General features: G+C 33.1%; 16 protein-coding genes and 2 non-coding genes across 32 annotated transcripts in view; 11 read left to right on the plus strand and 7 right to left on the minus strand.

Annotated features, from left to right (window-relative positions):
* The first annotated feature begins 2,604 nt into the window (after nt 1–2,604).
* Nucleotides 2,605–8,388, plus strand: LOC133699243 (phosphatidylinositol/phosphatidylcholine transfer protein SFH8-like). 3 transcript variants are annotated; one of them, XM_062122414.1, is made up of 15 exons: nt 2,605–2,831; nt 2,948–3,086; nt 3,468–3,771; nt 3,888–3,987; nt 4,076–4,342; nt 4,423–4,500; nt 4,604–4,705; nt 4,806–4,855; nt 5,005–5,104; nt 5,255–5,353; nt 5,437–5,553; nt 5,953–6,085; nt 6,871–7,274; nt 7,885–7,962; nt 8,052–8,388. In XM_062122414.1, the coding sequence occupies exons 2-15, from the start codon at nt 3,053–3,055 to the stop codon at nt 8,070–8,072; spliced, it is 1,887 nt and encodes a 628-aa protein (XP_061978398.1). In that variant the 5' UTR covers nt 2,605–2,831; nt 2,948–3,052; the 3' UTR covers nt 8,073–8,388. The 3 variants fall into 3 exon arrangements, with proteins under 3 accessions (XP_061978398.1, XP_061978399.1, XP_061978400.1); XM_062122415.1 differs by having other exon boundaries at nt 2,959–3,086; XM_062122416.1 differs by having other exon boundaries at nt 2,606–2,831; nt 5,440–5,553.
* A 296-nt stretch (nt 8,389–8,684) lies between these two features.
* LOC133699242 (phosphatidylinositol/phosphatidylcholine transfer protein SFH3-like) lies at nt 8,685–13,664 on the minus strand. 4 transcript variants are annotated; one of them, XM_062122412.1, is made up of 14 exons: nt 12,504–12,660; nt 11,696–11,957; nt 11,479–11,578; nt 11,124–11,390; nt 10,936–11,013; nt 10,726–10,827; nt 10,560–10,609; nt 10,358–10,457; nt 10,153–10,245; nt 9,955–10,053; nt 9,753–9,873; nt 9,143–9,519; nt 8,962–9,033; nt 8,685–8,877 (listed from the first exon to the last, which is right to left on the minus strand). In XM_062122412.1, exons 1-14 carry the CDS (start codon nt 12,658–12,660, stop codon nt 8,863–8,865), a joined length of 1,893 nt encoding a protein of 630 aa, XP_061978396.1. In that variant the 3' UTR covers nt 8,685–8,862. The 4 variants fall into 4 exon arrangements, with proteins under 4 accessions (XP_061978396.1, XP_061978395.1, XP_061978397.1 ...); XM_062122411.1 differs by having other exon boundaries at nt 8,685–9,033; XM_062122413.1 differs by lacking the exon at nt 8,685–8,877 and adding an exon at nt 13,359–13,664 and having other exon boundaries at nt 8,966–9,519; nt 12,504–12,650.
* A 3,512-nt stretch (nt 13,665–17,176) lies between these two features.
* Nucleotides 17,177–21,349, plus strand: LOC133698136 (diaminopimelate decarboxylase 2, chloroplastic-like). Its single transcript, XM_062120965.1, has 8 exons — nt 17,177–17,757; nt 18,111–18,285; nt 19,283–19,432; nt 19,662–19,823; nt 19,908–20,093; nt 20,692–20,814; nt 20,892–20,981; nt 21,143–21,349. The coding sequence occupies exons 1-8, from the start codon at nt 17,258–17,260 to the stop codon at nt 21,221–21,223; spliced, it is 1,467 nt and encodes a 488-aa protein (XP_061976949.1). The 5' UTR covers nt 17,177–17,257; the 3' UTR covers nt 21,224–21,349.
* Nucleotides 21,350–34,915: 13,566 nt separating this feature from the next.
* LOC133699991 (bifunctional dihydrofolate reductase-thymidylate synthase 1-like) lies at nt 34,916–40,137 on the plus strand. Its single transcript, XM_062123540.1, has 12 exons — nt 34,916–35,232; nt 35,763–36,280; nt 36,374–36,773; nt 36,896–36,940; nt 37,121–37,186; nt 37,553–37,614; nt 37,706–37,780; nt 37,871–38,036; nt 38,111–38,234; nt 38,862–38,968; nt 39,070–39,256; nt 39,868–40,137. Exons 2-11 carry the CDS (start codon nt 35,850–35,852, stop codon nt 39,178–39,180), a joined length of 1,587 nt encoding a protein of 528 aa, XP_061979524.1. The 5' UTR covers nt 34,916–35,232; nt 35,763–35,849; the 3' UTR covers nt 39,181–39,256; nt 39,868–40,137.
* A 3,844-nt stretch (nt 40,138–43,981) lies between these two features.
* Nucleotides 43,982–45,117, minus strand: LOC133698879 (uncharacterized). The gene has a single exon (XM_062121980.1). The coding sequence runs from the start codon at nt 44,783–44,785 to the stop codon at nt 44,096–44,098; it is 690 nt and encodes a 229-aa protein (XP_061977964.1). The 5' UTR covers nt 44,786–45,117; the 3' UTR covers nt 43,982–44,095.
* A 4,963-nt stretch (nt 45,118–50,080) lies between these two features.
* Nucleotides 50,081–50,164, minus strand: TRNAY-GUA (transfer RNA tyrosine (anticodon GUA)). Its single transcript is given in 2 exon segments — nt 50,081–50,116; nt 50,128–50,164. It is a non-coding gene; the product is annotated as a tRNA-Tyr (tRNA).
* Nucleotides 50,165–59,564: 9,400 nt separating this feature from the next.
* Nucleotides 59,565–61,667, plus strand: LOC133699984 (small ribosomal subunit protein eS25-like). The gene is made up of 3 exons (XM_062123534.1): nt 59,565–59,724; nt 59,827–60,036; nt 61,407–61,667. Exons 1-3 carry the CDS (start codon nt 59,722–59,724, stop codon nt 61,518–61,520), a joined length of 327 nt encoding a protein of 108 aa, XP_061979518.1. The 5' UTR covers nt 59,565–59,721; the 3' UTR covers nt 61,521–61,667.
* An 8,226-nt stretch (nt 61,668–69,893) lies between these two features.
* Nucleotides 69,894–74,490, plus strand: LOC133698640 (glucose-1-phosphate adenylyltransferase large subunit 1-like). The gene is made up of 14 exons (XM_062121632.1): nt 69,894–70,321; nt 70,518–70,640; nt 70,728–70,898; nt 71,381–71,473; nt 71,590–71,673; nt 71,762–71,817; nt 71,918–72,011; nt 72,320–72,505; nt 72,774–72,854; nt 73,258–73,344; nt 73,418–73,522; nt 73,618–73,724; nt 73,883–73,943; nt 74,048–74,490. Exons 1-14 carry the CDS (start codon nt 70,091–70,093, stop codon nt 74,147–74,149), a joined length of 1,581 nt encoding a protein of 526 aa, XP_061977616.1. The 5' UTR covers nt 69,894–70,090; the 3' UTR covers nt 74,150–74,490.
* A 5,720-nt stretch (nt 74,491–80,210) lies between these two features.
* Nucleotides 80,211–84,793, minus strand: LOC133698553 (uncharacterized). Of its 2 annotated transcripts, none has more exons than XM_062121517.1 (4): nt 84,023–84,793; nt 82,055–83,622; nt 81,830–81,855; nt 80,211–81,418 (listed from the first exon to the last, which is right to left on the minus strand). In XM_062121517.1, exons 2-4 carry the CDS (start codon nt 83,484–83,486, stop codon nt 80,684–80,686), a joined length of 2,193 nt encoding a protein of 730 aa, XP_061977501.1. In that variant the 5' UTR covers nt 83,487–83,622; nt 84,023–84,793; the 3' UTR covers nt 80,211–80,683. The 2 variants fall into 2 exon arrangements, with proteins under 2 accessions (XP_061977501.1, XP_061977502.1); XM_062121518.1 differs by having other exon boundaries at nt 83,982–84,793.
* Nucleotides 84,794–97,581: 12,788 nt separating this feature from the next.
* Nucleotides 97,582–100,279, plus strand: LOC133699625 (protein RER1A-like). Of its 4 annotated transcripts, none has more exons than XM_062122952.1 (4): nt 97,582–98,041; nt 98,695–99,067; nt 99,466–99,646; nt 99,800–100,279. In XM_062122952.1, the coding sequence occupies exons 2-4, from the start codon at nt 98,718–98,720 to the stop codon at nt 99,851–99,853; spliced, it is 585 nt and encodes a 194-aa protein (XP_061978936.1). In that variant the 5' UTR covers nt 97,582–98,041; nt 98,695–98,717; the 3' UTR covers nt 99,854–100,279. The 4 variants fall into 4 exon arrangements, with proteins under 4 accessions (XP_061978936.1, XP_061978935.1, XP_061978937.1 ...); XM_062122951.1 differs by having other exon boundaries at nt 98,698–99,067; XM_062122953.1 differs by having other exon boundaries at nt 97,582–97,876.
* Nucleotides 100,280–100,295: 16 nt separating this feature from the next.
* LOC133699626 (protein RER1A-like) lies at nt 100,296–103,228 on the plus strand. Of its 3 annotated transcripts, none has more exons than XM_062122955.1 (5): nt 100,296–100,382; nt 100,475–101,178; nt 101,927–102,288; nt 102,696–102,876; nt 102,972–103,228. In XM_062122955.1, the coding sequence occupies exons 3-5, from the start codon at nt 101,945–101,947 to the stop codon at nt 103,023–103,025; spliced, it is 579 nt and encodes a 192-aa protein (XP_061978939.1). In that variant the 5' UTR covers nt 100,296–100,382; nt 100,475–101,178; nt 101,927–101,944; the 3' UTR covers nt 103,026–103,228. The 3 variants fall into 3 exon arrangements, with proteins under 3 accessions (XP_061978939.1, XP_061978940.1, XP_061978941.1); XM_062122956.1 differs by having other exon boundaries at nt 100,475–100,827; XM_062122957.1 differs by lacking the exons at nt 100,296–100,382; nt 100,475–101,178 and having other exon boundaries at nt 101,189–102,288.
* Nucleotides 103,229–106,374: 3,146 nt separating this feature from the next.
* On the minus strand, nt 106,375–108,771 carry LOC133698853 (phenylcoumaran benzylic ether reductase POP1-like). The gene is made up of 5 exons (XM_062121943.1): nt 108,381–108,771; nt 107,866–108,000; nt 107,485–107,722; nt 107,025–107,228; nt 106,375–106,729 (listed from the first exon to the last, which is right to left on the minus strand). Exons 1-5 carry the CDS (start codon nt 108,561–108,563, stop codon nt 106,563–106,565), a joined length of 927 nt encoding a protein of 308 aa, XP_061977927.1. The 5' UTR covers nt 108,564–108,771; the 3' UTR covers nt 106,375–106,562.
* A 6,647-nt stretch (nt 108,772–115,418) lies between these two features.
* On the plus strand, nt 115,419–117,811 carry LOC133698657 (aureusidin synthase-like). Its single transcript, XM_062121662.1, has 2 exons — nt 115,419–115,777; nt 115,941–117,811. Exons 1-2 carry the CDS (start codon nt 115,668–115,670, stop codon nt 117,592–117,594), a joined length of 1,764 nt encoding a protein of 587 aa, XP_061977646.1. The 5' UTR covers nt 115,419–115,667; the 3' UTR covers nt 117,595–117,811.
* Nucleotides 117,812–121,372: 3,561 nt separating this feature from the next.
* On the minus strand, nt 121,373–124,970 carry LOC133698934 (laccase-11-like). The gene is made up of 6 exons (XM_062122045.1): nt 123,765–124,970; nt 123,488–123,639; nt 123,152–123,396; nt 122,925–123,053; nt 121,788–122,711; nt 121,373–121,702 (listed from the first exon to the last, which is right to left on the minus strand). Exons 1-6 carry the CDS (start codon nt 124,032–124,034, stop codon nt 121,572–121,574), a joined length of 1,851 nt encoding a protein of 616 aa, XP_061978029.1. The 5' UTR covers nt 124,035–124,970; the 3' UTR covers nt 121,373–121,571.
* Nucleotides 123,551–127,933, minus strand: LOC133698935 (putative pectinesterase 11). 2 transcript variants are annotated; one of them, XM_062122047.1, is made up of 6 exons: nt 127,506–127,933; nt 127,203–127,362; nt 126,885–127,073; nt 126,539–126,774; nt 126,162–126,372; nt 123,551–123,639 (listed from the first exon to the last, which is right to left on the minus strand). In XM_062122047.1, exons 1-5 carry the CDS (start codon nt 127,742–127,744, stop codon nt 126,171–126,173), a joined length of 1,026 nt encoding a protein of 341 aa, XP_061978031.1. In that variant the 5' UTR covers nt 127,745–127,933; the 3' UTR covers nt 123,551–123,639; nt 126,162–126,170. The 2 variants fall into 2 exon arrangements, with proteins under 2 accessions (XP_061978031.1, XP_061978030.1); XM_062122046.1 differs by lacking the exon at nt 123,551–123,639 and having other exon boundaries at nt 126,052–126,372; nt 127,506–127,932.
* Nucleotides 127,934–132,302: 4,369 nt separating this feature from the next.
* Nucleotides 132,303–132,385, plus strand: LOC133700280 (small nucleolar RNA U30). Its single transcript, XR_009843377.1, has one exon. It is a non-coding gene; the product is annotated as a small nucleolar RNA U30 (small nucleolar RNA).
* A 2,547-nt stretch (nt 132,386–134,932) lies between these two features.
* Nucleotides 134,933–136,485, plus strand: LOC133698788 (universal stress protein PHOS34). 2 transcript variants are annotated; one of them, XM_062121854.1, is made up of 5 exons: nt 134,933–135,269; nt 135,357–135,436; nt 135,917–136,035; nt 136,108–136,184; nt 136,275–136,485. In XM_062121854.1, exons 1-5 carry the CDS (start codon nt 135,038–135,040, stop codon nt 136,295–136,297), a joined length of 531 nt encoding a protein of 176 aa, XP_061977838.1. In that variant the 5' UTR covers nt 134,933–135,037; the 3' UTR covers nt 136,298–136,485. The 2 variants fall into 2 exon arrangements, with proteins under 2 accessions (XP_061977838.1, XP_061977837.1); XM_062121853.1 differs by having other exon boundaries at nt 134,934–135,269; nt 136,272–136,485.
* A 1,072-nt stretch (nt 136,486–137,557) lies between these two features.
* LOC133698259 (universal stress protein A-like protein) overlaps nt 137,558–138,924 on the plus strand; it is a 3,014-nt gene continuing 1,647 nt past the window's right edge. For both annotated transcript variants that reach the window (XR_009843049.1, XM_062121130.1), the window contains exons 1-2: nt 137,558–138,175; nt 138,810–138,924. The exon at nt 138,810–138,924 is cut by the window's right edge and continues 4 nt beyond it. Coding sequence is in view for 1 of the 2 variants with exons in the window: in XM_062121130.1 (XP_061977114.1) it covers nt 138,053–138,175; nt 138,810–138,924 (238 nt within the window). In the remaining variant the exon portion in view is untranslated. The remainder of the gene's footprint in view (nt 138,176–138,809) is intronic.

The following is a 138,924-nucleotide window of genomic DNA, read 5'->3' on the forward strand; positions in this document are numbered from 1 at the left end:
GGTAAAATTAAAAACTATAAGAACTTGGTCAGGTGTGTTTAATATTATTATTAATGTTATAAATAATATTATTTTCATTATTATTGATATTATTAATAAATTTGAAAAACAAATATTATTACTATTGTAAAAAAACCATAGATTTTATTTGAAGAATAAAATTAAAATTATTAAAATTATTATTATTATTATTAAATTTGAAAAATAATATTATTACTATTGAAAAAACCATAGATTTGATATAAAATGTAAAAATAAAAATAAAAATTAATATTACTAATAATAATAATAATAATAACAACAACAACAACAACAACAACTTGGATCTGGCATTCCGGCTAGATCCACGGCTCTTGAGTTTGGCATGGCTGCCAGATTTAAGTCGTCTAGATCTAGCGGGCTGCTAGGTTGAACTTGAATACTAAAACCTTCACAAATCTAACTTTCAACTATCATTACAATAACAATTTATATTATCTACGAATCGATCCGCAACAACACGCAGACCATTTATCCAATATCATTATCATATCAACTCAAAATTGCCCATTACCAAAGCCAAACAAAACCGTTTTGGATTCCTATTCGTATAATACAATTACAAATATACACCTTCATGTATATCCTTTTTCCTCGTTGTTAACTACGGCTTTCCTCCTCGTATACTACAATTATAAATTAATATTTTGTATTTCTTTTCTTATTCTATAATTTATTTATATAAATATCGATTTAGCATGCTTATTACACTCATTGTTTAATTATATTTATTTTTATGTCTTAAGATTTAATGCATTTTTTTCCATAAAAATTACATGACATGTGCAAAGGTGCTTTAATCCTCGCTCATAGCCTTCCTCAGACCTTTATCGACAGATTTTTTCATCCATGTATCATTCAGTAAGCATCGACATAAAATCTCATTGGTATATATCGAGAGAATGAAGAAGAGTATTACAGTGGGATTCAAAACAGCAAATCATACGGTGACGTGATATTTTTACCGATAAAATAACAGACGGAGTTACTGACGGAATAATTCCACCGATATTGAAGTTACCTGGGTCTGGAAGAGAATGTCATACCTAAGAAACGTGAGTCTTATCATCGTCATCATCATCATCATCATCATTATTATGATTCTTATTCTTATTCTTATTCTTATTAATGTTATTAAATTTAAAAAATATATTATTACTATTAAATAAAAATCATAAATTTGATTTAAAAGGGTAAAATTAAAAACTATAAGAACTTGGGCCAGACATGTTTAATAATATTATTAATATTATAAATAATATTATTTTCATTATTAATAATACTATCAATAAATTTGAAAAAAAATTACTACTATTATAAAAAAAACCATAGATTTTATTTGAAGGATAAAATTAAAAATTATAATTATAATTATAATTATTAATAAATTTTAAAAAAAATATTATTACTATTGCAAAACAACTACAGATTTGATTTAAAAAATAAAATTATAATTATTATTAATAATCTGGATTTGACATTTCCATCAAGTTCAAGCTTTTAAATCTGGTATGACTACCAAACCTAAGTCACCTGGACATAACAAGTTGCCAAGGTGAACTTAAATATTAAAATGTCAAGAAATCTAATTTTTATTTACTAATATAATAATAATAAATATTATTTACGAATCTGCTCGTAGCGACACGCATGCCATCTAGTATCATTATCATTTCAACTCAAAATTGCTCATTACCAAAAGCAAACAAAACCGCGGGGGATTCCTATTCATATAATACAAGTACAAATATACACCTTCAGGTATATCCTTTTTTTTCCTCGTTGTTAACCATGACTTTCCTCTTCGTATGCTACAATTGCAAATTAATATTTTGTATTTCTTTTGTTATTCTATAATTTATTTATATAAATATCCATTTAGCATGCTTATTACACTCATTGTTTAATTATATTTATTTTTATATCTTAAGATTTAATGCATATTTTCCCCATAAATATTACATGAAATATGCAAACAATCAATATTTAGAACCATGACTTCATGATATAGTTCTAAAATTGGGTCTGATTTATCAAGTTGATTAGATTATGTTAATTTAATAAACAAACTCAAAATTTATTTTAATATTACATTATTTTAATTGTTTTTAAGAATTTAATATAAACTTAAGCTAATTCAATTATTTTTATGAAGATCCTTGAGCTTGTTGTTCTGTAATTGATTTTTGAATTATAAATATATTTGTTATTGTAGTATAAAATATTTTTTAAATATATTTTTTATTTAAAAATATATTAAAATAATTTTTTTAAAATTTTAACATCAGTATAATAAAAATAATAAAAATTAATTTAATATTTATTACATGAAATACACTTTAAAAAAATACAAAGCAAATAATTATTACACCCGAGATGTTCATGGGCTTCGGTACATGTCACGTTATTAAAACCGAAAAAACAACACAATCACCGCCGGCTCATTGTAAACTCAACGGCCACCCGTCTCACCATCTGCCACATGGCATTCCAAATTTTTTTTTAAAAAATACTAGTAGGCCCCACTATCAACCCCAACAATTCGCTCTCCTACAAACCTAACCTAACAAATACCACCATTTCTCCCTCCAAAAAAAGGCTCTCGTTTCGCCGTCGACATATTCGGCGAAATTAATTTATTATTTATTATTTATTTTTATTTAATTTTAACCAACCTATCCGTTACATATTTTAATTCATTTTCCGCGAGGTTGATGCATTTATTATATCCACCCGATCTACATCGTGATCCGTGTCAACGAAAAAATTAACCTCTACGCTCTAACTAACAGGTACTTGCTTAGTCAATACATTATACTGCATTCCATTTTTTCTCCCTAATTTCAGTCAAATCCTCTCTCGTGATTTTATTTTCTAGGCTTTCTGATGTTTTTATTGAAATGCGAAGGTTTTTATCAGGTGTGACTATCTGTAGGCAAAGTTGTTGATGCGGTTATCAGTTTGATTTGATCGAGTGAAATTCATCTGTTTGAATCAATTTCCGTATACTGAGATGTCGGGTCCACTGGATCGATTCGCCAGACCTTGTAAGTTTTTTTTTTCATTTTGATTTTGTTGACTGGTTTTAGGGTTTCTCTGGAAGTTTCTTACCGTTAAGTTTTTTTTTTCATTACATTTTTTTTGTGTTGATCGCTTTTAAATATAACAATTTAGCTTAATTTTCACTGTTTATGTTTTTAATTCAAATGGTTTTAATTATGGTTTTTCGTTTTTTGTCACTTCAGCTTAATTTTTTTATATTTTCCTTTGGCTTTAAGTTGTAATTTTTTTACTGGTAAACATTAATTTTTTGTAGTTTTTATTTTTTTTAATTGAGTTTTATTACTTTACTGTACTGGAATTAAAATTGACGCCATCGATTTTGATATGGCATAAAAAAGATCTTTTTCTTTATATTTGTGTGGTAGGTTTTGAGGGGTTTTCTGGAAATGATGAGCGGAGAGAGAGGAAATCTGATTTTGAGAACTCTGAGGATGAGAGGAGAACGAGAATTGGGTCGCTGAAAAAGAAAGCCCTTAATGCATCTTCCAAGTTCAAGCATTCTCTGAAGAAGAAAAGCAATAGGAGAAAGAGTGATGGAAGGGTTAGCTCTGTTTCGATTGAGGATGTCCGAGATGTTGAGGAATTACAGGCCGTCGATCAATTTAGACAGGCTTTGGTGATGGATGAGTTATTGCCAGAAAAACATGATGATTATCATATGATGTTGAGGTAATCTGTTGTGATCCTACCCGTAATGAATTCTGTGCTTTTTTGAGTCTCTTATGTTGTTTCTATGGCTGATAAATGATAAAGGCTGATAACCTTACATGATTTATGCCCTTCAGGTTCTTGAAAGCAAGGAAATTTGACATTGAAAGGGCAAAGCACATGTGGGCTGATATGCTTCAATGGAGAAAGGAATTTGGTACTGACACCATTATGGAGGTAACCATGTTATTTGACAATTTGCTTGAAATGGCTTTGCTATTTGACATTTTTCCCTTTTCACCAAAATTTTCCATGCATGTCTCAGGATTTTGAATTTAAAGAGTTGGATGAAGTTTTGAAGTATTATCCTCATGGTAATCATGGTGTGGATAAAGAGGGGAGACCTATTTATATAGAAAGATTGGGAAAAGTTGAGCCTAACAAACTTATGCATGTTACAACTATGGACCGGTACGTGAGGTACCATGTGCAGGAGTTTGAGAAAAGCTTTGCAATTAAGTTTCCAGCTTGTACTATTGCTGCAAAGAGGCATATAGATTCAAGCACAACTATTTTAGATGTTCAAGGCGTGGTATGTCACTTGTAACATTGCAGCGCATGTTTATCAAGATTTCAACCATTAATTTCTTCTTTTCATTGTAAATCATTTAGGGACTCAAGAACTTTAACAAGTCAGCACGGGATCTCATAATGCGCCTCCAGAAGATTGATGGTGACAATTACCCTGAGGTCTGTAAAATAGTTTTTGTTGTTTTGATTAATTCCTCGTGTGAAGTGTTATCTTTATTGGGTACTTGAAGCTGGATTTCTTGCATTTCATTTATTGATGCAGACACTCCATCAAATGTTCATTATCAACGCTGGTCCTGGATTTAGGTTGTTGTGGAACACTATAAAGACTTTTCTAGATCCCAAAACGACATCCAAGATTCACGTATGTTAAGATTTCTAACTCCTATATATTGTACCTTCCTGATATCTGCTTGCTATAATTTTTTAATTCCCATGTGTTTTTGTTTTTCGGAACCTATTAGGTTCTTGGAAACAAGTACCAGACCAAATTGCTTGAGATAATTGATGCCAGGTAAAATGAGTTGGAATTAGCTGTATAATACATATCTGGTTTGTAACTTCTCTGCACGATTCTCATTCAACCTTTTATTTTGAAATTCTTGATATTTTATAATACAAATGTTTGTGTTCTCACTTACCAGAACTTTGCAATTTTTGCAGTGAATTGCCGGAATTTCTGGGTGGTACTTGCACATGTGCTTGTCAGGGGGGTTGCCTTCAGTCTGATAAGGGACCATGGAAAAACCCTGAAATATTGAAGGTCATTTACTGGACTTTAATATATGTGATGTGCAAACTGTTATAGTTTTTAAGATCATTCTGCCACCCATGGGGGTGTATGTACTAATTTGTGTTAAATGAACACACAAAAAAAAATAAAAAAATTTTGATCACTTTTATGTTGTTGCAGATGGTTCTTAATGGCGAACCGCGTCGAGCCAGGCAGGTCGTAAAAGTGCTAAACAGCGAAGGCAAGGTTATCGCTTATGCTAAGCCACGGTATCCAAAGGTAAGATTTTCTCTACATCTTTGATATTGACGTATGTGTATCTTGTTTTACCTAACTTTAGCACGTTGCTTTGTATCGTGAAGCAGTTTAAAGGTAGTGATACATCCACTGCGGAATCAGGATCTGAAGCTGAAGATATCACATCCCCTAAAACATTGAAAAGTTACTCCCATCTTCGACTGACTCCTGTTCGTGAAGAGGTAGGTTTATTATTCTGGAATTTGTTATATGCTATTTTGAGGCGCTGCTATTGGAATATTGTTTTTAATGATAGTTTTTTTGCATGGTCAAAATGAATGATGAAGTGACATGGGCATGGGGGTTGAATTCTGTTTTAAAATGTTTGTTTTTCTTATTTATTCTAGTAATTTCTCTCTATATTTCCCTGGGAACATCCCCTGCACTCTCTTAAATATTTCTGCTTTGGTTAGTTGCAAAGTGAAAACGCATGTGCTCAAAATGAGACCTGAATGTAGTGACAATTTTCACTTATACCATCTAAAGTAAGTAACCGAGTGTGGTATCTACCAAATTGATCAAGTGTTGAGGCTTGATCTTCTCTTATTTATTTATGTTTATGTTCTTTGTTGAATTGTCAGGCTAAGGTAGTCGGAAAGGCAGGAGGATATGGTGGTAGCTTCCCAGGGTACGATGAATACGTACCTATGGTTGACAAAGCTGTTGATGCTGGATGGAAAAATCCAGCAGCCAACCAGAGGCCTGTTTCCAAAGGTCAGCAATTATATTCTATTGTTCACTGTATCATGTTTATTTCTTTCTGCTATGTTCTTGTCTGCAGCTTCTGCTAAGTATGTTGCTTACAATGCTGTCACCTCATCTAATTGTGTGAGAGCAGGATGCCCGTGAATCATTTACTTACATGGATTTTGACACGAGTACAATGCACAATCCTCTCCCTTTTTACATTCTGATAGTTTAGCACTGACTTAAAATACATGTGATTTGAAATAGGTCATTAGGGTTTCTTAAAATTGTTGCATGTTTTTAAGAAAGAACAAGGTTGAATCAACCACACATTTAAGGAAGGGCTTAGATGGCATCATAGAATGGCCATTTTGATTTAGGTTTCTGCTTTATGCCTTCAGCATTTGACCTCGTTAGTTGTGGTTGCTGGCAACTTTTTGCATCTGCCACCAAATATTGGAGTTTTCTGTTCTTTGTTCAAGCAGAAGTAAAAAACAAATCCATCTGTGCTTAGTAAATGTTTCACCGATGCAAGGAATCAACGCAAGTGTAATTTTTTTTATTTTAGTCTTTGCTGTGTTTAATATGCTACATGTATGTTTATTTGATTTAATGTCTCCCACTGATGCAACAGATGCAGTGAATCAACTTTTGTGATGTTTTGATTTCAGCCTTTTCTGTTGTGTAGTTTTGATTTTAGTCTTTCCTGTGTTTAATGTGCTCCATATAACACATTTATTTGATTTAATGCACTATCTTTTTATCCATAACTCTTATTTAGTAGATCCTGAAATTTGAAATTTCTGATGCAGCAACAATCACCCTGCCCAACACTGAAAAGACTCCAGAAGGTGTTCGTGTTCGAATTTTCATAGCAGTTATGGCTTTCTTCATGACACTTCTCACTCTCTTTCGCTCACTGGCATTCCAAGTAACCAAAAGGCTTCCCCGCACCTTATCTGATTGTGATCAGAGTTCTCCTGAACTTGCCCTTGATGCAACTCAAAAAGAGGAGTGCTGTCCCCCTTCACCAACTGCTGCTTTCACTGAGACAGACCTCCTCTCCTCTGTATTGAAAAGGCTAGGTGAGCTTGAGGAGAAAGTTGATATACTTCAAGCAAAGCCATCAGTGATGCCTTACGAGAAAGAGGAATTACTGAATGCTGCTGTTTGTCGTGTGGATGCTTTGGAAGCAGAGCTAATTGCAACTAAAAAGGTTTGATCGCTCTTTAGGCCAGAATTTCATTTTTACTAGCAGAAACATTGTTTTAATTACTGCTCTTTTTCCATCAGGCAATCGTGTTGTTTAATACCAAATCTGTGAGCTTGCATTCAAGAAACTTTTGCATGTAACATGTGATGGTCTTTCGGTAGTTTTTTTGTTTTTTGGCATCTGCCACCACTATGTGATGATTCTCTTAGCAATATCAGAAGCAATTCCACTCGTTTTCTGTTTGTTGCTTTGAAGAGTAGTGTTTAAGTTCTTGTTTTCACATGCATATGCACATCTCCATGATCTCACTGCATACCATTCGGTGCCTTACCTCTGTATGGCTTGGGCAGTTTATATTGTTGAGGCCAGTTTATGACATGCAAACTCTAATAGCTAATTAGCTTCTTTGAATAGTTGACATGCAAACTCTAATAGCTAATTAGCTTCTTTGAATAGTTTATGTAATGTCAGCAGGGGGCTTTCGTGGCAAAATTTTTGAATTACTTCACAAATGTACATATTTTAGTCTACATGCATTTAATTTGTTTTAACTCGTTCTTCTGATTCGCATCTAATCCACATTATCATTGGGTGTCTTCTGCTACCTGAGCAGGCTCTATATGAAGCTTTAATGAGGCAGGAAGAATTGCTAGCATACATAGACAGTCAGGAGGAGGCCAAGTTCCACCGGGTAGGGAGACAGATCTCTGTTTTATTTCTATATGGGAAATACATTTTTTGCTTAACTACGTGGCTAACTTTGTTCTTCCTGCATATCAGAAAAAGAAGTTCTGCTGGTAAGCTTTTTTGCCAAGGGAGAATGAGAGATCATGATTGCGCACTTGTCCGGTACTTACATCTGTTATTTCTACACGAGTGTCTGACATTCGATCGCAAATGTTGTCTCTCTGGTATATGCTTTCAAAATTAATGTAATTTTCTGTCGCCGAGTGTAGAATACAGACCTTGTTGCGAGGAAAGTTTGCATGAGCAATTTGTCTTCGAAAATCATGTTTGGGACCTGTGTGTGATATAGTCATTGACTTCAACGTATCTTTTTCCAATCTCGATCTCCGAAGACAATACTACATATTAGATGTGACATATTTAATCTTCATTCATGTTTTATCTTTATTATCATATATTTCTGTGAAGACAAAACAGGCTTGGCGTTAAAGTTAACTCCTATTTTTTCAAAGAAGTTGAATTATTTTTACTGGTCTACGACTCGGAAGGTAAATTTTGGTATAATGACAGAAATATAGAATTTATTTTGATTTCATTTAAAGTTAAAACTTTAATTAATCTCAACCCTTGCATTGCCCTAAACATCCGTGTGGTAATGAGGTAAAATGTATATCAATCCTACCACAGAATGCTCTCATCACACTGAAAGGGTCGGTGGTTGTATAATTTACAGAATCACGAGGATGATTTTATAATAACCATATAATATACATGGGCTTTGAGTTGGTGTTATAAAAAGCAAACAATGTCTGAAAACACTCAGGTATTATGGGGCTAAAAATCCCTGCGGCCACCATTGCAAGTGCAGTATATATCTATTGCCTCATCAGCATGAACTCTTGATTCAAAATCCAAAAATCTGGAAGTATGAGCAGGCATTAAATTAGAAAAATGCATGCATGAATCAGCTTTGCTAAGCAATATCAGAGATGTGTAGACTTACACTCTTTTTCTTCCTTTTCTTTTCGATGTAGGCTAGGAGTTCCTGCTGTTTTGCAACGGCATCCTCAAGTGCCTGTACAAGAAAAAACATAACGAAAGAAATCAGCTCGAACATTACACAAGGCTGGTATTTTCATACAGGCAACAGCTCCGGATAAAATGAAAGAAAATCGAGTAGGTACCGTCTTGACCATTGATAGCTCTTGCTCTAGGGAATCTGCTCGCTTGATCGCAGCATTCAGCATTTCCTCTTTCTCAGCGGGCATGGCTTGAGGTTTTGAACTGAGAACACTCAGCTTCTCTTCCATTTCAGCCATGCGCAACATGATGTTCTTGTATTCAGAAGAGGAGATGGATGGCGCTGCCAACACGTGGCTTTTAGCCATCTCATCAGCGTAGTAGACTTGACTGCCATAAGCAGCAACCTCAGCAAGTTTCCTGGGCATGTTGCGTGATATGCGAACCATGGTGACAATTCCCATCACAACAGTCAGTATCCCATTTAATATCTGAGTGCTCCCTCCTTGATCCTTGCAAGCACCATGCACTGGGGGGCATTCTGTGGCATTGATAAGCAGCAAAAGTCTGTTCATATGAATTCTAGAAATAATCCAAAAGTTTGGCACTGCCTTGAAACTTTCCCTCCTCTATTTCAAAATATGAACGACTTAAAAGAAGTGTTAAAATCATAAGATTTCCAAACGAAGGATTCCTGTGGTTTTGATAAGGCTAAACTTTGATGAGAATCACCGATTTTACGAGAGGTATGCGACATATGGACGGATTATGTACCTTTAGAGAGCTCATCTCTATTATTCAATGGTGTAGGCCAAGCAGTATCGATGGTCCTTTTCACCATTGGAATGGAGTTCTCATAGTCTTGGTCGCTACTGCACCTCTTGCTCAAGGGAGACTGCAATATAAAGAGAACATCAGAAATGAAGATGTGATACCAAGGAATCCCAACGATCGGACTCAAATCCTTATAGCTTACTTCAGGAACTGGAGAAAGAATTGCATGTTCTACATGATTCTTTGGATGGCCATAATCAGCAGCATCAACAGTTACTTCTTTGCTGAAAGAAATGTTTTTCTTCGTGTTGCCAGACAACAAAGAAAATGTTAAGCAATCGATCAATGGCTTAAAATCTGGTGTCTATGATGCGAGTCGAGGTCACAAGATTACGAATACCTTTATGCATGGCTGATCATCCTCGGAGATTCCTTTCTCATGAATTCCTGAAAATGTTTTCCTGTGGCATTTGGCTTCACCATTGTGAACCATCTGGGTCATCAAAATGAAAGAAAAATACGTGATTTATCATTTGTATTATAAAATGCTCGGCAAGCGAAGAATTGGTAATCAACAGAAAAATCATAAGTTGCAGCAATTGTACCTTTAAGATGTCGGGATCATTCCATGGACCCTTATCAGAACGCATACAACCACCCTTGTCGGCACAGGTGCAGGTACCACCAAAAATCTCCGGCAACTCACTGGTTAAAGTCCAGAAAAAAAAGAGGGCACCTTGAGTTTCAGAAGTGGAGTGCAAAAGGCATTGGAAAAGTGAAGCTTCATGTCATCAACAATGAACTTACCTAGCATCAATTGCTTCAAGCAACTTGCTCTGGTATTTGTTACCCAGAAACTGATAAAAAAATAGTGGCAACAAATTAGTGACACTACAACAATGGATTAGTTTGGAGATTTATAGAATTTCGTTTTTTTTTTTTTAATATTTGAGATCAATAGGTGAATGCTTACATGGATTTTTTGGGCAGTCTTGGGATCAATGAACTGTTTAACAGTGCTCCACAAAAGCCTGAATCCAGGACCACCATTGATGATGAACATCCGATTTAAGGTCTACAATAATCAGGAAATTCGAATAGCATTAGCTGAAACGAGAACCATTTATTCATCTAAGGAAAGACAACAAGCAGAAAATAAATTTAAAACAATTAAACTGATTACCTCAGGGTAATTGTCACCATCAATCTTTGAAATGCGGCCAATAAGTTCCCTTGCAGTTTTGGTGAATTGCTTAAGCCCCTGACCATGAACTTTTTTGTCAGCGTTCTTCAAAGAGTGTAACAAGCAAACATAATACAATTCAATATCTTATGTCTGTCTATTATCTAGCAGCAGCAGTCCTCACTCACCACTCCTTGCACATCCAAAATAGTGGTGCTCTGATCAATGTGTTTCTTTGCTGCGATTGAACAGGCCGGAAACTTGACATTGAAGGTTTTCTCAAACTCCTGTACATGGTATTTCATATACCGATCCAATGTCGTGACCTGTATAAGCTTGTTAGCGTCAATCTCACCCAGTCTTTCAATGTAAACTGGTCTTCCTTCCTTGTCAATTCCATGATATCCTTGTGGATAGTGTTTCAAGACTTCATCGATTTCCTTGAACTCAAAGTCCTGAAAGAACCCAAAAGCACTGAAATTCATTAACTACCATACTGCATGGTGACACATTCTTAATCTTTTATGTAAATAAGTAGGTTACCTCCATGATTGTGTCAGCACCGAATTCCTTCCTCCAACTGAGCATATCAGACCACATTTGCTTTGCTTTCTCAATATCAAATTTCCTGGCCCTTAAAAATCTGTATCATGAGACAACATGTGATCGACCCAAGCAGTTAGATCAAGTCAAAGAAGTATTTTTCATGAAAGCTGAGCATGCCATTCTAAACATTAACGACAGAAAAATGAAAAGTAACCTTAGCATCATATGGTGATCATCATGCTTAGAGGGTAGTAGTTCATCCAAAATAAGTGCTTGGCGAAACGCATCCACTGCCTGTAATTCCTCAGCATTAAGGTTATCTTCAATTGCAATAGACATTACTCTACTGTGTCTCCGGCCTCTCTTTGTCAAAGAATTCCTGAACTTGTTCGAGGCACTAATTGCCTTCTTTTTCAATGATCCAAGCTTGGTCTTCCTATCATCCTCGGAATATTCAGCGTCGGATTTCTCAAGACCTGTTTAAATCATAGATAATGAAATGCAAGAACTTCGAAACTTTTAATGGAACTACTTTCACAGGCATATTTCAAACTAACTCGTTATAAAGAAAGAAGTTGTTCAGCAGAGGAATGCGTTATTTTCCTTCCTGCATACTTCCTTTCCAAAGATTCAATAGACCATCGCGTGCATATTTTCAAGTTCCAAAGTTTCAATAAACCATTGCATGCATATTTTCATGACTGTCAAAGAACCAAAAGAATGGCCTATCTTATGAGCACTAATCCATATTTCCTTATCTATTAGAATTCCCATTTCAAGATGTGAACATAACAAGAAAAGAGATAAAATGAAGGTGGAAAAAGTATCTTTCTTTTTGTTTCCCAAATCATGAAAAACGAGAACCCAGAATTCGAGAGTGCGAAAATGGTATGTTATTCGAAAACTGAAAAAGCACTGGCTTTGTACTACACTTGTATATATGTTAAACAGGAAGGCAAGAATCACAAAACGATTGAACAAGAATAACCCTTCAAATAAAATCGAAGTTTTAGAGCACTTACCCCCTTTGATATCTCGATCAAGCGGTCCAGACATAGTATCAGCCATGGCTAAATTTTGCAATGGTGGTGACCTATTTGTGATTTCCGTAGTACCAGGAGAATCAAGCACTTCGTAAATTATGGCCCTCGCGAAGAATATTGTCAGGCCTACAACCATGTCAAAAGGAAGGAAAAAAATTCAGCAAGGAGACGGATCCGATGCAACAGAAAGTACTTAATTTTTTTTTCCCAACCTGTAAATCCTAGCAATCAAAGGGCTCTGAAAACATATGCATCATTTTAGGCTTATAATTGGCAAGTGTGGCGAGGGAGATCAAAACGTTCGAAAATGAACATTAAGAAATAATACGAAACTAATTCAATGAAAATCATATTAATTACTTTCAGACAAAGAAGCTCAGAAATATTAGGAAGGGAAATAATAGCAGGAAACTGAGAAATGATTAAGGTAAAAAGTCCACGACATTATGCACATCTTGTAATCGTATGCAATTACAGGTGCTTAATGGTCCTACAAGGACACCGCATCAGTATGTCTTATTTTTGTGTCTGAATGTTGACCTGAAGATACCACTTAACCATAAAACCTTCCTGATGGCCTTGCTACACAGGGACGTTAGAAGTTTAACAATTAGAATCAAACCCATACGTGTACGTATTCCAGAGACACAAAATTAATGAAGCAGGAGCATTATCCATAAGAAGAGCACACATCGCTCAATCCATGCAAATGAAAGAGCTAATTGCCAAAAAGGGCTGGTAAACAATATCAAGAAGTGCAAGGACTTGAAGCAGGAACAAGGTTCTTCAAATGAAGATGGAAGAGAAAGGAAAAAAGGAGGAAAAAGAAATTACCTTTTGGCAAGACTGCAGGGAAAGAACCCGAAGGGTGCAAATAAGAGGGATATTTAACACCCGTATCAGTCTCTCACATAGGTGGTGCTAATTATAAATTGGACAGCGAAGATGATATTGACAGAATTAGAAATCAAGAAATATATAGCTTGTTATCATGTCTTCTATTGACATGGTCTCATCTAACATCTGTCGGCAGTATCAATCTCTCAGTTAAGATAAGAGAGATACAGGCAAATCCCTTCAATCTTGGTTTAACTGACTTCGCATAACGTCTTCTCCTTTTTGCCGGCAAGATTTCCCCCTCCTTTTTTAGATGGTACTCTAATAACATTAATTCATTACAAACCAATTTCATCAAAATCTCACGAATTGAATAATTCCACTCCCTTGTAGATCTCATAAATCTGGTGGTTGGCATTTAATGGGAAGAATGTTTTTAGTAAATTTTCTTTTTCTTTTTTCAGCATTGTTCCCATATACTTATTCATCTATCTTTAGCTAACTTTTCCGTTTGCTGCTGCTCTCTGCTAGTGTGATATTTGGTTATATCCTTTATTCGATCCAGACACCCTTAAGACATCTGTTACTGATCGTAGTTTGCGCGCAACTACTACGAGCAGTCACCATAAATCTCATTTCATGTCCCTGTCTAATGTGTGATAAGGCTGGTAAGCTTACTAGGAGCGGTGGATATACATGGTTGAAGATGGATGATTCAGTCCATGTGCTTGCTGATATTTAGCGATCATAATCACACAAGCTTTTCGACATTTTACAGTTAATTGCGTAGAGTTTGTGGTGGTCTGAGTTGGGAAGCAGAAGTCAATTGCTTGTTTGTGGAGCTCCACTAAGTTCACAAACATTTCATTACTGCTCTAGTTGATTAAAAAAAAAAACCCTGCAATTGAAGATTGCAACCACTTCAATATTGCTCTGATGGGTCCATGAAGAAGACCGGGCCTTCTATATAAAAAGAAATCTTGAAATGATATTAAGTCAATTCCTTCTCCGATTATCGCCAAGAGAAAAAGAAAAGAAGAGAGTCAAAAACTCCGCTGCTAGGTTTTGTAAGAGAAGGAAATTGAAAAAATAAAAACTGAGTCTGCTCTTTGTTCCCAACTTCCCATGCACAACTTACTATTAATTACAATATTCTAATTATTATGCTGCCTCTTGTCACTTAATCTTTTAACTTGGTTTTGAGAGCAGGTTCATCTTTTCATCGTTATATAAACGGGTTGCGTGGATTTATTTTTATAATTGAGCTTTTAATTCAACAGTTAAATCACTCATTAATTTAACCCTTTAATTAAATAATTCAATGTCTACTGCACAAATATATTTTTGTATTTTTATTTTTTTAAATAGTGTAATCTTACATACAAAACCAACTAAACTCTTGTTTAAGATTTTTTTTCATTATTTTTTTTGTTTTTATTATAAATTTCAAGGATTCCAAGAGGTATTGTTAAAAATTATATTTATTAAATATAATTATAAAAAATTTAATGGCAAGCACCATCAGTGGACAACCTCATGTTATTCTGACAGCGCGTGAGATGTTATCCAGCCACCAAGCATCACAGTTCAAGGCAATGTTAGGAAGGTCGCGGCGTCCTCGATACCATGAGATGGCATGAGTGTCATAATTCATAACGGTTTGACACTGATAACCATTTTTTTTACCCCTTTATTCTTTCTCTCCTATTTAGATTTTCACGTCAATTCCTGTAAAATTGAAGGACAACCTCTTAACTTGTTGGTTATTTAAATTTTGTCTTTTTTTATTATAATTTTTTTTTTATCTTAAATGGTCTATAAAATTGACGTGTCTTTTCAATTTCACCCCTATTATATTTTTTTTAATCTTTTAATTTTTATCTCCATTTTATTTATTGCTATTTTTTTTGTTTTGAGTCATTTTTTAAATTGATTTTGTTTTTCTATCAAGCTTAATCCATCTTTTTTTTATTGTTATTTTTTTTGCCATTGACAAGTTTTTATTTGGGATCATTTTTTAAATTGGTTTTGTTTTGTGATTTCATCCTCCTTTGTTTTTTTTCCCTATCAAATTTAATTCATGTTCTTTTAATTGTTGATTTTTTTGCTTTGAAAAGTTCCTAAAATTTTTATTTTTTTGTTTGACTCATTAAAAACTTTTTGATTGGGTCTAGATCCAGATTTTCATGGATTACAAGCTTTTTTAAATTTAACTAGGTTTAAGATATTTGTCCGGGTTCACTTAGTTTTTATATGTTTTTTTTAATTTTACTCTCTATGATTTTTTTTAATCTTTAAAACTTGGTCCTTAATTTTTTAATTGATATTTATTTTATTTTTTCATTAAATTGCTTTAGATTTGGTCCTTATTATTCATTGATTTAATGTTTTATATTTTTTATGGATGTTTTTTCCTTTAAGTTTTTTGTTTTGGAATTAAAAGTATAATTGAAAAAAAAATAAAAGTACAATAAAAGGTAAACTTTAGGATGAAAAGTGCAAAATTTATATCAAATGACTTAGAGCAAGTCCAACCTAGGTGCTAAACGGAGAGAAAGAAAAAACAAACAATATTATGGCTTGTTCATGCACTCAGGAAAATCTAAACAAAATGGTTTTTTAGCATTTCAATTATAAAAATACTATTCCTGCAAAAATACCAAAATATTTTTCAGTGTAATAGTATTTATTTACTAGCTTTTTTCCCTTTAATTTTTTTTTTAAAATCTATGTTTTTTCAGTATTTTATGAGATTATTCATGTCTCATGGTTTGACAAGTTCACCCGGGTTAACTCGGGTTATTTTTTTGTTCTTTATATATATATATATATATATATATATATATATATTTTAATTATATCATTTAATATTTGGTTGATTGAGAATAGTTTGGATTATTTCTAGCCTTATCAAGTCAATCGAGTTATATTTAATTATTAAAATAGTTGTATATCAAATATAATAAAATACAATTTGTTCTTCTAAGTGACTTTTTACCATTAAAATGTATATAAACAAAAAAACAACCATATTTATAATATTCAAATGACTATATTACCAATTTGACTCTTCTAAATATCATCTCACTCCAAACATGCTTTTATAACCAATTCAAGTAGCTATGATTTCACACAAAATTTATAATTTTATGAATTTTTTCTTTTAAATATAACCTAAGAGTAAAAATATATATTTTTGTGCAATTTATAGATACATAAATAGATTTTAGTTAAAATTTTAAAAAGTTATTGTTTACACAATAATTCTCACGGGTGATTCTGGGCAGTTATGTATGAGTCCGCCATAACTAGATAAAGATCTGTCTCTGACAGATTACGTGAATAAACTAACAGATACATTTATAGACCAGGGGGACAAGTTTAGGTCCAGAAGGAGGTCTAGTTGCGTCAGACCAAAAATAATACTTAAAAATGATCATAACTTTTGGTTTAACCGTGTGATTGCATTCAATTTTTCTCAGAAGTTTTTAGAGATTGTTTTTTTTAAATAGTCATGAAATTACTACTTTGATTGTTGAATTTTTAAATTTTAAAAATCTCACACCAAGATTTTGATTTTGATAATTTTATAATTTTATTTACAAATCGATCAATTGATTTAACAAACCGATTAACTAATTAGATCTAAATTTAAATAAATATAACAATTTACAACCATAAAATTAATTAAATTTTTTTCAATATTCTCAACCCTCAACATCTAAAAATATATTATTTCACCACAACTTTTGTTTTTTTTATCATTTCACAGCCCAATTTATCCCATTAATTTCCACCCAATTTTTTTTTAATGGCAGACATTTTTTTTTGACTTTCTCTTGACTCTGTAAAACCCTAAAAACACAAACTCTTTTCCGACACTCACTTCTCCATCAATGGCGACTGCTACAGATCTCTCTAAGTCACGCTTCATTTCCAAAACCCTAACTCACTCCCTAAATCAAAACCTATTTTCCAAAAAATCAATTTTGCCCTTTAAACTAACAAAAAAAAACTCTCTCAAACCCCTTTCTCTCAAGGCAGTTATTTCCCAACAGAACCCCGCTACAACCACAGCACAGGAAACCACACAGTTTAAGCATTGTTTCACCAAATCCAAAGATGGGTTTCTCTGCTGTGAGAACCTTAAGGTTCAGGAGATTATGGAAAATGTTGAGAAGAGACCGTTTTATTTGTATAGTAAGCCACAGATTACTAGAAATGTTGAGGCTTATAAGGATGCCTTACAAGGACTGAATTCTATTATTGGTTATGCTATTAAGGCTAATAATAATTTGAAGATTTTGGAGCATTTGAGAGGGTTGGGTTGTGGTGCTGTTTTGGTAAGTGGTAACGAGCTTAGGTTGGCTCTTCGGGCTGGTTTCGATCCCACAAGGTATGTTTATGATGATTGAATCATGCATCTGGGGAGAGACACTGTCTTTTTATGTGTTTTGGGTTATTAGAAGACTAGGCCTTGTTTTCTCTCATGTATTTTAACTTAAAAGTATAGCATGTCTTCTTATGAGTATTTTTTTGTTGCTGGAAGGTTGAGTTGAGACTTGTTTTTGCTTCTTTTTTGTTTTGTGTCAGTTATGAAATTTTATCCGTGGGGTGCCAAATTTAAATGAGCTTGGTTTTGTGGTTTTTAGTTTAGTATTTGTTCATTGTATTATAAAGGGCTAGTTAGTGTTGTGTTTGTGGGAGTTTTTGTGCTGTCTGATTTGGTTTAGATGTGTGGATGAACAGGTGTATTTTTAATGGAAATGGGAAGCTGCTGGAGGATTTGGTTCTGGCTGCTCAAGAAGGTGTTTTTGTTAACGTGGATAGTGAATTTGATTTGGAAAATATTGTGGCAGCTGCTAGAATCGCTGGCAAGAAGGTTAATGTTCTACTCCGGATCAACCCAGATGTTGACCCTCAGGTATGTAATAGCTATCATGTGAGCAAGTGACTTGATGGTAAGGAAAAAGATACCAGAATGTTTGTTAATCTGGTCATATTATTTGAAATTGGCACCAGAAAAAGTTATAGCTAATTTGTTGACTCAGTTAATTCATGGCCTAGGTAAACTTAGTTAGAAATTTGAAATGGGAACTGGAGCCTCTGGATTTTTAATATATCTCTTCAGCAAGTTCCATAATGAGTATAATAGCCTAATTGTTCGATGGAGAGAAGAACCTCTGGATATTTTTGAGTCAATAATATATATGTTTAGAAAGTCCTTGGCACTCCTTACTTAGAGGAATCATAAGTTGCCTCATTCTATTTTCAGCCTTGAAATTTCATGAGCAAGAACTTCAGCCACTTGAATTGATTAAAGCCACTGAAAAAGTTAGTTTAAAATTGTAGTTTTGATGGTCGGGATTCAGAATTGATGTTTGATCTTTTCTATTTAGGAATTGATATGATCAACATTGATTTGTTTCAGTAAAGAAAGAAGTTCAACTTATGCTAAGTACTTTAGCTTTTCTAAAGCAATTCACATAGAACAAACTCATATCTCTCTTCCTTCTGCTTTGGCACTCTGCATCATCAGTACAAGCAGTCATGGTCAACACCTTTTCCATCTGCTGCTGCTCCATAATGGAATCCCTGTTAACGCCACACCTCAACACTTCCTCTTTTTCATGCCTAACTTACTGCCTTAACATGGCAAGTGCTATTTTTGTCCATGCGTCAATACTTTTGGACAATTTATCTCTCTTCCCATCACCCCCTCATCCAGCACCATCATAATATATTTAATCCTTAACCCATGACAATCAGGTCCTTTCATGCTGAAAAGTCAAGATGAGAAATTCTTCGACAGTATAGTTTGTGCTGATTAAGTTTCCAAAAGTATACAATACAGATTTTTGTGGAGGTTGCTGTGTTTGATTCATTTTTATAATCAAATACTTTGTGCTTGTATTCGTTAGGTCCATCCTTATGTTGCTACAGGGAACAAGAACTCTAAATTTGGTATTAGAAATGAGAAGCTGCAATGGTTTCTGGATGCTGTAAAGGCACACTGTGATGAGCTGAAGCTCGTGGGGGCCCATTGCCATCTAGGATCAACCATCACCAAGGTATCCCAACAGAAAATTCTTGCTTTTTTTTTTCCTTTCTACTAATTATTGGCTATGATGCTTGAAATATTCTTATCATTTATTATTCTCTCGTATTCTATTCAATTCTATTACCATCACTCTCCATTTTTCTGGGGCAAATATACTTTCATGTATTTTCTTTCTCTACACATACACTGTTATTAGTCATTGAACGCAAAGTTGAACCTCTCTTTGCTATGTCTTTTAGGTGGACATATTCAGGGATGCTGCAGTTCTCATGGTTAACTACATTGACGAAATCAGAGCTCAGGGCTTTGAAGTTGATTACTTAAACATTGGAGGTGGTTTGGGTATAGATTATTATCATTCTGGTGCAGTCCTTCCTACTCCAAGAGATCTCATTGACACTGTAACGATCATATATCTAAATCATGTTTAGTACACTCCAACACTTGGAAATTCTTAATATTGACACTATTGGTTGTTGGTTTAGGTTCGTGAACTGGTTCTCTCACGAGGTCTCAATCTCATCATTGAACCTGGGAGATCGCTCATTGCAAATACCTGCTGCTTGGTGAATAGGGTCACTGGGGTTAAAACTAATGGAACAAAAAATTTTGTTGTGATAGATGGCAGCATGGCTGAACTTATCCGTCCTAGTCTTTATGATGCTTATCAAGTAAGTATCAGAACATGATAAACCCTTTTCAATATTGAGTGTGTCATGTTTAACAGTAGAATAATCTATTTATTCTATGGTATTATGATGTCATTTTTTTTATATTCTATCATCTGGAAGTGCCTTTTCATTTAGTGTGCTTTTACTCAATAGCAACACTTAGCTATCATAATGGTTTAGGCATCCCCTTCTGATCCAGTCCTACTGTCATATATTATATAATACAGTAACATCTTTGTTTGTGGAATTACTGATTGTAGGGGGTACTGAATGATGCCCTTGAAAATGATTTGGGTGTCTGAAATATGCTCGACATTCTTTAGGGTTGGCAATGGTTGACTATTTCTAGGAGGGCCCCTGCTTATTATACACGTAGCTATGAATCTATTGCTATGGATAAACATAATATTTTATTAAAGTGAAGGAATTTGGCTTCCCTCAGACATGTCTGTTGTTATAGATATAGAAATTTTATCTCCCTGTTGACTACAATTTCAAGTTACTAGGGGTGCCTTCTTTTTTTCCACTTGATAGTATCATTACTAAAAGCTGTTCTCTTTCTTGCTTGGAGTTGACTCGTTTTTTTGTTTGGTTTCAGCACATAGAGCTTGTTTCTCCTGCATCACCCAAGGCTGAAGTTTCAACTTTTGATGTGGTTGGTCCTGTCTGTGAGTCAGCAGATTTCCTGGGAAAGGATAGAGAACTTCCAACTCCAGCTAAGGTTTTTTGTTCCTCCTCTTTCTTTTGTTGTGGTTTGCAACAAGAATCTTCATTTTCTCATCAAGAGTTTTTCTGCAGGGAGCTGGTTTGGTTGTTCATGACGCAGGTGCTTACTGCATGAGCATGGCATCGACATACAATCTCAAGATGCGCCCTCCTGAGTACTGGGTATGAATTAACTTTTGATCTTACAACACCTTGTGTTATAAATTATGATTGAACGTGTCTCACCAACACATTGTTTGTTTGCTAATGCATTAATGAGTTATGCTGTTTAAATGATCTTTGGCTAGAAACATGGTTCTCAGAGCTTGAGTTTGTGTTTTTAGGTTGAAGAAGATGGAACAGTGTCCAAAATTCGGCACGGGGAGACATTCGAAGACCATATTCGGTTCTTTGAGGGTCTTTGATTGCAGACAGTAACCACTTCTACTGAGGCAATGAAACCTGATTTTTGCTTATATTGTGTTTTCTGCGTATCCCACTCTGCTGGTTATATCAATTCAGATATTCAATCAGCTGATTCATTGCATCAATTCCCAGCCTCTTACAACTTAAATACTCATAAGAGTTATATATATATATATATATATATATATATATATATATATATATATATATATATATATATATATATATTTCCGTATTTCCGAGTTAAAAATAAATCTCTACTACATTTTTTAAATAGACTCAGAAGAATTGAATCTAAGCTTGTGGGCTACGACGGTTTGTGCCAAGCTTTTCAAAGGCCGGTATATGCATCCAATGCCCAATTGAAAATCAGAATCTACTAACTAGACCTCTTTGCAAAGCACTTCTCAATCTGTGTTCCTATAAATGAATTTTAGGCCGTATGTAAATGTGAAGGAACAAAGCAATACATCATCAGAATTCAATAAATTTCGTTCTGAAATCACCATGGTAACCTTTCTAATATCTACCATTACATTTTTAATTTTCAAGGAATATATATATATATATATATATATAGAGAGATGAAGAGTCCAGCCATCTATAATTATTGTGCAACCTATTTGCTTGTCAAACTTGTAAGCGTGTTTGATAATATGATGGTGGTTTTCAAAGTAATATTTATTTTAAAATGTATTAAAAAATAATTTTTGATACTAGTATATTAAAATGATATAAAAAATAATAATAAAAAATATTAATTTGAGTTAAAAAATATAAATTTAAATTTTTTCAGAAGCATTTTTAAAATGTAATATCAAACACTATACAATATGATTTTAATATATTTTTTTTAGAAGATAACTAGCATGACAAGTCCGAACAAGGAGAGATTTGCTGATTTAGGATATTATTATCACTTTGGTGAAGTTACTTAAATCTTGAATCCACAATTAAATGGAGGTGCGCTATCTTTATTAGAAAGTGACCCTATGCTCTTTGTTATGATGCATAATAGAGATTTGATTGAGATAATGACAACAAGTCTTTAATGATTAAAGGGAGAAAAAAATAAAAATCAGGATGAAGGTTTGAGTTGATCAAACCATCAATGGAAGACGGTTTTGTGATTACGGTAATAATAGTTGTTCTTTAAAGTTTGTTTTATTTAAAAATATATTAAAATAATATATTTTTTATTTTTTAAAATTTATTTTTAATACCAACTCATCAAAATAATTTAAATATATATATATATAATATTTTTTAAAAAAATATTAAAAAAAAACACCATGTGAACGCACATGGTCGAAATATATGTGCATAAACTATAAACTATAATTGCTCTTGTCTTTACCCTTTATCATTTCACTTTACAAACCAATTTCTATGCAGAATGCTCAATGGTGTGAGTGGCGGTTCCAATAGGAAAAGGCAGGACCCCCTAGCTGTAAAAGTTTATTGTTTGCCCCCCGTAATTGATATTATTTCATCAAAGTCCTTCTGAATATTATATATCTCATTAATGGCCCCGTTTAAATTTTTTGTTGTGTTCCTCTGCCTCAACCCACAGGCCGCCTTTTGCCGCCAAAAGGTTTCGTGTAGAAAATCCAAGCAAGTATCATCCCTGGCCCGTATAAATGCTCCGTATCAGCTGATCTTGAAATGTAATGTCCAAATTTTTAAAAGATAATAAAAGTTTCGGAGTGCCATTGCCATGGCGGCCCCTCCCAACTCCCAAGGCCATGGGAAAGAAACTGTCACCAATAAGTTGGCAGGTAGCTAATATTCTCACTCCTTTTCCTTCTTCAAGGCTAAGAAAGCTTGATGCTTGATCCATTTGAGTTGCTTGGATGCTCGATCCATCAATCAATTGAATAAAAATCAAACTTCTCCGCGTGAACGCGAAACTGTTTCCAACACTCCCATTCTGTGGCCATTTTTCTTCCATTGCTTTTCACGATGGATAATGCAGCCAAATGGGAACGAAAGAAAGAAAGAAAAGATGGACAGGAGAAAGCAATTTCCTAGTGGTCCTGGATTATCCGTGCATGATCTCGACATACCACTAAACAGCCATCTATTCCAAACTAACTCTATACTCCGAGCAAGATAGTGTAAGTTGCAACAAGCATCTTCCTGCATCACGATCTTGACAATGCCATGGCCCTCCATTTGAGATCCATGAATCTTGTACCTTTATTGCTCAAGATAGTATTTATTGGTAGTGGCAAAAGGCGGATTTTAAGGGGTCAAAGAAGTCACTACCTAGTTGTTTGGTTAATAATAGCTAGAAAATATGGATGTACTGGTCTTGTCAGAGATTCAAGGGTAATAGACTAGTTGTGGTTAAGAAATATATTAGTACTAACAGCGCACCTTACTTGATGTAATCTGCTTTGTGGTTTAAAGGTTTTGATGATTTTCTGGTCGGTGGTTTATCTATAATTTGAGATTTACTCGTATGAATAAATCTAGTGTTAAGAATTTATTATAGACTCGTGTACCCAAATGAATTCTTAAGAAAAGGCTCTTTGTAATTTGTGTATTACAGTAAAAAATACTTATAATTAATATTGATAAATATTTATAATAACTATGACAATTTTCTAGTTAACTCTGATATTTCAAATACCAGCCTTACTTGTAGTTCCAACATTCTATACCAGGATTTTTAACCATTAATCATCATGAGTTAAAAAAAAGATATATTTTTTTAAAATATTGGCCAAATTCTCATGGATTTAATAAATTGATTATTAAATCCTAAAATACATGCCAAAACACACATATATTTTTGTTTTCGTATGAAAATACTAAACAATATGATTTTATATATATATATTTTTTAGAGATTTGGCTGTATGCAAACACATAAAAACTTCTTTTTATTTTTTTCTTGTGATTTTTCTTGAGAATAAAAAGAATGAGGTTTAAGAGGAATTTTTCTAAAAAGGGCAAAATCCTAAAAGAAACTAAATTTTTTTTATATATATTATTTTTTTTCTTTTTTATATCTTTTTTTTGGGGGGTTGGGTCAACCCGAACAGGTTAACTCGATTGAGTCAACCAAGAAACAAACCGAAGAAAAAAATAGGGACAAAACAGATCAAAATAGGTGAAAAACACAAAAACTCGAAAATTTTCAAGTAGAAATGGATTAAAATAGAAAAAACAAAATAAAACAGGTGAATGTTCTTCATCTTCCCTCAAAACATGGTTATTAATTCAGAGTGGATATCGAACAAAAAGGACATGTTTCTGTTTGTAAACCTCTCTAGATCAAGAATTAAGGGTTCAAAACTCTTGATGATTGACAAAATCACATTATTTTGCCCTAAAAAAGGATTTTCCTAGGATTAAACCGGTTAAAACTTGTTATTGATGTTATAAACTCCCAAATAACTTATTAAAGACAATAGGCAGATCTCTCTAAAACAAAAATTAAACTAAACGAGGTTTGAAACTAGCACTTAAAGCAAGATTCAACAAATGAATCTGCCTTAAAATGCAGAAAATCTGTTCAGAAAGATGGCAAACAAGAATGCACCTAAAAGGCCATTTTTGGGCTCTAAAGTGAGCCCTTCCTATCCCCACAAACCAAACTATTAATAAGGAACATTGTTATGGCTAAAGAAACAATAAAAACAACATAGAAACTAAAATTTACGTTGATTCCAAAGCTAAATAACTATAAACTCAAAACAACAAATGGATTTTGACAAAAAAAAAAGGCTTCAAAATCTAACCATTTCACTTCAAATGGTCAGGCTAGCTATTTAGAAGCAGAGGCAATCTTTTCATTAACAGAAAGTGCCCTTGCCCCTTTACTGTCACCCTTTACAAACTTAAAATCCAAATTTAATGTAAAGAAACGACATAAAAGCAATAAAAAACATGTCATGGCAATCAAAACTTCATATTAAAAACAAAAGAAAGATTCAACAGGCCTCATGGGCTCCACTTTCAAGGTAAGAAAATGTATACCTTGGTTTCTTTTCTCTTCTATTTTATTTTCTTTCCCTTTATTCTTCTCTATTTTCTCTCAAGTTTTCTCTTCTGTTTTTCCTCTCATGTGGTGTTCTTCGAATTCCTCTTTTATAAGCAGTTTTAAGTCTTCTAGATGGGTTGTCTAGGGTTCCAAACAACTAAAACCTAGTTGGTTTTGCCATAGAGGTGCTGGTTTTAGGTGTAGGTGGTTTTGTAGGGATTTTAGGGACTAGGTGATCATTTCATGCCCTTGGATCCCGAGAGAAAGGTTTTAAACCCATAAAATGATCATTTGGAGGTTTTTAATTGGAAACCAACGAGAAAGCTAGGCGCTCTTCTGCAACTGAATATTCTTGTCAAAGTTAATTGGGTTAACCACTTTCAGGACTTCGTCGGAGCATCTCTGATGTCAACACCATATAAGACCACCTGGACTTGGTAGAGGGGATGCATGCCTTTTGATCGGACCCATTCTTGCTTGATTTAGAGGCCTACAACTCTATATTCAATCGTTTGAAAGTGTCTACTCAAACAATATAATGTCTGAAACTGTGGTTTTGGCTGAGTAGGGACAAGATATTATGGAGATCTAGGGAGAAAATGGGTCGTAAACGTTTGATATTACAAACATGAGGTTGTAGAGGGGATGTTTCTTGGTCGAATAGTGATGGTTTCAGTTTTTGAGGTGGTTGAAAATATTGCATTCAGTCGTTTGAAAGTGTCCCCTCGATCAACCAAAAACTGAAGAAAAAGAAGCACAATACTTTGAACGACGTCGTTTTGACTGATTCCTATAGATTGGGGTTTTCTTTTAATTTGGGATATGTCAAAGCTCAATTCAGTCCCTAATCTTTTGATTTTGCTCTATTTTATCTTTCATTTTTGTTTTCTAATTTCTTGCAAGTGTGTCCCTATCAAACTTCATTTGTTACCTATAATTTCAAGCACCTTTTATAAGTTGGTCCTTGGTTTCTGGTTTGTTCAATTACCCCTCTAAATGACCACTAGACTTTTAATATTTTCGATTTAACCCCTAATTCCTCACTGATTTCAATTCCTGAAGTCGCGTGTGTTTTGCAAGTTGATCCATGGGTCACATAAAGTTCAATTAAACCCCCATTTGCTCACCAAACTTTGATTTTTATGCAATTAAGCCCCTGATTTGACTAAATTAAACTTTTCAAGCTTCCAATTGAGTCCCTAACATTAATTATTTTGAAATTGACTTTCAAAGTTGATTTTCCTTTCAATTAAACCCTCAATTAAATAATTAAACCATTTTTAAAAATCTAATTGAGTCTTTAAACACCAAAAATAAATATTTTTACTAAAGGGTTTTGTCAATTAAACCTTGCGTTGCTATTTTAGCCTATCAAACTTGCTTGGCATTCTGGTATTTTGTAATTGGACTCGAGCATTTATTTTTAGGTTTGCTTCAGATGTATTTCCTCGCATTTATCTTATTGTCATATACATGTGCATTAAGGATGGTATATGTAGTTTTGGCTGATTATGCATCATATTTGAATGAAGAATATAATGATGTTTTAAAATTCAAAGTTTTTAGAAATATGTTTTTAGTGGTTGAATTGTAGGTTAATCATGGTTCTAGCAAAGTAATTTATTCTCCATTGTTTATGAAACTTGTAGCTTGTTGTATAAAGCTTGTAACCTACAAAATAATCTTTTTTGGTGGGATTTAGAGACCCTTAGATAATAAAGTTAGTGATATTTAAGCAAATAATTATAATAAATGATAGAATAAATATTTATGGTTAAGAACAAAAGTGTTTGTTCTTAGTTTTGATGTGATAAATGCTATGAAATTAAAAATATATTTTTGTTGAGAATAAAGATTGTGAACCATTTACCGGTGTGATTATGGGGGTATTTATAGCCGATAAGTCTTGTTCTTTTATGGAAAAGAGGAGCTGTAGTGTAATTTTACCTTGATAACATTAATAAAGGATAAATATCTCTTACTTATGCATTAATGAATGATAAATATCTCTTACAAAAATATTAATATGGGATAAAATATCACTGACATTAATATTAATAGGGAATAAGAGACGACTACCACTGATATTAATATTAATAGGGAATGAGAGACGAATATGAGGCCTATAATGATATTTAGGTTTTTAGCCTTTTGTGTTTGGCATACTTCCAAGCCCATTGTCAACAGGTATGACAGTAAGCCAAACCCATGCCCACTTCGGTTTGGCATGTAATTGAACTAAAGAGCATCAAGTCTGGTAGCATGTCAGATCTATGCCCAATTAGGAAGATCAATGAGTCAAGAAAGTTGCAGACTTATGTCTAATTAGGCTCGATGCGCAGCCAAGCCCAAAGGCGCTAGGTTTAACAACTTGCCATACCCATGTTTACTTAAGCTTGACACGTAGTCGAGCACAATGGAGTTGGGTTTAGTAGTTTGCCAAACCCATGCTCAACTGGGTTTGACATGCAGTTAGACTTAAAGGCGCTGAATCTGACAGCTCACCAACTCCATGTTTAATTGGGCTCGACATGCAGTTAGGCTCAAGGATGCTGGGTCTAACAACTCACCAACCTTATATCAACTTGGGCTTGACATGGTGCCAAGCCCAAGGGAGTTAGGTGTAGCAACTTATTAGACTTGTGCCCAATTGGGCTTGGCACGCAGATAGGCCTAGGGGGTTGGGTCTAGTAGCTCATCGAACCTATACCTAATTAGGTTCAGCATGTAACCAGGTCTAGGGATGTCGGATCTAGCATCTCGCTAGACCTATGCCCATTTGGACTTGGCTCACAACCACGTTTAAGAGCATTGAGCCTGAAAGTGAGCTACATTCAAGTCATTTGAGCTTGATATTTTGTCAAGCCTAAAAATGTCAGGTTTTAATGCAAGCCTCACTCATCTATCAATGAGTTATCACCCTGCCTTTGAACCTTTTAAACAGGGACTTGGACTTAAAATTCATTTTGCATAAAGTGCCAAAAATGTTGATCCATCATAACAACAACAACCATTACTTATTGTAGTCTAGCCTGTGTTAATAAGTTATTAAGCATATAATTTCCTTCACTTTTGAAAAAACAAGATCAAGATTTTCTTACAAATTCTATTTATCATGGATATGGAAGAGAGAGAGAGAGAGAGAGAGACTAGTGGTAATGGCAGATCAATAATTGTAATAAGTCATGCAAAGAATTTTTTTTCCTTGTGATATGTGCAATTGTAATGGTGTAAATAAATCATATAATTACTAATACAAATATTTTATGCACTTCGTATAAAATATACCTCTTAAACTAAATGGTAGGTTAGGGAAGTCCATTCATTTCCTTGACTTTTTAAGTTTATATTTTAAACTGGTATTTATGAGAATTACTTTTTTGTATATATCAAATTGATATGAAAATACATTTTTAAAGTCAAATGTAAAAGAAAACTGACTTTTATTGACAAATAAAATTATTCTGAGATATTTTTTTACTATCAAGCAATAAAAGAAAAACACGAGATAAGTTTCATAAGCTTTCAATTAAAAAATAGTCTAAGATTATAATATGTTTTTGGTATTGGGTTAGCTTTTATGGTTGTTGTTTTAAGAAGATAGGTTTAAGAAAAACACTTTTAGTTGTTATTAAAAAAAAAGGTTTAAAAAATATGTTTAGTTAAAGCTGTTGTAAGATGGATTGCTTGTAAAATAAATAAAAAGCATGTTTTCATGAATAAAACTCAAGTATTTTAGCTTATACAAAATCAAAGTTTGAAACGCAATTAAATTTGCTTCATAATGGATTATGGTGTTTGACATTGCGTTATCACCGTATTTTTGAAAAAATTTTGAATTATGTTTTGCGTTTTTTGATCGTTTTAATGTGTTGATGTCAAGATGAATTTTAAAAAATAAAATAAAAAATATTATTTTTATGCATTTTCAAGCGGAAAAACACTTTGAAAAACAATTTCTACCACACTTTAAAACAGACATTAACAACCTAGCTCTGTTCGTGGCCTATAAACAGGCCCTCTCTTTTAAGAAACATGTAATGAGCTTTTTACTTCCACTCCTTTTCATTTTTCTATCACAAATATTAAAGTCAAGGGGAAAACAAAAATCTACACCTAAAATATCATGCATGTTCTAATTAATTCCCTCTTCTATCGATTTTCTCAATCAAAATCTTTTACATGTCCAAAATCTTTTAAGTCCCTCTTTTGCATGTTCTAATTAATTCCCTCTTCTAATCAATCTCCCATTGTGTTCTATAGTTAATGAAATCATGATGAAGAACTAATTGATCAAACTCAAAATAGAGAGGAGACTCAACTAGGATAATGAGTAGGTGAGGGACTTGATTGTGATAAACATAATACTTTTAAGGAAATTGAATTGTTATGGTTATGATAATTGTAAGAATATTTGTTGTTAGAATCAAGTTTAAAAGAATGAATAAAGATTGGATAAGTGGAGAAATTGTATAGATTTGAAAGAAATTTTTCCCTTATATGGACACACATATTTGGCTAAAAAGGGAGAGAATGGGGGAGGGGATTTTGTTTGAAATTTTGATAAAATTGATGAGTTATAGGGGTTTAATTGAACTAATTATAATTGAGTTGGGTTGAAATTAAATGTTTTATAAAAAAAAATGGAGAGATAGGGGGGCTTTTAGGGTCAACCAAGTGAAGAATTGAGAGAAAATATCTAGAAAATCAATAATGAACCCTATGAAGAAATGGTTAATTATTTTGTGGCATTAAAGGTGATAATTGTTGGGAAAAGAATGATTGAATTTATAATAAGATATGTGAATAAGAATGAATATATCCATTTAAAATTATTAAATATTTATGAGATAAAAAGAAAGGGGCCAAACAAGGCCCGTAATTGTATTCATGGAAATATTGATAACATTGGTTATATATGACATGAGATGTCATTGCAATGAGGCCACAAATAGGAGGTACATGACCTTCGCATGCAATATGTAGGTATAACTGTGCCTAAAATAAATAATTTATCAAAGTATTTTATTTTTTCAATTACTCATTGTCTGGTTTTTAAATTAATATCAAGGGACTATAATATATAGGAATTTAGTGAAGGAAAAGACTTTAGAAGGAAATCTGATAAGTCATCCAAGGAACTTGGAGACAAATGATAATAATAAAATTAATATCAACCATAATAAGTTCGTCATGATAAAAGAAAATGATCTATAAAAAGGAAAGTAGAGAATAAATTGGTCATTTAAAGTAAAAATGACAAATGACAGTAGTATTATGATAAGTGGATACATTGATTAGTCACTTGAGAAAAAAATTTGCTAATGATAATGATGAATATCATTGTCGGCATGGATTAGTTACCAAGTAAGTATAATTAATGATATCATTAATATTGATATTGGTATAAATTGATTAGTCACTTGAGAAAAAAAAGTCATTAATGATAACAATGAATATCATTGTCGGTATGGATTAATTATCGTGTAAGGGTAATTAATACTATTATAAGTATTGATATCGATATAAACTGATTAGTCACATGAGAAAAAATAACTAATGATAACGACAAATATTGTTGTCGATATGGATTAATTATCAGGTGGGGTAATTAACGATTTCATGGGTATTGATATTGACATAAATTGATTTGTCATTTGAGGGGTGAAGAATTTTGATAATTATAAATATGCATAACGGCATGAATAAATTATAAATTCAAATTATCAATGGTATTTGGAATATTTGATTTCGATAATCAAAGGATAATAAAAAGGGTTTTGTTGTGTTGCAATAACAAATGAAATGTTGATGGTTCCTTATTCAAGGTTATTCCGTGACAAAAAAAAAACACAATTATAATAGTAAATATTTTCTAATACAGATATTGTGTCTTACATACACATATATGTTTTGTGTTACAAGTTCTTTCCAAACACATCCAGAATAAAGTGGATTGCGCTTGTGACTTTTTTTTTGCTATAGTCCAGTGAAAAATATAACTATACTTTAAATTAATGTATTGAGATTTAGAACTTAGTAAGTTAATGATAATGTAGAATGTTGAACTTATTAAATTGGTTGAAATGTGATGTTTTAATATTTGCTTTTAATTTTATATTTATAATTTCTTTAATTTATTAAGATAATTAGTAATACAATATAACTATTTTGTGTTATGTAATATGTATAAACAATATATGTAAATGAATATAGTTTAATTGAGTTTGTGGTGATCAATGACAAAATAACCATTAAGTAATAAGCTAAAGGGTGTGAGGAATTTATTGTTCACCCACACCCAATGTATTGTGGATTTTTTTTTACTTTTTGGTTTTTTTTAATCTTATTTTTCCAGCCTTCCCCTTTTTTCTTTTTTTTTCGTTTATTTTTTTCTAAAATTATCTTTGTCAATTTTACTTTTTTTTTTAATATTGAGTTGGTTAAAAATTTTGTTTTGTAATTTTTTTCCTTTAAAATACTGTGGATTGCTACGGTGTTTTTCCATATGGTTTTTCTATTTTATTTTTCAAAATTATATTTATTGATTATATTTTTTTAATATTAATCTGATTGAGAATTTAGTTTTGTAATTTTTTTCTTTAAAACAATATTGATTGCTACAGTGTTTCTTCGCATGGTTTGTTTTTATTTTTGTTTTTTGATGATTCTCTCTGAAATTATATTTTTTGATTTTATTTTTTAATATTGAGCTGGTTAAAAATTATAGTTATAATATGTGAGAAAAACGCTATAACTTTCATCGCAAATTACTGTGAATTACCATAGTATTTTTTTCCACATGGTTTTTTTCCAGTTTCTTTTGTGTTTTCTTTTTTTTTTTATAATATTTTTCTTCCAAAATTATCTTTGTCGATTTTATTTTTTAATATTGAGTTGGTTAGAATTTAACTTTGTAATAAACCTTAATTATATAGGGAAATCATTATTTTTTTTATGATTTTTTTAAATTTTTTTTGTCAATTTTTTTTTAATATTGAGCTGATTTAGAATTACAATTACAAGTCATTACAAATAAGGCTAAATCATGTGGGGAAGCACTGTAGCTTTCATCACAAAACACTGTGAATTGCTACAGTGTTTCCAACATGGTTTTTTTTCCTGTTTTTTTTGTTATTTTATTTCTAGAATTATCTTTGTTGATTTTATTTTTTTTAATATTGAGTTTATTGAGAATTTAGCTTTGTAATTTCTTTCTTTAAAACACTGTGAATTGTTGTAGTGTTTTCTCATATGATTTTTTCCAAAATTATATTTGTTGATTTTTGTTTTTTTAATATTGAGTTGGTTTAGAATTATAATTACAATAAAGTTAAATCATATGGGGAAAGCGTTATAACTTTTCTCACAAAACACTTTAAATTGCTACAGTATTGATCTAAATGATTTTTTTATGATTTTTTCTAAAATTATCTTTGTCAATTTTATTGGAGAAAACACTATAGTTTTCCTCACAAAACATTGTCGATTGCTACAACGTTTGTTCTCATGAGTGTTTTTCCTTTCAAAATTATATTTGTTGGTTTTTTTTAATATTAAGTTGGTAGAGAATTTAACTTTATAATTATTTTTTACTTTATATTAACAGAAGAGCTAAATCATGTGACGAAAGGACTGTATTTTTCCTCACAAAACATTGTGGATTGCTACAAATCATTTTGTTCAGTCTCTAAGTTTTTGATCACCAACACAACTTTTTTTTTCCGTCATGAAATATTAGCTCCATCATACCTTTAGTTTTTATTACGTATCTAGCGTTGATTCATAATTATAACACTATTAAGTATATTTATTTTATAAACTCGTGACAGCATGCTTTCTCATGATAATTAGATAATTAGAACGTGTGATAAAAGATGATTGATATAGAAAATTAGTGATGTCGATAATTTGCGTTATTAAATAGAGGAAATGCAGCTAGGTGTTTTTTTTAAAAAAAAAATTACAGCAACTTTATTATCATGTATATGTTGAACTATGGAAATAGAAAATTGAGGTTGTTACAGTTTGGTCCTTCACGTAATTATTGTTCTATTTAATTAAAAGTCCTGAAAAAGTTTTTTTTTTTTTTTGTAAGATACACCAATTCAATATAAATTATTTAAAACCTAATCAAAGAAAAACTCAATATCCATATAAAAAGTCACCTAAGTATATTTTAAGTGAAATAAAAAGTGCAGAGCACCTTGTATTTGGGTACATTGTGGGCCTCCCAGCTATTAATAAGAAGATCATTTAACTATTAAAAAAACCCTGCATTCTCTCAACAAGAAGGTACAGATTGAGATTTTGGGATTAATCGTATCTGACAACTCCCTCTGCAGCTGGCCTGGAGTGAACTTATTTTATTTCTTTTAAAAACGTTTTTCTCACCGGTAGAGTCATATCTCGTTGTTTTATTTAATATTTTAATTTTTTTAAAGTAGGATGATTATTGATTATGATGTTAAATTATTATTTGATAAAAAATAAATATAAGGTTATATAAATTTGTGCAAGTTTCATTTTGGAAGGATTTTATTTAAAGATATATGTTCAAAAATTATATAAATTATATTTTGGAATCTTTAAGTTTTCGGGTGAGATGATTTTTTAATAAATAGGAGTTCGAATCTCACCATTCTTATTCTATTTGATAAAAATTAAACATAAAATAATGTGAGTATGTACAAGTTTCAAGTCCAAAATTTTTTTACTTAAAGGAGTATTAAAGAATTATATAAATTATATCTTAAGATTTTCACTTGAGAAAGTGTGTTAGAAAATTATATATAATAATATTTTGGGATAATTCGTTGACAAATAGAACATCGACCGATATTTTAATGTCGTTTTGAATTACATTCTAAACGGTGTTTCATGCAAATTTCAAAAAGTTTTTTTTGTTTAAAATTAATTTTTTTATATTTTTAAATTGTTTTGATGTCAAAAATAATTTTTTAAAAAATAAAAAATATTATTTTAAAATATTTTTAAACAAAAAAATATTTTAAAAAACAATCATAACGATACTTCTAAACAACTTTATCCATTTGTCAATCTTACCTAATATGTTATAAACAACTTTATCCATTTGTCAATCTTACCTCATATGTTATGCCATTGTTCATTAACAAACATCATCTGATTATATATATATATAAATATATATAAAAAGCAATCTGATCCTGGATAAGAACGTTGTATGATTGAACAACGTTGGATAAAGAATCAAGCAAATCCAATCTGAGAGTGAGCTCTTTATCCCTGTGGGCAGGAACACAGTCCTATCCTGGAGCTGCAATGAAAATGCCAATTCTGAGAAATTCGTCAAATTCTTATCCGTTCAGCACAGAATACATCTAATGATAATGTTATCCGATAAAAAAGAGCAACGAATCTCTTTCCGTTGATAAACATGATGGATTATTGTCGGATAATAAAAAGGATTATTCATTTTCCAGGACACATAACGAACGAGAAGCTATAGTATTGGATTCAATCGATTAGTGAGGGTTATAAACGCTCACACCTCAAAAGAATAGGGACCCTTCTGTACTTATGCAAAAAAGTTGTTTTTTTCCCCTTCCCGTTTATCGTGCAGAAAAAAAGAATGGAAGGAATGAATGAAGCACACCCTGTTTCACTTTTAATAGCCATAAAAAAACAGAAATTACATTAACGGAAGCTCACGCGTAGTTGCACGCGCACATATTCTCACTTGGGCGGTATTCCGCGTCGACCGTGCTTTTGGATTTTCCTTTCTTATTTTCTTACTCCCTTTTCTCTCCCCCCATTGAAAAAGAAAGAGAGATAGAGGGCGCAAAGAAATCAAAAGCGAGGACCTAGCGAGTTTTTTTAGCTCCTTGTCATTTCTTTGAACTCTTCTCCACTCTTAAACCCACTCTCATTTTCACCGACCCCCTAATTCTCTCTCTGTTTTTTGTTATTTTGTCTTTCAGAAGTGCAAATTAGGGTTCCGAGCTATCAAGATTCTTGCGATTCACTCTTTGATCGGTTAGTCACCCACTCAAAATGCTGCATTTTTATTTTATTTGCGTATGTATTACGTTTCTTTTCTTCATAATCTTTAACATGTTTCCTACATTATTTTACTTTTTAATCTGTTGTCAGCGTTATGGGTTTTATTCCGTTTTAGTTATTTCGGTTTTTTTTTCTGGATTTCTAGTATATCTCATTAACTGTTAATACGTGTAAAAACTGTGTAATCTACTGTTCTTTATTTCACTTTCCACTGTTTAGTTATGGATTATTAATTAAATTCATTAGTTCTGATAGATTGAGTGAATTTGTTATTTTTTAATTTTAATTATTGTAATCTTTTGTTTACATTTTACACTCAATAATGTTTAATTTTATTGATTTCCAAAGTTTAACTGCTTAGATAAAAATGGTAAAATTTACTGTTCTCTATTTCACTGTGTTATGTATTCTTTGCGGATTGCTGATTAAACTCGTGAACTATTTAAGGATTATATTCATTAATTTTGATAAATCGAAGTGAATGTGTTAATTGTGAATTTCAGGTTTTACTGCACTGCCAAAAAAGTTGGGCGTGCAGTGTAGGTTACGAGGCGTCCTTTTCAAGTTTTTCTTGTGATTTCTATTCGATCATGTCTGGGGATTCTGTGGCAAACCTTTCCAATGGAAATGCGAATACACAGCAGTCTGATCCACGGAAGACTTACCAAGTGGTTGTGGCTGCGACTAAGGACATGGGTATTGGGAAAGATGGGAAGCTACCATGGAAATTGCCTTCGGATCTTAAGTTTTTTAAGGATTTGACCTTGACTACGATGGATTCTGGTAAGAAGAACGCGGTTATCATGGGAAGGAAGACGTGGGAAAGTATTCCACTCGAGCATAGGCCTCTTCCTGGCCGGCTTAATGTTGTTTTGACACGTTCTGGGAGTTTTGATATTGCTACTGCTGAGAATGTTGTGATTTGTGGAAGCATGGGTTCTGCATTGGAGTTGTTGGCTGCGTCCCCTTATTGTTTGTCGATCGAGAAAGTGTATGTTATAGGAGGTGGTCAGATATTAAGGTTTGTGCTTTGAAAAGTTGAATTAGTTTATGAATGATATTCTTTTTTCACATTTGTTTCTTTTGTGTTTGTATTGATTATGTTGTAATGCAGAGAATCTTTGAATGCGCCTGGATGTGATGCTATCCACATTACAGAAATTGAGACGGATTTTGATTGCGATACTTTTATCCCTGCAATTGATACCTCTGTATTTCAGCCCTGGTACTCTTCTTTTCCCAAGGTGGAAAATGACATACGACATTGCTTTACAACTTATGTTCGAGTGAGAAGTTCTACAATTGAATCCCATAGTCAAAACAATGGTGAGAACTCTGATGGTAATTCAGAAAATAGTAAATTTGAGGTAAAGAAGTTCTCATTCCTTCCCAAGATGGTATTTGAGAGGCATGAGGAGTATTTATATCTCAGAATGGTTCAAGACATCATCTCGGATGGGAATTTGAAGGATGACAGGACAGGAACTGGTACTCTATCAAAATTTGGTTGCCAGGTAACTTGAACCCTTGATTTTTAACAGCTCTGTCTTTGCTTCTTAAACTATGTATCCACATGTTTACATATTTTAGTTAATTATGATTGCTAATTGATCAATTCATTCCTTTTGATCCACAGATGCGATTCAATCTGCGCAAAAATTTTCCACTTCTTACAACAAAGGCACGTTATCTTTGTTTTGACTTGTTATTATTGTTGTAACCAAATTTCTATATGCATTTCCCATTTTCATTGTTGATAATTCGTATTCACTCGATGTGAGGTCAGTTAAAAAAGAAAAGGCACCATTCATTTATCTCACCTTCAAGTTTGACACAAAGTGTTACAATTTTTTTTCCGCAGAAAGTATTTTGGCGAGGCGTTGTTGAAGAACTCCTGTGGTTCATCAGTGGTTCAACAAGTGCCAAGGTAACGATATCTTAACTGTATGCTTTATTTATTTCCTTATCTGTCATCTATGTTTTGATGGGATTGGATGGAGGGTCTCAGTTTTTGTTGGTTCCCAGTCCTTTTAGAAAATAATTCTTCCCATATTTAAGAAAATAATTCTTCCCAGTCCTTTTCATGATTTGCTGTTTTGATATTTGGCATATTTTATTTTTTTCTGCTACAGAGTCCAGCTGAATGTCAGACACTGTTGTATATCAAATAAAAGTCATTGTATTTGCATGGGGTGTTTATAATAATCTTGGAAGATTTCCTCTATTGTTAGTTCTAGATGCTAGAATATAACAGTATGAAACACATTTCTAAAAATGTTTCTATAATTAACAGGTCCTTCAGGAAAAGGGCATTCACATATGGGATGGCAATGCATCCAGAGAGTACCTTGACAGGCATGTATTAGCTTTTATTTTCTTTTTTTTTAAAATATTTTAAACACTGCTCTCATATGAAGATTTTAAATGATATCTTTACTGGTTGCAGTATTGGGTTAAAGGACAGAGAGGAAGGTGACTTGGGACCTGTATATGGGTTCCAGTGGAGGCATTTTGGTGCTAGGTTTTGTTGATTTTCCTTTATCTAAGTTCAGCTGCTGGATCATATCAAGAAAGAGTTTTAGGCTAATTGTTTTGTGTGTGCATTTTTTAGGTATACTGATATGCATGCTGACTACACTGGTCAGGGATTTGACCAGTTGTTAGATGTTATTGACAAGATTAAGAATAATCCAAATGATCGCCGGATTATAATCTCAGCTTGGAATCCTTCTGATCTCAAATTGATGGCGCTTCCACCTTGCCACATGTTTGCTCAGGTTTGCGGTAACTTAATGTTTCTACTTTCTAAACCATTTTCTTTATCATCAATTAATCCAGATTTTATTTTCAGTTCTACGTATCCAATGGAGAATTATCATGCCAAATGTACCAGCGTTCTGCTGACATGGGCCTTGGTGTGCCCTTCAACATTGCATCTTATGCTCTCCTGACATGCATCATTGCTCATGTCTGTGGTATGTACTCTTTGCAACCACACCATTAATTTACAAATCATGCTTGTTGAATTGCTGGGGTGTTTGATGTTTTAGATGTGCATGTCCAGTCATCTGAAACGGTTTCTGTTGATAAGACTTAAGAGTGAAGACACCCACACAAGTTGATGGACCCATGACATTTGATTTACCGGCCTTTAAATTGTTAGATTGGGTGATAACAGATGGAAATGTTTATTGAACTGATGACTTAAAGGACAAAGGGAGTCCTATGTGGATCTGCTGGTAAATTATCATTGAGAGCACCACTTTGTGGACCTGAACAAATTTGATTTGATGGGGGAATTTGTTTCTGGAAAAGGTTCTTGACATTTTCACATGGGGAAAGCATTACAAATAAAATGGTTATTTGCTATGTTTTCTGTGATAATGATATTAGTGAATTTGCATAGCTTGATGAATAGATTTTAAGGATCCAGTTACTGTCAAAGTAAAGTGGGATATTTGTGGGGGTTGAGGGGGTGGAAACCTTCTTTGTGGTTTCAAAATTCAAACACTATGCCTTTACCATGGCACTGGTCTATGGTGCTAGAAAAATAGATCATTACTATAGTAGTTTCAATCAGCCTTTACTTTTATCTTTTACAGATCTCATTCCAGGCGATTTTGTTCATGTGATTGGTGATGCTCATGTTTATCACACTCATATCAGGCCTCTGCAGGAGCAGCTTCGGAAACTTCCAAAGCCTTTCCCAGTAAGCAAAATAGAAGAAATTTTGCTAATTCGTCTCAAATTATCTTTGTGTTTCCTTCTGTTCTCAGTGGTACTCTATAACACCCTGTTACCTTCATGCAGATTTTGAAGATCAATTCTGAGAAGAAAGACATAGATACTTTTGTGGCAGCTGATTTCAAGCTCATAGGGTATGATCCTCACCAGAAAATTGAAATGAAAATGGCGGTATAGAGCTCCGCTCCATTAATGATTTAGTGTAATTGGAGACTCTGATCCCTCCTCGGCAAAACATGCTCGTAGTTTTGAGGCAAGTATATAATTGCAGTGTTTCTTGCTTCTTTTTTTTTCCTGTTTTGTTTTTTCTTTTCAAGCACATGGACGCATTTTATAAATTGAACCTTGCTATGCCTTCACTAAGTTCTATATGATATGTGGTTCATGACTGTAATATATACAGTACATGTTTGACATTCCTGCCATTTATATTTTTCTGCTTGTTGTCTCTTAGTTGATGATATAGTTATGTAACTGGGTATCGTATTGTAGAATCTCTTAGTAAGATTGGTGTTTCTCATGGGAGGTGTGAAAACAACAAACGGTGCACCTGAAACAGTTGACCTAGTGATTTAGGACCTTTGAGGATCTCTGGAGGAGGTGCACCTGAAACAGTTGACCTAGTGAGTTAGGACTTTTGAGGATCTCTGGAGGAGGCGCGGGAAGCACAGTAGCACCCTCTTTAATGCATTATGCTAGATGCTAGACTTTTGGGGAAATTTTTCCGGTAGTCTTAACTTTGAACCGTGTCTATTCTTTAGATTTAAGAATTTGAGGTTCTGATCAGTACATGGGGAAACTTGTCATAATATGTTATCATCGAACTCTTGGATCTGAAGCTTTGGTTTCTTTGTAATGTTTCAGGCACAGCTGTTGGAGGCCTATCATGATATAGAGTGTGATACGAAGGATCAAATAAAAATTTGGTAGTTTTGGGATATACTTCAAGCTTATGCTGTCGTAGTGAGAATCCTTTAGTTCCACTCCCAGTCGTGGTTCTAAGGTGATTTAGGATACCTGTTTTTCACTTTTGGTTTCTCTTAAACTAGTGTTCTTTTTTTACTGATCCATCGCCTAATTTCAACAATACTCTACCGTACTTCTTTTGAAATGGATTGGAATTTGGACGGGCTATTTCCTTTTTGCAGTGCTTTTGCCTTAGTGAATCTTTTGTTCATTTGGATCGTGAAAAACAGGACATTCCTATTTGAAATCATGTTAGGACAGGATTGTCAAATTCTTAAACTCAGGAACAAGTTTAGGAAGCAAATTGACCGGCACATGCGTCACCCTGTTCTGGAGCCCTATTTTAAATGCGTCCATGAGAACGTGTTATCTGTACTTCTAAAAACAACAGTTGTGGACTACAAGTTTAGACAGGGTTTTGAAGCTTTCTGTGAAGGAGGATGAACATGGCAGCAATTGAGGGTTATGCCTGTCAAGCTCTTACGTGATTTTTTAATTGCATGATCTGAATACGTGCCCTTGCAGACGTTGATATGTATATAGACCCAAACAAATAACTAGTTTTCTAAAATATTGACAAATTCTTCCATGAGTCTTAGGTAAATGAGATCGGTTTTATGGTCTCAACAAGAAGCTAGGCAGAAACCTGAATATTGTGTTGAAATCATCATCCAGGATTCAGGCGTTGCCTTGAACATCACAAGTTTCTGTGAAGTGAGAAAAATAATGCTACGAGTTATCGAAGGATGAAAAAATAATCCGAGGAAAAGTTATTGGCATGGCTAGTTTCTCCCTCCCCTCCATTCATGCAAAAAACTTTTACTTGCATGGCTTCAGACATAACAGTTTTTGTCTGAAGCTCCCTTACCTATCTCTTCACTCTTTTACTGCACATGAGAGAGCCAGTGTAATCATTTTAGATTCCATAGATGGCCCCATTTGGGCATGGAAGAAGCCTTTGCCACCATACTTTGCCTTCAACTCCAGATCATCTTTTCCAGGAAGGCAACGTGTCACTCCACCCAAATAGGACATGTAGCTATGTTTATTTTCTATGAAGTTGGATTTACCTTGCCCGCAGTGCAGTCATATTTCAATCTTCGCATGTATAATTTTAAATGTATTTCGGAAACCTTGTTAAAATCATTATGAGCCAACCAGCTGAATTTAATGATTCAAGGATCTTTCGCTTCGTCAGAATAGTTTTCAACTATGTGGGAATTTCTTGGTTTGAAGACGAACATTTTTACAATTCTTGTATCGTTTTTAGGTGGGAATTGGTGGATTAAGCTGGCTAGCAACTTTCAGAACTCAAAAGGTTTAAAGAGCTTGATTAGGCTACCAATGGTGCTAAATAACCACCTATCTGCCCTTGACTAATGGATACAGTACAAAACCTAGCCAAGATTTTACTTTTTTAATCACTTGCAATGTTCAAATCTGTAGACTGCCAAGGATCAAGCTGAAAGAAAAGTCCAGCTCTCTGCTCTCCTTCAACATGGATCCAAGCCACACTGAAAATATGGAATAGGATTTAAAGAAATGGAACTTAAAGTTAAAGAAAAGTCTACTAATGAAATGTAAAGATCAAGATCAAGTTTTTTTTTTTTTTAATTTAAAAAAGGGGCTTTTATCACATGACTGGACAAGCCTAATTTGATGATCCATTGATCCCGGCCATAGATGCCAATCCTTTCAGATAGAAACTCCATGGATGAAAAGCAAACTTCTTTAAACCACCAGACAAGTTTTCTCTAATAAAAATCTAGAATAAAATATCTTGTACCAATGCGCTCGAGCAAATTCCATTTTTGATAAGAAGAAAGAAACAAGCATGCAGCAAGTGGGAAACAGTCATAATGATGTTATTTTCAGTGAATTCCAGCTCACACAACATCCACTACGAATTATGCCAGAACTTCTACCGTCTCTCCTTGTTTGCATCTGCTTTATACTTGTAACTGATACGTCAAGTTTATATTCTTATTAAACAGACATTGAATCAAGAAACATCTACCAGTGTTAGCCTGTTTATTTACTGAAAATTAGTTTCATTTTAAGTAAATTTTAGAAAAGTAAATTCTAAAAAAGTAAATTATTTTTTTATGTTTGGTAGTGTAATGTAAAATAAATTGGAAAACACTTTCTAGTATTTGGTTATGTCATGGAAAATGAGCTGGAAAATAACTTATTAATATTTTTTTCTAGTTTATTAAAATAATAAGGAATATATCTTACAAATTAAAAAGTTGAATGAGAATGAAATTGAAAAAAAATATAATTTCATAAATTATCTCAAATAAAATAAATAACAATCAAAATAATGGAGATCAAATCTAAAAAATTAAAAATTAAAAGATGAATAAATTAAAATAATAATAATTAACATTTTATAAATTATTTCAAATAAAATAAGTAACAATCAAAAGAATGAGGATCAAATTTGATGGATAAAAAATTTCAATTAAAAAATGATAAGGGAAAAGCAAATAACAATTATAAAAATGAGTATCGAAGTTAATATAAAAATTAAATTATAATGGATGAAATTGAAAAATAAATATTCAAAACAAAATATATATCAATTAAAAGTTTGAGGACCAAATTTGATATAATCAGCAAATAATATGACATTTCTAAATTTTCCACAACCACCCAAAATAAAAGAAAAATACTTTTCTGAAAACCAAGCCAAATTTTTCTTTGATTGGAAAATGTTTTCCATTGACCAACTTTTCTAATGACAAACAAACACATGAAAGTTTGGAAAACGGTTTCCCGAAAACCACTTTCCAGAAAACAAACGCAGCCTAAATTTTCTAAAATACACGCTCTAGTCAAAACATGGTGGGCAACTATAATTAGGCTTGACACACTGTCAAGCCTCGGGTATGTCCATGGAAATGACCATCCTTCCTAGACATGCTCACGAGAATGCCCAGATCGTTTTTCCTATCACATCTAAAAGAATGAATATTCTCTTTCGAGCACGTCCAAGAGGATGACCCTCCTCCTTTAAACTACTCAAGAGATGAACTCGGCCTCCCTTGGATCTAGCTTAGGAAAAGAGCTCAATCTCCATGAATTTAGTTACATTTGATGTTTTAAACTTTGATTTTCCTATACTTTTTATGTGTGTAAAGTCCTATAGAGATTCATTATATTTCCATCAAATATTAATACAGAAGTAAGGGATATTTATCCCTTATTAAATGTTAGCAGAGTAAAATTATACTTCATACCCTTGTTTTTACAAAAGAAAAAAACTCATGAGCTATAAATACACTATGAAACCTTCAGAATAAAGGTTTACAATTTTTATTCTCTACTGTATATATATTTTCAGAGCATCTTTTTCTAGAATATTATTGTATTTTCTCATTCTAAAAAAATACTTATTTAAATATTGAAGAATCCTCATCTCTACCATAAAAAATCTTTTGTAGGTACTAGTTACAAGCTATATTGGCCTATTAAGCACAAAATATAGACTATCAACTACCTTGACCAAGAAAAATAAATGAGATTATTAAGACTAATTCCTTAACTAATTATTTAACCCGAGAACTCTATTCCTAACCTACCTAGATTCTTGACGCATCATCATCACTAAGAGATAAAAGATAAAGATGCTATTATTCGACATGGAAGGCCTCAACAGTTTAAAAAAAATAAAAATAGAACAGCTTTGTTATCTTTCCTTTACCCCTTGTTATGATCCTTGTTGAAAAAATCAAGACCAGAATCAAAGCATATTTTTGTCAGAATTTCGACTGTAAATCTTCCTATAATGCCGTATCCATCCCACAGCAAGAACATGAAAAGTCTTTACACATCAGGGAATTCTTATCCTCATATAGACTTTTATCCATTCTTGAAATCAGACATGGCATCTAATTTACACTGCTGCAAAGTTGCAAGAATTAATCCTTCTTTGCTCAGAGCTTGTACCTATTCTATTCATGAAAATGTAAAGCACAAAGCTGTAAATAGTAATTCACACAGAAAAAGCTAACAGGTAAATTTACTCTGCATTTATGATTTAGCATTGTACACGCACCTATAGACTTATAGATGTGCAAACAAAAAACGGCAAAAAGGATCTTGAATTTTTCTTACACAGTTTTTACTCTAAGACATAGGAACTCTCTTCATCTCTTCGAAACCTCTTTTGCCTAGCAATGAAAGCCTCAATCGTGCATCGAAACTCCTCGTTGCTCATTTTATCCTCAGGGCATGGCCTTTTCTCCAATTCCTCATCGGAATCGATGCTTTTCCTGCATCCCTCCGTTGCTGACCGCCTCAGTTCCCGGCAAGGCTTGTTACTATTTGGCCTCTTCAATCTCTCTGATTGACTCCTATGATATTTCTTGCTTTCTAAAGAAGTTGAATTATCCTCAGTGACTTTGTGCTCAGCATAAGTGACCTGTTTCTCTCTACATTCAGCTTCATAATGATGAGTTCGCTGGCTCTTTTCACTCTTTTCAACGAACTCTTCATAAAGGTCAGTGCTAGAATTCTTTCCATTAGAATCTTGACACGAAAACTGGCCTGACTTTGCAAAGAGAGTGATGACTATCACGTTACCAAGAACGAACACGAACCGAGGACTTACAAGGGTGACTGTTAAGTCCTTAAAATACTCACTGGAGTTCCTGACAGCAACTGGGAGTTGAATGGAAAACCTGGAAATCAAGGCTAGAACTAGGCCTATTTCTATTAACCTGAACAAACTTGCAATCTTTTGAATCTTCCTATTCTTCTTGATTGCGTTCGCCTTCTCAATCTTGATGTTGGTGATGTTGAATGAATCCATTTGCGGAATCGAGAATTGAAAGCAATAGCAAGGTAGCAGAGAAAATGGAGGATTAAGGGTTTTCACTCAAAAGAGAAGTGGTAAACAAGCAAAGCCTTGGTAGCAGCCATTTCTCTGTGTTGAGACAAGATGGAGACTACCATAGTTATAGTAGACAGTGAAGGTATAATGCTGCCAAGGAGCATGGAAGCAGATAGACAGAGAACAGTACAAAGGACAGGAACAGGGGAAACAGAGTAGCTCTGTTTTTTCCCCTTTTTTCTCAATCTACTTGTCAACTGGAAAATCTTGCTCCTCTTGTTAAAACCGTTAAGTTGTTTAGATAGACTACTTATAGTTAGTGAAATATGTGAGACATAAATTTTTTTTCCCCTTTTATATCCAATCTTGCTTTATTTTATTGTTTCTTTTAAGTTTTCTCTATAGGAAAAGTATATATTCCATCTTTTTCTTTATTCGAAATGTGCAAGTTGTGGGATCTTCCACACCATTATTGTTCCTTTTTTCTTACCTTATTATTCCCACCTCCCTTGAAGTTCATTCACCAAGCTTTAGATTTTACATTAAATAAATAAATCTAACACTTGCACTAGTAGAACACTCTCTTCAACTTCGGTGGAAAGTTATTCCACCCAATATACCCACATTCTTTTAGAATATCCCATGAACAGGCTAGAAGAGCAGCCTTGCATTGCGCAAACCACTTTCATTACCTCCTCGTCAGGATGTTTATGGAATTTAAGAATACATCAGCAATATTGTATGATAGAATACCATCCAGTTTCATCTATTCGCTAAAAACATCCTCGTTTTCGCTAAACGAGCTAGTCATTTCAACATGTTCAGGTCCTATTTTGCCAAGATAAAAAAAAAGGAGCTCCTGGTGCTTGTTGAGCATGTTTTATTGAAGAAATTCTATGGCAATAGTGAAAGAAAGGTAGAGCAAGAAACTCCCTTGTAATTCAAAACAGGAAACATGAAAGTTCTTTTACATGATAGACAAAGGATCTGGTAATCTGGTAGATTGAATCTTCCTGGAGGATGCCTTGATTGTCACTGTAACAGCAACACTAGTTTGTAGAATGTTAGGTAAAAAGTTTGGGACATGGCAGATTCAGACAGAAACCGTTAGGAAAGCAGGCCCATTCCTTCCTTGCTAAGAAAATGCTGCTTTCTCTCTCTTTGTCTCCATTATTTTATGAACTTTCTTCACCTTTAACTAGCACTCTGTTACGGAACCCCCCCTGTTCTCCGAGACAAGACCCACCACAGCCACTTATAGAGAGCATGGCGAGCCTCCTTTTCCTTGCACGTTACATTCATCACGGTAGCGTGGCATTTTGATATATTCTTGTGGGTTAGCTTCAATCTCTCTCTCTCTCTCTCTCTCTCTCTCTCTCTCTCTCTCTCTCTCTGTGTCAAAATCAGAACTGATTGTGTTTCTCTTATGTTGTTTGATTTGAGGCCATAATGATTCAGGAGGCATCAACGGTTCTTACCTTTTTCTTTTCCTTTTTTACAAATAAAGTAAAACAGTTTTTTCTTCTTAGAATCCACCAACTGTAATAAACAGGCCCAAATCTCAGAAACTTTGAAATAAATAAATAATAATAATAATAATTTGTAATAGATATTTAAATACATAAATGGGCGTGTGGAGTACCTTTATTTCATAATTTTTCTGGGATAAATGACTCAGTCTATCCTTATAAATAGTGATTTTGAAAAACATTTCTATCGTATCCTTAATTTTTTTTTAAATAAAATTTTTATTTCTTAAAATTTCAACAATTGAGTACTTTTGAGTTTTTTTAAAATGTTTTTTTAGCTATTTTAAAATATTTTAATGTGCTAATATTAAAAATAAATTTTAAAAAATAATAAAAAATTATTTTAATAAATTTTTAAATAAAAAATATTTTAAAACAATCATCACCACACCACAGTATTATACAATTTGTAGCCAGTTTATGAAATGGGTCGCCACTGTTTTTATTTTAATGGAAACATAAGTTTATATGAACTTTCTCTACGGGAACAAAATCATGCATTTTTTTTTAATAAAAATATATATTTTTTCAATGTTGCTTTTGTATAAAGCAAGTGAAGTTCAATGGGATGATGATGTCTTGTTTTATCTTGGGAGTGCTGAATTTATATCCAAGATAAAAAATGTGTTTGGTATTGTGATAGTTGTTGTGGTTATAATTTGAAAAAAATTATTTTATAAAAGGTATTTTTAGTTGAGGTTGGTTTGAAAAAAATAAATGTTTGGTTAAAACTGTGGTTAAAATTGAGGTTGAAGAAAAAATAGTTTAATGTGTTTGGTTAATAATGCTTTTAAAATTGAGGTTATAAAATAATTTTAAAAAATATATATTAATATTGATGATTTTTAATTTAAATATTGTAGATTTAAATATTACTATTATATCATGAAATAAATAATACTTTATATAAAATATTTTTTATTGTTTCATTAAATTTTTTAAGAGCGCAACAACATAGGTAAAATATAATCAGGAATAAAATTGGGATTGCGATCAAATTCTGTAAATATTGCGTCATCAAGCGATCTCTGTCTAATTTATATAGTGTCATTGAATAATGTTTAACAATAGTTTTTCGAATAAAATACAATTAAAAATAAAAAATATTTTTTTATTTTGTCAGATCGGACCCGGTTTAATACATTTTTAGCGTTGAACCGGACCGGTTCGGCTGGAACAGTGGAGCATGCTCTATTGTTCATGGAAGAAAACTCATGAACATTGGAGCATGAGTTTTCCAGCTCAAAAAGCAGCAAATTGCTGCTTCTTGCAAACCTTTGGTTGTGCCATAATTAACAATTGGCCCCACCAGTAGAAATCTGTTGTTGGAGCATTATCAAATAGGTGAGTTGCTGTGGTTGCTTCAAACGCAGAAGTAACCACTCAACCAAACACTCTCAAAATCATTAATTTTTTGATTTTGTTAATCTAACACCCTTTTCCATGGTAAAAGCTCAAGTGGATCATTGTTGTTACTTGCAAAGTCTCTCATTTTATCTATTTAAAGATTCTTTGATGGTTAAATTAGAAATGATTTAAGAAAAATTAATTATCCCTTTAAATAATCTAACACCCTTTTCCATGGTAAAAGCTCAAGTGGATCATTGTTGTTACTTGCAAAGTCTCTTATTTTATCTATTCAAAGATTCTTTGATGATTAAATTAGAAATGATTTAAGAAAAATTAATTATCCCTTTAAATAAGAGTTTTTCTATTAAGATAAAATTATAATTGTTAAAACAAAGAGAGAAATTTAAATCTAATATGATCATCTTTGGTTCCTTTTTTTTATAGATCTTCGAGTGTTTCTCTTTGTTATTTAGAAAATATTGGCTTATTCAATTAGAATAAATTATTTTAGATTTACAGTCTTATCAAGATAAAATATTTTTGATTTATCTAAAGATATATGAGCTTAATGCTTGACTAAACATAAAAAAAACAAAAAATCTTAGCCCCGTTTGGTATTACGGTAAACCCACCTTCTCATTGATATCTATCCTGATCATATTTATTTATTATTATTATTATTTTTGGATAAATGAATGAATAATCCTAATGACCTTTATTTGCCACGAAACTTGCCTCCGCTGCCCAGAAACGACGTGACTCAAAAGGACCAAGCAGGAGTTTCCTTTCCTTTTCTTTTTTCCTTCATGAGATTAGTCCAAGATTGTCTTTTATATATATATATATATATATATATATATATATATATAAAAGTAAATAAATAAATAAAAAGAGGAAAAGTTTTTATTTATTTATTTTAAATACACCTGACAGACAAGTAAAATAATTGATTATTGGGGTTCACTTTAACTTAAAATGGGCCTTGATCTCTGGGCTCCATATGGTCTATTATTTGGAGCGTAACAAAGAAAGAGACGACATGAGCGGATTGAGCAAAATAATAATAATATTATTATTTATGGGGTGTTTAGAAATGTAGTAATAATTATTTTTAAAAATATTTTTTTATTTTTTAAAAATTATTTTTGATATAAAACATCAAAATGATATGAAAAAAAATATATTAATTTGAAGTAAAAAAAATTTAATATTTTAAAAAGTAATTTTAAAACAAGAGGAACAAGATAATCTTAGTATTTCTTAAATTGAAGAAGGAGACGTGGCCACCACCAACAAATAAATCGGAATGGAAGGGGATCCTTGTAGCTCAAAGCAAGGAACTTCGAATCCCAAGCATAATCTTTCTTTTTAAGATGTTAACAAAGCAAACTTTTCTTGCTTGTAAAGGTTTCGGAGTAGACAAGGCATAAAATTAAACTCCAAGCTCGCTTTGCTCTGTTCGTTAATGGATTCCCAAGTCTTGTCATCTTTTCCAAGTGGGTGTAACATCCACTTTTTTTTTAAAAAAAAAATTAATGTGGGTGTTCCAGTCAGCTTGCGCACACCTCAACTAATCCAACGGACCCTGAAATTAACGACTATGTAAGCCTTCAGTGGCCATCATATGAGCAACCACAAGGTTCGAACCTGAATCCACAGAGGAAGCAAACCCTTTAGTCCAAAGTTTTTTTTTTTTTTATTGGGCTATTAGATGTAATTGGAAAACTCATGTTTTTTAAAAATTAATTTTTTTATTTAAAAGTAATTTTTTATATATTTTCAAATCGTTTCGATGCACATATATTAAAAATAATTTTTAAAAATAAAAAAATATTATTCTAATATATTTTTAAATAAAAATATTTTGAATTGAAAACATTATTAAACTCCAAACACCTTTTAATATCGATGCTGTACATGCAAGTGGAGGCTGTTTCAGTGATACGGGGGCTAAAGATTCACCCTATAATTTGGTGACACAAATGTTACAAATTTCTTGACGTGAGTGAGTGGCTATGTGATATATGATGTTACTTGAAGAAATAAAAGAGAGGAAGAAGTTAATATGCCCTTAGTTTGGTTACACGCCCACAAGATCAACCACGTGGGATTCGGTGCTTCTTGTGTTTCTTGCTTCATTTTATTCCTTATCCAAGTTTTTTTTTTTTTTCTTTTTTCTTTTAAGACCCACCACCCTCTGTGTGTAATGGGCCTGGAACTTATGGTGTTACTAATTGAACCAAAGTGGGCTGAGGATAATTGTTGGCCCATGATTGATTCATGAGCCCAATTTTCTGTGGGGCCCAAAGTAGAAACATATGGCTGGGCCGATGAAGTAAATGCTCATTAGGAAAAACTCTCCAGGCCTAAAAGTAAAAGCCTAGCAAAAGAAACATCCGACCTGCCGGATTCGAACCAGCGACCTAAGGATTACAGCGCCTACTACAGTCCTCCGCTCTACCAACTGAGCTAAGGTCGGTTCCTGCAATTGTTTGCCTTTAATTATATTTGAAACGTATATGGCTAGAAGGATTGTTGTTTCAGGATTGGATTACGAGCATATTGTTACTCTGACCTGTTGAGTAGTATTTCAACAAAATTGCGAGGTTTCATTACTGATTATTAGGGAATGGACATGTTGTTGGAAGGGATTATCGTCCATTTTTATGCAATTATCTACTATCAAAATCACTTCTTCTTCGCATGGTTGCATGCAGACCATCGATGCTTTGATTAGTACATTCACCAAAACATTTTATTTCCCGCAGGATATATATATATTCTGGCTCCTCCATTTCATCATTATTTGCCAGAGATATTTATGCGTGTTAACCTGGGCTGTCACAAGTTCATTCCATTGACGATGCTTAAGATCAAGTGATCAATTTTATGCTTATTATAAGCTCCCAAGTTTGGCCAACAAGGATAACCGAAAACACCCATGAACATGTTATTGGGTTTCTGATTATAAGCTATTTCAAATGGTGATTTACCATTGAGTGTTTTTTTCAAGGAAGATGGTTAATACTATAAGTTGCAATTAAAAATACATCTTCCTAATTTGGTTTTGGGAAATGGGAGTGAGCAATCAAGGTTAAGGTTAAGCCCATCTCAACAATTTGACAATGTTGATTTTCAACGGAATCCATTTGTTCTTCTGTGTGAGGATAAGATAAATGATGTTGAGTTCGGCAAGTTTTGAAATAATTATTTAAACATATATATTCATCCACCAATCACTTTAAAAAGCTTTAATTTTGGAATCAAAGTGTCCTTCAATATATTTTTGAAATTGAAGAAATATATTCTCAACATAATATTTTAATTTTAAATAAAATATCCATATGAATCTAGTAAAGACATCTAAGAAATAAACATAATAACGAGATCCATAGCTAGAAATAACCAAGCTTGGTCTCGAACATCATAATAAATTAATTCAAGTGGTTTTGTAATAGAAGAATAAAAATTTATATTGTGGCTTTTAGCCATCTCACACCTGGGATAAATAATTTGTCTATTATTACAACTAACAAGTAAATTATCATGGCTAAGCACACGTTGAATAGTAATATATAAAGCATGACCAAGACGACAATGCCAATTTATAATAGAAACCCCAACACTAAAAAAAACATATGAAAAGTAGCGTTGGAGAGAAAAAGAGAAGTAATAAAGGCTATTAGACAAAAATATTTTATGTAGGATGTTCCACGAGTAATCGTTAAGCAAAAAAATAATAATTATGAAATTCAAAATAAACATGATTATCTTAGGTAAAGTTTTTAGAAAAAATAAGATTTTTTTTTGTGATTTCTAGGACAAAATTTTTTTTGTTCAAGAATAAAAGATGAAGAGCAATTAGATAAATAAACAGTTTCAATATGAATGATTTTCAAACTTGTACCATTACCAATGTGAATTTGATCATTGCTAGAAAAATTATCACTTCTGATGTTTAGATTACTTATGTTGTTGGTTAGATTATGTGTTGAACCAATATTAAAATGCCACTCTTGTTCAGCTAATTGTTGTCGAGTATGATTGAAGACAAGGTTTGCTTGAAGATTTGGACGTGGTGGTGGAGTTTGAAAATTTGGATTAAAACGCTTCCAACCACGGGAGGCCATGTGACCAGATTTTCAAAACACTGACACAACAAACTATTGTTGCCATGACCACCACTATGGTTGCTATTGAATTGACCACACCCCCTACCTTTAGGTGCTGATGAATTGCTATGAACCTTTCTTCCTGTAAGAGGTAGTTGTTGGGTGACAACATTGACAGAGGCAATGAGTAAGGATAAAAGTTGATTATTATGTTGAATATGAGCCTCACATGTCAAGAGCATATAATAAACCTCTTTCAAGGTAAGAGAGGTATCACGATGAGTGACCATAAAAATAAGAAAGTTATATTTTGAACCAAGCCCTACAATTAGATATGTGATGATATCATCACACATTAGAGGTTGTCCAACAATAACCAACTCGTCTGTAAGACGTTTGATTATCATAAAATAATCACTTATAAATAGACTTCCTTTTTCACAAAGTAGAGAGTTGAGATCAAACTTGTACTTCTTTAGCACGAGACTATGACGCAAAGGCATAACTTAGAGTCATCCAGAATTCAGAGGACGTGCTGTAATGAGCAACTTGTGCCAGTACCTTGTATGAAAGAGAAGAATTGATGCAACTAAGAATAAGATTATCTTGGGTTTTCCAATTAGTATAAGATTGGTTGGGACATGTAAATCCATCAGAAATAGTGATGGTTTCAGCAGGTTGGTGAATAGTGCCATCTATACAGCCAAAAACTTTATGACCATTGAGGTAGGGTAACATAGTGGCTTTCTAAGTTGGTAGTTCAAACGTGTGAGTTTAGTAAGGTTGATGAAAGAGGATGGGAAGATTGCATTCAGAAGTTGTGGAATTTTAAGAGTCAAATATTTTGAGAAGGATTAATTAAAAGTAAGTCTTATATAACTTTGATACCATGCAGGAATGCGCAAAGATAAGAATTTCACAAAAGAAAGAGTTGTATATTAATATGCAATCTTGAAAGAAAACACATTGTATAAGATTTTATAAATATATTACCTATAACCTCCTCCTCTATGTTAGCTATTTTAAAACCAAAGGATAATATCACAATGTTAACAACCAAATTGGTTATCCCGAGCAAGGTACTTCAGTTTTGAATGTTGACCGTTTCTTACAAAGCTGTTATAAACGGCTCCCCAACTCTCCTTCATACTTGTGAGCTCTTAAAGTGGTCCACTTTAAAGGTTCTAACCTTCATATTTATGAGCTCTTAAAGTGGTTCACCTAAAGGTTGTAACATCCATACTTATAAGTTCTTAAAGTGGTCTAGTCAAAGGCTGTAACTACCTCATGATATACTAAATATGTGGGACACATAACCATTAAATCTTGATGGAAGCTTTGACTATAAATAATGTTATTTGATCTCCATACTCACTTACTCAATTCCCTTAAGTTTTACACCATCTATATAGAATGAATAGAGTTTGGAAGTGCCAAATATATATCAAAGAGAGCAGCAAATACATGAGGAACATTAATGGCTGGAGGTACTGTTTCCTTGTCATTAAGCTTTACGATTCTATTATAAACATGTTTATTCTGCATCATAGAATCGTATATTAAGTTCTACATTTTGTATCAGAGCATGGTTTTATCTTTGCCTTGATTTATAGAGTTGCTCTGTTTATCTTTGTTTTTTGCCGAAAGTTTGATAAAATTTAAGTTTTGATTTCTGGATGTTTTCTATTCGAAAGAAAGAAATCATGTTGAAATAGTTTTTCTAAGCTTTCTGTGATTAAAAAAAAAACATCCAAGAAAATCAAAGTCTGTAACCCAGTATGGAGGTTTAAGACGACAAAAAACGACATGCAGTTTTGATCTTCGATAAACAATGACATTTAGTTTCCACTTTATAGATGGTTTGGAAAGTGTGCTAATAATTGTTATGATATATTGTCATGGTCATAATTTTTATTTGATTTAATTATATGCAATTTGGATTATTAGAGTGCAAATTTAATTATTATGCTCGTATTGAGTTTGCATGAATTGATCATTTCTGCTCTATATTAATACATGCAATTTTTATGAGTGTGTGTGTGTGTGTGTACTTATTATTATAGTTAAAAGCATGAAATTAAGTGTTATGCATAATATTATAGTTTTGATTATGCAATATTTATGCTTATATTATGATAATATTTTGTGCATAATAATAACATGTTAGTATTAGTTAAAATTATGTAGTTCATAATATTAAACTACTCTTATGCAATTTAATGTCTAATGATCCATATAATTTTAACTAATTAGAGAATAGCCATAATATCTTTAATTGAATAAAATTATATATTATGAATGATTAGGATCCCATAAAGAATATTAGACATTAATTATAATTAATATAATAAATTTTATCCCACATGAATTTTTATTATATTTATATTATTAATTAGGATAAAATATCAAGTTATTCATAACTTACTCACAAGAATTATGAATTAAGTAAATAATTTGATAGTTTTATCATAAAACATTAATCTAAGGTAAAATATATATCAAATTATAATTATAATATATCCTTTAGAATTATAAATTAAGTAAATAATTTGATCATAAAGAATAATTGAATCTACTTGAATTAAGAATTCAGCCCATGGGCATTTTTATGTCATTAGATTTGATATTTAAGCATGATTTGCATTGGTAAAGCATGAATATTTATTGCCTTAATTAGACTTACACATGTAATCTATCATTATATGCAGTTTTACAACCTGCAAATATTTCTGATGTTTGTTATGATATTCCTGAACTTAAGGGGGATAACTATAAAATCTGGAAGGAAAGAGTTCCTTTTCATTTAGGGTTGATGGACATAGACTATGCTATTAGGAAAGACGAACCACTAACACTCACTGATATCAGCACTGCAGCAGACATCATGCTTTATGAGCGATGGGAGCAATCTAATCGCTTCAACATGATGTTCATTAAAACTAGAATTTCATTTGGTATTCGTAGTTCTGTCGATTAGCATGAAAAGGTCCAAGACTTGCTGAAAGCCATTGATGAACAATTTATCACTTTAGACAAGGTGCTAGCAAGCACCCTAATCATGAAGTTCTCATCCTTGAGGCTCACCAATATGAGAGGTGTGCACGAGCACATCATGCAAATAAGGGACAATGTGGCTCAATTGAAGAAGCTCGAGGTTGAAATATCAGAGCCCTTCTTGGTGCACTATATCTTGAACACCCTTCCACATCAATATGGACCCTTAAAAATCTTATACAACACACATAAGGAAAATTGGTCAATTAATGAACTCATGACCATGTGTGTTCAAGAGGAAGGGAGACTGGTGATGGAACGGGGTGAAAGTGCAATGTTGGCAACACATGGGAAGGGAAAATCTCAAGCTAATAAAAAAGGAAAAGGTAAAATACCTCCCCAAGCAGGTATCAAGAAAGATTCCAAGTGTTTTTTCTGTAAAAAAAAGGGACACATGAAGAAGGAATGCACTAAATTTCAGAAATGGCTTGAGGACAAAGGTAATCTAACCTCAATTGTTTGTTATGAATCTAATATGATTAATGTCAATATTAACACATGGTGGATTGATTTTGGATTAACAATCCACATTTCAAATTTCTTGCAGGCTTTGCAAAACCTAAGGAAGTTAATGGGAAGTGAGTAAAACATCTTATCAGGAAACAAGATAGGCTCACATGTGGAATCTATAGGAACTTGTTATCTAATTTTAAGTAGTGGTTTTGTTTTAAAGTTAGAAAAGACCTTTTATGTTCCAAGTTTCTCTAGAAACTTGATTTCAGTTTCAAGACTTTTACCTTTTGAATATTCCTTTAATTTTTCAGATTCATCATTCAGTTTATTTTATAAATATGATTGTGTTGGGAATGATATTTTGTTTGATGGTCTTATCTACATTAATTTACAAAACAATGCCACTTATGATGCACTGCATGTTCACACTGTCATTAAAAAATATGTTATTGATGAAAATTCCTTTAAATTATGACATCTGAGATTAGGTCAAATCTCCATAAATAGAATTAAAAGATTAGTAAATGGAGGGGTACGTAATACTTTAGATTTTATTGATTTTGAGACTTGTGTGGACTGTATAAAAGGAAAACAGACCAACAAGTTAAAGAAATGTGCCATTATGAGTTCAAACATATTAGAGATCATACATATTAATATATGTAGTCTAGACTTGGACTCACATAGTTCAAAATACTTCATTTTTTTTTTATAGATGATTACTAACAAAGCATTAGATGTCTTTAAGATTCTTAAGGCTGAATTAGAGAAACAATACGGTAAGCAAATTAAGATTGTGAGATCAGATAGAGGTGGAGAATATTATGGTAGATACACAGAGGATGGACTAACACTTGGGCCATTTGCAAAGTTTCGTCAAGAACATGGGATTGTTGCCCAATACACTATGCCTGGTTCACCGAATCAAAATGGTGTAGCAGAAAGAAGAAACCAAACATTATTAGACATTGTGCGAAGTATGCTTAACATCTCTAAACTTCCTAAATCGTTGTGGGCTGAAGCACTTAAGACGACAATGTATATATTAAACCAAGTTCCAACTAAGATTGTTCCTAAAACACCTTTTGAATTACTGAAAGGTTGAAAACCAAGTTTGTGACATATGCGCGTTTTAGGATGTCTATCTGAAGTGAGAAAATTTATAATCCAAAAGAAAAGAAACTAGACCCAAGGACTATTAATGGGTATTTCATTGGATATGCTGAAAGGTTTAAGGGTTACAGATTTTATTGTCCATCTCACAACGCTAGGATTGTGGAATCAAGAAATGCAAAGTTTCTTGAAAATGATTTAATTAGTGAAAGCGATCAAACCAGAAATATTATTTCCGGGAATGATAATTTAGAATCTCAACCTTCCACTTCAAATCATAGATTGATTATTGTTTACAACACTTCTCAAGTACAAACTGGTGTTGAATAACCAATCATTGAACTTCCACAAGTTGCTAATGATATTGCAGTAGATTAAGTAGTTCAAGAGTTGCCAATAAGTTTTCAACGAGTTGAACCACATACTTCTTTGGGATATGATGGTACACCATTAAAAAGATCTATTAGATCAAAGAGATCAACAATTCCTAATGATTATGTAGTGTATCTGCAAGAATTTGACTATAACATTGGAGTCGAAAATGACCCCGAATCCTTTTCACAAGCCATGAGTTGTAAAGAAACAGAATTATAGTATAATGCCATGAAGGAAAAGATGAATTCTATGAAGAGTAACCGAATCTGGGATCTTGTTGAGTTGTCTAATGGTGTAAAATCCATTGGATGTAAATGGGTCTTTGAGATAAAGAAAGACTCATTGGGCAATATTGAGAGAATTCTTTTTAAAGGTTTTTTTTTATCTCACATTGAAAAAACACAATTTTTTTTTCTTGTGAATATAGAGTATATATATTAATGGGCTTCAAATCTCACATTGAAAAGATAAAATATTTTTTTAATATTTATATAGTGAACTTTGATATAAGTTAGTAACTAACTGAAAAAGATAAAAAAGAGGGGTCTCCGGCTAGGGAAAAAACACATTTTAAAAAAAAAGATCTCTACCGGATTCTGTTAGGTCACCTAAGTCCCAGGTTGACCTGATGTGCCGGGCCGGGTCTGATAACTATACTTAAACATCAAAAAATAAGCTTGAGAGCGTTACTTATAATTTATTCCCTTCATATCTAGTTCAATAAAACGAGTTAATTGATCCTTAAAATTTCAAAATATAGATTTAGGTTCGCTTTTACACTATTATTTTTTAATATTTTTTACCCAAGCACCTAGGTCTGGCAACCATGCCAGACCCATATGCTTTTTTTTGAATGTCAAACCTAAACATGGTTGCCAGAGCCAAAAGTTTGGATCTGCAAAGGTTGCCAAACCGAAGTATCTTAGGCCGAGCGTGGTTGCTAGAATGATGTGTGAGTCTGACATTGTTGCTACACGCACCCTTAAAATTCACTCAATTTTTTTTATTAATCTCTAATTTTAGTGAAGAAATCATCTGCAAAATTGCACACATTAAGATAGTCAAAAGGATAACAAGTCTTTTACATATATAATATTTTTCTTTTCCTACAATATAATGTATCAATTCAAAAGTTTTCTCTTATGATCATATATTTTAAATGTTTGTATGTACTAATATTTATAATGTAGAAGAAACTCTCATTGAAACAAACTTTGACAATTAGATCATGCAACAACATCTCAAACTTAAAAAAGCATGAATCCTTCAAAAAACTATCAAATATTTGGATGGAAACATAAAATTAATATTTTCATCCACAATGCATGCAAAAAAAAAAAAGAAATTTATTTTTGAAGACTTGAAATAAATCATTTAGAACTATGCACTTGGGTCTAGATCTAAGCAATGTGGGCTAGCAATCATGCTAGGTCCAAGCATCTTGAGTATGACAAACATGCTTGATTTGAAAAACAACAAATAAAGAGGAAAATTGTGCATTTTAGTTGTAAGAAGAAAGAAAAGAAAGAAAAAACACAAACAATCGATCACCGGCAGTAATCTAACCATTATCTGTCAACACGCGTCACACTATGTGGAAGATGACACGATTGCACATCTAGTGAAATGAAGGATGATCAGATTTGGCTAACAGGAAACATTACACGTGCCTCCTTAATAATGCGGGCGCCACCTATTCGCTGAGGAAAAAAAAAGCCAAAGAAACATCTTGTAAAAAAATAAAAAATTAAAAGTGAAACTACTATTACAATCCATAGTAAAAATATCTCTTGATTTACAGTAATTTTCTCACAATATTTAACTTTATATATATATATATATATATATATATATATATATTTCATTATAAACTTATTCAAGGAAACTAACACACGGGTTGGCCTTTTGTGTTTATCAACCTTAACTTCCATGATAAATACCACTGTGTGGCATGTGGCGAGCAAATTAACTCAGATGCAGCTGGAAGATTAGGCTAATTTCATGTTCAAGGTGCACTAACAAAAATTCGATTACATTATGACTTTGGTAATAATTATTTTTTAAGGTATTTTTTGTTCAAAAATACATAAAAATAATATATAATTTTTTAAAAAATTATTTTTGACATAAACATATTAAAGCAATTTAAAAATATAAAAAAATATTAATTTCAAGCAAAATAAAACTTAAAAAATTATAAAATGCAATTTCAACTATTGGCCAGCCTGTTCTTCTTGTTGATATATTTTTTTAGAATAGCTAGATAGCTTCTTTTGCAAAATAATGTTGTCTGTGTATGAGAAGATTGCTGAGGAAATCGACGCAAATTTACTTTTCGTCGCATTACAATTATCATGACGATAAAATTAAGGAAACTTTTTAATTCACTAGTTTAAATTATTATTCTAAATCACTTTTAAAGAATTTCAACTACTTTATAAAAGCAATTTTTTTTAGTCTAAAAAATATTAAATGTATTTTTTATAATTTTAATTTTTTAATGTTAAATGTTTTTAAAAATATCATTTTATTAAAAAATATTTTCAAAATATATTTTACTAAAAAATATTTTCAAAATATATTTTACAGATTAACAAACACACTCAGAAATAACACTAAGAAGTATTCACGGATACGGGCCCAAATATTCGTGGGCTTGGGCTTGTCATTAGAGAAAACATATGGGAGCTTTTCAACAAAACAGTCCTTTAAGCGTAGCTTGAAACAATAAAAGCAACCCCTTAGGCAAAATGAAATCCTACGTCGTCGTTTCTAATTCAGCTGACAATCCAAGAAACCCTAGATATATACTTGCCGCATAACAGCAAGTAACGCACGCAAAACGCCTACCTGATTTCCCTCACCACTTCCCTGCAGTAGCAGCAGCCTCTTTCCCTCTCCCTCCCCTAACACCGCGTCAACAGATCCAATGGTAACCCTCTATTTCTCTACAAAATTATTCAAATCTCAACAACTATACGTTTCTCTTCACAAATCCAATTGAACTAACTTTTGTTTTCTATGGTTTGTGTAGGCACCGAAGAAGGAGAAAGCACCGCCACCATCATCGAAGCCAGCAAAATCAGGAGGAGGGAAGCAAAAGAAGAAGAAGTGGAGCAAGGGAAAGCAAAAGGAGAAAGTCAACAACATGGTTCTCTTTGATCAGGCTACTTATGATAAGCTTCTCTCTGAAGCTCCCAAGTACAAGCTTATCACTCCTTCTGTCCTCTCCGACCGTATGAGGGTACAGTAACGTTTTTCTCGAAAGCTTACGTCTTTTCCGTATTTTAGTCACATCAAATCGTGGGGTTTTTTGTTTATGATTATTTTAGGATATTTTAGTTACTGGGTTTACGACTAAGTGTATAGCACTAACGTATGCGTTATGCTAATTTCACTGAAAATCTGTCGGATTCATGTCCGGGAGGATCTTAACCGTTGAATTTGTGGGATCTATCGTTCAATAAATGATTTATGTCGATAGAAGTCATGTAAAATTAGCATTATTTAATATCTACACTCACCAAAACATTTGCTCTGAGCAGTGTGATGGGTGGGTCCAACTTGATGGCGTGTTTAGGGTATATGACATAAATCCCGAGGAATGTTGTTGTTCTTGAAGTAAACCTTCTGATTTTCTACTAGCTGTTGCCATTTTAGGGAATAAAAAGTTTTAGTTTTTGGTAGCAATTTTTGGAGAATTATTGTAAGTTGTAATGGTAATGTGGTGGAAGAGTTTGAGAGAATGTTTAAAATCATGGATAGTTAATAAAAAGTTACAGTTACTCAAAATTATCATGAATTGGATTGTTGTTGATTAGGTGTATAGGTCCTCTTTTATTCTCATTATTGGTACATTGTTCCTGGTGTTGTTTTATTTAGTTGTGACAATTGGATCGGTGTATTGGTTAGCTTATGTGGAGCGCATATCATGTATATTTTTTGTGTTTTGGTTGTCTTTGAGATATAGATGAATGTGGAATTCTGTGCCTCAAAAGTTTCTGTTCTGTGGTTATAGTTTTATTTTTTCCGTAATGGTGTCAAGATCTGTAAACTATTATACATGCCTTAGAATATTCTCATTGGTGAAAGTACATCAAGTTTGGTTGCTGATCTAGTAATGTGTCTGTCTACCTTGGTCTATTGGTATGGACTAAGAGACTTTTGGCTACATAATTATAGGTGCACCATGATCCTTCTTATCAACAGAAGGATCAGGATTCAAACCCAGGTTATTAGGTACCTTGCCAAGTGCTTTGGTCATTTTAATACCTAACACTGATCAGTCATACATTGATGTGCACTGTCTGCTACTTTTTACAATAGAGTTCAGGCTACAAGCTAGGTATTCAGCACTTTTATATTCTTATTATTTTGACTTTTGAGGTTCATGTTTAAAGGTTTTTGTGTAAAAATAACATCGACCATAGAGCAACTGCTGTACGCTTAATATGATATAACTGTGGCCTTGTGTATTCTACTTGGGCATTGTTTTCTTAAATGTATTTTATTAGCCTGCCAAGTATTAAGTATGAATGTCTAACCCTGCTTTCGTGTTTTATTTAATTTTGTGTGCATGTTTCATTTGATTTTGTATTTTAATGTACCTTGCAGATTAGTGGATCACTTGCGAGGAAGGCAATTAGGGAACTGATGGCTAGAGGTTCTATTAGGATGGTCTCTTCTCATGCAAGCCAGCAGATTTACACCAGGGCAACCAACACCTAGGTGTCTTATTGTATTTGGGGTTATTTAGTTTTCAGTAGCATGTTGCTGTGCTTCACTGCTATTACTTTTTATTGATGTGACTGTGATAACAATCTTTAGAAGGTTCCTATCTTTTGTGTTGAATGAATTTTTTCAGAGTTCTTGAGCTGTTGGTTTTGCATCTTTAGATTATTTTCTCCCATGCGGTATGCACTTCTTGTTCCACTGGTTTTGGTCTTCTGTGCATGGCATTGCATTCTGCTGCCTTTTGTTTTCAGGTTTTTTGGCTGTTTGTGGAAGTTGCGCTGTTAGTTTAGAAGTTAATTGTTTTGATATAGAAACCTTTTCTTTGGTGTTTGGTAAGCTGCTCAAGATATGTATGTTCATTTGCCAACCTGCAGCGTAGAGAGTTTCATGGTTTTGAATATTCAGTTATGGAGGGTAGCGGAAAGGGTTTCGCTAGTTGTGACTAGTAGAATAGTATTTGTTGCCTCTCCCTCCAAGGTTTTATTAGTTTAACTATTATGAGACCAGAATTCGCTGCATTAACCAGTCCTGATGTAGATTGACGATGTCAGTAAAACAAGACTCGCAAAAGCTGCTTCCTAAAGGAGGTGGGATGGCAAAATTACCCAATGGATAGATGGGGATGGTATGAGGGTTATTTTCCAATTACATAAATAGAAAATAGGGATGGGGCTCGGCAGCAACTTTCCTGTCCCATTGAGAAACTCCTCTCTCCCGTTTTTGGTATTTCACGAATTATATTTGAATTTTCAAGGCAGTTTGTGGACGAAATAGGAGGGGTCAAGATTTGATAATCTCAAGTGAGTAGAACTTGTTCTCATAATTCACTAGCATGCCACGTGAAATCTTTCCATGGAGCCTTTTGCATTGAGCTTTTGCTCGTGTATTCTTGTTTTTGAGTGCTATCTCTTATCAGTCACTACTGCATGGGACTCGAACAAAATTGGCCTTGGTTCCTTCCTGTCATCAACCCACACCGCATCCATGGCGGAACCAATTCAGTCATTTGATTCCACCTATGGAAAATAGGAACGATCAATCATGCTGATAAACTTTTAACCCATGCGATTTTTATTTGCTGGAAAATAATTTTTTTAAAAAATAAATTTTAGGAAAGAAAATTCTAGAAAAGTGAATTATTTTTTAATATTTGATAGTGTAATGAAAAATAAATTAAAAAAAAATAATTTCCAGTGTTTGGTTATGTCATGGAAAATGAGCTGAAAAATAACTTATTAATGTTTTATTTATTTTCAAGTTTATTAAAATAATAAGAAACAAATCTTACAAATTAAAAAGTTGAATGAGAATGAAATTGAAAAAAAATAATATAATTTCATAAGTTATCTCAAATAAAATAAATAATAATTAAAATAATAGAGATTAAATATAAAAAATTAAAAAAATTAAAAGATGAAGAAATTAAAATAATAATAATTAACATTTCATAAATTATTTCAAATAAAATAAGTAACAATCAAAAGAATGAGGATCAAATTTGATAGATAAAAAATTTCGAGTAAAAAATAATAAGGGAAAAACAAATAACAATTATAAAAATGAAGACCAAACTTAATATAAAAATTAAATTCTTAGAGATGAAATTGAAAAACAAATATTCAAAACAAAATATATATAGCAATCAAAAGTTTGAGGACCAAATTTGATATAATCAACAAATAATATGACATTTCTAAAATTTTCACAACTTTCAGAAAGTGTTTTCTGCCCAAAATAAAAGGAAAAACACTTTCCTGGAAATCAAGCTAAATTTTTATTTGACTGGAAAGTGTTTTTTGTTGACCGGAAAGTGTTTTCTATTGACCAACTTTTCTAATGGCAAACAAATACAGGAAAGTTTGGAAAGTGGTTTCCCGAAAACCGCTTTTCGAAAAACAAACACCCCCTAGTCTAGCTGGTTTTTCTTTTTCTTGTTCTTGGTCTTGATATAAATACAAAAAGAATAAAGGATCATTTAGCATATATCTCGTGTAAGAAATTAATTATTATATGCATAGAGAATTAGATGAAATGGATCCATCTTTTTTATTCTCCCAATGCATAAAATTTGTCATAAACTACCATTTTAATTAATGAACATATAAACAGCTATTATATTATCATCAACAAAAGAAAGTCAAACATAGCAAGTAAAGAAGATGTATAGAAAGAAAATGTGATGGATCAATGTATTACACACACACACACGGATCCCATGAGTAAAAAATCAAATACAAGGTAATAACTCAATATTCTAGACTTGGTAGAATGTCATGTCCGGCTGACATGAGTTTTACTTATTTCTAGACTCAAAATCTCTAGATTTAGCTACACACTAGGTCCAAGTACATGCAGGTCTAAAGAGATATCAGACTTAACATTCTTGGGTTCAACCATGCACTAGGTTCAAATACATGGGTCTAGCGAGGTGCTAGACCCAATACTCTTGGGTTCAACCATGCGCTGAACCCATACATATATGAGTTTGAAGAGATAGCTATCAGGAGGAGATGACGTTCCAACCCCTCCATTCAAGAAAATGACAATGTTCAGAGGCTATATATATATATATAACCTCTAAACCACCCATGTAAAAAGATTCACACTTTTCCTATTCTCTAAAATATCTTTACTCTTATTTTCAAAGCATTTATCATACACAACTAAGAAAAAACACTCAAAGCATTTATCATACACAACTAAGAAAAAACACTTTTGTTCTTAGAATTAAAATCTCATTCTCTCATTTATATTCAATCCTTTATTAAAACCTACTGACTTTATCATCGAAAAGGTCCCTAAATCCCAGTAAAAAAGACTGTTTCGCTAGTGTCAAGTCTTCTATCATCAATCATTAATTTCATGAACTATAGAGAAAGGAATATTAAACTGGATGTGTGATTACTCACTATTCAAACACTTAAAAAAACCTTGCTATTGAGCATATTCTATTATTGGAACATTATCAATTGACACCGTCTATGGAGAACTGATAAAAAAGCCATCGACTATTCTTCTTGAATTGATTTTTGATAACTCTAATCGCTATTAATGGCAAACAATCAATATACTCCTAGGATGGAATGTGTTATGGACCTTTTTGTAGTTGCTAGCATATCTACTCCATAAGAGTTTTAACAACTCATCAATCAGGTGCAAGCCCTTACCCAAGCTGTCTTAGCATCCCAGGCGAGTTGCATACCCTCATCTTAAAAAGTACATCTCTATAAAGATGACTTTGGACAACCATGATGGTCTGGTAGATCCACGAGAACATATCCAAAACATGCGTAGACACCTTGTGCTGGTCATCCAAGATAATGATGCTATATGCAAGATCCTCTCTACGACATTTAGAGGGTCAACACCAGCTTGATATAACAATCTAAAGCCAAGCTTTGTCATGGGTTTTTATGATCTTTATGCTAAACTTGTGTCAAAATTTAGCACCAGTAAACCCACCAAGAGAAGCTCCACATAACTCTTCAGCATTACTAAATTAGGAGGAGAATCCACTAAGACATCTTTAAATAGGTTTAACAAAAAAAATGCTCAAGATATAAGAATTAATTAAGCCAGCAACCTCAAAGACTTTGATAAGTAGAGTAAGAAAACGTTCTATGTGGAAGGATTTGTATGCTCTACTAGATTCAAACCTGTTAAAGGTAAAGCTAGTCATGGAGAATCATGTAAAGAGTAGAGGAAGCCAACATATTGAGGTATGAACCTCATTGTACAAGGAGGATGAGAATTAGCAACCTTTCAAATATAATCGTTCTCCTAGTAGAGATAATAATTTCAAGAAAGGTTAGCAGGTTACAGTAGCTCGAATTGCCAAGGATGTAACATGAATAATCCTTTTTTCAACTACTGATTTTATTAATAAGCAAACTTCAAAAGTAATTTTGATGTTCAAGTTGTTTTCTTAATTTTTTTCACATTTTCAATATTAAATTGATGCGAACAATATATCTTTTATTTTTTGTATAAATATAAGAAATTAACTTAAATTGACATGTAAGCTAGGCGAAGGATGTCGTATATTCTTAATTCAAGAGAATTTTGCTAATCATCTACTTATCATTATTACAGTCTAAATAAAATCAATTAATTATGCGTTTATATCTTAGAGTGTGGTAGTGGTTGCTTTTCAAAGTGTTTTTTGCTAAAAAATGCATCAAATATATTTTTTTTTTTTAAAAATTATTTTTGACATCAGCATATCAAAACAATCCAAAATTATATATATTAAAAAAATAATTTTTTTTATAAAATATCATTTAAGATGTAATTCCTAACAATGGGTGTGCACTTGTAGCTTGACAAAGAACCGAGCATATTTTAGTACTAAGGCATCAACTTTGATATGGACAGGTGTTCGGTATATGTGGTTTCTATTTATAGCAAGAGATTGTTAGAGAATAATATAAATCATATCTTGTGACCTCACTTAACAACTTAAGCTTTTAAGTTGAATTGGTTTTTTGACATAGTATTAGAGCTTTGATGACCAAGCAGTCACGAGTTTGAATCTCATCATTCTTATTTATTTGATAAAAATAAAGCACAAAGTAGTGTGAGTTTGTGCAAGTTTCAAGCTCAAAGAGCTTTCACATGAGGGGCTGTGTTAGAAAATAATATAAATCATATCTTAGGACCTCACTTAACAGTTTAAATTATTAGGTTGAGAAAGTTATTTGATAAAGATAAGGTGTTCAATTCTATTCTTTAGTGTTTTATTTTTTTAATTTAAATGATATATTTTGCTTTTTTTTTTTAGTATTTTTGCATGTTGTTTGAATATATATATATATATATATATATATATATATATATATATATATATATATATATAACTTGAAATTATGTAATTCAAATTTCAAACACAATGTCAAGTATCTAAATATAATTTTAAAATTTAAACATTTATATTTAATAACTACTAGATTGTTCGTTTGCGCTATGCTACGGGTATGATCAATTTTTTTTAATGTAAAAAGAAACATAAAGGAGTAGTTAATGTTTTTCTAGTAGAAAAAAAAAATAAAATTTAACCGTTTGAGAGTTGACTTGACAAATCCAAAGACAACCTCAATGACTAGTAATAACATAGTTTGACTAAAAAAATTCAAGACATTCTTTTTTTTTTTAAATATCGAAACAATAATATATTGAATCGACCTATCAATTCGAGTTAACCTTCCAAATTCACGACTCATGTCATGAGATCATGATAACCATATATAAAGCAAATCAAAACAAATTATAAAACTTAATTCCCAATAAATGCATTGCTAAATGATGAAATTGGAAAAAATCAATCTAGAAAAAAAACAATAATATTTTAATATAAAAGAGAAAGAATTGATAGTATATGGTAACAATGCCCTTGGAGGGATAAATATTAAGTATAAAAGAATGAGGGGCATTTAGGTAATTGTATATGAGTTGAAAATATAAATAGGAAGAGGAGAGAGAGAGAGAGAGATATTTAAAATTAGAAAGAGAGAACCAGTAGGAGAGAAAAAAAGAAGAAGAAGAAAGAAGAAGAGAGTTGGAGAAAATAAGTTTAAAAGGTAAGATTATGTTTTTATGTTTATAATTATTGGTATAAATTAAGATTATGAATTTATTGAATATTAGGGTTTTGAAGATTATGATTTGGGTTTGATTGAAATATTATGGATTACTTTTTATGGGTAATGGTTTTATTGATTGAAGTTTAGATGATTTTGTTAGGAATAATGATTTTGAGACTAATTGGTTTAATTGATATGTTAGGTGTAAGAATACTGAGAAAAACGCTTGCTGGAAATCTGGATAGTATGGTCTTGAGGTTGAAGTTTACGAGATTTCTATTTGGTCCTTTAATTTTAGTAACATATAGTTTAGTCTTTCAACTTTGAAAAAATTACAAATTGGTCCTTGAAACATAATTCAAGATTCTAGACATAATTGAGGATGTATTATGGGTAAAATTTCAGTATAGTTATGAATTTATAACATTTTCAGTTTGGTTCTTCAATTTGGCAAAATTACAATGTAACTTTGAGAAAATTCTAGATTAGTCCCTAGCTATAATTTCAGTTTTTCATGTTGGTTTTGATGAATAATTGAGGTTTATTTGTGAATTATTATCAAGTTTTATGTTTTGTTTCCTTTTTAATTAGATTTTAAAAAACCGTTTGATTTTTTAGTTTTTTGAGAAAAAGGATCAGTTTGGTTCATAAACATATATGATTATGAGTTAGACCTTAAGTTAAGTGTATTAAATAGATTGTACATTCTTTTTGAGTTGTTTTTTTAATATGTCTCCTTTTGTATTAAGATAATCCTGATCTTCTATTTGTAGGATATCTATAGGATTGTCTTCGATATTTGCTTTCGTGTTATTTCTACTTTTGAGTCAGGTGAGTAAATAATTTTTTATATGTTAAAGGACTAGTATAAATACGTGAATTATTAATAAAGAATTAATCGTGCTTCTTAGTAATTCTTATATTGTTATTTATTTCTTGTTTATGATTAGATATGATATAAATCATTATGTACTTTTGAATTAATAGCTTTTTATTTTATTGATGTCATGAGTTGAGTCTTGAGATATAAATATGTATGTGTGATTATGATATAACATATGGTATATTAGACATAATACCCATGCTAACAGGGTAGCGTTAGTTTTTGTGCACATCGTATATGAACCCTAGTTGGTCAGGGGAGTCACCAACATGTGGCGACTAATCATCCCACAATACAGAGCGTCATGCTCATTACATTTTGATTCTCTGACGAGCCTTACCTTATGATATTTTTGTTATGGCTTATTCAAGAAACTTTCCAGAACTTAAAGTCATGTGTGTGTGTGTGTATGTTCCTTATTGTTGTATTACCTCATGTACATATATTAAACGTTATCTACTCACTGAGTTGTCGAACTCATCCTTTCGTTAATTATCTCTTTCAGGCTTATAGCTTGTTAGCAAGTTGTTTTTGTTGGACTTTCAAAACGTGCTCTTTTGGTTGTAATTAATATTTTTTCTTTATATCTAGTTAATGCTCTACAATTACGATATTTGTATTAACTCTTGGATTAAGATATTTAATTTATTTTATGAAATTAGTTATGTTATCATGTTACGTAAAACTCTGTTTTGTTTATATAAGGAAAAAGTTTGTGTGTAAGTTTGAGTTCGCATAGGTATGGAACTCTAGAGGAAGACCTTGTCTATGTGTCGGTCATGGATCCGGGAATCAGGTGGTGACAATGACATAATAAAATGATCGAAGTTTACTTGGGTTAACTTGTGATCCGAATCATGAGACTGAAATAACTTTATATAAAACAAACCAAAACAAATGAAAAAGCCTAATTCATAATCAACAAAATGTTGAATGATAAAACAAAAAAAAAGTCAATTAAAAAAATAAAAAAAACGCTTGATTCAACTGGGTTAACCCGCCAAACCTGTGACATAGGTTATGAAACTAAGATAACCACAAAGAAAGGAAATCACAACAAATTATGAAGTTCAATTTGAATGATAAAATTAGAACAAAAAATATAAATTAAAAAAACAGAAAGTAAAAAAAATATTATTCATGGAACGGAACAAATTGAATAAAACTGGAACATCTTGATCGTAATTTGACCAAGAAATCAACTGACATTCAGAGCGAGATGAAATTTGTTTTGAGTTTTTTTATTTTTTAAAATTGTACAAGATATTTCAGACAAAACAGAAAGAAATTGATAATTTTACTTGAAAAATCTTGAATACAAAGAGATAGAAATGATGGAGGCAAAGGACCAAGAGAAAAAAAAATCTTGAATACAATGTTTGTCTAAATTCTTATTTTTAAAAAAGTTATTTTTTTAGTATTTTTAAATTATTTTGATGTATTAATATCTAAAATAAATTTTAAAAAATAAAAAAATATTATTTTAATATTTTAAAAATACAACTTTTATAGCACCTCTAGACAGCAGGAGATGACGAGCGAGAAGAGAGAAAGATCACATTTAATATTTTAAAGGTATAAAAGAACATGAAATGCAAGATTTCTCGTGAGGATTCACAAACCAATGAAGCCATATTAACTATCAGTGTCAGCATCACTTCACGTATCTCACTCCTATTTCCACCTCCTGAAAGCCCACTTGGTGTGTTTTCTAATGTGATCTTTTATGTTCAGTCAAAAGTTTGATGCTTTTGCATTTTGCTACTTTAGATTCTCGATTCTTGGTAGCTTTTGTTATCTAGGTTGTACTTAAAAGTTTGTTTTATATCGTTAAACTTGACTTTTTGGTTGCTTAGATTTGGTACTTTCTCGATTCCTCTAGTGTGTAAGAGCATGTGACACAACAGTCATTCCATTTTCACCTATTTATAGTCGGTACCATATCTTACGTGATCTTTACAAGTTTACTTTACTTGGTTACTTGGTTTTGGAACCCAGCTTTTATAGGGATTTGTACGCGGTGCTTTGGTGAGTGAATTAAATACTTATTGATTGTGATCCATCACGATTATCACAAGTGGGCTGCCTGTGAGAGTGCAGTAATGGATTCTTGCTGTGTTGCTTTGAGGGCTAATACTCATGTGGCAAAAGCTAGCAAAGGTGGTTTTAACAATGGAGATACAGAGTTTTGGGGTGAAAGGATCAGAGGGAGTTTCAATAACATTTGGGCCAATCAGTTTGCAAAAAGCTTGAAAGTTGACAAGAGTGTCAATAAGTTCACGCCTGGTGTTGCTTTCGCTGTTTTGACATCAAATAATGGCAAAGAGACTGTGGTAAGTTGATTTAATTATATAATCAATTTTTGCATTCTTTGGTCGTTCTTTGATATCCTCCATGATCAAAATTTCTTATAATATGAATATAGCCATCTTAGTTTCTGAATATGAATGATTTTGATTTTTAAACATGTGTGACTTTGATCATAATTTGAAGTATACTCGTCCCTGAACGGTTCCTAATTGATGTTAGACCTTACAACCGCCGCGATTCGGGAGAAGAAGAGCAGACCCAAAAAATGTAGCATCAATCATATTAGGTGGAGGTGCGGGGACTCAGCTATTTCCCCTTACCAGAAGGGCAGCAACTCCAGCTGTAAGAAAATATGTTTGATTCATAGAAGATGATCAGTAAAGATTATAAGTTTTGAGGTTTAATAATTCAGTTCATTGTATTCTGCAGGTACCAGTTGGAGGTTGCTATAGGCTTATAGACATCCCGATGAGCAACTGCATCAATAGTGGAATAAACAAGATTTTTGTGTTGACGCAGTTCAACTCGGCTTCCCTGAACCGGCACCTTGCGCACACGTATTTCGGAAATGGTATTAACTTTGGAGATGGATTTGTAGAGGTATGATTCCAGTCTTGGTGTGTTTATTATGCCTCTGAATTTCTGATTTCGGAATCGGAAATTGAACTTCCTGCAATACAAAATCCGGGATGCCATATGATATTTTTTCCTATCGTGTAGGTTTTTTGTGCTGGTAAAACTTTATGTAATTGTGACAACATACACAGCAAGCAATCAAAGTTTGCTTGAACTTGTTTTTTTCTAGTAATATAACAATCAAATTCCAGGTTTCCTAATTCACTTGATACGAGAGCAGAAGTTAATTTTGGTAAATTTTCATGTCAATGATCTGATCAGGAGATTGCAGATCATCCAATTTTGGCAGATGAGTTATAAGCAAATCTCAATGATAACATTGACAACACGTTATTCTAATTGGAATTCTTCTATGTCAAGGGATTTAATCAATAAAAATCGCATCAAATTTCTAACATGATTTCTTCATAATGAGATGTTGAATTGTGAACACATTTGATTAACAGGTTTTAGCTGCAACTCAAACGCCTGGGGAAGCAGGAATGAAATGGTTCCAAGGAACAGCAGATGCTGTGAGGCAATTCACATGGGTTTTTGAGGTGAATATGAAAACTTATGAGGAAATTTCATCTGTAAATAACTAATCATACTCCACATTGCTCCAGTCCTTGCTCAAATTGAATTGGGGTCTTATAAATTATGTTGGCTTTTGTAGGATGCCAAGAACAGGAGCATTGAGAATATACTTATCTTGTCCGGAGATCATCTTTACCGAATGGATTATATGGACTTCGTGCAAGTATGCCATTGTTTCTCTAATGAAATGGACTTTAAATATAGTTAACATATTCTTAAATCTGGCTTACCTGTTTGCTATGAATCAACAGCATCATGTTGATAGTAATGCTGATATTACAATTTCATGTGTTGCAGTGGGCGAAAGGTCTGTTGAGTCTTTATCTTTGCTTCAAGTGATATTTTTTCTTGGTTTGCTGGTTATGGAAACTTTTGTTTTATAACATTTCATCTTTATTGCTTTGCAGCCGTGCATCAGATTATGGACTGGTTAAAATAGACAGCAAGGGCCAAATTTTCCAATTCACTGAAAAACCGAAGGGTTCAGAATTGAGGGAAATGGTGAGGATTTCAGAATTCTCTTGTTTAGACTTACTTTTGTCATAGCATCCTTTGAATCTACACCCACGTGCATGCCCCTCTTATATTCTGGCAAGAATAAGTATCTAGGTGCCTGCCGTGTCTAAAATCTCTGGCATTTTCCTTGAGACTGTTAAATAACATCATAATTTCTATATAAAATCTGAAATTTTGATCATCTGGCTTCCTTACGCAATTACCTTATGTTATAGTGATAAAAGTACTATGAAATCCAGATCATACTGAATTACTCCAATTTAAGCATATATATTTTTGTTGATTCTCTGCAGCAAGTAGATACGACTCCTCTAGGGTTGTCTCCGCAAGACGCCTTGGAATCTTCCTATATTGCATCAATGGGGGTCTATGTGTTTAAAACAGATATTTTATTGAAGCTTCTGAGGTGGAGGTATCCCACATCAAATGACTTTGGATCTGAGATCATTCCTGCAGCTGTAATGGAGCACAATGTCCAAGTAAGAGAACTTTATAGGTTTAAATATTAGTTCTTTTAATATGTTTCTCAATCTGTTTTGACAGAAGGATGATTTGTCAGCCTAGAGCAAAACCTACCGTGCACCATGCTCCCTTTTTCCTACCACGGTGTAAAAGAAGAATAAACAAGCTTAAAACGAAGAACTAAAAAACTGAGCTCTTTTCTTATTCACATTCAATTTGTTTTACTCTGTGCAACATGTACGCTTCCTGTAGAAAGTATAGTTCGAATATAATATTGCTTTGCAGGCATATATTTTCAAAGACTACTGGGAGGATATAGGAACCATCAAGTCATTTTATGAAGCTAACTTGGCCCTCGCTGAAGAGGTTAGTTTTATAATTATGACTCTTGACAGTTTGGAATTAAATTCCATACCATTCTTTTACTTACCATGTGATCGAAAAGGTATATAGATATGTAGCGGACAATGTCATCTGAAGAAAATATGAAATATTTTCTGCCACTTCTTTTGTCTCTCAATGAATTCGGGCACCTTTTCTCTTGCCTTTTCGTGGCACTTGCTATTGCTACCATATATATAAGATGAGAAGATATGTGAATCATTACTGCCTTGCAAAGATTTCTGGCTTCAGATGCAATATAGCCATCTGAGTTTCCATGCCTCAGCAATTTGTAATTAGCTTTCCATATTATTTCAAGCATGTATGTTTGAATTTCTTTTCACTGAGACCAGATTCATGTTTTTGATCGACTATATATTTTCTGCAGCCTCCTAAGTTTGAGTTTTATGACCCAAAGACACCCTTCTATACATCTCCTGGATTCCTACCACCAACCAAAATTGATAAATGCCGGGTATGCTGATGTACATTGAGCTCCAATTTGTGGATTTGATGAATTACATTCCTTCTGATGTTTGATTTTTCAGATTGTAGATGCAATAATTTCCCATGGATGTTTCTTGAGAGAATGCACTGTCCAACACTCTGTGGTCGGCGAACGCTCCCGTTTAGATTATGGCGTTGAGTTAAAGGTGACCCATCATCTTTTCTTCCATTCTTTACATTTTCTTTTTCCTTTCTGGTTACTTGAGTGAGTTATAACCATCTCTCTTTTTTCTGTCTTCAGGATACCGTGATGCTTGGGGCAGACCACTACCAAACTGAAGCTGAAATTGCCTCTCTTCTGGCAGAGGGTAAAGTCCCAATTGGCGTAGGAAGGAACACAAAAATCAGGTACTGGACTCAACATTGGAAAATAGACTGAAAACTCAAACGAAATATATGGATGCCCCCCTCCTCCCACCACCTCCTTTTTTTACTTCATTTATAAGAAGACTACAAGGGTATATAAATGGTTATTTCTGACAAAAAGTTTGTGGTTTTTCTTGAAGGAACTGCATAATTGACAAGAATGCGAAGATAGGGAAAGACGTGATCATTATGAATAAAGATGTAAGTAACACCACTCATTCAAACCATGCTCATATACATAATCCTTCTCAATAGACTCCTATGAAAATTTTGCATGCATGTATCGCAATGCTTTGGTTTTGCAGGGTGTGCAAGAAGCAGACCGGGAAGAAAAAGGGTTCTACATTCGATCTGGAATCACGATTATATTGGAAAAGGCAACAATAGAGGATGGCACAGTTATATAAATAGATGTTGGATCTCAATTATTTATCAAGGACTTGGTTCCAAGAGGGTGTTGAGACAAGAACATTTTGAAGCTCTTTATTAGTGCCTATTTAAGAATGGTAGTGGCAGCATTTTGGTCTCAAAAGATAGAAGCATGCAAGCTGCCCCTGCTTTATCCTACGTAAACCACAGGATCCCTCCTTGCTTGTAAAAATAGAGCCCGAGTTAACATCTGATACAAGTCCCTGGTTATCAGCTGCTTCGGGTCTTTTTGAAGTCTGTACTTGTACAAGACTGGAAAAAGAAATATTTGTATTTTGTATGGAATAATGAAATAAGCCTGCTAATGCTTGCAATAGAACTTACACTCACCACCTATATACGAATAACATAGACAGAGTCTCGTGTAAGATAAAAGGAGTCGTGAAGTGAAATAGTGGATCATGTCTATGCATCCAGTTTCCACATCTAAGCAGAAGAAGTTGCTGCCATCATTTCTATATATCTAGATTCAGATTCAAAATGACATCATCATAAGTTTCCTTAGATTCAAAACCCAAATGATAAAAAGCCTTATTATAGAAATCCAACATTATGTCACACACTAAACAATGTTGTTGTCGAGTGCCGCTCAGGTGTTGCCCTCGACAATATGATTATAGGACCCCTTTAAAGACCCACTCCTCATCTGCTACGTGGCACTTCATGGGTTGCAACAATTCCTTCCAAGGAGCTTCTTTGCAATGCAACGTGTCAAATATGTGTTGTTAGTCATTTTTGACCCCATAAAAAATTAAGAAAAAAAATATAAAAAGAAAATATAAAATACAGAAGAGCATACATTAAAATAGTCTCCAAGATTGGTAGTAGAGGATCAAGATGACAAGTGAAAAAGCTAGAGACTAAAATATATAAAAACATATCGAACACTAAGAACATAAAGAATACGATGAATATTTAAACTAAACCCAGCAAACACAAATCAGAAACCAATAAGTTTTCATGCAATCAAGGGCAATGTTTTATTTATAATCATGCATAAATCAATAATCAAGCATTCATTTTCTTTTATTAACACTCAAAAGTCATGATTTGATCAAAATATATCTAGGCATTCGAAAAAACCCTAGAATCTAAATACATGAATAAATGTTATTGATGTGTTTTAACCTTAGATTATTTGCTAAATATGATAAGCTAACATGTTTGTGCCAAGAATTAACCCAAAACAACTTCAAAACAAGAGGCTAAGACAAAGTTCATGCGAAGAACATGAACTCGGAATCTGGAAAATTTCCAGAAATTAAAGAACCACTGCTAAAACCTATATTTGACATTCTAAGCCTCTAAACACATTGTTTTTGGTCCCCACAAACATCATTACCAATATCAAGCATAGTTGAATATAAATGCATGAAGTTTCAATTTTTAAAACTATCAAATCTTATCCAGCCTACATATCTATGCAATTGATTCAAAATTAGTTTTCTAAACATATTTTGGTTATAAACAAGCCTTGTAAACCTAGATCAACAATATTGCTTCACGATGCATTAATCAAACAAAACAAAAAGAACAAATATTGTTTTATCAAAATTAACCTAACTAGAAGGCTTTTGTCACATTAAAAACATCAAACACACCGTAAAAACTAAATACTAAACTATAGAATCAAAATCACATAAAAAAAAAAAAGAACAACCCTTACTCTCTAAGCATCACCATATTCACAAACCAAAATGCAGACTTAATGACAACCAAAATCTCCTCAAGCAGGCTGCATGGACTCCATTTTTAGGTTAGAAAATATACCTTCAAAACCCTAGAATAACTATTGCCTTCTTTGCTCTTCTTTGTAAAGTTTTGCTTCCACAAACTTAATGCCTTTTTAAAACTAAATAAACCCTTGTGTTATGCTTATAAACCCTCATAACTAGGATATTTTCTTAATATTTATCTCCTATTTTTCTCTCTTTTTTTCCTCTTTCTCAGCTCTGATTTTCAGGGGTTATTTATAGGGTTTTGGTAGGGTTTTTTTTGTTGGATTCAAAAAAAAAATTGATCAATCTTGGCCCTTTAATTGAAATGGAAGGGGTTTGGACAAAAACAACAGTTAGAAGCTTTATACTATGCTGGTTTTGTAGTGATGGATTTGGTTTTAGGGATTTTAGTGGTTTTTCCAAACTTGAAGACCAAGGAGCTATTTTTTGGCCTTTTGATTTCGAGAGAAATGCGGTCAATCTTTGATAAGAACCTATTAAGAAAGTTTTGAGTGTGAACACATGAAAAAAATCAATGGTTTTGCCAACTGGATGTCACAGTCATAACTGATTGGGTTGACCACTTTCGAAGCCTCGTCAGAGAAACTTCGACGTCAACGTTGTCTGAGACCATCTGAAGTTGGTAGAGGAGGTGCCCACCTTTTATTTAGATCCAACCTTACTCAATTTAGAGGTCTCTAGTTTCACATTCATTCTTCCAAAAGTGCTAACTTTATTAGTTTAGAATTTGAAAATGCAAGAAGACTTGATTAAGGACAAGATGTTGGAGACTTCTATGGAAGAATTAGGGTGCAAACATTCAATTTCATGGGCATGAGATTGTAGAGGGAGTTTTTCTCAGTTGAATGGTAGTGGTTACAACTTCTAAAGTGATCGGAAATGCCACATTTATTCACCTGAATATGCCTACTCAACCAATCAAAATTACTAAGGAAAAAGATGAATAGTGGGTGAATAACATGTCGTCTAGGTTAAACCCTAGAAATTAGAGTTTTTTAATTTGGAATTTAGCCAATTTCAATTTGGTCACTTCTCTTCCAATGCTTTTTAATTGCATTCATAATTGTCTTTTAATTTTTAAATGCATGCAATTGCACCCTTGTCAAATTCAAATATCCACCCTAAAATTTAGCACCTTTTACAAACGAGTCATTGGTTTTTAATTTGTTCAATTTCATTCTTAATTGACCACCAAAATTCTAATTCCTTTTAATTTGACCCCTGATTTCACCAATTTCTACCCCTGAAATTGTACACCACTTACAGGTTGGTCCTTAGTCTTAAATAGCCTCCAAACATTTTTTTTTCATAATCAAGCTCTTGATTTAACCAATTACACCTTTCAAAGTCTAATTTTAATTCTCAAACTTCAATTTCTTCCAATTAACACCCAAATTAACTCCAAAAAATTATTTTCATGCAATCAAGCCCTCAATTCCAAAATTCTCATTGAATCTTTACCCATCTAAATTTGTGTTTCTTTACCCAAGATAAAAAGATTTTCATCAGTGAGGTTTTTTGTCAGTTAGAATTGGGTTGTCAATTTTTCCAGTCTTATATATTTTAATGTTGGACCTACAAGTAGGCTAGAATAAATGAGAGTTGACTGGAATAAATAGGCTGAAATTTAAATGCCAGAATTTGACTTGAAAATTCCCAAAATTATTTTGGGTATTCAACAATTTTAATTACGAGTATTTTCACAACAATATACGAGTTGTGAAAAACTCTTTTGTCTTCTAGGATGGGTGAACCTTGTCAGGATACCTACATGGATCCTTCCCACGAGAATTTATTTGGGTATACAGGCTCATAATGAATTCAAAACACCAAATTTATTCATGAGAATAAACATTTATTCTAAGCCATAGATGGACCATTGTTTAAGAACCCATCAATACTTTTAAGCTACATCTAAACCACATAATATAATTTATCTCAGGTAAGATGCGTTAGGGTATTAATATATTTCCTAGCCACAACCAGTTCCTTACTCTAGAATTTTATATAAGATCAGTCCACCCAGGTCTTATAGTGACCCTGAACCAAACAATTAGGTGGCGACTTCTTGATCTCGATGCCACAACATCGTGCATACACATGTGATAGAATAACAACTCCATTAGGGATTTTATGTTTTTGACAGTTTTGGACTAGGATTTGTGTTTTATATGGTTTATACGACTTGATGTGTTTAAATTTTTGCATTTAGGTTTTTTCTTTCTTTTACTTATTTACGCTTTACTGTGTTTTATCCTTTTTATAGAAGTATGTTGGATATTGATGAATGTCTTCGTGCATCGCTAGTTTGTTTATGATATATCACTTCGGAATACATACACATGGAAACCTCATGTTAGGTGGGGGAATAGTGGTTTACCCTATGACTTTCAGTTAGGGTTTAATTTCATGAAACCATCCAACTCTTTGTTGAGTGATTAATATACGTATCATTTCACCACCTACTATTGGGACAATAAAAGATTCTTTTGAGACTAGATAATGCATACCTCAATGTTTCACGTAAAAAGACATAGAACCTGCTTATAGGATATATGTTCCATAAATAAACATTGTTGTATTAATACATGCTTAACCCCAAAACGCATCTTAAATTGCAAGACTTAGGGTTGATAACATGATCACCATTAAATAGATGAACTCTGTTGAATGTGGCTTGGATTTTGAATCCCTATAATTGTTAGAAGGGGGAATTGTCTAAGACTAGATGATAGTAAATTTCTACCTATAAGAAATGTGAGTTACTCCGGAAATGACTTGAAGAAGCTCATCTCACACATGAAAAGCATTCGAGATGATGAGTTTTTGAATAAATATGAGAGGAAATTACGAAAAGTATCCGTGTAAAATTCAATAATTAAAGCCTTGATGTATTTTTTGGACCCCGAGTATTGATGTTTCACTTTTGAAAATATAGACATGTGTTCTACTTTGAAAAAATATGGTTTACTGACCAAATGCCCTCAAAATCTATACATTATCTACTTCCACCAAATACGCGACAAAATGCTAACTGAATTGGCCGAATTTATCAAAGTCTCAAATCTCTATAAGATATTGGAGAAAAATAGTACTAGTTTAAAGTGGAAAATGATCAAAGAGGTATTCAAAAGGAGGAAGAACAAATCTAGATTGGTTGAAAAAAATAACAGAATACTTGCTTTAGGAATTTTTGGGTTAATATTATTTCCAAACCTCATAAGAATAATTAATTTAAAAGCAACTGTAGCTTTCATTGCATATGAAAACACAGATAAATCCTTGCTCTAATTCCATGTTATTCAAGGAATAATCAAGAATATATTATAGACCTGTATTGATACATTATAAAAAGAATTTTGAATTTTCTCGCAACTCCTTTTTTTCTCCTGATCTCTCATTCCATGTGAGAGAGAACTAGAGAGAGCAACTCCATTCAACTAGGTATTAATCGTGCACAATATTTCTTTTATTATAATGCTCAAACAGTAACTTGGATTAGGAGACAGTAGAAAAGAATTGCATCTTAAGAGAAAGGTTCACTCATGAATTGGAAGGCCTGCGTTTTATAGCTCCCAGCTCATGGCATAATAATATGCCTTCGTGAACGACGTGCTCTGCTGCCACCAAAAATGAAAAGCCTCACATTTAAAAAACCTGGAACAAAATGGTAAGCCAAGGGAACATGGGATGATTCAGTGAACTCAGAGGATCTAAATTGTGTCGCTACCTTTGTCAGACCAAACACATTTTCAGTCTCCTTTTTGACAGAAGGGGATTGGTAGATCATGGCAGATGTTAACCACCGCTTGTTTACGACTGACAAGGTAAAAAAGACACCCGGGCAGCACAATAAAGAACAAACCTAAATGTCAGACACGACTGCCTCTTGGAAGATGAACTCTGAGAAACGCAATTGTATCTCAAATCTCAGAGGAATGAAAAACATTGTTCTGAGAGAATATGGAAGGAAAATTGAAACACCCAGGTTGTTCTTCTCTCTTCTAGTCATGCATTATTCTTCCATTTTCAGCCTAATGCAGGATATGACAGACCCACTTCCCCTCATAACAAGCCATCAGGGAGACCAAATGCATGATTCTACTGTCTTTTTCAAGCATAATTTCAGGACATAGTTTGATTGCCATCATAAATGTCAAACCACTCAAATAGATCGCATTAAAATATCAAAAGCCAAAGACCAAACTTGTGTATACATGACAAGTAAAGCTGATGTGAGGTCTGATGATGTATTTCTGCATGTAACTATATGCGTGTAAATAATTATTAAGCATCTACGTTTGAAGAAGTACAATCCCCTCCAGTTAAATCTTTTATTTTTAGCTTCTGATTCCAGATATTACAGCATTACTCCAGTTTGCATGCACTACATATGGAGGATCAATAGGGGCATGCTGGAGTGTGGTCAAGTCCTCTCAGATTTGCACTACGAAAAGCAGCAGAGGCTGGGTTGCTCCTTTCTCAACCTAAGCAAGGCCTCTGTCAAATCTTTCACACAAGTTCCATCCACAATATCTATTCTGATCATAGGAGGAAAGCAGGCAATGTAAACAATTTAAGGCAGGGTAAATACCAAAGCAACATTCAGGCTATACAAAATTCGTCTGCAGTCCATTGATCTGATGGAGGATTGATCGTTAAAGATTTCAACTTGTTGCACTAATGTCAACCAGTAAGATAACCAGCACATCCTGCGCACTGCCTATCTCACTTTCCATGCCTAGCATTTTCTCAAGAAAGCTTGTCCCTGAATCACTTGGTGTTCCAGACTACAGAAGACCCACTTTTTCTGAATTCACATGGACAAAAACCATTCATGGCCTTCCCCATCAGAGCCATGGCAGCAGTGCTAGGAAACTGCTTCTTCTGGAAGTCTAGTGCTGCCTCTGAACTCTCTGGCAGTGAAACTACCACAGCTCCAGGCTTCTTTTTCAGAGATGCAGATGGATTATGAAACCACCTCTGAACCCAAACATGAGACAGTGTTATTTCTTGACTTTTCCTTGCTGGGTCAGTTGAATAGGATTCAGCATTCCTCGGTAACTCTGCAGTCTGATCTGGCATAGACTCTTTACCATCAGACTCGCTTGTCTTTGGTTCTGAACTAGTCTTACTATGTCTTAGCATTTTGTTGAACAACTTACTAAATTTCTGGTGGGATGATGCTTCTTCAACTTTTGAAGCACTTGCTTTGAGACGCTTAAACCATCTGCTGCAGGGGTCCAGTCTCACAGGAGCGTCGGGGCAATCACTAGATTTTGAATTTGTGGAGTGCTCGGCATTGGGAAGGAAGCATTCCGCATCCAAACTCTGGGTTCTTGAGGTGCTTGTCTCCATGTTATCTGGTGACCTTGCCAAACCTGGAAGTACAATAAGTTCTTGGTTTATATCAGGTAATTCGGTGCTCATCTGTCTGCCCTTGATTTCTTGTCTGACTGAAGGCATTCCAGCTTGAGAAGCTGGCAACTTCTGGCCCTCGTTGATGTCCTACAAAGTTTATAACTAATCATGTGAACAAATGAGGTGACGGCCTTGTAAGCCTTTGACTCTGGAAGTTTTTACAGAGTTATGAGCTCTTACATAAATTCCTTGGCCTAAACCAAAGAGAAAAACTAACAAAACAAGGCAAAACACTTGTAGACTATATCTATTATTTGTGTGGCATGATTTCAAAGCCCAAAGGTAAAAATTCACCAAATTCCTGGGTGGCAATGGCAACTAAAACAGCTGTGTGAAATGCTGACCTAACAAAAGTGAATGAGTAGATCAAATATGTTGTCTATAAACAATGTGCATAAGCCAATGTATTTACCTTCACTAGTTTTTGTAAATGCAAGTGACCTTAGAAAATCACTAGAGGGGACACATAGCTTAGAGATCAGAAAGTAGTAAAGTTACCTTATCTGATTGCAATGAAGCCACACCTGTAACACAAAAGAAAAAAAAACTCACTAATTTGCAAACTAGGACTACGCTAAAAAGATACAAAACTCATGAACACTGTTCAGATTAGGTAATTATATTTAGCAACTTCATCTAAAGCTGTGCTCCAAAGCATAGATTGTCAACACTACAGTCTAAGATTTAACTAAACCATCCATATAAGATATGGACCATACATACCAGATAGATGGTTCTCACAGTAAGCATCCATATCCATGGTGTCAGTTTCAGCAGATGAATCACTCTCTTCATTGACAGCAGAAGTATTGGCATTCTTAGTGTTTTCTTTTCCTTCAGCTAATGAATCATTCTCCTTATCAACTGCAGAAGTCTTAACATTCCCAGTGCTCTCTTTTCCTTCACTCCCTGTGGAGCTGTCCAGAGGTAGCAGCTTCACTCCTTGCTTGACATGGAAACCAAAATCCGGAGATATTGCAAGGAGTTCAGTCACCATTTTCCCCTTAATTTCAGTGGACATTGCTGACTCTCTAAACATCTGAGCACCATCAGGTAAGTTCACGTCAGTCTTTTTTTTTATGAAAAAGCGATGAGTGGTCTGAGTGTACATCGGAGGACCTCTAGAAAATTCTTCCATGGAGTCTATTGTAGTACGTATTCTCATTGTCTCCCCATCATGAACGGAGGGCAGTGTTGGTAGTGCATATGATCCATTATATAATTTTCCTAATTGGCTATCACCTCTGGTACTGATCTGCCTAGGAAGTAATTCAAAATCAGAACGATTTGGCATCATGTGAAATGACTTGCCAAAAAAGTCTCTTGGCTGATTATTGCTTGCTGAGGGATCACGAAAGAGAAGACCTGCATTTTTATTCATTTTCTTCTCATGAACCAAAGATGTAGAGCCTGGTTCATTAATGTGATCTAACCTAGAGAAAAGGGGCTGAATTGGAGCCCTTCCAACTTCAAATTCATATGGCACAATATCTGGGGTTGTTCTTACAAAATCATCCTGAACATGTGCAGAAACAACTCTGCTACTCCATTCTAGGAAACTATTAGACTTGACCCGCTGCTCTGGAACCAAGTTGAGATCTTCGGCCTGAAACTGAGATTTTCTTTCTTGAATTTCCACCTCGGGAAGAGCCTGTGCCGGTATTGAGGGTAGGTGATCATCATTTCTCCCGTGGGAAACATCATATTCAGAATTGGTACCAATTCGTGACTTTAAGACTCCTTCACGATTGCCAGAGGACACAACATTCTCCAGATATAAAACACTCTCCCTATCTTGAGAAGGTTTGAACATCGCAAAAGAAGACTGTCCCTCAAACATTTCATTCCTCAACCTTTTCGGACTCATTGTAAGGTTATCGTTCATGACGTTGATCCTTTTCCCCTTGTTTACTTCTCCAAGTCCCGTGACAAATTTAGAACTACCAGTTTCCATCTCTGGCCCACTAAGTAAGCTGTGATATTTGTTACCATTACCAACTTCCGGAGGATCATGACCTAATTGTTGTGGAGCATCATTTGCTTTCCTGCAACTCGCGCGCGTCCAATGAGACATCCAAATAGACTGGCACTGCTTCGTGGACTTTACGGGAATATCATCCCTATCTTGGTATGACTGTAGCACGCGATCAGACATGATGAAGTGGGATTTACAGAAGAATGCTTCAAAATGTCACAGAATTCCTCCAAGGCTATTCACGAGAAGATGCAGTCAACTAAGCAGTGTTAAAGTTCCAGACTTTTTGATGGCCTGCTTCAACCGGGCTATGGACCTAGCCACCACACAAGCAATCATAACCACGTGACGGTAATTAAAATGAATATAAGAAAATAAACCCAATTTGTCAAAATTAACTCAAATTTGCAAACTTTAAAGGTAGCAGCGTCACAACATGTGAATCGTCTCATTTCCATTTTTTGTTCTAACTTTTTATTCAAAAAGCAAATAACAAAAACAAGATTTCACTGCAAGCATCTAACTTTAGTACATGTTAACCAAGAACAAAATAAATCCCACTAGAGGAAACAATAATAATAATAATAATAAAGATCTCCACTTAAAAACAAACTTACACTACGAAGTACAAACCTAAAAGTCGAAAAAAAATATTACTTTATCTATATTACTTACACGCTCACATAAAAAGGGGTAGAATGTGTAAGCAAGCTTACAGTTTTATCAACTTCTTCTCTGATTCCCTCTGTAATCACAGATCCATGGATGAAAACATCACTGGGGTGAAGATCAACTTCTTATTAACTTGAAGCCCTTTTCGGAGGGTCTGTAGAAGAGAGGAGAAATGTATGAAGCGGATGAAGAAGAAGAAAGAATCTCAGGAGGGTTGGTTGGTGCTTGAGTTGCTTCCGAGTCTGTGCCTTCTTTTTGCTTTCTTTCTTCTTGCTTAGCCACAGACTCATAAGCCGACGACATAAAACTGACCCCACTTACCTGCACTTTTCAATTCCTCTTTCCTCTATTCTTTTTTTAAAAAAAAATATTGTGGCATCGGATTTGCTTTATTTAAAAATAAATAATTAAATAAATAAGCAGCAACCATAAATCACATGACAATTAGTTTTTTTTTTTCATGTCATTCCTAAATTATAAGCAAAGACCACAGGATTTAGCGTAATAAAGCTTTTACCATAACTAAAGCTTTATTAAGTGGATATTAAAATTCTCGGAAAGCTGCAGCCATTTTATAATGTTCTAGGATTCAATCTTACGTGCCAAACACCATTTAGAGGTATCATCTCCATATATTGTTTGAAAACAATAGATGTATGTATTGATATATACTTTAATGCATTGTAACTTACTGTGTTAAATAATTAATTGTTTCAAACATGGCTGGAGTATGGTTTTTGCATCAACGAAGAACGATGCACAACCTTTATATATAATCTATTATATATATATTGAAGACAATAAAACACAATTCAAGTTTTGTGCTTTCTAGCTAGTCATCGTTTGATTTGCTGTCGTTAACAGCCCGACAACCGCATAATTTTTAATTTTTTTTTTGTTCTATGCATGAGCATGATTTTTGGGCTGACATGATCTATATAAACATCAGCACAAATGGGTGGAGGCGGAGGGAGGGTCTTCATTGTTTGGAGATGGTAGAGGGTTTTTTCTGCCTCATCGAAGATGTGTGACACAAATAGATCATATTCTCTTTCTGCGTGGACGTATAAGACTTAAGGTATTCTTGTTTGATTGGTTTGATTTAGTTCTCGTAGCATTGTGTCAGGTACTATGTACTTGTCGAAACAGGTTTCAGCAGTGGACTTGTATGTGTTCATTGCCGGTCCGTGGCAACACAATAACACGTTGAACAAGCAAGGCACCGCCATCTTTTGAGAGCGTTTATGCTCACAATTTTCTCCTTCACTGTATAATAATTGCTCTGCATGAACAACAAAAACAAATGAATAGCTTTTGTGAGGTGTTTATTTCAGTAAATACAATTTACTACAGCCAAACCCATCCATCCAGCGGCAGCAGGAGCAAATCTCGCAACGCGCTCCTGTGTTCGTTTATGAGATCCGCGGTGTCCATGGGCATGTTATTGTATAAGAACCAAAAGAAAGCCATCAGTGAACAAACCCACCAGCTAGCAAACAAACAAATTATGAGCAGCCATGTTGAAGAATAATTATTCACATCCAATTGGAGCACAGCTCAGGTAATCCATGAATATAACAGTTGTCCATCACTATAAATTAAGAGCTTAAAAATCAGACAAGTATCCATGCTTACTTTCTGAATGAGCTCCAAATTAGAACCCACCCGTCCCTCCTATTCATTTGCCAGATTAAAACCAGACCCATCAAGAACGGCTACAAAAACCAAAAGAGACTGAGACAACACATACAATCTGGTCAAGACGAGCTAAAACTTTGAAAACCCATCACTTCCTACACCCAAAGAGCTGGGTAAGAGGTCCCCGGAAAATTATGAGAGGAGGGCAAAAAACGCTGCAATTCCAAGAGAAAAGAGAAGCGAGTGGCTTTGACAGATCAGAGCATTTACTGCCGTTAAATGCGCAATGATAATAGGCTGTGTAATAACCCAAAAACTACCAAACAACCGGTGAACAAGGATGGGTGCAGAAAAGCAAAAGAAAAAACACAAACTCCAAATTTAAGCTGCCCAGGTAGACCTCGCATAGGATAAAAATGTCCCAAGCAGACAACAAACAACTCTCGCATGAAGGCATGAGCATGTGAGAAAATGTTCATCTACAGTGCTTCTGCCCCGTGACAAACAACTCTCAGTAAAGCTGCTTATCTACAGTGTTTCTGTGCCATAACAACAATAACGAATAGTAAAAATGGATGTTTTTTAGTTTTTAGTTTTCTTTTTTTATTTTTGTTTGATAATTGATAGGCAATAATTAGCTTCGTGCAGAAGCATATGCAATATCAAACCTGATTTGGAGTGAAGTTTAAGTTCCGGATAAGGGGAATAATTCGGGTTAATTGATTTTTAAAATAAAAATAAAAAAGTTATCATTTTTAAAAATTAAAAGGTATGTAGTTTCTAAGTTTGATTTTTTTAAAAGGCATCCAGCGGGTCAAAGAACAGGTCAGCCAAGTCTCAAATCCTTCGCGTCAAATTGGGTTAGAAAATATCACTTGCGTTGATCTCAAAAATATCTTCGTGGAGATTGTAGTTGCAGTGCTGTTGCTGACTCAGTAAGGTACAGCTGCCTGCTCCCTACCCTTGGAAGGGGTCTTCATCGGGTTCTGCTAGCAGTGGAGCCCTTCGTAAAAGAAATATTATCAGCTTAAAAAAATAAAAACTTTTTTTTCCTTGCAATCGCTCGATTCATTAGAAGATCTTTTGCGAAAAGATTAGAGTGTTTTATATGTGTCATTTTTATCTAAAATCTGTTTTAAAAAAATTAAGAAATTTATAACTTAATATCCCTTTAACTCGGCTCTGTATATTGAAATCATATATATTTATAAGTTTAACAAATTATTAGATTTAATAATCATGAACTCATTCACACGATAAACTCGGGTATATATAGGTCTAGATCTAATAAACTATCAAATTTAATATTCTAAAACTCTATATCTCATCAAACTCAAGTGAATATAAAACTAATGATCTTTATAGGTCTTATATTAAACTACAAAACTTTATTTATCTTTTCTTGTGATCTTTAACAATTTCTATTTTTAACTACATGCTTATTTTTATAGTTTTTTTTTAAATATTATAATATTTTTTCTAAAAAACGATATTCTTTTAAGCATTGAGAATTTTTAAATTCATAAAAAAAAATATTTTTTATAAACATTAATTACCGGTTATTATGGTAAGCATGTATCATATTATCAGAATCAAGAAATGAATGTTATTATATAAGTGTTACTCTTATACTACTTTAAACTCCATCACATCTCATCATGTTCTTCTTACCTGTATGAAGAAAAACCTAGTTGATATTTTTAAATACTTGAAAAGTGTTATGATATTTTTGAAGTTTTAATTGCATGATTATGGGTTTATTTAAGGGTGTGCTATATATTATTTTTCAAAATAATTTTTACTTAAAAATATATTAAAATATTTTTTTTAATTTTTAATTTTTAACATTATCAATACATCAAAATAATTTAAAATTAAAAAAATTAAAAGTGATAACAATAATGATATCATTATTATTGGCAAAAGTGAAGGAACGTGTTAAAAGTTAATTGGTGAATCCACTGAGTTGTGGGGTTGAGGTTACAAATGATTATAGCAAGAGCTGTTAAATCGATCAACCATGGGAGTAGAAGCCAAACCCGGACTGGGTTAAGGGGCTAGGCTTGGCTTGGGAGAGCCGAACCGAGCCCAGGGAAAATATAAAAAAGAAATATATTTTGGTTAGACGACGACTCGAACATGATTTGCTTAATGTGCATATGTTGGTGGGTTGAATGGCTACGTGGACGGTTCATCTACCAGAAAAACAGAGTTTTAATGTGGCTGTGTTTTGTCCGCGTATGACCCGTCTCTCTGTTTTTGCTTATCTCCATTGCTACCAGCTTCGTATCACACGACAGAGCATTATCTACTAATCTCCAGCAATAATTGAAAGGAAAATCCTGGCATTTGAAATGGGTGTTGGTTAGGGATTTGATGTCTTGTCTCATTTGGATTATCTCTTTTAATTATCACCGACCACTGGCACATGATTTGTGCCTAACGTGCAAGAAAAGCAAGCATTAACCAACACTAATCACATTCTTATCCCTAATTTGATTGTAAATTAAACAAATAATATCTCTCCCTAATTCCCTGCCTTGGCCGAACCACTCGTGTGTGGAGAGAGGCAAATTTCTTTCTTAATTCTCATCACAATCTTATCATCCTTGTCAGCACATCATTTACATTTCCAATCTAATAGAGCAGATGTCTAGCTCATTTTTCTTTTAATATTTGTTTTCATAAATCTATATCTACAAAAAAACCAAAAAGAGCAAAAAAAAAAAAAAAACCTAGCATTGCGGACCTTTAAAAGGAACACCCTAGGCGTATGGGCCTGATTTTATTTTTTCATTTAAAAAGACAAACAACCTGTCATTTATCTTTTTTTAAAAAAAAAGATTGGTGGATGACACGTTGCCCGTCAGCTCAAATTTCAAGCACCACAATGATGACTGAAAAATCAAGGTTATGAGGTTTTTACCTTACAAAACTTATTTTTTCAATTCATTTAAAACCAAAAACACTCTACAAACACCCTAGAACATGTACAAATCAATTTAGCAATGTAATAAGCCCAAAAAAGGGCTCAAATAAAAAAAATCAAACTAAATAAATCTTTTCATCCTTGAATTAGATATGTTTTTTAGGTAATATTGAGGCTCAAAATAACCATTATAAAACTCTTATCATCAAATGAAACTCATTAACACAACTTTCAATCATTTTTATGATTGGAATATGTGTGAAACTTTCTCTCTTTACTCTGAAATTTAGTGGGCTTTTATCTCTTTCTTCACACTATAAAAGTTTTGAAAAATTAAGGAAATGAAGTTTGGTATCAAAATTGAATTTCTGACAACTAAAAGGACCACTCACTAATAAACCAAAAAAGATCTAGGACCAAAAAAAATAAATTTGTATGAAATTTGAAGTTGTCACCTATTTTCTTCACCTTTTTTACTCTGGTGCTCTCTTTCAATTCAATCTTTTCTTGAAAATAATAATAATTGGGTACTCAAAAGGATTCAATTGTGCAAAAATAAAGTTTGAGGATCAAATTAAATTTTTTTAAAAAAATTAACTATTCTAATCTATAATGATTTGTAAACGAGGACACAGTCTGCAATAAAATTCACCAAACTTAATTTTTTTGTTTTTAATTCCATAATTTTCGAATCAATTAGTTTCTAAAGGTACTTCATTCGGTCATAGCTTGAAGAAATGGGGAATTGAACTTTGAGTTTTGTTAGTGTGGAAATCTATTCCCAATGATTGTGAACAAAGGGTAGTGCATGAAGTATGTGTGAACTTGTTAGAAATTAATCAAGCAAATATGTTCTTAAGAAAAAAAAAGGACTTTATTTATAAGTAAAGAATGAATTTAATTAATTGAATTCAGTAGGATTATATGTTAAATGAAGCACTAAGATGTATTAGATGGGAATGATTGTTATGAATAATGTAGAAAGGTGTGGAAATACTTGAATGTTCATCAAATTGATAAACTTAAATCTAGATAAATTTAACATTTAGTTTTCAGTTGAAAATAGGGATAGTAAATGAAGGAAATTGAGACTTACTCCTTTATGGTGTTATAGTTAAGTGTGTTAGCTTTCAATTGGAACTGATTTTGTTTAATTTGGAGCCATAAAACTCTAGATATGAAAGGAAATTGAGACATGCTCCTTCATGGATGTTACAGTTAAGTGTGTTAGCTTTCAATTGGAACTGAATTTGTTTAATTTGGAGTTATAAGACTCTAGATATGAATTAACAAAGAGATAAAGGTTAAACTAAATTTTGGTAGATAGATTTCATCAAGCATATTTGAAAATATAATTCACTTAATGGTTGAATTATATTTTCTTCTCTTTAGAACAATTATAGATATATATCTTATCTTTTCAAAGAGTTAAACCACATTTGAAACTATGTTCTAGAACTTTAGTTATGAAGGAAATACTAAACATTGTTCTGTATGAATAGGTCAAGTAGGTTAGAGTGATCAACTTCAAATTTGTTTAGGATTTCTCTTATGTAGAATTATATTAATGACATGTAAATTATAGTGGAAGAATCTATGTTGTTAAAGGAGAATAATATTGTAAGCATGTATTTTGATGGTATAGAATAAATATGAATATGAGAAATTGAATGACTTAGGAACTTCAATGGGTGAGTTGGCTAAAGAAAAATAATTGAAAGTTTAAATTAAGTAAGGATGGATTAAGATTTTACAAGAATTCACATATATTATGGATTTTATGGAATATAAATAATGACATCTCCTGTTTTATTCAAGAAATGTGCCTGAAGCGAAATCATTCGTATTTAGAGGAGTCACTCCGTTAGAAGAGCTAGTAGGTGCATTGCACCTTGTTCTTTTAATTTGAATATTTTATTTGTTAAATTTCAGATTTGATAATATATAGTTATGATGAAATCAAATGGGACATGCGTAAATTATTGATGAAATCAAAGGAAATGTGGATAAATTACATGTAGTGATGTTGAATGAACATAACTCAGGTTTGTTATATTATAAGTTGGTTGTGTAAGTTGAAAAGGATCACATTGAAATTGAGAAACAAAAGGGTTTGAATTAATACTTAGTATCTATAATATTGATGACTAAAAACAAGATATAAATTGATAGATGACAATCAATTATTGGTATTTAAGAATATGATAAGTGTTGATGTTTAATACTGAAAAAATGATGATTAAGGAAATATATATGATTTGATACTTGATTTCAGAAGGATGATAATTAGGGAAATTTTTTTTTATTTTTTTTTTGCTTAATGCATTTTTTGTCCCTCAAGTTTAAAATAAAAATGTGATTTCACTCTTTGTTATCAATTATTTTCTTTCACTATCCCATTCCCACGAGCCTATCATTTTTTTTCTTTTAAAAAATATTTCATACAAAAAAAAACACATACGCTTTGTTGTCATATAAATCTATTAAATGAAAAAAAATCTTCATGATAATTTTTTTTAATTGAAACTAATGGTATGCATAACTTGTGTCAAGAACCATGATCTTTATATTTACCGACAGAATTTTTCGTCAGTATTTGTACTATCATTCCGTTGATAATTAATTTACCAATGAAATCACCGACGGAAATGCTCTGTCGGTGAATCTTTCATCGATAATTCTTTATTCATTGGTAATAAAAAATATTATTACAGATGGATTTACTAACAAAAAAAACACGTAAAACAAATTACCCGCTTCATTCCGTTGGTATTTACCGTATGTAATTTCATTGGTAATTATTTAAAAATATTTTTTAAAAAATCTATTTTACAAAACTATAAAATAATTAAATTAATATAAATGAACACTTTATAATACTCAAAACGCTTGGAAAAAAAAAGAACAAAATCAACTCAAACAAATTTGTTACAAATAAATAACATGAAAAAATAAATTCAACTAAAAAAGTTTATATGAAAAAAATGAAGTTGCTATTGCTAAAATTTTAAAAATCCTATAAATAAATCAACTAAAAATTGATCTCATATGAAAAAAATTTTAATTTAATCAAAAAATTCAGAAACTATCAAATATCACCGACAACTTTTCAATCACTCGGTGATTCTATCTGTAATATTTAATTAAAATTTTTAATTTAATCTAAATTTTTCAGAAAATCGCCAAATAACACTGACGACTTTTCAATCCGTCGGTGATTTTATCTGTAAAGAACAATATTAACAGTGCAATTGGGAAGTGAACAGTTTCAGAGCTCTCGGGAAAATACCGACAACTTTTCATTCCGTCGGTAATTCTCTTTATAATTGACATGATGAATAGTGTTAACAGTTTACCAACAATTTTATCGACAAAATTTATTCCGTCGGTAATTCTGTTGGTAAAAATAACACATCATCATTTTTTGCTTTGTTTTAATTATTTTTTTCTCACAGTAATTCCCTCGGTATATACCTAGGGAATATATCCGTTGGTAAAATCCATAGAAAATTTAACAACTGAAATATTCCCTTGGTATTTCCGTTTGTATTTATCAAATTTCTAGTAGTGAGAGTTTGGTTGGTTCATTTAAGTTCACTTGGGTATTTTTTTGAAAAAATTATGATTTTTTTTTTTGTCAATTATATCCTTCAATATTGAGTTGATTGGAGATTTAACTTCATAATTTATTTATTTTCAAGATTATCTTTACAAGTTTCACATTGCATATCAATTGGGGTAAATAGATCTAATGTGTTTCCTTTTTTATATTAGATAAAAATATCATTTACTATGTAATTGATTTTAAATTCCTGATTAAAATCTATTTTTATTTTAAAAAATACATTAGCAATACTTAATTTATTTATTCTTACATTTAAAAATAAAAATTACTGTGACTCGTGCCATAACACGTGATAGTATGCTAGTCTTCTGTAATGCCTAATTGCAAGATAATGCTAATCTTAATGTAATTCAATTGATTCGTATTTATATCATTATTTTAAGTAAGTTTATGGTTTTAGATTCAAACCAGAAAGGAAAAAAACAGAAACATAATGTTTGCTGGAAGAACCATACTTATTTGAAGTAAGTTTATGGTTTTATATTCGTATTTATATCATTATTTCGTACAAGGTGAGCAAAATTTTGAAAAATCATAATGTTTCCATGTTTTTTTTTTATTTTGAAAAATTTAATTTAAGTGGCGAAGCATATTTGGTTGAGGCGTGAAAAGACCGCTTCAAATCATAAGTTTTGTCCATCCCACTACATTTACTGGTCCTGTGAATGGAAATGAATTTGTTGGCGCTTTGCTAAAATGATTGTCTCCATTTCTGTCATCTATTGTAATTATTAGATTGAGATTTCCAGTAATAATTGATTTTTTTAAAAAAAAATTCATGTATTTCTGAATGGATTTAACATCAAAAATTTAATATATTTTTAAATAAAAAATATTTTAAAAAACAAACTCAATCATAATTCCAAACATGCCGTTAATAACATAGAAAATATTCGAAAATCTGACTCTTCCAGGGATCAGAAGATGGCTATGCTCATGCAAAACAAAGAACACAACTTAAAAGCCATTCTTTTCTTCGCAAAAACGGCCCATATGTTGGGCCTATAGCTCCCCCTGGCAACCACCATTAATGGGCTTGAATGACTCCCAGTCTATGAGGTCCCATCGGCCCGGCCTGAATCGCTTGGCAAGTCACCGGGGGCCCATGCCACGCGTCCAGCAAAGGATCCGGGACTCAGCTCTGTTTGTACAAGGTGCCCCCAGTCAAATTCTGGTCCCTTCTCCGTTCAGCCCTTCTTATTTTTATTTTTGTATTTAAAAAATATTTTTTATTTTTTTTATTTCAGATATTTTTTATTGATATTTTTAGATTATTTTGATGCGACAATAATAAAAATAATTTTTAAAAAATAAAAAAATATATTATTTTGATATATTTCTAAGTAAAAAATATTTTAAAAAACAATCACAATCATATTTCCAAACACAAGTGTCACTAAGACCCAATTTTTTCACATGCTCTCTTATATAATTTACCTGCACGCTCGATGATGATTAGAAATTCCTTTTCCTATAAAAAAAATAGTTTATATAGGTTTTTACATGTGTATTTATATATAAAAAATTTAAGTGTAAAATAAAAGGCTCATACATACTCATAATTAAATAAATTACTAACAGTATGTGTACAAAAATAAAAAATCAATCATTAATGATAAATAAAAAAAATAGAAAAATATATAAACATGCATAGATCAAGTTATTTGACCTTACAATACGTGTCTTTGACCCGATTGTGCTAAATGACTTTGTTTATAAAAATAAAATTTTTATTTAATCAAACGATAATATGAATAGATACACGTTAAGTTGATTTAATAAAATAAAAGAAAAAAATATTATATAAGGTTACACATATTACAAACATTATCCAAAAATAAATACTTTTTTATTCATTTAAAACATTTAAAAAAAAGATTATAGATGAATTAGAATAATCATTTCAAAAAACAAATGCATTCAAAATAACTAAAAAAATAATCATCACTTAACAAAAGCTACATGAACAAAATAAAAGAGAGAATGGGTGTTAATAAATATAAATAAAAAAAATAATTTTGAAAAAACACTTAGAAAAAATAATTAGAAAAAAAGAAGAAGGAAAAGGTCCGTCATTGTTGGGTCCGGCAAGCCAGGTCAACTTGTCGACCTATTTAGTAAGAGCTCGCGTGCTTAGACCTTAAATTTTTTTGTATTGCAGATAAGACGGATGACATGTCGCTTGCCTTATTTTTTTAAAACAAATTCAATTAAATGACGCGTCATTTGATTTTACTCAAATCTCGGCCATTGTGGTGACCAAAAAATCAAGGTCAAATGTTCTTTGACCCGTAAATCTATTTTTCAACCCATTTTCTACCCAAAACACTTAGAAAATACTATAGAAACCTTGCTAAACGGATTAATGGGCTTAAAAAACCACCCCCAAAACCTGAAATCAACCAGAAATCTTCTCGAGTTCATATGTGTTTTTTATGCATTTTCAAGATTTAAAAAAAAAACCTAAGTTGAACTCCCTGCGTCGTATGGAACCATTGACACAAAGATCGATCGTTTTGGTGGTCGAAACCAGTGTCAACGATATTTTTCTCTCTCTATCGTTAGAAACCAACAACTTTCTCTCTCCTCTCTTAATCCAAGAACTAAAAAAAAAAAGGAAAGATGAAGTTTTTTTTATCAAAATTGATTTTTTAAAAAAACTTTTAAAAATTCTAGGGACCTAGTTGTTATAATTAGTAAAGAATGAGCACTAAGTTTAAGATTTCAAAAATAACTTCTAAAACACCACCCATCTTTTTTGCGTGTTCTATTTTAGTTTTTTTTCTTTTAATTTCATCCTTACTGATCAATTTTAGCTAAATTAGCCTCCAATTAGGCCATTGACGGGCAAAAGTTTTTTTTTAAAGGATGAAACAAAAACTCATGGGTCTAGTGAATCCATAATGCCTAGAGTTTTAGTCCACGAGATATAAGAAAATAGTATTTTCTCACACCTTTTAAAACATTTATGATTCTCGGGTAATTTAAAACTACATATAACAAATATTTTGATCGCTTTGCTTTAGCACTAAACAGAATTAGTTCAAAGTGCAAGACTATATACGAAAATTTAAACTATAAGTGTAATATCCTTAATTTTTGTCTCGATTTTGAAATTCAACATGCCCATAATTAATAAATTCTCCATTATTCTATTTTTTTTTTTGTAAATCTTAGCAGCATTTCCCCTATTTGGTAATGTTACCAAGTTATCGATAGTATAATATTTGCGCCAAACATTCTTTTTATCACACAGTCTAATTAATATAGACATCTCGTCAATAATCATCCCACACATGTAACTATATTCATTTACAATTACTTCTTATACCTATTATATATCACAAATATCTACAATGTATTGCTAATTATATTACGGAATGATAGAAATTATTACTATATAATTAAGGGAAATATAAAAGCATCACATTTCATATAAATAAAAGTTTCAACTAATTGAATTACATGCCATGAAAAATAAACTAGAAAGTTATTCATAAATTCAACATTTTATATTATTATTATTATGTTACTAAGTTTTCAATCCTAATACATTAATTAAAATAAAGGACTTATATCGTTCCCTAAACAAGCATAATCCACAATAATATGGACAAGTTCAGAAAAAACTTGTAATACAAAACATATGTATAAACATATAACTAATAAGATATAATGGTTGCTTTAAGAAGATAAGTAATATCATTATTGTAATTTCTTGTGTTCATTAAGTAATATAGGCATTACTGTATATATATCAATGTCTCCTTTATCACTGTAACACAACAAAAACCCTTTTTGTTATCCTTAAATTATCGATAACAAATATTCGTAATAATTTTTTGTTATTTGAATTGGTGTTTTATTATACCAGCAAATATATTTGTCATTATCAACTTTTTCATCACTTAAATGACATCTCAATTTGCATTGATATTAATATTTGTGATATCATTAATTACTATTACTTGATAATTAATTCATGCCGACAATGATATTGATCATCATTATTAATCACTTTTTTTTCTTAGGTGACTAATCAGTTTATGTTGATATTAATACATTTGATATCATTAATTACCCTTGCATGATAATTAATCCATGTCAAAAATGATATTCATCGTTATTATTTATCACTTTCTTTATCATTTAATTTTTTTTTCTCAAGTGACTAAATAATTTAAGCCGACACCAATACTTTTGATATCATTAATTACCCTTTTATGATAATTAATCTATGCCAATAATGATATTCATCGTTATCACTATTTATTTTTTCCCCATGTGACTAATCAATTTATACCAATCATCATAATATTACTATCATTTGTTATTCTTACTTTAAAGTACCAATTTATTCTCCACTTTCCTTCTTATAAATCATTTTCTTTCACTATGATGAATCTATTATAACTAACATTAATTTCACTACTATCATCAGTCTTCAAGTTCTTAAAAAAATTAATTTTAAATTTTGCAAAAAAATTATTATAAAAAGTTAAACCTAAATTATTATAAATGTTTTTTAATATTATTAAAAAACCTAAAGATCCCCCCTCTTTTTTCAATAGGAAATTTTATTTTAACCAAATTCAATCATATTTAATTTAATTAAACCCCTACAATTGATCAATTTTATCTAATTTCCTCACTTATGTAATTTTCATTCATGTTTCTAAACTTATTCTAACAACAATCATTCTTAAAAGTCAGGAGAGACAATTCCTGCACCATTGATGAGACCCTGTCATTCACTACATTGTCACACGAAAAGGGGGGCCGAGCCCAGTAGCTTTTTTATTTTATTTTTTTAATTCATTCCCAAATTACTGTAAAAAACTCTAAAATCACCTGGCAAAAACAGGAAGGAATTATTTATTTTAATCCTCGAACTCTTTTTTAGGTAATTTAATCCTTGTATGGTCAAATTGATTGATTGATTGAAACTTGCTGAGGAAGGGTAATTTTATACATTCTCTGTTAAATCTTTATATTCATATCTAATCACGATTCCATTTTCTTTTTGGAAATAAAATAATGTTTTGCAAGAAACATAACTTTTATTGCATTTGACCTAGAAATCTATATTCCTTGATAATTAAACATAACTTTTATTGAATTTGACCTAGAAATCTATATCAAGGCGTAAAATTGATACGATATTTAATTTAATATCAATTTCAATGATTACATGGATGTCTTGGAGATTCATCAGGAAAAAAATGATACTTTGGACTTCCAATGATCATGGAATTCTTTTTCCGATAATCAAAACATTGAAAGAGCTGCAAGTTATTTAATGTGAACTATTAAATTTATATCTTTTTTTTTAAATCTCTCTGAATTGATCAAGGACTGGTAAACATATTATTAGAAAATTGGAAAATAAAATAAAATAAAATAAAGACGAGTCTTCTGGGGGTGTCCCCCCACAGATTCTCCTTCCTTGCCATCACCGCTTATCTTTCGAACACCCTTCACTGTCCTCAATCAATACGAGCACCCTCTCTTCGTTTCTTGTTTTTTTTTTAATGGAAATTCAGAAATAAAGACAAAAAACTAGGAAAAATACCAAACCTATCCCTGCAAGCAGGCACTGGCTCTCACTGATCGATCTGCACATATTTCGCCTTCAAATATTACCTTTCGTTCCTCCTCCGCTATCTCTCAGTCCTCGGCCATCCATAAAACAGAAGTCCATTTAAGGTCAGCTTCTCTTCTCGTCATTTTCTTTACTATCACAATCGATTTTTTTTTTATTTCTTTCCCCTTACATTTTTTCTCTCATTATTTTTACTTGATTTTCTTTTACATTTACTTTATGATTCTTTGCTGCCTTTAATCCCATATCTGTAACCATCCAATCAGCTCGTAAGTTTATGGTTCTTGATTCTTATGCTCTGTTAATTACAGATCTGTTTCTTGTATTTTTTGAGGTTCTTGAGAGTATTTCTTTGTTTCTTGATTGCATAGATCTTGTACTGTTTATTTTTTTTTGGTTGCTTAAATGAAGCTTATTAACTGCATTTTTTTGTGCATTTATCATCTGGGCTTCTTTCAAATTTGTTAGATTTTCATTTTTTACACACTCTGGGTTCATAAAAATGGGGAAAGTGAAGTGTTTTGTGCGTGTTGGATAGTTTTTATGTTTCTTGCATCCATTTTGGCATGTGGGATCTTGTAAATCTGTTTCTTTTCTTTTTGAACACAAGTTTGGCAAATATTTATCGGTTTTGCTGTTTATATTTTGCTTCATTTCATGAGATTTTGGTAGCAATTGAGGAGATTCATGCTATTTTTTTTCTTTTTTCTGTGGTGATTGGAAATCGATTACTTATCCAGATTATGATTCGTGAAATTGAATGGGTATTGATCAAAAGGAAGCAAGTTCATGCTTTTACAGTTGAAATGAAGCATGGTAGTATACAATGTAGATAGGGGCAGTGGTATTTGTTGCATTTTCTTCTTTTTTTAATGAGTTTGTGTGTGTTGTTGGTTTAATTTGTTTTGTATTATCCAATCAGCAGGACTGTGAAGATTAAATTGGATGGAGGGAGTTGGGGCTGAGGGTGCCTCGGTTGCATCGCCTGTTGCACAATGGGGACATGATGTTTGGAGGATTTATCAGTATTATCTTGATAAGAGTACACCTCATATGGTCTACAGGTGGATTGGCACTCTTGTTGCAGTGGCTATCTACTGCTTGCGAGTTTGTTATGTTCAAGGGTTTTACATCATTGCCTATGGGCTTGGAATATACATACTGAATTTGCTAATTGGGTTTTTGTCACCACTGGTTGATCCGGAAATTGATCCTTCAGATGGTCCTTCGCTGCCGACAAAGGGTTCTGATGAATTCAAGCCCTTCATTCGCCGACTTCCTGAGTTTAAGTTCTGGTAAAGAAAACAATTTTGCCACTCGTGGCATTTAATCTTGTAATTACCCCCATGCTGTTGGTATGCTTATCATTTCAGTTGTTCTGTTGAGTAATTGCTTCCGTTGTTCCTTATAACCTGATAAATGATTCCCAGTAGTCTTTTGAGACTTCAGTCATGAGTGATTCACTTGGACACTTGGCAAGATACATTGGTGGTTCTCATAGTTCTTGCAGATTCTCGTTTGCTTTTAAGAATTAAGTGGTTGGAAAGCTAAATATTTTTAGTAGTTTGTTTGGTTAAGTCCAGATGTTTCTCTATCCCGAGCCTTTTCTCAACTACTTAGGGCTGCTTTTGAGGATCCATCTTTGATACATCTATGCATGCCAATAACCTGCTGTTTCTGCCATTACATTCAGGTACTCCTTCACAAAGGCATTCGTCATCGCATTTGTTATGACCTTCTTTTCCATGTTTGATGTTCCTGTCTTTTGGCCTATTTTGCTCTGTTACTGGATTGTTCTTTTTGTCCTTACAATGCGGCGCCAAATTGCACATATGATCAAATACAAATATATTCCATTCAGTTTAGGAAAACAGGTGAGTTTCCGAGTGCTTTACACCTCTATTTTTCTCTTCCACGTAACCACCTTTTACTCACACCTCCAATAACTGTGGCTGCTGTAACTTCCTTTCTTATAGTAGGACTGCTATTATGTGAGATAACATTCTGGTTTCTTTGGTATTTAACAGAAGTATGGTGGTAAGAAATCTTCTGCAACTAGCAGTGGCTCCCGTGGGGACTAAAGCTTGGCTGGTTGATAGGCAACTAGAAAAGGACCAGATGGAAGGAAATATTTAGACTTGAAGATTCATGACAATTGATTTTTCCTTTTTAAGGGACATGCCTTCATGTTGTGATGGACTTTAATATGCACTTACAAACCTAAAGTTCAATTGTGCCTTGGCATTTTATGATGGCAGAGTGCTGATGTTGCAGAAGTGAAACTTTATTGTTTATATACAAACGAAGAAGATTCATTTACGTTTCTGAGAATGAATATTGTCTATGTAAAGTGCTTGATTCCGTTGTATTAGTTCCCTCTATGGTAGTCATGAAAAGTGGCATTGTAGCCATTACTGTATGCTTCTGTAGTACTGGAAGGTATGGCAGACAGATAAAAGTGGACGACTCTGTTTCAAGTTAACTTTAAAGTCGAATGGTTTATCTTATTTTTTTTCTGGGTCAAGCGCGTGTTCGAACTGATATATTTGGAGCGAATTGCATTGGGTGATACTGAGATTTCTTCCGTACTTGCGTTGATACGTAAAATGGGTTGGTAAATCCTCTCTTTATGTTGATTGCCTTAACTGGTCTGCAAGATCCATCAATCTTTGCTTATGGTTGAATTCATTTCTTCATGCAAGGAATTGAACGTTTTGTCCTTTTCCAGCTGCCTCTTTCTACCTCAGCTCAGTGCATGCACCTAGGAGTCTGTCGCCTATCCGGGATGTAGGTTCGGCTTTGTATTCATCTACCCCTTCACCCTCGAGTCCTTTATCATGGCGAAGGTGGAGATTAGGGACCTCTGCCAGCCCTATGTTCATTGGTTGAAGGTGCCCAACGTTTTGAGATCTCTGTCAATGAAGCCAAGACTATGGAGTCTGGACACCAGTACACCACCATATAAATCTCTGGTGTACATCACTACTTGGCCAGGCCCAATTCAGTGAAATCAGTTTAACGAAGAAAGGACAAAGAAAGAAAACAAAAAACCCTCGTTAGACCTCTAGGCTCTGTACCTTCTCTCACTTGCCATTTCCTTTCTTCTGGCTTTCTCACCAAGGAGACGGTGACCCTCTAAAAACCCATCAAAATATTCATCCAAGATATTAACAGAAGAAAACAAGACTTGGAAAGATGCATTGACGGAATTTTCTGTAGAGAATATAGAATTTATACAATAACCTTTCTGTACAGAAAATTCTAACAACGCATCTTTGCGTACGCTTTGGGGTGGTTATAATTGCGCGAGTATCAGGTGTTACAATTCTTGAAAGAAAGTAGATTCACATAAGAAAACAAGTTTTTGTTGCATTGCTTAACAAACGCCAAACAAAGTCTATTCGAGGTTAATCACTACTCTCCATATTTTCCTGACAATTTGGACCGATTTCCCTTCTTTTACGTCCTTTTTTCTGTTTAGGCATTTACATTTTGGGGATTTTCTTTGTTTCTTGATTCTAACACTCAGACTAGATTGATTGAGATACTGTGTTCATTTTTTTTAATATATTTTTTAGTTGCTTAAATGGAGCTTGGTAACTACATTCCGGTCCCTAAAAGGTGGGAAGGGAGATTTTTGGGCTATTGGTTTCTTTTTATGTTCCTTGCATAGTTGCATATATTTGTCATCTGGGTTTCTTTGGCGTTGGTTAAATATTGATCTTTAAGGGCTTTTTTCTTTTGTATATTTTGGTGTGTTTATGTGATTCTATAGCTATTCGTGCCTTCTTGTTTTCAAATAAATGGGTGTGAATGGTTGATTTGATTGGAAGGTGGAGAGAATGCCTGAAGATTTTGATTCTTGAAATTGATATTTCCATGAATTTGGAACATTTACATTGAATGTGAAGCTTGAAAGAATATTTTTCACTTGCAAGTTTATATAGTCATTAAAGCATTTCCACGATCTTGGTACGTGTATATCCAGGGACATGCTCTTTTCTGCTTTATTATGCTTTTTTGATTATCTTTGAATATGAGGATTTGTTATTCAGAAGCATACATTGATGTACATGTTTGGTATTTGTTGTATCTTGTGCATTTCTACCTGTTTGTTTGCTGCTTTGATTGGTTTTGTACTGTAAAATCTGCAGGTGTGAAGATCAAAACTAATGGGAGGATTTGGGGATGAGAATGTCTCAGTGGTGTCACCTGTTGCTCGATGGGAACATGATGCATGGAGGATGTATAGATTTTATCTGGATAAGGCTACACCTCATGCTGTCTATAGGTGGATTGGGACTCTTGTTATAGTGGCTGTCTATTGTTCACGACTTTATTACGTTCGAGGGTTTTACATCATTGTTTATGGGCTCGGGGTATACATAGTGAATTTGTTAAGTGGGTTTTTGTCACTTCTGGTTGATCCTGAACATGCAGATGGTCCTTTGCTTCCGACAAGTTGTTCCGATGAATTCAAGCCACTCATCCGCCGGCTTCCAGAGTTCAAATTCTGGTAATGAAGTATCTATGTGCCATTACGGTATTTAGTCTTTTTGTTATTTTCATCCTGTTGATATTAATTATCGAGTAATTCCTTCCACCGTTATCTATAACCTGATAAACGATTTCAAGTAGACATTTGATAATTCGATCATAAACTATTCTCTCTTAGTTTTATATTTTACTCAGTCAGTCGGCAGGAAAAATGTTGAATGTTGGAGGTTCTCATAGTTTCATACAGATTCTAGATTGCTTTTAAGAATCAAGTAGTTAGGGAGCTAGTGAACTATGGTAGTTTGTTTGACCGGGTAAATTACCACCCGAACACTTTCCCCAGCACCATAGGGCTGCTTTTGCAGATCCATCTTGGATATATCTGTTCCTGAAAATAATCTATTGTTTTGGCTGTCATGTATCTAGGTACTCCTTCACAAGGGCATTCATCATCGCTTTTGCGATTACATTCTTTCCAGTGTTTGATGTTCCTGTCGTTTGGTCTATATTGCTCTGTTCCTGGACTCTTCTTTTTGTCATCACAATGGGGTATCAAATTAGATACTTGATCAGATACAAGTGTACCCTATTCAACATTGGAAAGCAGGTGAGCTTCAAGTACTTGCATCTGGAACAGCTTATCATGTAGTAGGATTACTGGCACATCAGATATAAAATCTTGGTTTCCTTTTGGCCTGACAGAAATACGGTGGTAAGAAATCATCTGCAAGTAACAATGTTTCCTGCGTGGCCTGAAAGCTTGGTTGGTTCATGGGGCCCTAAGACAAGGACGAGATGGTGGAGAAATGTAGACGTTAAACGTTTTCTTCTCGAAGGGCATGCCTTCATGTCATGATGAGCTTTAACTTGCACTTACACATGTCAACTTCAGTTTTGCCTTGGCTTTTTTTAATGGCAGACATTCTGGTTTTATCAATAAATTCGCATGATTGCAGACATTTTGGTTTCTTCAACGAGACTTGAATCCAGTGATCAAGGACTTAAATCTATGGGCGTTTAAAATGGGCCAAGCCCAATCTAATGAAACCTCATTCCTTAACAATCTAAGCCATGGATTTGAATCCAGCGGGCTTAAAATATATCCATATATAATTCTGTCAACATCTTTTGCTTCTCTGTAACACTTCACTCTTACCAGAAATTATCAGAACCGAAATCTCCCTTCAAAATCCCCCAAACCTATCACAATGGGAAGAGTAAAGGGAAATGTGCAAAGCGAGCATATGCCGCACAACTTTTGGAGGTATAAAGCTCTTGTAGTGTGCTCTACTTATGAGTGGCAACAGGACATTAATTCACCCTTGTGTCTCCATTAATGGCTCTGTAGGGGCCACTGTTCCCCAGTAAAATGTGTCCTACATCTGTGCATTGATATTCTCTTATATTGTTTGGGCCCCGGGTTGTTTGGTTGTGCATTTAGTGTTTAACGCAGCATAGACATTAACGCATCACAGCTTGCATTTAGTGTTGGTCTTTTGGCTGTACAGGGTGATGATCACAGTGATATTGTTCTTTCAGATAAAGAAACATGTGATCATGAAGCTCAGAGGCCTCGACGCCAAATGATGGTTCAATTTCAAAGTTGGTTTGATCTCCCTTCACAAATGCAGAGCGATCATACGATAAAACCACATTGAGTGGAGCCGAAGCTTCTGCAAAAAACAGATAGGAAAAGAGAAGCGATGTCAAACTTGATGACTTCTCCATACAAACTTTTAAAAGATCTGATACTAAGATCAGTACTGCTAGACATTATTTAAACTCAAGCTGACAGAGGTCCGACAGATGATACCATTACCAGTGTTACGAGTACACTTTTACATATGAAGCTAATGAAATGATATTCATACCTTGAATGTCTACAAAAGTTGCTGCTCCGGCACATCGGTCCTTTCTAGGGTTTTACCAATCCTCCTACAAAGATACAAAATCAAAGGGAAAACATATATCGCAAGTTATACTTATTAGAAATACTTTAAATAAATAAATAAATTTTATTTTTTATGTAATATTCTCGACATTTTATAATACAAAATTCAAATAAACACTAAATAATTATAGGAAAAGCTGGAAATACTTTTTTCCATTTAAATCCCCGTTGAAAATTCTCCAAAGAATTTGGCAGAGTTTCTTGCATCAACAACAACAACAATCTGTATTATTTTAATCAAGATTTTCAACTTTTAATCTGTATGTAAACAAATTATATTCATGACAATATTTATTGAAAATATTCAAGGACAACATATTATCAATTCAATTAATTAAAATTTATTAAATCTAAAATTTATTATCAATTCAATTAATTAAAAAATTGATAAATTACATACAAAATGGAGTTTTTTTTTTTTCCCTACGCAGTCATAACACAAAAAGTAATAATCTTAAGCTCTCTAATTTGCACATTTCAAAAGAGATCCTGAAATGCACATATGGATTAACATGTATCAGTCCATCATTAAATCATTTATAGACATAATAATAATATTTAAGTGAAGTTATTCACCTTCTAAATAATTATATTTTTTAACGTTACTCAAATTTTCAAATTCTTAAATATTCGATAAACATTCATAATAACTCAAGAATTTAATTCTCTAACTGTTCATTTACCTTAATTTCTTTAATTAAGAAATTACTAGCCATTAGAAATAAAAAAGCATATAAAGGAAGAGATATTAATTGAAATATAACATTAAAAATTATTAAAAATACACATATAAAAAAGCATGATGTTTTTTTAAAAGGAAAAATTACAAAGGAAAATAAAAAAAAGGAGGCCAAACCAATGCCTGCCCCCTTAAAGGAAGAGCCATGTGCGGACCTTTCCTTTTAAATTGTTTTTCATCCTAATATTTTTTTTTAAAAAATCTAGACCATGTTTTGTTTGGGATTTTCAAGATTCTAACCACTGTGATGGCTGAAAAAATAAAATATATGTTTTTTTTATCTAACAATTTATTTTTTTACCCAAAAATACTTAGAAAAGAATCTAAACACTTTTACAAATCCATAAATGCCCTTAAGAAACCAAAACAGCCACCCAAAAACCCAAAAACAAAAATCTTTTCAAGTTTAGATCTAGTTTTTTAGGTCATTTTAAGGTTAAAAAACATATAAATAGAACTTCCTTCACTAAATAAAATTCTTTGACACCAAGATCGATTATTTTTGTTGTCAGAATTGGTGAAAACATAGATTTTCTCTCTCTATTGCTAAATTCTGACAGCTTTTTTTTTCTTCTCAAATCATGAATTAAAAAATAAAATAAATAAATTTTTATACTAAACTTAAACTTCAAATTGAAAAAATATTGAGGGACCAAATATATATAGGTTGTAAAGTTCAAGGATTTAAGTAAATATTTTGTTTGAACTTAGAAATTATCACTTATTTATGACCTTTTTTTCTAGTTTAGTTTTTTATCTTTTAATTTTATTTTTATTCAACAAATTTGATTTAATTGTATTTAAATTTAGCCCAAAAAGATGTAATCCCATAAAAAAATTTTGAAAATAAAATTAAAAAAAGCAAAATTTTAAACAGTATATGAGAGGGTGAATAGTGTTCACTTTGCCCACGCTAGGTAAAAACAATGATGTAAATCCATGAACAGTAAATAATTCTTCACACAGTATTAATTGCTACTGAGATTTTTAACTCTTTGTACAGCATTACTATAAGATGGGTGATGCTAAACACAATGGTCTATTTTTTGGTAGGGGAAATGAAGGGCTGAGATTCTCCATGCTATGAGCTAGCTCTCCATGAGCGATGATGGTGGATCTTAATTAGCAGCGTTTCTGTGTCACTGAATGCTGTAAGAGCAAGGACATGACCGATGCTTACAAATTTCTTCGATCGCATGTTTGCATTAACTTATATAAACATCTGCTAATATGGAAAAGCAAGAGGAATGCACCACTATTCTAGAACATATTCTCTGTTAAGATACTTCAGCATGGCAACTTGGGAAAGCTTTCAGGCTTGCCTACCTTGGCTGATGTTCTGAGGGGCATGTTAAAAGGAGTTTCTATACGAAACAATGCATTAATAGGCGCTAAAACACCAATGATCACTCCAATTTTGAGAAATGTGACCTTATAGTCAAAAGGATACTACTTTTGATAGTGATATAATTACACATAAAGTAAATCCCAGCTGGTCCACAAGATGGCTTCTCTTGGTGGTAATTTAATAACGTATATAAGTGCAAGTATTACGACCTCTACATGATTATTTATTAAGGCAATGCTGCTTGACGTAAAACACTCAGACAAATTGATTCAGGTATTCATCCACAGTAGTGTATTTGACATCAGGATAAAGCTCTGAAGCCTCTACACCAAATGATGGTTCAATCTCGAAGTTGGTATGATCTCCCTTCACGAACACTGAGTGACGGATTGATAAAATTACATTTACTGGAACTGAAGCTTCTGCAAAAATAAATAACAAAAAAAGAAGAAAAAAGAATGAATAAAGAGAAGACAAGCAACGCCAAAATTTGCTAACAGTTACTCAAACTCGTTAAAAATGATTTAACTATTTCATCGTGATTATATCCATTTCATGGGCAGATTTATTAAGAAAATGTCATGCTAATGATGAAGTAATGTTATCATCAGATGTGCCTAGGTTGACAGAAGTGTAAATAGATGCTTGTAAATCGAAGAGATTTTACTGTCTATGTCATAGCTGTTAACTTATAAGCTAGTGAAATGATATCCTTACCTCGGATATTTTTAAGAAGTTGTTCCTCTGGAACGTAGATCCTTTCAAGGGTTTTCCCAATCTTCTTCTCCCACAAGGACACAAGGTCATTGAATGAGATAGTGTTGGCTGGGGGTCTAATGTAGAGAATTTTGTTCAAGGTTCTGGGATCATCTACTGCTTTGATAGTGTAGGTGGCAATGTCATCTTCTTTGTTGAAAACAGCTGCAGATCAAAACATGAACTGTAAATTCATTCGATGCATTCATCATCAAGCTTTTCACATGCTTAGATATTGGAGTCCATTACCAAATAGAGCACTTGGTAGGCTAGTGCCTACTTTGATTAAAACAGTTGCATGGCCTTTACAATTTTAGCAGACCATCATCCAAAATCTATGGAGGGTCTGCTGAAATAAACAAGAGACATTAAGAATTTAATTCTATCACAGGAAAATTCAACAGAATTTGTGACACACTACCTTTAGGATTTCCATCACCTACGATGACAACTTTATCTCTTGGAGGAGCAGTAGCTCCAGGCTGGTTCAAAGAAGGAAGGAAATAGCCAGAAAAAAAGTTGGACGATACATAGGTGAACGGAATTCCTTGAGCCTCAATAGCTCTTCTTATGTTAGCCTTCGTAGCAAATGCTGATTTTGCTGGCTCAACAGCATGCACTCTATCCACATCATTTCCAAACTCCGATGGGAAAAATCTCTGCAGAAAAACAACAATTTTCATTACAAGCACATAATTCATAAACTTGGGAATTTTCAAACCCCAATCCAGACAGGAAAAACATATGTCAATTAAGCAACAACTCATGATCACTCAGACAAATTTAACCACGTTATAAATACCTTAACATTTCCAGCTTCTTTAATAGCAGCAATGATCCTGTCTTGCTCAACTAACTGAGCATGACCCACTGTAGAGATCACCACATCCACTTGCTTTATAGCCTTCACCAAACTCTCATGATCAAATAAATCTCCCTTCAAAACGGAAAACACAAAAGCAAATACAAAGAAATATTAAAATTTCCCAGTTTCACATTTTCTTTTTCCAGGAAAAAAAACAGTTTAATTGGAGACGAACCCTATTATTATAACTTGTTGCTGTAACAACTAATAAATCGAGACAAAATTATTTGTTAATCTGCTCCCATAATATATAAGAATTTCTCATTTATAACATGGGTTTTTCAAAAACTTATCCCTAGGGACATAAATTTTTATTATATGAATCACCACCAACAAGTAGCGAAAAAATGGGATAGCTAACTGGTGGCACATGCCCCTGAATCCACGTTAAAGAATTAAGGAAACCCTTATAACCCCCAAAAGAAAAGCGAAAGAAAAAAATAAACACTTACGATGAGGAAATTGACCCCAAGATTCTTGAAGTTGTCAATGACATTGGATTTACCAGGGTTAGAGAGAGTGGAGTCTCTGACAAGAACAGAAGTAGGATGGCCTGCCTTAGCACTAGCTTCCACAATGGATTTTCCTATGTATCCTGTCCCTCCAATGAACAAAATCTTGCTTTTCGTTGCCATAACTTAATTTTCTGTCTGGAGAATTATAAGCAGAAATTGCTGTCTTCGAGTGTCAAAAGAGATTTGATAAAAGCGAAAATTTAAAGTTGCCGAGGGGATTGAGAGTCACTGGATCACAAATCATAGTGAGAGAATGCATGTGTGAAATTACAGAAATACACTTTAGACTGTGAGCAAATTGTGATGTGTGCATGACGATGTTTCTGTATTTTGGCAAGAGAATCTGTCTAATCAAGAAGGTTGTTTTGTCATTCGTGGGTTCTTGTGGGAAATTTTGGAAGGTTTGCACTTTGCAGCCGTAGTAAATTTGGGGATTAATGGGCATTTGGCCTGTTAATCGGTATTGATTCATTTGCTATCATGTATCTACCCATTTTATGGCATATCATTTGGAGTAGTCCAACAAATAATTTAGGTTCTGCAAATATCAAGTACCCTTCTTTTTTTAAAATAATAATCACAAAGCTTCAAGCTTCTTTCTAATCATGATAATCTAAATCTAATTTTGGATTAAATAGTTAATGATCCTCTATAATTAGCTGGAAGAATGCTTACTGTCTTGGCAGTTAAACCATAGTTATTAAACCCGGCTCGGGGTTGACCCGGCCAAGGGGCCGGGTCCCGGGTTTCATGGGTCAACTCGGGTCAACCCGGAAAAATTAAAATTTTAATATTTCATATGAAAAAATCCATGTAAATATAGATTATACATATTATGAAGTTTAAAAGAATATTTTAAAAAGTTTTTTATCCCACATTAAAAAGATATTATGTTAAGCTTTTAAGTTAGAGTATTTAAACTAAAAAAGTTTTTTTATCCCACATTGAAAAAACATAACTTTTTTCTTGGAAACATAGAGTATATATACTAATCGGTTTCAAATCCCACATTGAAAAAACATAACTTTTTTCATGGGAACATAGAGTATATATATGAAAGGACTTCAAATCCCATGTTGAAAAGATACTATGTTATCCTTTTAAGTTGAAGTATTTAAACCAAAAGGTTTTTTATCCTACATTGAAAAAACATGATTTTTTTCTTGGAAACATAGAGTATATATACTAATGAGTTTCAAATCTCACATCGAAAAAACATAACTTTTTTCATGGGAACATGGAGTATATATATGAAAGGGCTTCAAATCCCACATTGAAAAGATACTATGTTATCCTTTTAAGTTGAAGTATTTAAACCAAAAGGTTTTTTATTCCACATTGAAAAAACATGACTATTTTCTTGGGAACATAGAGTATATATACCAATGGGTTTCAAATCCCACATTTGAAAAAAAAACCGGGTTTCATCCGGGTTCGCCCGGGTTTGGCCGGGCTGTTGCCACAGCTGGTCTTTTATCAAACCCAGATCGGTCTAGCCACCGGGTCAATCGGGTCCCAGGTTTAATAACAGTGAGTTAAACCATATTTTTTAGTATACTGTTTTCCTAGCTAAGTTGTCAAATTCAATTCTATTCCATAAGTTAATTAAAAAAATTATTAATTTGAGAATTCATTTGGATCATATTTATATTTGAATTGGATAAAAAATTAACCAAGTTAAATTTGATTAGTTGAACAAACCTAATCGCATTAAAGTAAGGTGTAATTTTTTCATCCTAGTTAGGACCTTGAAACATGTATAAGTGGATACATATATTCCATGGTAATAGCCTCCTCAACTCCAACGCTCCTTAGTAGTACTCTTGACCTGTCTTTTTTATACAGTTCCTTATTAAGTAGTGTATAATTCAATGACTTTAATTTCAAAGTCTTATCCTTGGAATGTTAGTGTTGATGTGGGTTTTCTAGGCACTTTTTTATTAGGATTCCAAATCTTCCTTCAACATCATATTCAACATTCAACATGTTTACTTCATATGTCTTCCCTCTTTCTAAAATCAAAGGAAATAGGTTTTATAACATATAAGCCATGGTCTTAAATAATTATAGAAAACATTTATATCTTGATACTAATTGTTCCAATTCATTTACCGTATCATTTTGCTCCCTTGAAATATGTTTAACAATCACATCATCAAATTGATACAATAGCTCTTCTACTTTAGACAAACATGTTATGGAGAACTATTCTAACATTTAAAGTTTCATATGATCTGATTTATTACTAGTTGAGAATCATTTATGATTTTTACAATTATAATTTCCATGGAAGTAAGTATTTCTAGACCAACTATTAAGGCTTCATACTTAGCTATATTATTAGTGCATTTTACTTGCAATTAGAAAGACATCTTAGTTACGATTCCTTTAAGAGATTTGATGGCAACCCCTATTCTAGAGTTGGAAGATGTACTGGAACCATCAAAATATAATTGTCATAAGATTATTCCAACTTGACTTTCTTATTTGAATATTTCAGTATCCATTGAAGAGTGGTCCACTAGAAAGTTGGCTAAAGCTTGTAATTTAATAAATTTTCAGGGTATATAAATTAAATCATGTTCAACCAAAACTAGACTCCACTCATTAATTATTCCATTCAAGATTGACTTGCTTAACATATACTTAATAACTTCAGTTTGTGTTAAAATACACATAGAATGTGACATCATATAATGTTCGAGCTTAGTAACAACATAATACAAGGATAAACATAACTTTTCAATTGAAAAATATCTGCACTCTATATTTATCAAGACCCCACTCAAGTAAAATATAGCTTGCTCTTCACCCCTTTCATTACCCTAGGCTAAAAAACTTCAAATTGAACTTTTTGTTAGATACTTCAGTGGTTTCCTATATTTTAGAGGAAGTAACACTTGATGGATTAGTTAGATACTCTTTGATCTTGTCAAATGCATCTTAATGTTCTTCTCTCCATTCAAACTCTCTTTTTGACTTGAGCTTAAGTAGAAGTGTGAATACTTTGATTTTTCCTGGAAGGTTAACAATAAATCTTCTTAAATAACTTAATAAACCATAAAAGTTCAAGAATTCTTTCCTATTTGTATGGGTTTTTGCTTTTATATTTGTTTGTGCTTTATTTCTCTTAACTTCTATCTTTTATTATAAATAAAAAAATCCTAAAAAATTCCCTGTTGAAACTCCAAAAACATATTTTAATGGATTCATTTTTAAATTAGATTTCTTCATTCTATCAAAAATTTCTTGTAAGTCATGCATATGTTCTCTAAATTCATTTGACTTAATCACCACATCATCGATGTAGACTTCTAATTTTTTACGAATCAAATCATGAAAAATATCCATAGCCCTATGATATGTAGCTCTTGTGTTTTTCAACCCAATATGCATCGTCACTCATTCATATGCTCCAATCAAATCTCTGATATATAGCCCTTGTGTTTTTCAACCCAACATGCATCATTATCTCATTCATATGCTCTAATCAAACTTGGACATCTGAATGCAATTTTATGGATGTCCTTTTTTGTAATGGGAATCTAGTTATATTCAAAGTATCCATCCATTGTGGAAAAATATTTTATATTTAGCTATGACATCTGTTATAGGTATGTGATACTCATCTTTTGGTGTAGCTTTATTTAGGTCTCTAAAATCTATATAAACCTTAGTTTTATCATTTCTGTTCAACACTACGACTATAATGGAAAGCCATTTTACATACTTCGCAAATTTGATGAACTTAGCTTTGAGAAATCTATGTATTTCCTCCTTGATGTTAGGCACTAACTCTGGAGAAATCCTCTTCTGACTCTAGATTACTGGTCTGGTGCCCTTATATGTTAAGATCTTAAGTTTTACCAACTCTCTATTCAGTCCTAACATATTTTTATATTCCCAAGCAAAACACTCTCTATTCTTTTTCCTCCAATCTTAACCAAGCATTGATGTGCGTTATGTTTTTCTCTAATTCTTCTCCAATGTTTTCTTCTTCCAGCTGGTCAAACTCTCTATATTTCCTTTTATTTTCTTAAACACTTGGACTTTCTTGTAACTTCTATCTTACATTGTCCTTTTCTGATTGTTTGTTTACGTTCAAAGTCCCTAATTATTGTATTATAGCCACTTGTTTTTGTATCTCTCCTTTTGTTTTTGATTCCTTTAATATTTATTCTTATATCTAGTATGTTAATAATCTCTGGATAGTCGCCTAAATTGCCATTTTTTTAGAATTGTTTCCTACTATTGTTTCACTCATTAAGAGAGATTTTCCTCTTTCTTTTAGACTTTTCAGTTAATAAAGGCTTTGTTAGGATTTCACAAATCTCATCCTTTGTTTCTTTAATTCTTATTGATGATGATGGGTGTGTAATTTTAATTGTACTATATTTTTTAATATAAAATTATACTTCTAAATGGTTTGCACATGTTACATATGACATATCTAAACTGCTAAAAAGAAATTAAAGTTATGAGCGAGGAGGAAATCTATCAATAATTACGATTGATTTGGTTCCAATATGGAGCCTATCTTAGTAACTCCCTTCTCTTCCCTTAAAATTACTTCTCTTAACTACTTTGTGGCTTTGGTTTTAATCTCTAACCTTTCCTTCAAAGTCCCTTACTGGTCCAAAACCAAAGACTTCTTGCCTTTCAAACATGTAGAAGCATAATGCCTAGAGACTCTGTGATTTCATCTCATAATATCCACCATTTTTAGAGTGGAAGATTTCAAGATCAAATATCAAAGTGTTAATGGTTGCATTGATCATTTTTAAAAGAAGTCTTTCTATTATGATGTTTTAGGCCAAAGCTATATATATCACTTTGAAGGTCTGTTGAAGAGTAAGACACTCTAGGTTAGTGCCAGTTGTGATTGAGATCTCAAGGGCACCCTTCACTAGCACTCTTGACTATTTAATCACAATAAAAAGGTCTTTACAAGAGTCAATCTAGAGGAATCTATCCCTATTTAAGACATCATATCCCTAGAAATGATGTTAATTGAGCTTTCATCATCCACCAATACCATGTGGACTCAATAATTAGCTAAAACCATTGAAATTACCAATGCATCATTATGAGGGTAAGTTACTCCTATTCATCTTTTAGAGTGAAAGTGATAGGCTCATGCCATGGATTTTGTTGGTGAGACACCGTTAGAACTTGTTTTCCATACTTTCTCTTTCCATTAGAAGTACCTTTCCCTGCCGAGGTGCCCTCTAAAATCATAGTGATCTCAGGAAGGGCTTGAATAGGTTGGCTAGGCTTTTTTGTATCTTGTTCAATATGAACATACCGCTTTACAAACTGTTTAAGATAACCCTTGGCAATCAACCACTCAATCTCTTTTTTAAACATGAAGGAGTACTGAATATCATACCATTTATCCCTATAGAACAATCAAAACTTTTTAGAGGAGCATGCAAGTAGAGGTGTTTTTATAGGGGGTGGTTATTGAACAAAATCTTTCACTATAATAGCTGTAAAGACTTCTGCAAGGGAGACATTCAGCGGAGTTATATATCTCAAGGTATGTTATGTGCTCCTTAACTAGCCATTTTCAATTTTTATTTCCTCCAGACCCATATCCGCTTATGCTCAGCACATAACTGAACCCAAGGATATTGGGTATGGTAGCTCACCAAACATACATCTCATCTAGCTTAGCACGTAGTTGAACCAAAAGAAGTTGTGTCTGATAACTCGTCCGACCATTGCTCGTTTGGGCTTGGCTCATATTCGCACCCGAGGATGTTGGGCTTGGAATTGAGCTAAACCAATATCATCTGGGTTTGACATTCTGCCAAGCCTTGGGCTATTGGGTATGGACGTAAGTCCAACCCACCTATTATTGAGTTATCACCCTGTTTTTGAACTTTTTAAACAAGGACTTATGCTTAAAATTAATTTTAAAAAATATGTTTATACATTATATTTATTGTTATATGTATTTATGAATTCTAATTAATTACCCATGTTTAGTTAAGTTCATTCCATCATATGATTATGTCATTTTATTACCATATATGATTAATACTTTTCCTATATTTATGATGTTTCAAAGATGGAAATTGCATGATGATTTATAACTGGTTATTATTATAGTTTTGAAACCTGGCCCGGTGGATCACCCTGGGACCCGGCTGACCCGGGGCTGGAATCGAGTAAGGTTTAAGAAAAAATAGGAGCAGTCAAAAACCTGGCTGATCCGACCGGTTGACTCGATGACCCAGCAAGATCTGATCAAAAACTCGGTTACAACCCGTTGACTAATTTTTTAATGATGTTTCAAAGATGGAAATTGCATGATGATTTGTTTCTGGTTTTTATCATAGTTTTGAAATCCGGCCTGACAGATCGATCTAGGACTCGACTGACTTGAGGCTGGAATCGGGTCGGGTTTTAAAAAAATAGGAGTAGTCAAAAACCTGGCTGACCCGATCGGTTGACTCGATGACCCAGCAAAATCCAGTCAAAAATTCAATTACAATCCATTAACTAATTTTTTTTACCAAAACAACATTATTTTTATTTATAAAAACATTAAAATTGACCTGTCTTTGAGCCGGGTTCACCACCCAACCAAGTTTAAAAACACTTGTATCTATCACTTTCTCAACCGTCCTGGTCTTGCTTAGATTAACGGTCTAGTTGATCGCAGCGTGGCTCGGGATCCGACACTAGTTATGCCGGCAAAATTAGCGGTCGTGATAGAATACGCACTCAGCATTTATACAGCACACACTACCACACAAAATTGTTACGGATAGATCCGTGGAGGAAAGAATCTCTAAGTGGATCCCACAAATGCACGGGCGGGTCATTATAATTAATTATAAATTGGATGCTTGTACTGATGCAGACAAGTCGTACATAAATTAAGGTCCCGGCAACTTAATTGTGTTCTTTGTCCAAAAAAAGAAAAAAAATTTGATAGTAATCTTAGACTACAGCCAAACGTTAACCCTGCATGCGTTTAATTTGTTTCTCTTTGTACATCAATTTGAGTACTTAAATTGCTAAACCTTGTTATCTTTTCTTCTTGATTTTTTATATAGCCTCTGACTTCTTTACTTCTATCCCAGTCGAGGCAGAATTGCATGTGTATAGCATTAAAGAGGCATGGTCTGGGTACGTTAATATCCCCTCATCAATTATTATTTTTTTGTTTAAAAGGTTAGAGGCATACTGGGAGGAGTGTAGGATTTTCCGAGCATGGAAGCAAAGAAATTGGGCCTGGTCCTCGGCATAATCACTATTGTGGCAGCTTTATCTCGGATTCTTCATATCCTTGAAGCACCGGAAGTCCAGCATGCGCTTTTGGGGTAGGTTTTTCTTCTTCTTTTTTAATGGTGCTTGTCACCTCAACCCACTTTCTCTCAATTAGCTAATGCAATGTCACTCTTCCTTTATTTTCCTTTTATTGTTGGTGGTTCGACTACATGCTTTCCGAATGCAAAATCTCTAATAAGTTGCTAATACTTGCAGGGAATTCAATTTCATAATCCCAGGCATGCTAAAAGTAGCCTCGTCTCCGGGGAAGGATCAACAGGAAAAACCTCTAGTTATTTTGCCAAATTTAACATCGTGCCATGAATCTATGGGTCGCTCTGATCTTCCTGTTTACTGCTGCCCACCAATGAATCAATCAAATGTTGCTATTATTGATTTCCAATTTCCTGATCCTTCATTGCCTTTGCGTGTACGACGGCCAACCCATCTCCTCGACGAAAACTATATTTCCAAGTACAAGAAGGCTATAACCATAATGAAGTCTCTCCCAGACACTGATCCTCGGAGTTATACTCGTCAAGCCAATCTGCACTGTCTGTTCTGCACAGGAGCATATAACCAGCAGGGCTCCAATTCTCCACTTAACATCCACAGATCATGGCTGTTCTTTCCCTGGCACCGTATGTTGATCTATTTCCACGAACGTATCCTTGGAAGTCTCATAGGCGATGACACATTTGCTTTGCCATTCTGGCCTTGGGACATTCCTGAAGGAATGGTGATTCCTGAAATGTACATGAAGGCTCCATTTTTCCATGAAGCACGTGACTTTTCTCACTTTCCACCAAGTGTGGTTGATTTAGACTACAGTTGTACTACGCCTAGCAGTGAAGACTACAGATGCTTCGAGAGTGGGTTTGGACCTGAAGACCAAGTTCACACCAACTTGGTGATGATGTATAACCAAATGGTAGCAGGTGCAAAGAAGATGGAACTCTTCATGGGCTGCCCTTATAAGGCAGGGGAGGGAGGGTCTTGCAATGGGCCTGGCACCATAGAACTAGCCCCTCACAACACTGTGCACAAGTGGGTAGGGAGCAATTTGAATCCGGGAAGCAGGGAGGATATGGGTGTCTTTTACTCTGCTGCAAGAGACCCTATTTTCTATCCACACCATGCCAATATCGATCGTCTTTGGGACGTTTGGAGGACGCTCCATGGGAACAAGGTTATCACTGATCCTGATTGGCTAGACTCTTCTTTTTTCTTTTATGACGAGAAATTGCAGCTCAATAGAATCAAAATTCGCGATGTGCTGAGTATCACAAAGCTGCAATATGCGTATGAGAAGGTCGATTTCACATGGCTTAATAACCGTCCTAAGCCTTCTGTTCCACTAGAAGTGGCCCGTAACATACTAAGGATGAGGCAAAATGCGAAGCAGCAGCAACTGCAACGAAACGACATTCTATCCTCTAACTTCAGTCCCCATGGCCGATTTCTAGACGCTACCTTAAGAACAAGGGTCAATAGGCCAAAAGTCCGAAGAACCAAAAAAGAGAAGGAAGAAGAGGAAGAGATCCTGGTTGTGCATGGAATTGATATCCCAGAGGAAAGATATGTTAAGTTTGATGTTTATGTTAATGTCGTTAATGAGACGATTATGAATCCGAGGTTCAGGGAATTTGCAGGAACCTTTGTTCACATTGATCCGGGCGTGACCAGGGCAGCAAGGGAGAGCAATATTGAAGTTTTCAGAAAGAAGACTGATCTTAAGTTGGGGATCTCGGAACTGTTAGAAGATTTGGAGGCAGAAGGAGATGAAAACATATGGGTGACATTGTTGCCGAGGAGTGAAGGCTGCATCAACACGACAGTTGATGGGTTAAGGATTGAGTATATTAGATAAATAAAGCTTCCTTTCTTTTCTTTTCTTTCTTCCTTGTTTTTTCCCCCTCGATTTGAATTCTAAATTTGATGCTATTCATGTGGTTACAATGATAGATGAGTGATTGTCTTTGTAGTATCGAGGGGGGAGGATGTAGTTCTGCCTTTTGGCAGTCTGCATTTCTTTGTTGTTTTTGTTTTTGTCTGATAAATTATAATATTACTAATTCTGTTTGCATAAGTTTTCATATGTAAAAATAATTGATTGATGATGTTTTTTTTTTTAATGTCATTCCATTTTTATCCTGACTATATATATATATTTAGTAAATTAAATGTTTTATGTTGAGTAAACTTGAAGATAGTAAAGAATAATAAGAGAAAATGAGTGGAAAAGATAGAGGTGAGAAAAAAAAATCAAAAAACTGATTAAACCGAGAAAACTAGAAAACAAATAACAGAAAAAATCGAACCGCGAAAAAAAACCTATTAGATTTTTGAAAAAACCGACCGGTTCGGTTCGGTTTCAGTTTTATAAGCTTGAAACCAAAAAAACCGAACCGAACCCAAACCGAAAAAAACTAGAAAAAAACCAAGTCAAACTGGCAAAAAAACCGAGCTAATCTAGTTTGAATGGGTTTTTGTTCTACAAAATCCGAATCGAACCGAAACCAATCAGTTTGATTTTATTTTTTTAATTTTGGTTTAGTTTTTTTTATAAAAACTGAACCAAATAAAAAATAATCATTCCTAAAAAAAAGAACAACATAAGATAAAAATGGAAAGTAGTAGAGAGTATTTTCAAATTTTAGTGTTTAGTATTTCATAAATTCTCGGTCCATATATTTTAATATATCATTTTTAAAAGTTATCATCACAAACTCTTACTTATGTTTTATGGTATGATTATAATATAATGATGATACCAAAATTCTAATCATAATAATTGCATCTCAATAAATAACTTTTAATTATTGAAATACTTCAAATCAACTACCCTAATGTAACGAACACTAGGGAGTGGATTAATTTGTAATGTAAGTATTAAAATCTGGACTAAGTCAAAAAAATAATCTGTACGTTTCTGATAAACGCGTGGAATGCACCCTCTCAACACCCTGAATATTGGCTATTTATGATTTTTATCATATTTTTTAAAATTTGATGAAATAATACAATTAAAAGAAGTAGTGAAATAATATAGTTTATATAAATGCAAAAAAATATTAAATAAATAAAAAGAGAAGGTTAAACTTAAACTCTTATTATAATATCATTGATATTATTATAAAGATTTCAGCGAGATAAATCTAATAATATCAAGAAAAACTATCCATAATAATACAAGGAGGTTGAACTTACCATCCAAGAATAACATATAACCCACCTATCTTCGGCAGGTTCACCGTTTGATATGGTATCATCATCATATTATAATTAGAATTAAAAAGACGAGTCCATTTGTTTCTGGACTCGATGATAAGCCTCGTTTTATGACAGACCCTCATTTCGATAGACACCCAAAATGTCTTCTTGATATCATTAACCTTGCCTCCATTTGTTTCTGCTAATCCCAACGGAAAAGAAAATAAAGCAAGAACAAACCAGAAAGTGATAAAAAGAACCGCCTCATCCCTTACAGACCTGTGTTTCTCGCCACTTCCCAGGGATTGAGAACTACTACTGCAGTTGCATACATTACTGAAGTTCTTTCAGATGTATCGTTTGGGCCTTGGATTTACTTGGAAGGTCATGTCTCGAAGCCACGTATTGGATTCAACTAGATTAGCAATTTGGTTGGAAATATGCTATCAATACACATATGCTGAAGTCACATGTATGCCTTCAGAATATTACTAGCTTTTTCACCTGCGGTATGTTACGGATCAGTTCTTTTTTTTTTCAATCTAAAAAAATAATGTGAGGATGTTAGGAATTTAAAAGTTCCATAATAGCTAAATAATAACAACATATTAGATTAATTCAAATAAACAATGATTAACATGTGAAACTCATAATTTAAAATATATGATCACGATAAAAAAATGACCGGAATAACTTATATTAGTGGTCAGCGCAATGCTGCAAGCCAAACTATTTTTTTTTTATGTAAAAAGAACAAAATTAAGGCAACACTAGGATTTCTAAAGAAGTAAAATAAACCCAAGTTATTGAATTTAATAAGTTTGATTAATTTAATAACATAAAAAAGACAACCCTAATTTAATAACATTAAAAACCAAACAAGCCATGACAATCTCCTAAAATCGGGTTAATATTTCAAAATCATAACTTGTGAAATATCAGATCTGAACTCAATTAAGAACCCTAATTCACAATTAATTTAATGTTGAAGGATAAAATAAAAAAAATCAATCTATTAGGTTTATTGAGAATTAAAATAATTTATTTCAATTTACTTTCTATTAGGTTATCTCAACCTTATGACCTGAAGATATTGCTTAAAGGGTTAACCTAAGTTGACTCGGGTTGTTTTTTGTGTTTTTTTAATTAATTTTATTTTTTAATTTTATCATTCAATGTTATATCGATTGGGAATTGAGATTCATAATTTTATTTTATTTGATTTTTATGGGGTTATCTCAGTCTCATGACTAGAATCATGGGTTTGACAGGTTAACTTGGGTCTTTTTTATTTAGGTTATCTAGGTTTCATGACTCGGATCAAGAGTCCTTTAACATTGGATTTTTTGTTTACTAGGTAGTCCCAGTCTCACGAATTAGGTCGTGAGTTTGATGAATTAACTCGGTTGACTCATGTTTTTTTCTTTTTCTTAATTGACTCTCCTAATTCATCATTTGATATCGAGATGATTAGGAATTAGGCTCCATGATTTGTTTTATTTTGTTTTTTATTATGTTATCTCGACCTCATGACTTGGAAATAGTGTCTAGCAGATTAACCCAGGTTGATTCAAGTTGTTTTAATATCATTTTTTAATTGATTTTTTTAAAAAAATTATCATTCAACATTGGATCGATTAAGAATTGAGTTTTATCATTTGTTTTGATTTGATTTATATGAGGTTAACTCAGTCTCATGATCAAGGTCGCGAGTTTGGTAGGTTAAATTGTTTTTTTTTTATTTTCTATGAGATTATATCGGTTTCATAACTCGGGTCACATATTTGCACAGATTAACTGATGTATTTTTTATGTTCTTTTTTTAACTAGTTTCTTTTCTTAATCTCAATCCTTCAATATTGGACTAATTAGGAATTGAACTTCATAATTTATTTTGATTTGATTTTTTGTGGGGTTATCTTAGTCTTATGATCCGAGTCGCGAGTTCATCATGTTAACATGAGTTTTTTTTAGGTCTTTTATTTATTTATTTTTCTCAATTTTATCATTCAATATTAAGTTGACTAGGAATTGAGCTTCATAATTTTATTTTATTTATTTATTTATATTATATTGAGTTATCATGGTCTCATAACTCAATATTAACCATAGTTGATACAATTCAATCTAATATATTATTATCTTAATATTAAAAAAATATCTTTTAAATTTTTTTTTGAGTTAAATTATATTTTTACTGGTCGTTCAGATTGTTTTTAAACATGTTATATAAATTTGATTATATTGAGTAAATCTCCACATTAATTAAGTTTTTTTTTCACCATAAAAAAACATTAACAACGTAAAAACATTTTGTTGTACATTAAAAAAAATAATTGATTCGACCGTAGCGAAATGCAAATTAATTATCTGGTCATGACCTAAAAGAAATCAAAATCAAGCGGTGCTAATCTGCTAGTCTTAACTGGTGGGGCTATCATGAAAAAGAAATTTATTCAACAATAACAAGTTTCAATTACAAAGAATCCGAAACAATAGCTTAATTCAGTTCTCCCATTTACACTTGGCGGCTCTTTCAGCAATCAAGAAATTGTCACATGGAGATTGTAAACTCAAAAGGAGTGTTAGCCATCCTTTTCAAACATTTTAAATTGAGATGTTTGGTTCTGAATGCTAGCAAGGAGGAAGATCCTTAGGTGGAGGCAAGATTGACTGATCTGGACCTACTCCATCCTCGACGACAAATGCTGTTTTCAATCCCCAGCTTGTGTGTAGCTCCAAATGACAGTGCATGAACCATACCCCTGAAAAGTAATAAAACACTTTGGATGACTAAAGAACAAGAAAAACCATGTTGAAGTCCATATGGTTATGCACTACTATATGTACCTGGATTATCTGCCTTGAACCTTATAGCAGTCCATCCACCAGTAGGCACCCCAACTGTGTTTCTCTCGGGAGGATCAACCAAGTTAAATTTTGCTGGGTCCTTTTTAGGGTCAAAGTTTCCAATTCCAGTTCCAACAACGAAGAAGTTGTAACCATGAAGGTGGAAAGGGTGTGATTCGACAGTGAGAAGATTGGTGTCTTGTAGTACCAATTGCACAGTTGAATTATAGACAATTTTACTAAGCCTTGTGCCTAGTGTAGTGCCGAGGTTTGCAGTGAGTGGTACACCAGTGTAATTGAATGGTGATGGAGGGTTATCTGGGAAATCCAACCTAAATATTCCCTTGGTGTTAAAGTAGTGAGCTTGAAGGAGGCCAATTTGGGGCATTACAAAAGTGATGTTGTTTAAGGAAGCAGTGAGTCGTGTTCCATTTAAGCAGGATGGGCATGGATTTATTCCTAAACCAATTGTGTAAAAAAGATGCCTGTCAACTTTAAGAGGCACATTTGCTGGGAATTGTGGAGAGTTTAGGCTTCTAAGCTTGGCATTGTAGCTAAGTGCGAAAGCAGTGTCATTTGGTGCCGGTAGCTTGGGAAGGATAGGGATTACAGTGTTCGGGATGCCTTTATACTGCAGTATAGCAGTGGCAGTTTTGTTGTCTACAGTAAGTGGAGCGTCCATGAAAGGCCTAGCAGCCATGAAATATCTGTTCGGTGATTGCGTTGCTTGAACAAGAACATTTGTGGTTTGTCCTGGTGCAATCAGTACTGCTTGAGTGGTAAAATGTTTGGTGTAAACTGCATCAACTTCTACCACAGTCATGTTGTGACCAGCGATTGCAAAGAAAAGCTCATCGTTGAGTGCAGCATTGATGATTCTCAAGAGGTATGTCTTTCCCTGTTCAACCTCCATGGCAAATGTATCTGCCAAAAGAAAGAGAAAGATAGCGCATGATAACAAAGAGGTGATCTTAATATACAACATTCTAGAAAATTGTTCTCTTCTAAGAATTTGATGGTACACTGGTTTCTTGTAAACTGTCTTGGTGTGTACTCCATATTTGTGAAAAAGCCTTAGAAGATTTTGGAAAATCCATTGATGCTTAACACAGGACTAGGATCAAAATATTTGCTTACGTTTCTCAGAGCATGGGAAGAGCGGCCCTGGCTTCCCATTAATGGTATGCGCGTCAGATGCATTTGGTGGCAATCCCAGCTTGCTCCCTTGTTTTTCAATCTCTTCAACATCATTGTTCCACCATTGGCCTACACATTTTCAAATTGTACAAAAATCAATTGTATTAAAAATGTAAACATCTTAGACAATAGGAGTTCATTAATCAAGTTGTTCATTTCTGTCCAACCTAAAATTATGGTTTCTTCCCTGTGAGGCTGAGGGAAAGGAAATGGGGTTCCTGGTTTAGGCATGATAACAATGGCACCATAGACAGTAGCCCTTAGCCAAAAGATATGTGCATGCCACCACAATGTTCCTCTTTGCCCTGTTACATTAAAATCATAGGTGTAACTATGTCCTGTCTTGATTGGACATTGTGTTATATAAGCAGGTCCATCTGCCCAGCCATTACGAAATTGCTTAAGCCCATGCCTGCAAAAACCAGCATTTATTCCATCAACAAAATAAGATCTTTCACACAAATTCATAAGGTTGCAAACATACATCTATTCATTGATCATACCAATGAATAGACATGTTGTATTTCGCGTGGTTAGTGACATTCACTTGAACTCTGTCTCCTTCTCTAACATATACAGTTGGCCCTGGAAACCTTCCGTTTACTGTGACAATCGGCTTGGCATGACACAGCCTGCTAACATTTTTCACTTGAATCTGGAAAAAATTGAAAAAAAAAACATCAAACTGGTATGAAATTTTCACAAGAAAGAAAAAGCGTGTAAAACGCTAGTATTAATTTTTAAGCACTTTTCATAAATAAATAAATAAATAATACTAACATCAAACAGGTATTTCTTAACAGCAGCTTTGGCCGGATGAGAAATGAATCCAATTAAGCAGAGTAAGAGAAAATAATAACCCAAACAAAAACTTTTAGACAACGCTGCTGCCATTCTGAATGTTTTGAATGCAGTGTGAAATGTTCTTCGATGAGACAGAGTTGAAATCCATTGATATATGTATATATAGTAATTGAAAGAGGCTAAGACAGAAGCTTGTAGAGGGAGGTGGTGTTGTTGAATTAGGTAGAGGATGACTGCAGGTTGCATACAAAAGCTTTGAGGAAAATACTGATAGGGACTTTCAGAGTACCAATTCAGCTTGAAAAGGAGACTAGTAAATCCACAGTTTTTGTTCGAAATATTAGTAATATATACACACGAGCATGAGAGCTACCTTAAGCCAAATATTTCTACTCTGAGCTTTACTGTTAAGGAAAGAGATCAAATTTTGTTCTCCTTTTCCCTTACTATTTTTCATGGGGGTATAGAGTTCCCATTTGGAATGTTACGTACATGTTAATGGGTACAGGAAAAATTTTACACCACAAGGTCTGTGAACCAGAACTGTTGTTGGATGGTGCAGTAACTCCAGCACAATCACTGACCTCTGTAGCTGGTTCATGCCCATGTTATCATTTTTTAATCGTTTGGTCTTATTAGTCTCAAAGTTTTTCTTCTTTTTTACCATTTTCTGGAATAGCTAGCTTTTAATCTATGCACCTGAGTTTTACTTCGCTAGGTTTGGCACACCATGCTGATCTTCGTTATGGTATAACCGAAAGGTTTGGAAGCTAACTCCAACTAGGCTAAGCTTTGTAAATGTGATCAGACTAGTCATGAAACAACTAAACAAGAACCTTGCTTGTGAGTGATTATGTGTTTCTTTCTATTTGTTGAATATTATTTCGGTTGTGATATTAACTGCTCAAATTAGGAGGAAATGATTTCTTTAAAATGCAGCACCCTTTAGACGTAGAGGCAGCTCCTTCAAGTCTCAACATAATCTTTGTTTATAGCCACCGATTGGTTGGTGAGCTTTCGTCATGTGTCTTGGTTTGTTGAATAATTTTGCTCCTATTATTTTGTGAAGCTTCTTATATACATGCGATAATTGAACCGTCGAGCGGCCTCTGTTAAGTATAAGCTACACAACATTCATGTCGGTGCCATATTATCATCTCATTGAGCATTAGTCAATAGTAAAACATTTATCAATAGAAAGAAAACTTAAATCACATGTTGATCATTCCTAAAATTTAAGATGATTAGAAATGAGGATGATATGTTGAATAAGTGATTAGTTTTTTAGTTCAAACAATTCGATTCAAACTCCCTTGCGAGGGTATCTAATAACTTGATATAAAAAAATATACCAAATAATGCATGATAAGCCAAGATGACCAATATCTATGATAATAACGGATAGTGTCTGGTAAGTCAAAGTAACCAATAGTTGTGATAGTAGCAGTTGATGCCTAGCAAATAAAAGTGGTTGTTAGTTGGTACTTGTAAAAAGTTTCCTTTAATGGACGTGAGGACTCTTTTATAGTAAAGTCACTAACTTTGCAAAGAAATAAACTACAATGATATTTTAGAGAGATAAACTCTAAAAATATATATGCTGAAAATATTAAGAATGAAGAGATTGTGAAACTTGAGTTTGAAGGATTCATTGTATATTTATAGCCTATGAATCTTGTATTTTTGTGAAGATAATAGGCTAAAATATAATTTCATCATTGTGATATTTGAAGTTGTATTATATATACTTAAAATCTATGTATTTGATCAGTATAAAATACTGAAGGACTCGCGTTAAGTCCTAGATTTTAGTGTTGGGTTCAGAGCTCGCACTCAAACCTAGGGTGTTGGATTCGGGGCATGTGCCTAAGCCTACAAGGGATGCTCGGGTATATACCCAGCACCCCAAGAAAGTAGGTGATGAATTGAGACATTATGCCTGAATCCAGTAATGGTTGTTGGTGTACCCAGCACCCCCAATTAATTTGGAGGGTGCTAGTGTGTCGAGCACCCCTAACTCTTGATACGCCCAACAAGGTATCACACCTAGCAAGGCTTTTTTATTGGGTGTAACAACACGCTCAACATGGCTTGAGTCATCATGTTCAAATTCATATATTTTGATAGTAATTGAGTTCGAGCATGGTAGCTTGAATTCAAAGATGATGATTTTTTTACTTTTTAGGTAATTTTTGAATTCACATGAGAACTTTTTTAGTTCCTTTTTATTTGTTTTCATCACTTAATAAATAACATCTCCTCATAAAAGGATAAATGAAAGAATATATTCAATGTAAGAATAACATAATATTAATGGTATCCATTAAATACAAGGAATTGATGACAGGAGTACGAATTGGCAACAGCTTTTACCTTTTGAAATCACAATTTGCTGCCAGGCTTAATAATGGTAGAGCCTCGTTTGAAGGAGGTTGGTGCAGGTCTAAGCCAACTACTCCCTCCGATCATGTCTTTGGTTAACAAGGGTGCAGCATCGTCATTGGACAGGCTCTGTGACCATCCAACCCTCTTAGATATATCAGCTCCACGACCATAACACTTGTATTCGGCGTAGAACACCGTACTACCATGGAAATTGAACAAACAGAACTAAACATGTTAAAAAAGCATTCTACAGTTTCTACTCATTAATAATGAACACAAAAAATCATGTTACGAATTGTAAGGATATTAATTAGTATTTTGTTGTTAGATTCTGACATGAATGTGTCAGCAGAACACCCACGTACCTATGCTTGCTTGGGTCAGCCCAATCATCCCACCCTGCAGGAACTATCACAGCTGACATGTAAGTGAAGGCATACAGCACCCTAGAATAAGCACCCCATGGCCGTCCTAGAAATGTAGTTCCGACACCGGTGATTTTGCAACCCAAGAAGACAAAGCCAGTATTCTCAGATGCCAAGTTCCTATGTTGAGCGGTAATAGATCCATTATTTGTGGAAATTGAATGTAAATGACACCTCTGCAGAAAAGAAAAATGTACGAGTGAAATAATTTTCTTTTCGGTTGCTAGTTCTTTTGGGTTTTAATCTGTAGAAACATTAGTTTAAGCAGAAATAATGTTGTGCTCACTTCAAAGAGCGAAGCAGCATTTCCGCATATGAAATCTGTGGCTCCTTCAATGTAGCAATTGCTATAATAATGTGATCCAGTGTCATCGAGGAGAGTATCCTGATAAGAAAGAATCCTGCAACCATAGAATGCAGCTCTATCTCCTGACACCCTTAGTGCAACAGCTTTGCCTGCGCTTCCAAATGTATTCTATTGACAATAATCAAGATAAAAAGATATCAGTCAAAATTCCTTAAAATATAGTAACATTTAGTAGCTTTGTCAAGTTTCTACCACACAAATTAAGAAAATGAAAGGTAATACAAAGCAGCTAAGTACCTGAATAGTGAGATATCGACCAACAAAATCAGAAGCCAGTACAGTTAGTGTAGGAGACTCCATTATGTTCCCACCATCATTCCATGTTATTATAGTGTTTGAAGGCTGTGTGCCACTCAATGTTATGAAGGGCTTATCGGCAGGAACAACAATCTTTTCTCTGCTTAAGCACAAATTATATATTGACACAAAATTAAAAATAATACCAAGACAAGCTCATTAGAAACATACAATAATCACGTTTTAAGCATCACTGGATAAAAAAACATCAGTTAGAACATAAACTAGCACTTCAGCTCAAACCTGTAAGTTCCCGGCTTAACCCAAATGAAAACCAATTCAGAGTTATTAGATGGAACAGAATCAATGGCATCTTGTATCTTCTTAAAATCTCCTTTACCAGACTGTTCAACCCTTATCAGAATAGCAGTTGACATGTCTATTGATCCAGTGGTAGCGGCAGACATGAGGGAAAGTAAAGCAAAATGAGCTAAAATCACAGCAATATAAGCTGCATAAACCTTCATTGTAGCAGAACCCATGTGAGCATGTGATTGATCACTTTTCTTCGTCTAGGAGGCAGTGCAGAAAATTAAAATTTCACAAAACAATGGTTTAATTAGTTTAAGAATCAATCAAAGGTACTTGATTTATATATATATATATGCTGTTCAGAGAATTTCAATGGTTCTAATTATACGTTTTATCCAAATGAAGGTCAATGAAACTGGTGGCAGCGGCCGTTTTCTCACTAGTGAAGCTTAAAGATGATGATCTTAGCATAAATATGCAGGCGAATTACAGAGGAATTATTGTAATTGCCAGCGGACAAAGCTTGACATGCACGGATTATTTGTTTTTGAAGTTGTACTGTATCGTGTTACATGGCGGCCGAAATCAATGTTCATATAATCCATCCAATTTAGTCCATAAAATTAATATTTTTTAATAGAGTTTTTCATTGATTTACAAGAAGAATGCATGCTCTAGCTACACATCCTATAACGTGAAAATACGGCCGCCAACTTTTAGTAGAGCCCAGCAAATAATTTTAGTAGTTTTTGGATAGGCGGCTGAGAACAGGAAAAACAGTTAGATTGGGTTAAGATTACTCTTCTTTACAAAACGAAAATATTTTCATCAAGAAGCTAACGCGTAATTCACATTAAAAATTATTAGTTATAAATTATAAATTAAATTATAATGATTAAATTAAATATAATTTAATTAAAATATTTTTTTAAAATTAAGAACTACATGGATTATATTTGTAGACCTAAAAAAATCAAGTAAGAACTTGATTATATTAATTTCTAAAACTATCCTGAATTAATATATAAATATTATTTAGGAGGCAAATTGATATTTTACTAATTTATAGGGGTTTTCAGATTTTTTTTATAAATAGTAAGTCATGCCTTTTATTTTTGTGGTTGTTTGTTACATAAAAAAACTACGTAAACACAATATTAAAACTAGCATTCTAGGTATAGTAATCTCTCTTTTAAATAAGGATTTATGAGATTTCTTACGAGTGATTCGTGTGAATTACCATTGAAAATCAGATAATTTGACGAGCTATAGTTTGCGACAACTTAGTCTTTAAGGAATTATTTAAAGCAAAAAAAATCAAATCTTTATATAATAAATTTCTAAATAATTCTAGATCTATCTAACATGATCTTAGAAATTCTCAAATAATTTTATTTTATAAATGTATAATATTCAAGAACTCAACAAAATATATATATATATATATATATATATATATATATATATATATATATATATATAGCCACGCTTGATCTATTAACGTGGCATTCAAACAAAAGATAGAATAAACAGAGAAAAAGGCATGTTGAATTTTATAAACAAATGGAATCGTGTCCTAAAAACTTGGGTTAGAAAGTCATTGCCGCGGTTGGTTAGGTATAGACTTGGGTTTTGTTCCTTGAATTTTTTCTTCATTCCTTCAAGCAACAAACACCTTTGGTGTCAGAGACGACTTTGTTTAGCCAAAGCGATACTTGTTAGTTGTAAATTGTATAGTTTTGAATTTCGATCTGGTTATTCATTTGATCAAGTAATCAGGTTATGGGTTAGATATATTGACCCGGGTTAACCCAAAAAAAACTTATAAAAAAAAAACATAACTAATTATAATGCAATTATTACATAAATTATAAAATATAAACCAACAACATAAATTTAATTCAATATCCAAAACAAAAACCAAATATAAATTATAAAATATTTAAAACAAAACATCCAACCACATAAATTCTAAAATATTTAAAACAAAACATCCAACAACATAAATTATAAAAAATTTAAAACAAAACAAAACATCCAACAACATAAATTCTAAATCAACAACCCATTCACTTATATTGAATTAACACATTAAGTTCTTCTATGTCCATGGAAGAAAAATTTGGATCAAAAGTCGATGGAATGGAGCCAATCTCATTAACACCTAATAAATCATCAGCATGCTCCTTTGAAATTTCATCGTCACAATCATCTTCAATATCATTAACATTTATGACATCTACATTTCAAACACAATTAAGAAATAAATATTATGTGTTAAACAAAACTTTATTTTAAATAATATTTATCACTAAATAATAAATCATTAATTACCATCAACTAAAGTATTTTGTATGGTCATAGTTGATAGAGCTTGGTGAAAACTCTCTACTTCTTCTGTTGTCAAAATTGATGGGTCATCTTCGACTACCCAATTTTCAATGTCAAAAATTATCTCAACATTAATTGGATCATAATTTTATCATTTCTAATAATTCCTATATATTAAAAGTGAAGGTAAACACAATATAAGTATTAATAATGCTACTAAACAAGATAAAATAATATTTAAGGAATTAGAGAAAAGAAAAATACTTTTGTTTCAATCTTAGATTACAGTGGACGTAAACAAGGTCATTAAGCCTTTGGTGCTCCAGTCTATTTCTTTTCTTGGAATGAATATGTTCAAACATACTCCAATTTCTCTCACATCCTATGAAGACACCATCTTAGATTGCAGTGGACGTTGAAGGATCACTACTTGGAGTACTACTATCATGTGAAGACATTTTAAGGACCTGACATAATTTATAAGATATCACTAGAAAATTCTTTCAACAAGATTACTAATTACTACCATAATTAAAGTTTCAATTCATTTCTATAACAAAATTCTGATTTCATGCTACTACCAAAATAAAATCTTTCAGTGGGGAATTCATAAGATTTTTTTTTCATATCACGGAGGAACAAGGCAGAAATGTCAATCATTTTAAGAGCATACACAAATTGTTAGACACATATTTAACTGAAAAGCATCAAATATTAAAGAAAAGTCTCTGTGCAAGAAAAACAGGCCATTGCCAAATTATTAATTGTGTTTGATAGAGCATGCTTCAAGCACATAAATCCTTAATGTCTGAATTTGTAATAATCTATTTGGATGATAGGCCATCGCATATCATGAAAATTAGAGGCCTTTAATTTTTGCTGGTCAGTCATAGAAGCTCTGAAAGGCAAGTATTCCATTCTGGATAAATTACAATATCAAAGCAACACGTTCATATAGTTCGCAAAATTTCTTCTCAAGTCAACTCAAGTTCTATAAACCTTACTTGACATGGCAATAGGACAAGGTACGTAATGCATTGCTAAATTCTTTCTCATGGCTTAAACCCCAAATTGCGGTTCTATGGTTTAAAAAGGTTAAATATACTTGTAAACCAACGATCATAGTTTCCCCCTAGCATTGCACTACCTGTTATATCAACAATCAATGAAGTTGACACATCGATTCCAGTCTACCGGCATGAATAGAAGTCCCCTACTATCAGTTACGAGCTGCTGATTTTTTTAGAAATATTTTTGAAGTTCTACTTTAGAATTTTTCATTGTTTTAGATTCTTATCATTGATTCCCTTCTTTACATTCTTATATAAGAGATCAGTTCCTCCCACCTCAATATCTAGAAAAGCCAGTCTTAATCCATGATAGTACTGTTGAAAATGAACTAAAAAACCCGGCAAATAACAAAGGATCATAATACGGTGGGAAGAACATGTATTCTCGATGGGTCAATCAAACAGAAAAATAAAAGAGCAGAGATACATACCCGTGGGAAGAACCGATGGGTCAATCGGTGGGAAGAACCAATGGGTCAACAGAGGGAACAGAGGGAAGAACCGATGGGTCAACAGACTGAACAAAGGGAAGAATCGATGCCATTGTTATACTCTCCTGCAATTTCAACAGAGGGAAGAAGATGAAACAGAGGATAGCGAAAGGCGAAAGAAGAAAGAAATAATTAAAAACTCATCTAACCTTATGCTCAGAATTGAAACGGTGATCAAGGATTCAAGATTCTTCTGCTCATCTGCTCTTTTTCGCGACTGAGAGTGAAATGGGTTTGACAAATTCTTGAAATTAATTAGGTCTTTTTCTCACTTCTCTGCTCTGCAATGCATTCGTGATTCGTCTCTCTACTCTTGTTGTTTCGGGCATGAGAATATAAAAAAAATAAACCCAGGTCTCAGCCGGGTTTGACTGGGCCAGTCGGGTCCCAGGTCGACTGGCTCTGGCCGGGCCAATTCCCAGCCTTTTTTTTGTTTAGACCCGGCCTGGCCACAGGCCCGGGTCGGCCGAGTCCCGGGTCGACCCGCAGGGCCGGGTCTTAAAACACTAGTAAATTGTAATAAAGAGGGGAAAAAAAGGAAAAAAGAAGAAGCAACATACAATGGATTTTAGTCAGGCCCGAGATTATTGTTTTTTTCTCGGCCCACATTTATGGGCTATATTTAAGTCAGGCCCAAGATTATTGTTAAATGGGTTCACTGCGCCACTCCTGGTCAGATATCTACTAGGGAGCTGAAAAGGGCATCCCAGTAATTATCTGATGTCCACTATCCCATTAAAATCAGGGTATGCAAACCCTAAACCCTATATGCGTTGCTGTGGAAGATGTCATGGAAGTCTCTCCGCCCCTCGCTGCAAAATCATGAGTTTATTCTTTCATTTTGATCTCTTTTGTTTCACGTTTATACAAATCTCTCTATTTCGAAAGGGAGAAGGTGCTGTGATGATGAGACTATAATCTCGTTAATCTGATTTAACCATGAGGAAAAACCCTCTAATCCATTCTTCACTGTCTGAGCACCTTCTCTTTCTTTCCTGATTTTTCTTCTTTATATTTTGCTTGGTAAGAAGTATTTTCCTGTGTTGCTTTTTTTTGAAACAAAAACAAAAATCTCACGGTCAATACCTGACTGGGCTGGATCTATCTTGCTTTTTGCTTGATTTTGGAGTTAGAATCCTTCATCATGTGGATGCTTAGTGTCTTCACAGATGGGATAATCGTTGCATCTATTTATCAGTGGGTGTGTTCATGTTACAGGAAATGTAGAAATGCCCACAAGGAAGGGGATTGACTGACCAGATAAGATGTTATCTTGAGTGGTAATTGTAGAATTCCTTAAAGACAGAAGTTCTATGTTATCGTATGAGCAATTCATAATGGGATGGGCGTATAGTTCTAAGTTATTGTACAGTACCTCTAACAATTGCAACAGTTAGGGTTGTTTGAAATTAAAATTAATTAATTATTTTTAAAAATTATCGAATAAAAGTGGTTTGTTTTAACGTTGTAAAAATATTTAAAAAAATATTAAATTTTATTTTATTTTAATTTAATAGTTCTAAGTTATTGTACAATACCTCTAACAATTGCAACAGTTGGAGTTTTTTGAAACTAAAATTAATTAATTATTTTTAAAAATTATCTAAAAAAGATTTTTAATTTTAATTTATTTTTAAATAATTTTAATATATTAACATCAAACATAATTTTAAAAAAATAAAAAATACATTATTAAAACACGTTTCTAATTAAAAATCACTCAATCTATCACAATCACACTTGAATTATAGAAATGATTTTTTTTACTGCTTTGAAAAGCAGTAATTAAATTAATTATATTATCTATAGAAATAATTTTTTTAATAAAGCTCGATTTTTAAATTTTGATTAGCCAATTGTATCTCAAAAAGCAAGAAAAATTAAAAAAAATATATTTTTTAAAAAGCTCAATTTGAAATTTTGCTTCAAAACCTTCTTTCGTATCTGCCGGCTCGCTCTTGTACGCGGAAGGTGAAAAAGAAATTGGCATGAAATTAGCTTCTACCTTGGAGCCGAATACAGGTTTCAAGTGAAAATGGATTCATCAAGAAGTTGAAAAGAAGATGGGCCCATCAAGAAGCCCACAATATAAGAAAGAAGAAAAGTAGCATTGTGCTTCAGACACGCAAACATAGAGGGTGGAAAACTCAACTTAGCATCTAATATCAATTGAGTACTAAACTTTTGATTTTTTCAATTTCACCCTCACATGTAATCAACATCCCCCCCCCCCCCCCCCCCCCCCCGCCTCCATCCATCAATGTAATAGCAGTTATAAAGATTTCAACTTGCAAATATTCGTTAAGTTTATTCATCTAAATATCAGAATAAACTCTAATTTATCCTAACACGTAATTTTAACCCCAAATCATAATAAATCTTTTTATTTATAGAAAAACTATTATAATTTTATGTTAAAAATATCTCTTATTACAAATTGGTGTCTACTTTACACCTTGAATTAGGGCTGGGCATTTTCAATTTGGTTTTAGACCAAAATAAATTATCATACTGAAATTTATTTTTTTGAAGTTTTTGAACCGAATTGAACCAAAAACCAGTTTAAACTGATTAATTTCGGTTTGATTCAGTTTGATTTTTTTCCCTTCCAAACCGATAGGTTCGGTTCGCTAGCTTGGAAATCTAGAAAATGATGCAATTTCTATACAAGCCAAAACAGGGGTTTGCTTTCAGCAACCCAATCCTTATCAAGAATCTGTACATCAGCCATGGCACAACCTTTTGCATGTAAATGACTGCCTTTTTTTTTTATTGTAGCATTAAAGCTTCAATAGCAACTGAAGAATCTCCCTACGAGTGAGTCATAGCTCGTTTGAGTTGAGAATTTAGTGTGTCAACTTCGATGAAGAAGAAAGGCCAAGGAGGAGTCTGTGAAGTTTATCAAATAGGTGTTTGTGTGTGTGCCGGTGTGGGGGGAGAGGGCTTGCTGGTTAAGATCCAGAGAATGAGAGAATTGAGATATGCAGAGAGCGAAAGCAAAGGGAGGGGAGAGATGCAGAGAGCGGCGACTAGTTTTGTGTTTAAGAATGCTACTTTAGGTTTAGGGTTAAAAACATCCTATTTATACTTGTTTTTTTAAGTGTTGGCCTGGTTGAACCGATTTGGTTTGGCTCGGTTCAATTGATTTCAGACTTTGGAAACTGAAACCGAACCAAACTGAAATTTGTTTGTGATTTTTTAATCGATTAATTCGATTTTTTTATTTAGTTTTTTCAATTATTTTTTTTATTTTTTTGATTTAATTAATTTATCAGTTTTTTTACTCATCCTTGCCTTGAATGAAGATGGTAATGGACATATGAAAATTAGATAGAATCTCTTAACTATATCATTAAGAGGGGATGGATGGATGGAGGTGACACTGTGCCATGTAGGCTATGTTTGGAGTAAATTGAATTAAATCAAAAGGTTTGGGACTTATCTTATAATGATATAATACGGTAGGGACTAAATGTAGGTTTTTTCTATAGAAAAAAATACGTGGACACAATTGAGAAGGTAAAGCGAAAACAGCCTTTGCTTCGTCAAAATCCACCAGCTTTTGCTTTTAGAAACCGAACCAGAGAAAGATACAGAGAAAACACCACAAAATATACAGAGAAAGAAAACGATGGACACACTGCAAGAAGATGAAGAGTACAACTGGAGAGAAGTAAAGTTGCCTTCATTGATTCCAGTAATACCCGAACCAGGGCTAGAAAGGGAGACGGGGGAGAGAAGGAGAGGCAGAGACATACTTATAGCTATTGATCATGGACCTAATAGCAAGCACGCTTTTGACTGGGCTTTGATTCACCTTTGCAGACTAGCTGACACCCTCCATCTTGTCCATGCTGTTTCGAGTATATATGTTGTGGATATCATGTTTGTATGTTCTGCATAGTTGAGGTTTGGAATTTTGGCTTGATTTCTTTGATGGGTTATTTTAGGTGTGCAGAATACTGTTGTTTATGAGACAAGCCAGCAGCTCATGGAGAAGCTTGCCGTAGAGGCTTTGCAGGTTGCCATGGTTAGTGACCTACCATTCTGTTATATATATATATATATATATAAGAAAGTATTTTTCTCCATTGCTATTGTTCACGAGAGTAAATCTTGATTGAAAAATTAGAATAATAAGCGTTTTAAAGACAATGTTTTGTTTTTCAACTGTTAATTATCTTGATTTTGCATGATCAAGTACAATTTGATTAGGTTCACAACAGATCTATTTCTGCATAAGTTTCACCTAATATATGATCTCTGTTATTAATTGCTCTCCCTTGACTATTAAACCACTTGCTTTGGATTCATGAGCTAAGATGTTATGATTCTTGTACTTGTAATCTTACTCTAATTCATGCTCTTGTAGTGATATGCAGAGTATCTAATTATTTTAACTTACATTATGTAGCTCTAAGTTCTTCAACTATTGATCAAGGGACAACAAAAATCTCCACAGAAATTGATGTTTTCCCACGATTTATTTTTATTTCTTGTTTTTAATTAGGTTAGGACTGTGGCTCGGATTGTGCAAGGGGATGCTGGAAAGGTAATTTGCAATGAAGCAGAAAGGTTAAAGCCTGCAGCTGTAGTGATGAGTACCAGAGGCAGAAGCCTAGTTCAAAGGTAATTCCTTTTCTTTCTCTTACTCCTCTTCGTCTCCCTCTCTCGGTTCTCATCCCTTTCTTTTTTCTGCAGTGTACTTCAGGGTAGCGTGAGTGAATATTGCTTCCACCATTGTAAAGCAGCACCTGTTATAATCGTTCCTGGGAAAGGTACTGCTTTCAAAATTAAAACCTTTTGTTTAGTTAGAACTGTCATGGAATTTTTATCAAGTTCATTTATTTATTATTGATTTCCAGAAGATGGAGATGAATCGTTGATATAGCGGGTCACGAATTTTGTTCAATTGATTGATTGGTTGTGCCGGATAGTAAGGTTTTGAGGAAGTTGATTGTCAATATGTAACAGGTCATGTATGGTGGTAATTATTTGTGGTGTTTAATATGTAGTAAGGATGTGTATTATATGTATAATTACTACACATTTGAATGATTATTGTTGAAGTTAGCTATAGCGTTCACTCTTCTTATTTCTTTGATTCGATGCATAACAGAGCAGAAATCAGAGGGCTGCTCCATTCTGCTAATTTTGTAGAATTTTTCTGTTTCTGCCTGATGGAAGCAGTTGAATGTCTAATGTAAAATTTCAAGGTTGCTCTTACAACATGCATGTCTCAATTATTCAGGCAGTCAAAATTTGAAAAATAGTGCAAGAAATCACAAATTTTCTATGTTTAACCTGTTTGAAAAGTGCTTCGGAAGCGGCAAGGCTTCCAAATTATGCTTTCGTAATGCAGAATATTTCATGGAACGATATCATTTGGATCTAAATTATCTTGTTGATTGCTGGGAATCCCAGTAGTCTTGATATTTGCTATAATGGATCCTTGCTTGCTTGGTTAAGAAATAACTCTTGAGCTGCGAAGTAACAGCTGATTCGATAAATAGGCTTAACAGAGCTGGGATAAGAAGTCCATCCAGAAAGTTAAACAATTATTTTAATCTAATAATTTAAGTAATGTCTAATGATCTGATTTGTTAAGAAATAATCCTTCTGTCGGAAACAAACAACTGATTCGACAAACAGGTCTCTCAGAGTTGGAAAAGGAGGAGTTGAATATGAAGATATATCTTAATCTAATAACTTAATATATTATTTTTTAATGTATATTTTCAAGTGAGTTTTTTGTGGGTTTGAAACTTGTACTAATTAATTTTAACTAGAAGAAAAAATGAGGGTGTTAAAATTCAAACTTGTGATTATTTGATTATCAAGATTTTGATATTTTGTCAAAGTTTTATCTCAATTTAAAAGTTTAAATTATTAAGTGAGATTTTAAGATATGATTTATATTATTTTTTGACAGATTTTTTTAAATAAAAGCCGTTTGAACTTGAAATTTATACAAGTATATTGTTTGGTCAATAAAACTCTGATGTTATTTTAAACAATCAATTCAATTTATTGAAATATAAGAAGAGGTTGGCAGATCTCAAATATCACTGGACTATTTTTGGTCAACAAGACCTAAAATAGCTCATGGTTGCAAAGCTGAACATTGTGATTTTCCAAGATCCACTTTTAGTTAGTTTCTACACGTGCATAATGCATACAAGGAAAAATTCCAACTTTGACGCGAAAGAGCTCAGCTGTCAAAAGAATCAAAAACCAATCTAAGATCAGAACTAAAACTTTTGTTTGATTCTTTTGTTGGGTTTTGAACAATCACATTAATGAATTCTAAAAATCTTGTAAGGAGAGAAAAACATACGTTGAAAGCGTTAGAAACCCTTGAAGAGGATGAAGAGTACAACTGGAAAGAAGTTACGTTACCTTCATTTATTCCTGTGGTACCGAAACCAGAACTCGATAGAGAAACAGGTGAAAGGAGGAGAGGCAGAGACATTGTGGTAGCCATTGATCATGGGCCTAACAGCAAACATGCATTTGATTGGGCCTTGATCCATCTTTGCCGCCTGGCTGACACCATTCATCTTGTTCATGCCATCCTAGGTATATATGTAATTAACAAAAATTATCCTGTCATCAGAATTCGATTGTGCCTATGTAAGTAGTTTGTATGGGTGCATTTCATTTTGGATTAAAATGTTGGGTTCTTGTAGATATGAAAAATGTCCTTGTTTATGATACGACGGAGGGACTCCTGGAGAAGCTTGCAGTTGAGGCACTGCAGGTGGCAATGGTCAGTATTTCGCAGATTGATTAAATTTTTTCTATAATTTGAATGTAAAAGATTTAGAATTTAATTTCCTGCACCTCATCAGAAATGACAGAGAAAATCGCAAGACATAGAGTTCATAAATAAAGGGTGGTTTCTTTCTTTTACTTCTAAAACTAATAGACATTGATGCTACATTACAGAAGATACCCGGATCATATATTTAATGTTGATGTATAAAAAGTAGGGATTGTATCCTATTCTTTTTCCTTGATTAATGAATAATTCATTATTAAAAAAATGGGACACATCAGATACAAACAAAGTCATAATCCGTATGTTCGATGGATCTAGCCTTAATTAGAAGAGAACTCAGCTCTATAAATAAAAGAGAATTGGAAAAAATCATCCCTTTATTTTTAACAAAATTCAGTAGCTTCTTGCCTGTATTTCTGATTTGGTATTGCTGTGGAGTTTGGCACTAATCTCAGCTTTTGTGAAATTGTATTGAGGATTCACCCTTGCCCAGTGTGGATGCTCTCTGTTGCTGTTTTTTTGTGTTAGTTTATTCTCTTGTTAATAAATCTAGTTTTAGTGTAGTGCATTGTGTTTATTTATGATCTCATTAGCAAAATCTGTATCGTTTATGCACAACCAGGTCAAAACTGTGGCTCGTATTGTAGAAGGGGATCCAGGTAAAGTAATCTGCCGGGAAGCAAACAGGTTAAAGCCAGCAGCTGTGGTCATGGGCACTAGAGGCAGAGGCTTAATCC

This window comes from Populus nigra, chromosome 7, assembly GCF_951802175.1.
Source record: "Populus nigra chromosome 7, ddPopNigr1.1, whole genome shotgun sequence".
Taxonomy (NCBI): domain Eukaryota; kingdom Viridiplantae; phylum Streptophyta; class Magnoliopsida; order Malpighiales; family Salicaceae; genus Populus; species Populus nigra.

What these genes read in the sequence shown, in the direction of transcription:
- LOC133698553 (XM_062121517.1), bottom strand. Translation starts at nt 83,486, where the DNA reads ATGTCTGATCGCGTGCTACAGTCATACCAAGATAGGGATGATATTCCC. An exon ending in CTGTGAGAACCATCTATCTG is followed by an intron (nt 81,856 to 82,054) that starts GTATGTATGGTC and finishes TTTGTGTTACAG; the next exon opens with GTGTGGCTTCATTGCAATCA. An exon ending in CTTCATTGCAATCAGATAAG is followed by an intron (nt 81,419 to 81,829) that starts GTAACTTTACTA and finishes TAAACTTTGTAG; the next exon opens with GACATCAACGAGGGCCAGAA.
- LOC133698879 (XM_062121980.1), bottom strand. Translation starts at nt 44,785, where the DNA reads ATGGATTCATTCAACATCACCAACATCAAGATTGAGAAGGCGAACGCA.
- LOC133699243 (XM_062122414.1), top strand. Translation starts at nt 3,053, where the DNA reads ATGTCGGGTCCACTGGATCGATTCGCCAGACCTT. An exon ending in TGACTCCTGTTCGTGAAGAG is followed by an intron (nt 5,554 to 5,952) that starts GTAGGTTTATTA and finishes TTGAATTGTCAG; the next exon opens with GCTAAGGTAGTCGGAAAGGC. An exon ending in CCAGAGGCCTGTTTCCAAAG is followed by an intron (nt 6,086 to 6,870) that starts GTCAGCAATTAT and finishes TTTCTGATGCAG; the next exon opens with CAACAATCACCCTGCCCAAC.
- LOC133699984 (XM_062123534.1), top strand. An exon ending in TCCTCTCCGACCGTATGAGG is followed by an intron (nt 60,037 to 61,406) that starts GTACAGTAACGT and finishes TGTACCTTGCAG; the next exon opens with ATTAGTGGATCACTTGCGAG.
- LOC133698788 (XM_062121853.1), top strand. Translation starts at nt 135,038, where the DNA reads ATGGACACACTGCAAGAAGATGAAGAGTACAACTGGAGAGAAGTAAAG. An exon ending in AGGCTTTGCAGGTTGCCATG is followed by an intron (nt 135,437 to 135,916) that starts GTTAGTGACCTA and finishes GTTTTTAATTAG; the next exon opens with GTTAGGACTGTGGCTCGGAT. An exon ending in TATAATCGTTCCTGGGAAAG is followed by an intron (nt 136,185 to 136,271) that starts GTACTGCTTTCA and finishes ATTGATTTCCAG; the next exon opens with AAGATGGAGATGAATCGTTG.
- LOC133699242 (XM_062122410.1), bottom strand. Translation starts at nt 12,660, where the DNA reads ATGGTTGTAGGCCTGACAATATTCTTCGCGAGGGCCATAATTTACGAA. An exon ending in ATGATCCCGACATCTTAAAG is followed by an intron (nt 10,246 to 10,357) that starts GTACAATTGCTG and finishes TTGATGACCCAG; the next exon opens with ATGGTTCACAATGGTGAAGC. An exon ending in TTCTTTCTCCAGTTCCTGAA is followed by an intron (nt 9,874 to 9,954) that starts GTAAGCTATAAG and finishes TTTATATTGCAG; the next exon opens with TCTCCCTTGAGCAAGAGGTG.
- LOC133698136 (XM_062120965.1), top strand. Translation starts at nt 17,258, where the DNA reads ATGGCGACTGCTACAGATCTCTCTAAGTCACGCTTCATTTCCAAAACC. An exon ending in GCTGGTTTCGATCCCACAAG is followed by an intron (nt 17,758 to 18,110) that starts GTATGTTTATGA and finishes GTGGATGAACAG; the next exon opens with GTGTATTTTTAATGGAAATG. An exon ending in GTCTTTATGATGCTTATCAA is followed by an intron (nt 20,094 to 20,691) that starts GTAAGTATCAGA and finishes GTTTGGTTTCAG; the next exon opens with CACATAGAGCTTGTTTCTCC.
- LOC133698657 (XM_062121662.1), top strand. Translation starts at nt 115,668, where the DNA reads ATGGAAGCAAAGAAATTGGGCCTGGTCCTCGGCATAATCACTATTGTG. An exon ending in GTCCAGCATGCGCTTTTGGG is followed by an intron (nt 115,778 to 115,940) that starts GTAGGTTTTTCT and finishes TAATACTTGCAG; the next exon opens with GGAATTCAATTTCATAATCC.
- LOC133699991 (XM_062123540.1), top strand. Translation starts at nt 35,850, where the DNA reads ATGTCTGGGGATTCTGTGGCAAACCTTTCCAATGGAAATGCGAATACA. An exon ending in TTCCACTTCTTACAACAAAG is followed by an intron (nt 36,941 to 37,120) that starts GCACGTTATCTT and finishes TTTTTTCCGCAG; the next exon opens with AAAGTATTTTGGCGAGGCGT. An exon ending in TCCAGAGAGTACCTTGACAG is followed by an intron (nt 37,615 to 37,705) that starts GCATGTATTAGC and finishes TACTGGTTGCAG; the next exon opens with TATTGGGTTAAAGGACAGAG.
- LOC133698853 (XM_062121943.1), bottom strand. Translation starts at nt 108,563, where the DNA reads ATGGCAACGAAAAGCAAGATTTTGTTCATTGGAGGGACAGGATACATA. An exon ending in AAGAAGCTGGAAATGTTAAG is followed by an intron (nt 107,723 to 107,865) that starts GTATTTATAACG and finishes GTTTTTCTGCAG; the next exon opens with AGATTTTTCCCATCGGAGTT. An exon ending in AGGTGATGGAAATCCTAAAG is followed by an intron (nt 107,229 to 107,484) that starts GTAGTGTGTCAC and finishes TTTGATCTGCAG; the next exon opens with CTGTTTTCAACAAAGAAGAT.
- LOC133699626 (XM_062122955.1), top strand. Translation starts at nt 101,945, where the DNA reads ATGGGAGGATTTGGGGATGAGAATGTCTCAGTGGTGTCACCTGTTGCT. An exon ending in CTTCCAGAGTTCAAATTCTG is followed by an intron (nt 102,289 to 102,695) that starts GTAATGAAGTAT and finishes TCATGTATCTAG; the next exon opens with GTACTCCTTCACAAGGGCAT. An exon ending in TATTCAACATTGGAAAGCAG is followed by an intron (nt 102,877 to 102,971) that starts GTGAGCTTCAAG and finishes TTGGCCTGACAG; the next exon opens with AAATACGGTGGTAAGAAATC.
- LOC133698640 (XM_062121632.1), top strand. Translation starts at nt 70,091, where the DNA reads ATGGATTCTTGCTGTGTTGCTTTGAGGGCTAATACTCATGTGGCAAAA. An exon ending in GAAGGGCAGCAACTCCAGCT is followed by an intron (nt 70,641 to 70,727) that starts GTAAGAAAATAT and finishes TGTATTCTGCAG; the next exon opens with GTACCAGTTGGAGGTTGCTA. An exon ending in TTGGAGATGGATTTGTAGAG is followed by an intron (nt 70,899 to 71,380) that starts GTATGATTCCAG and finishes TTTGATTAACAG; the next exon opens with GTTTTAGCTGCAACTCAAAC.
- LOC133698935 (XM_062122047.1), bottom strand. Translation starts at nt 127,744, where the DNA reads ATGGGTTCTGCTACAATGAAGGTTTATGCAGCTTATATTGCTGTGATT. An exon ending in GTTAAGCCGGGAACTTACAG is followed by an intron (nt 127,363 to 127,505) that starts GTTTGAGCTGAA and finishes GTGCTTAAGCAG; the next exon opens with AGAAAAGATTGTTGTTCCTG. An exon ending in ATGCTGCTTCGCTCTTTGAA is followed by an intron (nt 126,775 to 126,884) that starts GTGAGCACAACA and finishes TCTTTTCTGCAG; the next exon opens with AGGTGTCATTTACATTCAAT.
- LOC133699625 (XM_062122952.1), top strand. Translation starts at nt 98,718, where the DNA reads ATGGAGGGAGTTGGGGCTGAGGGTGCCTCGGTTGCATCGCCTGTTGCA. An exon ending in CTTCCTGAGTTTAAGTTCTG is followed by an intron (nt 99,068 to 99,465) that starts GTAAAGAAAACA and finishes CATTACATTCAG; the next exon opens with GTACTCCTTCACAAAGGCAT. An exon ending in CATTCAGTTTAGGAAAACAG is followed by an intron (nt 99,647 to 99,799) that starts GTGAGTTTCCGA and finishes GGTATTTAACAG; the next exon opens with AAGTATGGTGGTAAGAAATC.
- LOC133698934 (XM_062122045.1), bottom strand. Translation starts at nt 124,034, where the DNA reads ATGCAACCTGCAGTCATCCTCTACCTAATTCAACAACACCACCTCCCT. An exon ending in CTTCCCATGCTCTGAGAAAC is followed by an intron (nt 122,712 to 122,924) that starts GTAAGCAAATAT and finishes TTCTTTTGGCAG; the next exon opens with ATACATTTGCCATGGAGGTT. An exon ending in GTTCAAGGCAGATAATCCAG is followed by an intron (nt 121,703 to 121,787) that starts GTACATATAGTA and finishes ATTACTTTTCAG; the next exon opens with GGGTATGGTTCATGCACTGT.